The sequence below is a fragment of the Episyrphus balteatus genome, chromosome 1, assembly GCF_945859705.1.
Source record: "Episyrphus balteatus chromosome 1, idEpiBalt1.1, whole genome shotgun sequence".
In the NCBI taxonomy this organism is placed as follows: domain Eukaryota; kingdom Metazoa; phylum Arthropoda; class Insecta; order Diptera; family Syrphidae; genus Episyrphus; species Episyrphus balteatus.
In genome coordinates, this window is record NC_079134.1 from 37,671,657 (window position 1) to 37,815,835 (window position 144,179).

At 30.4% G+C, this 144,179-nt stretch overlaps 8 protein-coding genes across 8 annotated transcripts; 5 read left to right on the top strand and 3 right to left on the bottom strand.

Moving 5' to 3' along the window:
- The first annotated feature begins 34,080 nt into the window (after positions 1–34,080).
- On the top strand, positions 34,081–55,450 carry LOC129907804 (A-kinase anchor protein 200). The gene is made up of 5 exons (XM_055984190.1): positions 34,081–34,370; positions 40,568–41,011; positions 47,857–49,812; positions 53,004–53,093; positions 54,806–55,450. Exons 1-5 carry the CDS (start codon positions 34,209–34,211, stop codon positions 54,881–54,883), a joined length of 2,730 nt encoding a protein of 909 aa, XP_055840165.1. The 5' UTR covers positions 34,081–34,208; the 3' UTR covers positions 54,884–55,450.
- A 2,577-nt stretch (positions 55,451–58,027) lies between these two features.
- On the top strand, positions 58,028–73,513 carry LOC129915430 (uncharacterized). The gene is made up of 4 exons (XM_055995008.1): positions 58,028–58,110; positions 72,725–72,985; positions 73,060–73,170; positions 73,232–73,513. Exons 1-4 carry the CDS (start codon positions 58,028–58,030, stop codon positions 73,422–73,424), a joined length of 648 nt encoding a protein of 215 aa, XP_055850983.1. The 3' UTR covers positions 73,425–73,513.
- A 4,528-nt stretch (positions 73,514–78,041) lies between these two features.
- LOC129905359 (uncharacterized) lies at positions 78,042–78,914 on the top strand. The gene is made up of 2 exons (XM_055980829.1): positions 78,042–78,195; positions 78,251–78,914. Exons 1-2 carry the CDS (start codon positions 78,148–78,150, stop codon positions 78,791–78,793), a joined length of 591 nt encoding a protein of 196 aa, XP_055836804.1. The 5' UTR covers positions 78,042–78,147; the 3' UTR covers positions 78,794–78,914.
- Positions 78,915–79,628: 714 nt separating this feature from the next.
- Positions 79,629–81,005, bottom strand: LOC129915516 (kelch-like protein 5). The gene has a single exon (XM_055995126.1). The coding sequence runs from the start codon at positions 81,003–81,005 to the stop codon at positions 79,629–79,631; it is 1,377 nt and encodes a 458-aa protein (XP_055851101.1).
- A 4,023-nt stretch (positions 81,006–85,028) lies between these two features.
- LOC129915590 (kelch-like protein 5) lies at positions 85,029–86,921 on the top strand. Its single transcript, XM_055995240.1, has 2 exons — positions 85,029–85,102; positions 85,162–86,921. Exon 2 carries the CDS (start codon positions 85,173–85,175, stop codon positions 86,919–86,921), a length of 1,749 nt encoding a protein of 582 aa, XP_055851215.1. The 5' UTR covers positions 85,029–85,102; positions 85,162–85,172.
- A 2,774-nt stretch (positions 86,922–89,695) lies between these two features.
- On the bottom strand, positions 89,696–91,539 carry LOC129907378 (kelch-like protein 5). The gene is made up of 2 exons (XM_055983539.1): positions 91,522–91,539; positions 89,696–91,457 (listed from the first exon to the last, which is right to left on the bottom strand). The coding sequence occupies exon 2, from the start codon at positions 91,444–91,446 to the stop codon at positions 89,704–89,706; it is 1,743 nt and encodes a 580-aa protein (XP_055839514.1). The 5' UTR covers positions 91,447–91,457; positions 91,522–91,539; the 3' UTR covers positions 89,696–89,703.
- Positions 91,540–96,918: 5,379 nt separating this feature from the next.
- Positions 96,919–97,635, top strand: LOC129915668 (kelch-like protein 28). Its single transcript, XM_055995355.1, has one exon. The coding sequence runs from the start codon at positions 96,919–96,921 to the stop codon at positions 97,633–97,635; it is 717 nt and encodes a 238-aa protein (XP_055851330.1).
- A 6,319-nt stretch (positions 97,636–103,954) lies between these two features.
- On the bottom strand, positions 103,955–106,104 carry LOC129907376 (serine protease inhibitor 28Dc-like). Its single transcript, XM_055983537.1, has 4 exons — positions 106,026–106,104; positions 105,246–105,959; positions 105,079–105,176; positions 103,955–105,017 (listed from the first exon to the last, which is right to left on the bottom strand). The coding sequence occupies exons 1-4, from the start codon at positions 106,094–106,096 to the stop codon at positions 103,975–103,977; spliced, it is 1,926 nt and encodes a 641-aa protein (XP_055839512.1). The 5' UTR covers positions 106,097–106,104; the 3' UTR covers positions 103,955–103,974.
- Positions 106,105–144,179: the final 38,075 nt, after the last annotated feature.

Sequence of the window (144,179 nt, forward strand, 5' to 3'; positions counted from 1 at the left end):
TTTTCTTAAAAATAAAATCATGAAATATTGCCGAAAATTTCAATCCCAAGCTCAAGGTTAATATGGCAAAGAATTATTGGGATAAATTGCCAAACGTCAGTCAAGAGTTCATCAACCATCAGCATCATCATCATCATCATCACCAATCACTTATGAGAGACTTTGTGCGATAACATTTTTCAAAATTACACCATTTCATAAAATTTTAATAATAAATTCCAAGTGCCTTGAACTTTATTTCGACTGTCGAATATAAACAAAAAAAAAAAAAACAATTTAATTTAATCAACAATTACTTTTTCTATTTTTATTTTAATTTTGATAGCTGGCTTTTAATTATTTTTTATTATTATTTGCCATTGTCATCGTTTGGCAATTTATAATTCAATTGTTTGGCGCATAAAAATTTGACAAAAATAGTTTAATTACCATCTATTGTCACCCAAAAAAAAGAACAACATTTAAATTTATGACAAATTAGACAATCATTAGTAGCAATTGTATTGTGAATTTAAAAATGGATATAATAAAGCAATATAAATTGGAGCATCCAGTTAATGACTCAAAGTTATACCGGCTGTTAAAACCTAAGGATAAATTTAATGTTTGTGTTTATACAATTTTTTATCATTAAATAATTTTTATGGAATTTTATTGAAATTACTCACATTACAAAGAACAAAAATAAAATAACAGAAATTCTTTTTATTTTGGTCATTGTTGTTTTTTGTTCCCTACTGTACCTATCAACTCATTTCCAATATAAAAATTACGAATAGCTTTTTTTGAATTTTTGTTTATTTATTTTTTGATTCATTTCCATTGCTTGCGTCTGCTTCTTTAAATTCGATTGTTTACACTTGAAATGTATTTTTTTTTTCATTCATTCATTCATCAATGGAATTTTTGTGTTTCGTTTTATTTATCCAAAAAATATTACAATCTTTTATGAGAACTTAAGAAATTTTATATACATACAAAAAATATATAATTTCCCATCACACCCTAATTTTTTTGTCGGTACATAATTTTATGTAAGAGGTTTTTTTTCTATCTGAAATGTCAACCACCATTAAGTAAAAAAATCATCGAAATGTCTGGACACATTTTGAACTCAACTCATCTTAATTACTGATTCTGTGTGCTCTCGCTCTGCGCTGCTACTGCTACTGTTATAATGCTGCTCCCTTTGAAAAAAAACATCAACTCTCGATTAATTTACGCGCGGCGCCCATTACCAATTCCCCATTTAATTTTAAAACGGATGACTGACACTGTTTTTAGGGTAGGGCTATCCAGAAATCGCGTTCAAAAAAAAAAAAAAACTTTTTAGTCAAATAAGATTGACAGTTAAAATAAACAGTGGGGCAAATTGGCCTAGAAAATTAGCATACAAATTAAATGGACGAAATGGAATTACTATCCTTGATTGGAAGGCGATGTGGTTTAGTTTCAAAAAATTATGTAAACCAGGCATAAAAAGATTCTTACTCCTAAGAAAAAGATATTAGGTTTTCTAGAAGAAGGGCTTTTGACATTTTTATTTTGAGAGACGGACATAATCATGAAATTTTTAACCCAGAATCCAGAAAAATTAACGCCAGTTTTTATATCGGGATATCGATTTTGGAATTTTGTGTTTTCGGGATTAAAAGTTTTCGGGATTAAGCATTTTCGGGATTTTAGGATTTCTGACTCAAGTGTGCCAGTGCTTTAATTTTACTATCGCCTTGGAATATGTACCAAAATTTATCCGTTTTTGGCATCCGATAACACGATTTAATCCCATCTCTATGAGGGGTGTTAAAATATTGAACATGATAATTTTGCGTTCATCAAAAAAAGTGATGCCTGACCAAATTTTCAGCAAGCGTTAGACCTTTCGGTCCAAGGTTAAAATGTTTGATCGAATTCTCTGTTAAATTGAGCGGCCAACATAAAAATTGTTTTTATTATGTTTTTGGAATGAAGGCGCATAATTGGCTTTGTGAATAGTCGACAAGTTATTTATAAAAACATTGAGTTCACTATTTGCCAACCAAGCTTTGAATTAATAACGAAGTCAACAATTTCATAAATCACTTTTACTAGTCTCAACATCAATACAAAAAAGATTTCAGCGGTTTGATCTAAGATCCTGGAAATTGCCTTATGAATAAGAATGAAATTTTGCAATCTATGTTTCGCAACAACCTCAGTGTTTTGCTATTTCATTTCAGAAAATTAAAAAGCAATTAAATCTATTTCTAGGACTTAACTTTGGTAGAGCTTGGATTGAGCATTTAATCGCAAGCTATTTCGCAAACACTTACTTCGCCGTAATCATTTAGTTACTGATTTAGACTGCAAAGTTATCACTTCGCAAATTTGTTTCGCACTTTTTCAATTTGCTTTTTTTTAAAATGAGAATTTGTTGCTTTTCTTAAATGTTTTTAACTAGTCGATAACTGGTAAAAAAATATTTTGCAAAGTGACACTTCGCAATGTTTAAGTACTATTTTTACAATTCACATGCGAATATGATGCGAAAAGATGTTCATGCATATATTTTGTTGCGAAACGTGTCGACATGTAGTAGATAGCAATGCAAAACAATTTCAAAAACAAATAAATAACAATAATGATATTTTGTGAATAAGTCGCAATGCAAAAAAAAGGCAAAATGAAAGATGCGAAACAATAATTTGACTAAGGGCCAATTTTTCAATAGTCAGTTAAACAGTCAGTTAGTACTAATTCCAAAGGATAGAAAAAGAATCAATTTTTCTACAGGCAGATATAGCTTATTCCTAAGAATAAAACTATCTGCTTCTTTCAGAGACGAATAAAAATTATTCTAAGGAATAATCTCAAAAAAAATATTGTGTCAGTTGTCAAAGCTGTTTTGAAAGAATTTTGAAAAAAATACAGTGGAACACAAGAAAACAAAAACAATCATGAACAACAATGACGTTTAATTTTAAATATTTTTGAATTTGACAATTTATTTTTGTTATTCTGTAGAATAAATTATTCTTGATTGAAAAATTCAATGGTTTTATTTGATTGTTTATGAGCTTAATAACTTTATTCGTCGAACAGTTAACTGACTGTTTATTAGAAGATTGAAAAATTGGCTCTAAGTATAAATAAAAACTTGCCAAGGTGAAAATTGAGAAGCAAATGTATGCAAAATGCTCAACTTGCTTAGCAAAATAATTACAAATCATTTGTCGAAAGACAAAAAAATTTCGCCAAATATCCCGTCGGTACACGACCAACTTCAAAATAGTAGGGGTCTGGGTTCGTATCCCAGCCCACACAACTTTTCAGGGGTATTGCTTTTTGCGAGTATGTCGGTGGTAAATTGTAGGTCACTTTCATTCTTGCAAATTAATTAGACGCAAACAAGAATTCTTAAGAGTTGTTAGTCACTTTCTTTCTCCTTCATGGAGTGAGAAGATTTTTTAAATTTTTAACTAACTACTCCAAATTTAAGTCATATTTCTCCAAATCGGTACAAAAATTTTCTTTGATTCCATTACTCATTCCTTGAGGTATCAGGAATTGTTTAATACTACACGTTCCCACAATTTATTTTTCCCAATTTGCTTCGCTCTCCTGTTTTCAAACACACATTTTTCACCACGATTTTCCCTGACACAAACTGAAATCCATAAATTTTATCAAAACATTAAAATGAAATAGATTAAACTTAATTAAACACTTAGTCAACACTTCATTCATCAAAAATACAACACCACAAACACCTGTGTTTTTGAAAAGAACAAGCCACCTGTGTCAATAACATTCAACACAAAAAACACAAGTCAGGAAAACCAGGAATCTAAAAATAAAAAGAAAACACAAAAAAAAAAAAAAAATTCAAAATATATTTGAAAATCCAAAACAGACGACAGAGCAAATACCGCCCACGCCCATAATAACTTAATCCAAATCGAAAACAGACACTTTTCATCTACAGAAGCGCCCCCAACTTACGTATATTTTATATCTATCTCTTATAACTTTTGTGTTGTAATCTCATTGTCTGAGAATTTTATCAAAAAAAAAATATATCTACATAAATCTACATACATTCAATTTTCTTGACTCTATTTGGAGAATATTTCTCTCCAAAATGGGACATGGGATTGCAATGAAATAAAATGACTCAATTCTTGACATTTTCTTTTTTTTTTTTTTTTGAAAATACTATGTGAGAATTTAAATAAGCAAAGACAGACACACCACACATTGTTGTCTCCATAAAGTTTGATGGCTTTATAAAATTGTCAACTCTTGACACCCATGGAATAATTTTATGTCAAACAAAAAATAAATGGTTATAATCATAGACCGCACGATATATCAATTCAAGCAATTTATTTTTTGAACAGTTGCTAGAAAAAAATTAAACTTCTGAACCAATTATTTTGTTTCGCTTTTTTTCGAAACTTTTTTTTTTTTATCAACCCTCGTTCTTCTTTTATGTTTTATGGGTAAGCTTTTTGATTCCGACGATAAAAATCATTTAAAAAAAATCAATTAAGAAAGCAAAAAGAATGAAAAATGTGTTCAACAAAATTATATTGTGTTGGTTGTTGGGGTGTTGTGATGATAGATGGACACATTTAAACGCGCCAAAAACATGCATAAATGACGACAAAATAACATCATGCCGATAGGCAATAACCGATTACGACCGACGGACAAGGCATTTGTGATTCCCATTACTTCCACACCAAATAACAGCCCTCATCATTTTGGACTAACGTAGGCACAGTGGTACAGATGATTGAAGTATTTGGCGAGAAATACATTTTTTTTTTAACTTATCAATTACAGTTAGAGGAAGAACAATGTTTTTTTTTTAAGCATTTTGAGGGGTGGTTATGACTTACCTTAAAATTTTAGTGCAAACTGCAAGTAAAGAGCTTAGGAAAATTGAAGAAGATCAAGCATGTCATATCGATGAATATCCCAATAAGAGGGAAAAATTGAACCCGTCGGCATTCTCTGTACCTATAACAGCTGAGTTGAACTTTAAGGGTGGAATTCATTCAGTGGATGAATGTAATTTAGTATTCCTTTGAAATGTTGTTAGTTAAAATAACGATTACTGATACACAAAAAGTATAGGGCCTAAATGGCTGCCTTGTGGTGTTCTATCTCCACGTTGACCATCGAGGGTGGATAAAAAAACTCGTGGCATGGTGCGTTGGTTCGTTCGCGTTCCTCATGTCCCAGCCAGGCTTCATATTTGGCTCTATACGGTCGCCTACATTCTTCGTCGAATGAGGGGCTTCGGTTTGGTTTCTTAGGTAAATTCAGCACATCAGTCGCGGCATTTCTTACATTTTGACTTGGTGGTTGATCCTCTGAGAGATTAAGACAGACGCGCTCAGCAAAATTTCTGGCTGTATCCTGCGCTTGAAGTTTTTTTTCGTCAAACTTTGCTACTACACCTTGTCTTTATTGTGATGCCATGGATATCCGTATGAGAAGTTTAGCATCAACAAATTAGTGATCCGAGTCAATATTGGCTCCTCAGTAATTTTGGACATCCAGGATATTGGCGCAATGCTTTCCGACCGAACTAAAGATACATGCTTTTCTGATCTTTGCGTTAAAATCACCAAGAATGACCTTGGAGTCGTACTTGTGACATTATACGTCTCCTTTAGAAGACCGTAGAATGCTTACTTAGTTGAATAGTCACGATAAGCCCCTCCCCCCATGGAGAAGATCTAACTCTGAAAGTGTTACTTTTATAACAAAAAAATGATTTATGGGAGAAAGAAAGACAATTTAATTTCCCAAAAGAAACATCCTAGCATATTTTCTGTACAAGTCGTTCTTAGATGCCAATAAAAATCAAACATTACTCCAAATGATATTTATACTCAGAATAAACCTATCCTCAACACTACTTAAAATTTTGCAGACGTCACAACTTTTTTCAGACTCTTTTTATATGATTCCTCAGTTATTGAACTAATAAAAAATTTGCTTTAAAATTAACAATGAATCGCAATTTTACGAACTAAATTTAATCGTTTTCACTCGTCATATTTTTTAAAAGAGAATATCATACTTTATTGTTTAAAAAATAAAACAAGTTACAAAAATCCGTTTAATTTTTATTTGTGCACCATTAAACTCCTTGAGAACGGAATTTTCAAAAAAAAAAAAAAAACAGAAAAAAAACCTCTTCAGGAATGTAAATCATTTCTAAAAATAGCATCCTCTGACATTTTCTCTCTCTCTCTCTATAAAGTGGCCATGTTTTAAGTTGCTCCTATGTTTATGGCCTTATAGTTCACGCTTGCTATCCTTTTTAAGTCATTTGCCTTTTTTATGTCGTCTTTGCGTATGGCTACACTAAACCAACACACATGTCCATCCCATAACAACACTATATAGTTCCTTTTGTGTCTTCTTCAGTTTTGTTCTTTGTGTTTTTTATTTTTTCTTCATTTTTCATTTTCTCTTGGTTTTTCTTTTTGTTCTTTTTAAACTGGATGGATGCTAACTTTGATTAATAAAGAGTAGGTACGTACGTATTAGGCGTTTCGCATTTCGCATATTTGTGTCAGTAATGTGCACTCAACCAAGTTCTAAAAAACACACAAACAAAACAACGAAACGCCACCTTTTGTTGACAATCAACAAATAATTATTGTTCACAATACATACGCACATTTGCATCACAACAAACAAACAAAAACATAAAACAAAAAACAAAAAAAAAAAAAAAATAGTAAAAAATGTTGCTTTATTTTTTGTATTCTAAACAAAAGAAGTTCATTACGCACCTTAACCTGACAGGCATTTCCGTAACTTGCAACAAAATAATAAAACAACAACAACAACTGTCAAAACAGGTCTAGCGTGTGACATAAATAGCAACAACAACAAGACAAAAAAAAAATGGCTGTTATTAGATAGTTGAATTTGTGTTTTCTTTGTTTTTTGTTTTGTTGCTTTATTTTTTAAGTCCAAGCGAGTAAACAAGTTGCAAGAGTTAGCTACCTCTTCTAGTTTGTCGTATGAGTGACTTGTCTGATAGCCAGTTGAACTGACATCTACACTAGACTGGGCCAAAAAAATCAAATATTTTTTTTTTGAAAGTTACTTCGAAAATCTTGTTCAGGATGATGAAAAAAAAATTTGGTGAAAATTTGAGCCGATAAAAAAAATTTTAAGAGGTCTATCATCGGTGTTTTTTATTTTTATACATGATATGATGTTTTACAACAGAACTGCTAGACGATCAAAGTAAAAAAAATTTCTGTTCATTTTTTCTTATATAAAATTAAATTTCCTACAAAAAAGATCTAATTGAAAATTTTCGTCAGACGAGCCGTATTCGAGTAATTAAGCTTTTTAAATCGAAGTGTTTTTTCAATTTGACTGTTTCACTTTGGAATTTTGTGATGAGCAAATAAGTGAATAGAAAAATAAAACCACGACAGATTCTTATAGGAAATTTAATTTTCTACAAAAAAGGTCTTGTAGTAATTTTCCCTAAATTGAGTTCTGAAGAAGTTATTCACGATTTAAATCTAGAAAAAAATTAAAAAATCAATTTTCAATTTCAAAATTTTCTAATTCACTGAAAATTCAATATTTTCAAATTAGCAAGATGTTTTCTTGTAGGGACTTAAACGTTCTATAAAAAGTTCCTTGGCAACAAATTAATTGCTTTAACCGTTTAGAAGATAATCGTATTCAAATCGCAATGCATACTTGTTATAAGAAAACTATTGAAATCAGTGGGCATTGGTTTTGATACGAATATCTTCTTAACGGTTAAAGCAATTAATTTGCTGCCAAGGAACTTTTTATAGAACGTTTAAGTCCCTACAAGAAAACATCTTGCTAATTTGAAAATATTGAATTTTCAGTGAATTAGAAAATTTTGAAATTGAAAATTGATTTTTTAATTTTTTTCTCGATTTAAATCGTGAATAACTTCTTCAGAACTCAATTTAGGGAAAATTACTACAAGACCTTTTTTGTAGAAAATTAAATTTCCTATAAGAATCTGTCGTGGTTTTATTTTTCTATTCACTTATTTGCTCATCACAAAATTCCAAAGTGAAACAGTCAAATTGAAAAAACACTTCGATTTAAAAAGCTTAATTACTCGAATACGGCTCGTCTGACGAAAATTTTCAGTTAGATCTTTTTTGTAGGAAATTTAATTTTACATAAGAAAAAATGAACAGAAATTTTTTTTACTTTGATCGTCTAGCAGTTCTGTTGTAAAACATCATATCATGTATAAAAATAAAAAACACCGATGATAGACCTCTAAAAATTTTTTTTAACGGCTCAAATTTTCACCAAACTTTTTTTTCATCATCCTGAACAAGATTTTCGAAGTAACTTTCAAAAAAAAAATATTTTATTTTTTTGGCCCAGTCTAATCTACACACTCTCAAACTAGAGATGATGATTCAGTGATGGGTGTTATTGGCATTGTTCACTTTCTTGACACACAATCTGTCAATAAGAGCGCAATAGTTTTTTTTTTTTTTGCCTTTTGATAACAAAATCAAGTGTTGCGTGTTATTATTTCTACCGGCTGACAATGAATCACTTAAATAAACAAACATTCTCGTCATATCACTTTCCATGAAACTAAACGGATTTAATTAAAAATAATAAATTTGCCAGAAAAATGAGCTGCTGATTCATGCGATGAATTTTATTTAGAAACTTTTGCATTCAAAGTAGTTGATTATTTTTTTTTTTTTAATTTGATTTTCTCAGAAATATAATTTATTTAAGATAAAAAAAAAATAAATTGTCAAGTCTAGACGAGTCACATATAGAAAAAAAAAAACTTTGAAATTTCCTGCAGCATTGGGATTCAATATGTCGCGAAATGAGGTTGAATAATCTATGAGGGACGAGTTCTAGGTTAAATGAAAACACTATGTTAAGATAAGAAATCATGTTTTACATAAATAAACTTACACATATTTTTAACATGAGAGAGTCAAAGATTTTTTTCTACGCAATTTGAGAAGCTACTAAGGAGATTATGTGTCACTTTTTTTACTGTTGCTAATTTTATGAAATAATTGAATTTTAACCTGAGTCATAGATTCTTCTATGAAAAGATAATTGAGATGACTCAGTTACTCATTGTAAAAAAAAAAAAATAAGAAAACAAAATGTACGACAAAAGTCGATAAAGTATTAATATTCCTCATTGGTCTGGAGCATAACTCAATTATTCGATAATGGACTTATGCCGTCCCATCCCTTAGTTGGATATAAATCCAAAATAAATGTGTGGAGTTATGTCCCACTTCAAAAATTTTCTTTTAAAAGAATGGAATTTCCAAGGGAGAACTGTGGCTTTGGGGGCTGAACTTAGACTCAAAAATTAACCTTTAAAGTATTTGAAAACTCAAATTTTTTACAATGGAGCTAAAATTGTGGACTTGTGTCCTGCCTTAAAAAAAAATAAATTATTGACTTTTGTCCCTCACACTAGTTCCTATTCGAATTATGGAGTTACATGTTAGAGCATTGTATTCCCATATCATTGTTGATTTTGGAAGAGTCCATTATGGACTTATGTCCTATGAACATTATGTAACTGCTATTTAGAAGTTTTGATAATGAAGCATTAAACTAAATCTTAATTTTTTCATATAAAAATATGAAACAATAATAACGTGGAAGGATTAATATCTACAAGTTCTCCTATGTTCGAGTTAAGTTTCGCATAAAAATCACCGAGACATAAAAGAGTTCCATGTTCTAAGGTATTGTTTTTATGTTCATATATCTATGACTTCACATTTTTGATATATTAAACTTCAATATGAGGTTTTATCCTCAAAACTTGAAATCATAGATTTGTTTTAGGGGAAGGTGGCCTAAAATGGCCCCCCTAAGGAAAATGTCCCATATCTCGAAAAAAAGTAACATTCAAACTTAAATGCTATATACTTTTCAAATTAAAGTATATTACTCTCACGATATTTCCTTTGCGAGTCAAAGGGCTCCTTTTCCATTTTCTTGGAAAAAGTGTTGCCTAATCCACCCAGATCTTCCTACTAGTCATTCAAAACCCCGTTCATTATGGTTGCTCGTCTCCTTACTGTAATTTTTTGCAACTTCGAATGTTTTGGCTGGTTTTTTCCAGATTTTGGACGGAATGAAGGACTTTCCTCAGTCCACGATTTCCTCTCTGTAGATCGTTTATATTTAGCAACCATTTTCATTATAAAAAAATGAAAATGTGAAAGTCAGTATAAAATGCCATGTGAAAGTAAGTATGCCATTTTACCCGAGTACTAAGTAGGACATTTTGCCCATTTTGGTTTTTTTTTATACCGAAAAGTCTAAAATTGTTCTTAGCCAACTTATTTCATTAAATTAAAACACTTCATGCATGCATACCTACATTAACTTCATTATCCTTTTTTTTTTGGGAACAAAATTTCACAAAATTTTAACGAGTGTACTTTTTGAGGTGGTTAGAGACAGTTTGACCTGTCAAATTTCAAATAATGTCTTGAACTTGCTAAAATTTCGTATATGTTGGTTTTGCCAGATAAACTAAAGAATCGCGTTCATAAAACTCTCTAACTATGTTCAATTCTACGATTTCTAGCAAGGGGGCCATTTTACCTTGGGGTGCCTTTTTAGGCCACTTTCTCCTAATTTTTTGACTTGTTAGGACTCGAATTAAGAACATTAAATTAAAACTCTTGAGAAAAGTAGACTCACCAAATGTACCAAATTTCATTAAATTTCGTTGATAAAAATAGACCCAAAACTAAATTTTTGAAAAAAAAAAATAATCTTGAAGAATTAATTTTTGGTGCATAAAGTAACAAATCGTCATTTTCTGAAGTTAAAATTGCACCACGTGGTTTGTTTTAAACAGCGGAGACCTCCAGATTATTATTTTCTACGTTTTTTTCTTATACATTATTTAGCAACATGTTTAGCAAATTTACGCTGAGTTAAAACAATGTTTAGCTTCAAGCAAATGAAGAATGCTTTTCGTTCTGACAATTCTCTGCTAAAATGCTTTTAAAACTACCTTTCGGAGCGCTCACATCAAGCTTGAATTGGACGGACTTTAATCTGACACCAACGAAATCGATGGTATCCATCCAAGAATCCATTTTATCACCCACCTTTTTTTTTACTTATTTTCATTGAGGACCTGTTAGAAATAACCTCCCTATGGCTGCAATTTACGAATCTCATTGCGAATTTTCAGAACCAAATTACTATAAATTCGATTTATTCCACTTCTGAACCTAATCAAACCAAGTTCGACTCAAGTATCTGCGGAAGACAAGGTTCCTTCAAATTCAAGGAAGGTATCTTTATGTTGAATGTCTTACGCTTGAATTTATCAGGCCTGAATTGAAGACAAGAAATGTTTTTGAAGGACTTTCTTGAAGTTCATGAATATATTCTTCTTTTAGGTAAAACGCCATTTCTTCAATTAACTTTGACAACAAATTTTACTGCCACCAACAGAATATTAAAAAATCCATCTTACTCATCTCTTAAGCCTTTTTTTTAAAGCTTTGCATATTCCAGAAATGTTTCCTCCTGTTAAACTCTCAACTAGTAGGTACACACTAATGAAATATGTTAAGTGTCGAAATCCGCATTGGTTGTGATTGTGACCTAAAAAAAAAAAATACAAAAAACCTTTCGAAGTTCGTTCCTATACAGTATACCCTGGCACACCTTTACACAAGCCAACTCGTAACGTCATTGATTAAAACCAATCCAGGTATAACAGGAAGGAGATTGCATATTAAATTTGCCTTTCATCCCAATGATATCCATCCGGTCGGGATTTATGTCGGCAGCAGCCTCGTTCTTTTCTCTTGGTTACCCCTTAGATAGTGATGGCATGGCGCTTCATCGTCAGCCGCATCGAGGAGGAAGTGAGAAACTTTCCAACTGCTACTTCTACTTTTGCTGCTGCTGCTGCTCTTGCTGCTGCTGCTTGTGATGGTTGTGATTTGCCACTTTTTAATTTACCATTTTCTAAAGCCAACGCGGATAATCCCCAACTGAACGGGAACGATGAATGTTGAATGCTGCTGCTGCATCTGGTAGATATCGTGTTATGGATTGCATAGCCTTTAGGTATAGAACAGGCATCAGGCTGTGCTCTTCAATAGCATTTTGTTCAGTGCGCACACAAAAAAAGTAGAAAAAAGATTAAAACTTCTGTCTCTCTAAAAAAAAATAAACTCTAGCGGAATAGAAAGCGATGCGCGAAGCACTGGGCCGCAACCAAACGTGTTTCTCTGTTTCCAGCTTTTCATGATTAGCTTCCTTTTTTATTTATTTATTTATATATTCTTTTACTAAATCTATGTGTGTACCTCTCTACCTTAGCTATCCTAGACTAGAAAGATAGGTAACTTTTCTCTCATTCCTCCTTGTTGCTTTGCATCACACAAACCAGTCCTTCTGGTGGTGATGCTGCTGCATTTGTTGTTGCATGCCAATGCCACAACTGTTGTGCTACCTCCTGAATCTGACCTAATGGACAAACTATCATCGTCGTAATACAAAGAGGATAAAATTGCAAATTCTGAGTTAGCGCGCGATGTGTTTTTGTGTTGCTACTGCCAGGGAAGATTTTTTTAAAGAGACGAAGCAAGTTCAGTGTAAAGGCGCTGGGTGTACCCCATTTTGGTGTAACACTTTTTTGTTAGTGATAACAATTTTAGATTGCTGACAACATTTTTAGGTTGCTGACAACCTTTTTAGGTTGTTGATAATCTTTTCAGGTTGCTGATAACCTTTTTAAGGTTGCTGACTACATTTTTAGGTTTCTGAGAATTTTTTTAGGCTTCGGAAAACGTTTTTAGATTGCCGCCAAGGTAATTAGGTTTCTGGCTTCTTTTTAAGGAATGTTGCTGACAGCATTTTTTGGTTGACAACATTTTTAGGTTGCCGACAATACTTTTAGGTTGCCGACAACATTTTTAGGTTTGCGACAAAATTTTTAAGGTTACTGAGAAATTTAGTAGATTCCTGTCATAACTTTCAGCTTGCTGTGGCAACTTTTTAGGTAAGTGACAACATTTTCAGATTATTACCAACATTTTTAAGAAGGTTGCTGACAGTATTTTCATCTTGCTGACAACTTACATATTTTACTTGCTGACATTAGCCGTGTTTTATTGGTAGTCAGTGTTTTTCTGAGTACAAGTTTTATGCTGTAAACAACAACAATTGATTACTTTTATTTATTTATTTATAATCCTTATTGTTTAAGGATCAAAGATTTAGAAACAAATTTTCTCTGTAAACCAACAAATAAAAAACTTTTGTTTAATAAAACACGGCTATTATTTCTTGTTTGCTTACAAAAATTTCAGATTGGTGACATTTTTTAAGGTTGTTTTTAACTCTATTAGATATGTTGCTGACAACTTTTTTAGGTTGCTGACAAAATTTTTAGATTGCCAAAAACATTTTTAAGTTGCTGACAACATTTTTAAGTTTCTGAAGACATTCTTAAGTTGCTGGCAATAATTTAAAAATATTAGCAACATTTTTAAGGTGGTTGCATACCGCAATTTTAGGTTTCTGACAAGATATTTAAGGTGCTGACATCATTTCTAAGTTATTGGCAATATTTTAAGTTTTTTGTTAAGATTGCTGCAAAGTTTTTATAACAGTTCCCTCCAAGTAACTATGTACATTTTTAAATTGTTGACAACTCGTTTATAATTCTGGCATCTTCATAAAATTCTTGGCAACATCTGAAGATAACTGGCAACATATTGAGGTCATTCGCACATTTTTTTTTGCATGCTTCTGGCGACTTTTTTTATGTAACTTTTTATTCCATTGTACTTATTTTTTTTTTTTTTTGCCATTTTTTTATGTTGCCAGAAGCTTATTTATGTTTCCAGCAGTTTTGTTTTATGTTGCCAGCAGCTTGGTTATGCCGCCAGCAGATTTAATTATCTATGTTGCCAGCAGCTTATTTATGTTGCCAAGAGCTTATTTATGTTGCTAACAGATAGTAACTTGTTTATGTTTTAACTTACCGGAAGCATTTATATTTTAAATAGATCTTAAGCAAAGAATCTGCCAAGTGGATACTGAAAAAGTATTGCCAGATTTGTTGCAAATAAACCAAACTGACACGGATTATCAAAATCCAACCCTGATTATTGCGAATGATGTTGCTGCTCCTGCTGTTGGCGAAACCAAAGAAATAAAATACAAGAAAGATATAAATAGCTGCAGGAGAGTCGATGATTAAAAGTTCAAGAGTAGGCGGCCGGTTGGTCGTTTTTATACGTTTGTTCGTTCGTTTGGTCGGTCGGTCGTTTGTTTTATTTGACGGTGATGGCTGCCTCCTCGTTGGTTTTTGATACTGCATGTGGAAAACCAGCCAGCTGCCCCTTTTATTCCACTGCACCTCACTTTGTCTTTGATTTTTGTTGTTTTTTTTCTTTTAATTTCTATTTGCCGGGCATTGCAACAAAAAGACCTCGCACACTAAATCCAAATGGATCATGCTGATGATGGTGAGGTGAGGTTTTCATTTTGGGGAGCTCTAACAGCAATTCGACCGACAACAACGACGAGGAGTTTGCTGTCGAATTCAACAATTTAAAATCGATTGAATTTTTTTTTTTTTTTTTTTGTATTTTAGGACAAAACGAGAAAATTTGAAAGTTGAAAGACCCGCATGTTACAATAATAACAAAATAGCTTTACCTTTTAGATAAGATAAGTCTTAGGGCATTTTGTAGTGAAAATAGACATTAAGGTAGAGTGAATGTTTATAGGTATATGAAGTTTTTGTTTGTTTCTTTTTTTTTTTATAAATAAAATTGGGCAACGATGGAGAAAAAGTAATTAAAACTTGTAATTGTTAAGTTTTCACTTCAATTTATTTTTTTTTGTACTCTCTCCCGAAAAGTAAAAGGTTTTCAATTTCTAACAAAAATGTGTATTAGATGAAAAGTTTACCTGTTGGGATTGAAATATAAGATAACCAAAAGGAAGTTTGATGGTTTAGAAAGGTTTTTCATTATTGTAAAGTTGTCGATAAAAAAGATATGAAAATTAATAAAGTTTTTAGTATTTTTACAAAAACAAAAAAGTTGGTTGAGGTTTAAATGACACCATTTTGCGAAATGTGCATTAAATACTGTTGCGGCTTTTTGTGTATGTGTAATTGAATATGAGCATTATGTTATCAATTTACTCTCTGATGTTATTGCATAACATAATGGTTAATCGCATCCAATTTTATACTGTATCTGATTTAGTTTAACGTAACGTGAAGATAAATCCAATGTCATGTAATATATTTTTTTGTTCAATATTTGCGTTTGTGGGTTTCTGGGTAATATGTTTGCTTGAACTGTTGTTATTGTGTAGAATTATTGCAACATAATATTAAACTTTAGTGAAAAGCTCGCTATTCCATGCCAAACAGCGTTTATAACCTCAAAAATTACGACTTTTCACATTAAAGACTTCGAAATTCAAGCGTAGCGGTATAGAGATTTTTTTCGAAGTTGTTCGCCATGTGTGTTTTCCACTGATTGCCGAAATTTGTACCCTTATTTCCCTAATTACTTTGTTATTTGATCAAGTCCGTCTTTAATTTACCGGATTTGATATTAATTGTCAGTATTTGTGTTTTCGATGAATTCTTCGATTAATTTGCTGAATTGTTCTGTGATTTGCTGAGTTCGTTTGTTTTGACGAATTCGTGCCAGATTTTTTGAATATGTTGTTTGGTTGAACTGATTTGCAAGTAAGTCCTGATTTTTCCCATTGGCTTGCTGAATTTTATTCCATGTTTCACTGATTAGTCGATAGTTTGGCGAAATCGTCCGTTTACCTAATAAATTAGTCAGTGATGTACTAGATACGTCTAATTATGTGCTGAATTCTTAATTTATGTAATTGTTGATTTTTAATTTATCATCCGTGGTTTTCCGAATTCTTCGGTTGTTTTGCCGGATTCTTGTTTTTTTGGAATTCTTAGGGGCGATTTTTTCTGCTAATTTGTTTTTTCTATTAAATAATTCGAGGTTAAGATCAATGATAACAGAACAAGACATTTTCTTGAAATCTCCATTCGCTTGCAGATTCTCAGAAAGGCTCTTAAGGATTCCCTACTATATTTCCGAGAGAGTTTTGTCGGACAATCGATCAAGCGGTATTTCAACTCCACTAATTGATAAAGATTCAAAAATTTTAGACTAAAGACCTCTATGTTCCAAGGGGCTATAATTTATTTGTTGTGAATTTCAAAGAAACTAACAATTATACTTCACTAAGTAACCCTGCCTATCCTTGCCTGGGTGTTTTTTTTTTTTTTTTTTATGTTTATACACAAGTACCTACAATTTAATATTTGAAAAATGTTGACGTACATAATATTTATAATAAATAAAAATGCACTACATTGCACCACATGTGTATTGTGCAATTAATTTTCATACGATATTACACGAAGCCTCTTATAGTTCGCATTCACTTGTACCAACAATATTTCAATTCAATTTGGCTCTACTGCATCACCAATAATAAAAGTTCATTGATTTGAATTTTTGGATGTAACCAAAATTTTTTATAGTGGAACAGTCACTCTTAGCGATCAAATTATTAACCCTCTGTCGGCACACGGGTGCGAACTTGGCAGGACAAAAATAAAAGGTGATCACAAAAAAGTGTCTTTATAAGGGTGAAAATACATTTTTTTGGAAAATTCTACATCAATTTCATACATGATTCTCTATAAAATATTGAGTCCGAAAAAAGTTCTAGGGAAATGAAAAAGTATAAACCAAATTCGCAAAAAAGAGGTGTAAGTTTTTCATGACTTTCATCAGGAAAATGGGGCGTTTCAAGTAAATTTTCAGTTTTCAGAATTGTTTCAAATCCAACAACATACGATTTTTGGAGTAGCCCGTAATTTTCCTGTAATCCGTAATCCAATTGAACATTTTTGAAGAATTATTTTGAAATCAGTTTATGTATGTGCATTTTCATTCATTTCATTTATTTCAATTTTACCTCAAGGCTCAAAATTTGTGTTCAAGAAAAGTTTGTTTTCAAAAATTTCTTCAATTTTATTTAGGCCTTTTATCAACTATTTTAGAAAATGTTATTCTCCTTCCTTGCCAAGTCTGACTCTTTAACTTACGAATAACTGCCAAATCAATACACAAGTTCTGAATTCTTTTTTCGAACTTTGTTCATTTTTTATTTCTTAAAATTTAATCATCCAATTCAATATTTAAAATAGAAAATTGCAATTAAATTTTGCAACGATGCAAACGCCTGCCAGATTCCTTAATAGCATCTATTTTCTAAGCAACATAGAGATATGATAAGGGCATTAAAATAAAGCTTAAGATGTAAGCTTTCCAACAATATACCATTTATTATAGGTTGTCATATAAAAAAATGGAAAAAAATATATCTGAAATGAAAACTTTTTTGTTGTTCGGCAGCTCATCGATATATGATAGAGATATGATTGGGGCATCAAATTAAAGCTTGAGATGTAAGCTTTCCAACGATATTCCATTTTTCTATAGGTTGTCATATAAAAAAATGGAAACGAAAATATCTGAAATGAAAACTATTTTTTTTTGTTCTGCAGCTCATCGATGAAAATTTATCTGTCTAGTTTTTAATTTAGCCGTTAAATTTGTATTTTCGAGGCTCTGTGCGGAAAAGCTTATGATTAAGTATTTCTAAAATATTAATTTTAAACACTTTCCCCCATAATTTGCAAACGCTTACCCGCCCGCATTTTTCTGCCAGACGCCAATAACCATGGAAATGACAACAAAGCAGAAATTGCTTTTATTCCGTTTCTACTAAAAGCCTTCAATTCAAACGTTAAATATTAAAACTTAATACAAAATTCCCTAAACCTCCTATTCATGTCATTTCGTCGAATATACTCGGTCAATTGCACAACGAACCCCTTTCTTTTCCATCATTCTAGTTTTTGTGTGTATTAATTTTTCGTCATAATTTCCCGCACTTTCTCGCTCTTTTCAGTTCTAAATGTCAGAGTGTGTTTCATTCTATATGATGTCTGTCAATTTTCTTTGAAATTGTTTTCTTTTTTTTTTCTTTCAAAAATGCCATCTGGTTGGGCTTCATTAGAGAACTATATTGACCATTAAAACCCCAGGAAGAAATGACTCGACTTGAACATTAGACAGACACACACAAAAAAAAAAATAATGATCAACTTGAGAGCCGCTAGTAAAAGGGCAATTTTGTGTGGTGGCAGAAGGAACATCTTATTTTTTTAATTGTCCTCCATTAGTTGTTGTGTTACTGTTATTGTTATTGCGCTATTACTGCTGCGCTGCTGCTGTTGCTTGCATCACTTATTGTGGTAAAAGATTCATCCATTCATTCATTCAACACGCGATATCTTTAAATCCATCTGACAGTGTGCCATTTGGTGACTGTCAGTTGAAAACAGTTTTTTTTTTTTTTTTTTTGAAGAGACAGAGTCAGCTTTTGTAATAGCTTTCTTGAGTTTTTGTGTTATTTTCAACATTATTCCCCCCTCCCCCTTTTTTCTTCATCCAAAGCATGGCTATTAAATCCATCGTTACTCAAAAATGTGTGTTTTTTTTATCATTTCTTTGAAAGAAGTAAAAAAATCAAGCATTTTCTTCTGTTTTTTTTTTGTACCTAAACTTTCGTATCTACTTTTTTGTCTATTGTTTCGTTTAATGGCTACAATTTTTTGTACATTTTTGTTAGAGATTGATTCGTTTACAGTGTAACTTGATTAATGAGGAAATAAAGAGAAAATCAGATATTTTAACGGTACATCAGAGATAGAAAACAAAAAAATAAAAAATTACAGACCAACCTCCTAACCAGCTTAAGGTGGGATTACATTATTTTCTTTTTTGATTAGATTTAGGTTTTTTGTTGAGAAAACAAAAAAAGAAAAGATTCAAAAACATGTGGAGAATCTAAAGAGAAAAGATTAGTTCAAAATAGGGTCAGGAAGGAGGTGCCTGTGTTTTCTAAATTTTCTCAAAGCTTCATATGATTGAGATATGTACAAACAAAGTGGTTTCATTTAATCAAAAAAAAAAGTGAAAACATGATTCACGAATTAACAGTTAAGAATTATGTTTAAAGATTACACTGTGCAAGTCGAAATTCTTGACAGGCGCGCGAATAACCGTTTCGCCATATTTCGGACCCGAGAAATCCATTGGCATCATTAGTTTTTCGATTTATCGGTACGACTTCGAACAAAATTTTTTTTGAAAGTTTTTTCAATTATTTTGAGATTTTTCCACTGTTTTTAGTCATTTTTCAATCAAAAACATTGTTTATATTGCTAATAATTCTGCTCAAAAAACTTGCACAGTGTTATTGATCAATACAATATTATGATGATGATATACGTATAAATCTAAAGGCTTTTAAATTAAACAATTTTGTGGTCAAACAGTTCACTTGACACGTGTAAAATCCTTTTAAAAATGTATGTAAGTTAATTTTTTATTTAAGCATTTTTCACTAAAAAAAAATAAAAAAAAAATAATAAAAAAAAATTAAAAAAAATAATACAAAAAAATAATAAAAAAAAATTTAAAAAAATAATACAAAAAAATAATACAAAAAAATAATACAAAAAAATAATACAAAAAAATAATAAAAAAAAAATTATAAAAAAAATAATTAAAAGAAATAAAAAAGTTTGAATTTTATTTTGATTAAACACATTGCCATTATTTTCTTCACACCCAATTATAAAACTATTTAATTGTATTGTATAAAATGTGATTTTTTTAAATTTCAAATTGAGAAATAGAATTTTGAACTTAACTAACAAAACCAGAATTTTTGTTGTTTTACATATTCTTCATATTTTTTTTTTTACAAAAAAACTAATAATGTATTTTCTTTTTTTTTCAGGTACGTCTCTAAATTATTTGGCATTTATAAAAGTGGATACCGTGAGTAGAAAGTTTAATTATTCTCAATAACATTAGAATTAAACTTTTCAACTTCAATTTAATACAATTTTCAATTCAATTTTTATTATAAATTAATTAAATTAAAACTTAAATACATATCATTAAAAAAGATGTATTGACACTTTTCCTCCGAATATGATTTAAACTTTAGAAGATATTGTTATTTTAAAAAAGGGAAATTCTCGAAAAAATCAGTTTTTTTGATATTTTGATACAACATTTTAACGTACAAAAAATAATTTTTTCAAAGATATTAACCTTATAAATTTCAAAAAGATAAAACTTTAAAAAAAACGAATCCAAAAAATATAAAGATAATAAAAATCAGTTGAGTCGTATTTGTGTTAAATCAATAAAAATTGATTTTTATAAAGATGATTTTTGAAACTTAGAAAATTGAGTTTAATAGAATAAGAAACATCTGAGACCTTATTGTAAAATTTTCTAGTCCATTTTAATTTTGTGACAAGACATTTTGATGACATTCCACAGAATTAATGAATGAAATCGTTCATACAAAAAACATTGCATTTAAAACAATTCGATGATCTTCATATTTCCAAGAATTCCAATAACTTCCTTTATATTCAATTACCATAGCCAGCAAAAAAAATAGAAACATAATTCTTTTCAAATAGTAAAAAAAAAATGTTCATTAAAAAAAAGAGAGTTGATAAAACTTAAATGATTGTCATCGCATTATTTGATAAATACTCAGCAATAAAAATGTACAATCACTTTAAAGACAGCCATCAAATTCCATTCACAGTTGGTGGTCTAACTACTCCTTTGAGTCTACATTAATACTCGTTTATGAAGAAATATATCGCTAAGCGTTGGTGGTGGCCAACCAACCTCAAGTCAAGTCCGGTGGTCTTTGACTTCAAGTCGACTCCAATCGTCTTCCTTTTCTCGTAATTGTTGTTGTTTTGTCTTCAATAATAAAATTGAGTAATAAAAACTTATTGCAATTTCAATTGATTTGCATTTTATTGCTTGTAAATTGTAACTAAAAACTATCAACAAAGTCAATGATGGACCGATGATGAGTGGGACAGCTAAAAACGATTGCTAAAGGCTGTAGTTTGTCGGCACCCATCCTTAGCCAGTGGCGTTGGTGGACGATAAATAGGAAAGAGCTTTTATGGTTTGTTTAGATTGGAAAAGAAGAAGTTGGTATGACGATACAAAACGATAGATAACAGTGGGTTAAATACAAAGTCGAAACCGGAAAAAAGTTTATCGTTAGAAGTATTTATTTTTTTTAGTCGGACATTTCTGGCTTAATGATGCAAAGTGGTTCCTTTAATGTTTTTTGGCGTCAAAAATCTATTGCATAGCCATTTCCTGAACAAAAGTGATGCCAAAAATCATAAAAAGTCCCACTGCGCGGTAGGAAAAGTCTTGTGACTGACAACTCTTAACCATTAATATGGGCTTATTAACATTTTGCAAGAATGAAAGGGGCCAGCCAAGTCCGAACGGGACTTTTTAATGATTTTGTGATCTTGTAAGCTCTTCAAAAGAGACAGTTTGCAAATAGGCTTAACCTGAGAAATTCTGTGAACATTTTAAGGCGTGTTCACACCTCTTGCATCCAGAAAATTGCAGCTACCAAAGAAAATTCCAGCTACCAATTGTTTCCGCTTGAAATAACCACAGCTACCACGTTACTCCCAGAAAGGGGTCCTCCCACTAAGATAGCCCAAAGCAGAGCAGCTAGCAAATCGGATTCCTAAGTGAAAAAAACTACATATTTCTAAATAATAAAAAAAAATTCCCTAATTTTTTCAAATTTTTATTTTAACCCTAGATGGCGCTCCAAAATGGTTAAATTATAAAAATGGCATACATTAACTTATGAGGCATAATTTTTTTTAGATATAGCTTCAAAGAAAACAAATATGAGATTCTTGTCTGCATTAAATATCGTTTTCAAAATGGTATAAACCATCTCTTTAGGAGCAGGACATGCATATTTCTTTTGGGTTCTATTAAAAAAAAATCAGAAAATTGATTTATACCATTTTGAAGACGCTATAAGAACCTTGTCAAACTTTTTCCCTTTTGAGCTTTATTTAAAAAATGACCTCCTGAGCCAACATATACCAATTTCAAAATTTAATAATCTTGGGGTGCCATCTAGCGTCAAAATAAAAATCTGAAAAAATTAGGTAATTTTTGTATTCTATAATTTAAAAATAGTTTTTCCACTTAGGATCCTAACTTAAGTAACGAAAGATCAAGTGCCCATAGTTATTAGCTGTTTCTGCACATTTCTTTTTGTCGAATGCTGAAAGCAAATGTCGTTTTCCAAAATTCAAGAAGTGTCACTCCTAGCTATATAATCACTCCCAAAAGGAGTGATTTCAAATTCCAAAATTGAAAAAGGAGTGAATTTTTGGAGTGAATTCTTCACTACCAAAATTTTGAAATAGTGACTTAGTGATTACCAATACTTTTACCATTTTTCTTCATGGACTACTTGTCAAATTCTTGGGTGGTTGTTTTAATTTATTTTTGTGAAGAAAATTATATTTATTTATAAAAAAATCAATAAAGTATTGAATAAAAAAAATCAATAAAAGTGAATTTAAAAGATTTTATTATTATTTTATTTATTATTTAGTATTACAAACACATGCAAATCAAACGTCAAATCACTCCACTTGTCAAATTCGTTGTAAACAATATCCAAAATTGCACAAAAAAGGAGTGATTCACTTTCATAATTTTGGAAAACGACAAAAGAAAGCAATCTGAATGCGTTCAATTGGGCAAAACTGATAGTTCTGATTCTGAAAAAAAAAGTGAAATTCGCTTCTGGTTTTAAAAACAGAATCAGAAGCAGAATCACTCACACATTCATAAATTTAAATGTCAGATGTCACACTTGACCATGAATGAAATGCACATAAATGTGACACATGTCAAACTCAACCAATACATTCACACCAAACTTCAGATTCTTCGGAATAAAAAAAAAAAAACTGTTCAATTGGGATTCCAAATCGAAGAACAGTTCCGGATTGCCAATTAAAAACGCCATTGTTATTATTGCCTATGAGGGACGATTTTCTCTCTCAATTTTTAAATGCCGTCCCACTGTAACACGTTCCCATTCCAAATATGGTTTGCTGCTGCATAAATTCCATTGCACAATGTAAACTCACGTCAAATAGCAATCTTTGTGTCTTTTAATTAAATTGCAATTTAACATTCTCCATTTTGCTCCCACGTCCCACATAGAACAATCACTTAGAATCTGACAGAAATAACCAATTATAAAATTTCGAAGTTTAATTTCGAAAATATAAATCGAAATACGCATTGAATGCGAAAGAATCTGTCAAATCTGTTCAAAATGTCATTACACAAAATACAAAAGCCAACATACACACAACTTCAAAATTTGAATAAAACACAATCTCCCTTGTAGTCTATGTGTGCCGCTTATATGGGATAAAGCAAAAGGAAGAAAAGGGTAAAAATTAATATTCCGGATATACGACTTTAGTTAAATCCTAAATGGGTGATTTATTCAAAGGAGCCTCTCTTCTTCTCTTTTTTGTTGCTCCATGTGTTTTTGTGTTTTGTGTCATTGACGCATGACTTAACGACCATATTCGAAAAAGCTACTGTCATTTACACACACAAACTGTTTTTGTTGTTGCAAGCAACAACACAAAACAGAAAACACACAAGAACATAGAATTTATGGAATTGTGATTCATAATCAATTTACATTTAAAGTATCTACTCGTTGTAGGTATCTTCTCCTCTTTGGTTCTCTTGTCAAAGTGGTCAATATAATTGAAACGGAATTACAATACGTAACGATGTGACATCCAATAACCAAATTGGACATACACACACATGGTTTCCACAACTGGCTATAGGCTACTATATTGACTATAGAAGATCTAACAAATAATTTTATAATCTATGGGTAGAGATAGGATAGGTGAAGTGTAAAGGTAGAAAGGGTTACCTATATCGTTTGAATGCGTTTATAGAAAATTAAATGATTTGTCTTTGAACACATCCGCTGGATAAACCGTTTGATGGACGGCGCGCAGTTCCACTACAATTTTATGTGTTACGAACCGGTGCGCTAGCTAGCTGGTTCTGGTAGATACTCTGTATGTGAAGAAGTATCAATGACAGCTGTTGCTGTTGGGTTTTTAGCTGTTTGATAACGGACATAACCTGCTGTTCACACTTCCGGAGTTGAATGATTTAAATTTTATTTTTATTTTCATTTTATTTTACTTTATCATGTCTAATTAGAAAAAAATAAAGTACCTAAAATGTATGCATGGGTCAATGACATTTGTGGTACTCGTGTATCCGTTTAATATGTTAGGCGAAAATGACATAGCGATACCGGCGAATTTTATTCAACCTACCATGACCACGCAAAACACAAGTTACAACTTTAGTCTAAAAGATATTTATACGAGTACCATGGACTAATGATTACCGGTTCTGGTTCTTTGATCTACTTGATTGGTAAAATAAACTCTTTTTTTTTCTTTTTTATTTTATTTTGATTACAGTCGGCGGTTGGTAGAGGTAATAATTATTCATTTTATGTCAATTAAAAATCTAGGAACTGGTAGGTTTATATTTATTTTTTGTATACAAAATGAAATAAAAACAACTTTTATAGGTTGTTGTTAATTGACAAATGATGATAAATAAATTATAGCTTAGCTTAACGATTTATTTTTGATTTTTTTTTTTTACCGAAAATCGTTTCAAGTTGATGTGAATGATGTGAAAACAAAAAAATATAGATATAAATCTTTTTTAAATTTGAATTGGATCAGTGGATATTGATGTTATTGCTTTGTTTTTATTCATGTTTTTTTTTCTAGGGGAGCATTCTCATAGAAATTTTGATGGATGGGAAATTAAATCGAAATTAAAAAAAAAAAAACTGGGTATAGATGAAAGAGATAAATTTCGATAAAATTTTAACTTCGGCTAAAAACTTTGATATGTTGATGGATGGAAGTTTTGAATAAATATGTTTTTTTTTTGTTGTTATAAGATAAAACACGGAGTTAAGATATAAACTTTAGTTTATTGTTAATTTCCTTAGCATCAACTTTTACTTGGTTTTCAACTACCAACTGTCAATTTGTTGCTTGAAGCTTTGTTAAATTTTGACAATTTTTAGGCGATTTTTAAGAAAAAAAAAATCGGGAGTGGGTCAAAATTCTGACTTGGTTTTCAATATTTAGTTTTTTTTTCTTTTTCAAAATTTTTTCTGTCTTTGAAGATTCTGCTTTTGAAAATTCTGCTTTTCTAAATTCTGCCAGCATATCGTTGCCCTGGTATTGGAGTGCCGTATACGCCAAATTGCATTTTTTGAACTAGGTATGCAGTCTTATGTTTTCGAAGTGGCTCTTTTCAAATCTGCTATCCGTTTTTTTCTATCTTTTTTTCGTTGCCGAGATATTCACTATTGTTTTTACAAAAACAAGAAATTTTGGCATTTACGTCAAATTTTTCATGCAATGTAAGAAAATTTTGATAATAATTTTTTGACGTACGTTATGTTTTTTTTTACGTATGTACGTGTATATGAATAAAAGAAACTTCTGATTTTCATGGCATATACGGCAAACTCATTTTGAACAAAAATTTAAACATTTTGAAAACTAAACGAATTGCAGATGTCCAATAACATGTATATAAAAGACACATTTTAATTATATATCATACTAAAATATCAAAAAATACCAGCGGTTAGTTCTTTCGCAATTATCTTCCGAACATTTAAATGCGATTTCCCAAAAACGTAAAAATGGCGTATACGGCACCTCAATACTAGGGCGACGATATATGTATTTGAACAAAAAGAAATTCTGCCAAAGCGCCCACTTTCTAAACCCTTTTATAATTTTTTGCAGAATTTTGTAAAACCGAATTATGAAAAGCCGAATTTTGAAAAGCAGAAATTTGAAAAACAGTATTTTGAAAGCAGACTTTTGTGAAGCTGAATTTTGTAAAGTAGAATTTTGAAAGCAGAATTTTGACAACAAAATTTTGATCCCGATAGAATTTTGACCCTAACCCAAAAAAAAAATGATCTTGTAGAAATTTTTTTTTCTCAAAAATAGTTATAAAATTATATTTTTTTTATTTTGAATTTTCCCATGAATTACTTAACCTATTTCAATGAAATTTTGTATATAGTAACATTTGCATTGCCTTGAAAAAGTTCAGAAAAAAATCTTAAAAAATATTTCTATTTTTTCTTTTGAAAAATAAATTTTCCAATATGTTTATTAATTAATTTAATTTACTTCAAAATTTTTACACCAAGTATTTTTGAATTTATTTTAATTTAAATCTTTTTTTCATACAAACAATTTTTTTTTCTAAACGCGATTCATTTTTAAATCATACGCAGAAAGCGAAAAAAGGTTAAGTATATAGTTCGATTCTTTGGATATTGATTGAATATCATTCACGAAGACAAAAAAAAAAACAATGGTCCTAAATGCTTCCCTTGAGGAACACTTCATTAATTTTACAAAAAAAAAACAAATTTCCTTGAGCATTTCACTATAAGCTAAGATAGAACACACAAAACAAAAATTATCCAGCAAACGCTATTTCGTTCTTTGTATAAATTCGAATTATTGTCAACAAAATTGAGGCTGTTTATGTTTTTTTTTGTAAGCCAGTTAGTCTAAAAACAAAAACAGGAAATACAGACAAAATACCTTAAAGTTATTTTGGAAAGAATGTTCAAAACAAAAACAATAGGCCATTAGTTAAAAAATTTACTGTCAAAACATCTGGAATCTGTCGAAGGAATGTTAAATCTACAAAAAAAAAAAAAAAAAAAACGCCCCATCGGGCTCCATCACAACAGTCTTTCAATGTCATCACGCAGCTACCGTGATCAAAATTCTAAAAACAAAAACATTTGTAAAACGAATTTGTCTATTTGTTATGTTGTGTCGATCGAATTACAATTGATCTAGCTACTCTCTTACATCTCTTCGTCCGTCGAATCAATAAACACATCCAAGTTATGTCTTGAATTTCATCACGAATACATTCCGATAAGAATTGCAAATTACAAAACATCATCATACTGTCTACATTATAAATTGGTTTTGTATAGGGGTGTTGAGGAAGATAATTCCAGACGACTTAAAGGGGTGCAGTGGCAGCATTTAGCTATTGCCGCCGCCGCCGCCGCCACACCATCCATTTTGCTGCTGGCGCTCATCAATGTTCAAGTCGCCAGCGCCACCACCACAACAACCACCTCCAACGTCCGTCGGCCGTAAAAGCGCGGACCGTCAATTATTGTTTTATTTTTAGCAGAAAAAAATAAAATGATAATCAATCTTCCTAGTCGATGAAGTGTGTAGTTCTATCACGTATCAATTTGTTGATTAAACAATTTTTTTTTCTCTCTTATTTTTTTTTAAACAAAAGTAATTTATATTTAAATTTTCTTATTGCGTACCTAGTTTTTTTTACTTTTTATTTTTTTGTCTTTGTTGTAATGACATTTCCGCATCAAAGGTCATTTTTAAAACAACGCATTTACGCCTGAAATAATTTGGCATCTTATTTTTAAAAGAGTCTGACATAGATTCTTAATTGTTAACTAAATTTTATTGAATACATAGTTCGAAAGATAAAAATTTATCGATTTTAACTCAAACAGTACTAATCGAACTGTCAAGTTATCAAAAAAACTAAACTATCAAATCATATCAGCTGCATTGTTAAATGAAAGCTCAAAAATTTAAAAACAAGCAATACCATAAAACAAAAAAATTAAACAGCGAACTCTTTAATTAATCAAGGAAAAATATAAAATTGAACAGTGAAACTGTCAAAACCAATCAAGAAATGTAATCAACTGCCAAAAGAAATGTAAAGCTACAATTACACTGTTAAAGCATTGATTTTCTAGTGTCAACAAATCATATATCTTTACTCTGTCAAAGTACCGTTAACATTTCTAGTGTAAAAATGTGTTTCTGTCAACGTCAGTGTCATCGCGGCTGTCAAATCATTGACAATTTTTTTTTGACGCCATTTTTATGCCAGCGACGTGACGTTTGAGGGTTCACTGTTTTCGAAATTCAAAAAGTGCGATGGAGAGAAATCTTCAGCTACCCCTTGTAGCTCATTGAATTTCGAAAAGAGCTAGTACTTAAGCGTATAGACGCCTAACTTTCGAACGAAACAACAAATTCTGTCAGTAAAATGTCAAAAGAAGTTCAGAAATAAAAGCAGCAGAAATCTTTTAAATGAAGCATTCATGCGTCTAAAGAATTTCGAAATGTTGGCTTCTTCTAACTAAAGCTGAGGGCTAAAAAAAACCCTGTAAAATTAAACGAAATTCTTCAGAAAATTTCTTAAGTGCTACTGACATTTGACATTTCCAATTCTCGATCAATCTCATTCTTCATTGAATGTCAAAAAATAAGGGAAAGTATTTATTTTTGATACAGTGGAAACAGAGCTTTAAAGCTCTTTTAAAAATTTGACAGCTCATCTCACATCATTTGACGTAACTTCTCTTATTTTGTTAAATTAAGGTCCGTTTTGACAGCTGTCAACCAAAATAACATGAAATATTTTTACAAACTAATCAATTTAAATGTAAGATAGATGCAATTTTATCACACTAAAATATTACCATATAACCAGTAAAATCTTGGTAAATTGTGTAAAATAGCTTTTCTACATTCAATATATAATCTTTTATTTAAAAGGTAACATTACTTCTCCGACTATTTCATAGCCAAAAGCTATTTAAACACTTCAAATTAAATAAGCCACCATGTTTCTGTTTAAATCAACACTAAACGTGAAAACGAAAACTACAAAAAAAAAAAGAAATTAAACTTAACAAAAGACACACAATCCTTTTACTCAAACTGACAGTAAAAATAAAATGAAAAAAATAAATGAAACTTTTACTTTCATTGAGATTGTGCCCTATGGTTTGTGTAAGTTGTGTGTGTTGTGTCTGTCATTTACCCCTAGTCCGCTTGCATTCTTCTCTCTGCCCGCTGCCCATGTCCGAAGTGGTCGTACTCGTTGTTCGAATGCATCTTTTTTGTATTATTTGTTGTTTTATTTGATGAAACGACAAGCCAAAGCTATTAGATGGGACGATGACGACGACGACGAGTACGACGACGACGGGTTAATGCACTTTAATTGCTTGAATGTCAATAAATTGAACAATTATTGGCTTACAGCAAGTTTTATGAACAAACATTATATTATTATGGGGGTGATTGTGAAATATGACATTATGTTTGGTGAAAGTGGTGGGACAGAAGTGGAGATAGATGGGGGTAGGTTAAGCATAAGCGCACTCATGTGTGTGCACATTTAACTTAACACAATTGAAAGATACGAGATAATTGGTTTCGATTTACGATTATTTTATCGACGACGGATAGACAAATGAATGGACAAACAACCCTTTAATGTGATGTATAGAGTGTATAATGCTCCCAAAGATCATACGGCGAGTGTATTATCGATGCCAAATGACTTGTCATCTTGGAAAGGTCAACGACGCATTATGCTTCTAATTATTTTAACCAGTATATCTAATAGCTGTATTTTGAACTACTTCTTAAAAATTAGAACAAAAAAGCTATGGATATTTCGCATAGTTTAAGTTGTCGACACTTTTATCGGATGAAAAAATAAATAAAATGCACGACTGGGTTGCACGTACCTACTTACTCTTATGTTAAAAGTAGCTCTTATCTTAAAGCTTTTTATGAAAAAAAAAAAATTAGGGAAAATTATAATTCGATTTTTTAAAGAATATTTGGTAATGTAAAAAATACATTTTATAATTAAAGAAACACCGTTTTTAATGATCATAAATGTATAAAAAGCAATTTAAAAAAAAAAAATTTGGAAATCGTTAGATAGTAGAGTAACTAAAGCAAATTATTAGGGAACCCGGCCGAACAGCTCTGATTTTGAACATTTTTTTTTCAAACGTAGGTAATTAAAAATACTTTAAAGTCTATAGATTAAAAATAGCCGGTGTTGCCGTATTGTTTTTTAAAATTAAATTGATTTTAGCAAAACCATTTTTTTTTTGCTTAAATTTCATAAAACAAATTATAGCAAAAGATTCTCTAGGTAATTTAAGGAAAATATATAAAAGGCTGTAAGGGACAATCTTCCATCGTTTAAGCGATAAATGCAATTTTCTAACATTCTGACCTCAAACACATAAAAAATATTTTGAAAACAACGGCAACACCTACAATATTTTAAAATACATTTTTAAAAAGCCAGAAGCTCATTCTTATCTCTTAAATTTAAATCCACTAAATTTAATCAAGAATTTTTTGAAAAAATGGTTCTCAAACTCAGAATTAAAAAAAAAATGTTATTAGAAAAATTTAAAATGACTTTTTTTCAAACTTTTTCTAATAAAATATGAATTTATTTACAAAAAAATTTTTGGCCATAAATATTATCAGTTGAATTTCGAAGCAAAAAAGGTAAAATATATCACACTTTTGAAAAAAAAAATGAAAAATTACTTTAATTTCAATGTTTTTTTTTATTAAAACTGAATTTTTGCATTGAAATAATTAATTTTCTCAAAGACTGTGGTAAATAGGAACTTTAAATTTTTGCTATTTAACTTTCAACAGTAAGGGTTATTAAATGAATAAAAAATAATTTTATGTTTAGATGTTGAACTTTAAAAAAAAAATAAGTTACATTTTTTTTCAAAACTTTTATTAAAAAAAGTTCTTCGAAAATGAAATACTTTTTAATTTTTTTCATAAACCGTAATACATTTTGACAATTCCTTTTATAATTTGAAATCATAATAAATGCGGCCAAAAAAATTTGAAAATAAATGCATTTTATATACGACCAAGTTTAAAAAACGACATGTTAAAATTTTGTCAATAATTTTTTTTTTCAAAAATCTGAGTTCAATTACCATTCTTTCAAAAGCCGTTCATTCAATTAACTTAATTTTAATTTTACATATATGACTAAGCTTCTAGCTTTTAAAAAATGTATATTTGAATATTGTAGGTGTTGCCGTTGTGTTCAAATATTTTTTTTTGTGTTTGAAGTCAATTAATACGAAAATTGCATCTATCGCTTGAACTATGGAAGATTGTCCGTCACTCCCATATATTTTTTTTCCTTGAATTTCCTAGACAATCTTTTGGCATCAATTAATTTATGAAATTTAAGAAAAATTTTTTAAAAAAATTTGTTTTTGTTCATAAAAATCTTCAAATAAATTTAAAAAATCAAAACGGCAGCACCGGCAATTTTTAATCTATAGACTTTAAAGTATTTTTAATTACCGACGTTTGAAAAAAAAAGATCATCAAAATCTAAGCTGTTCGGCCGGGTTCCCTAATATTGCCAATTTTTGAGCTTTAGTTACTCCACCAAGAGTCGTTTAAAAAAAATCATTATTTTTGTATATTAAAATTTTCTAAAATTTGAAAAAAAAGTTAGTATGCTATTTTGAAGAAAAAAATTAAATAACACCTAAAAATAATTTTGAAATACTTTTTGAAAATTCAAAAATGAGTTTTTTGAATTTTGAACCGCTTTTGCATTAAAATGTTCGTTGAAATCAGGTTTGTCATTAGTGAGATATGCAGAAACCAAAAACACAGCTCTATGGCAGGTATATTTTTTTTATTTCAAAATTATGCCTTTATAAATTAAAGCCTGGTACGTTGTTCGCGCTAAATTTTAGCCGAGATAAAATTCCCAGACAAGTCATCGATAATTATAATTTGTATGGGATATATGTATTTTAGCTCGGTTCAAATTTTTCGATAATTTGGGAGCTAAAATTTAGCGCGAGCTGCGTGCCAGGCTTTACACACACAAAAATTTTAATCAAAATCCTTAGAGCCGTTTTTGAAAAAAATTTACTTTTCTATTTCCGTTCAGGTGCCGTTAGTTTTGGTCCTAAACAAAATTTCAATTGCTCATCTAGGGAATAACCCAAAACTGCTAACTTCCAAGTTTAAAGAAAATTGCTTTATATGTTTTTAAACCGGGCTTTAGATCAATGAAAACAAATATATTTTTGTCACGACGTTTCGTTCATGTCTATGAACATCATCAGGTGATGGCAAAGGAATCTTTATTAATCTTTATTTGGTTACAAATTTGTAATTTTTGATTTTGTTTTGTTTTTACTAAGTGCAATATAAATTTAACAAGTGTAAGTTTATTATTGTTTTTTGATGTTTGTAACAAATTTGTAACCAATTTATCAATGTTTAATAAAGATTCCTTTGCCATCACCTGATAATGTTCATAGACATGAACGAAACGTCGTGACAAAAATATATTTGTTTTCATTGACCTAAAACCCGGTTTAAAAACATATAATTATCAACAAAAGGTCATCACCATCAACATGTTATGAAAATTGCTTTACTAATTTCGGCTGTAGCTCCACGTACATATATGTATACAGACCAGACAAATGAATTGCCGGACCCACTTTTTTTTGGCATTCTCCATAATCGTTCACGAACCCTAAACATGCCCTATAGTAACGGTGACCATATTTCTGAAAGCGAAACCCGGGACAGATAAAAAATTCGTTGGATCGTTTTGAAAATATTGATTTTTCAAAAAAAAAAAATTAAATTTTTTTTAAATGAGTTTTCATAATTTTTCGTTATTTTGATATCAAGATTTCCTAAACGATTTTTTGGAGCTTTTTTTTTATTTTAAATGATTTTGAAATTGTATGATCCTTAACACAACTTTTAACATTTCCTTAAAAGTTTTGAAACTTACATATCTGGGTTCTTTACTCTTCCATAATGTTGTTCTTTATTCGAAAACATTTAACCTGGTGTAGCACCCTGACAAACAGAAACTGGAACTAAATATAATTGACGAACATTTAAAAAAAACTAAAGCCTAGTCTAGAGGCGAAACGAAAATTTTCATACAAAACCAGCACAATGAAATCGCAAACGAAAATTTAGCTTTAGCACAATACGCTTCTTAGGTAACGAAATTCTTACCTGTGCTAGAATATATGGAGATTTTTCAATCGTTTGTCACTTCCATCAATTTTTCCAGGCAATTTTTCTTGCAGCAAAAGTTTTTTGATATTAAAGACTTAGAAAAATTTTTGTATTGCTTCAGCAGCGTACTAGGCTCAATGCTTTATCCGAAAAATTAGAAGAATTTTAATTTCCAGCCACTGTTTTCTTGTTTTCCGTACAATGTATTTAAAATAGTGAATACAAAAATCTGAGAATGTCCAAATACGGGACAGTCACGGGACTGTCAGGACACTTATACGTCCCGGGTTTCTTAAATAAAAACACGGGATAAGCTTTAGAAAAACGAGACAGTCCCGGGTAAACCGGGACTTATGGTCACCGTACCTATAGTACCTAAATCGCAAGTAAAAAAAATCAAAAATAAAACTAAACCCCTTACCCATTCTCAACTTTTCAATTATTTTTTTTTTTTCTCAAAACAATGGACTTTTCCAAATATTTTCCTCTGACCCTTGCAGTCTTTAATATTTTTTCATCTACAGAAGTTAATTACTCAATTTTATGCTTCCATCCCAATTAAAATCAAAAATTCATCTTCAAGTTGAACAAAACAATTATCGAAGCGTTGAAAATTTTCAATCAGGCTGCCTTTTTAAATGATTAATTAAACCATCGCTCGAACGTTAACACCACCATCATCCTCCTCCCTTTTGCAATCGAATTACCTACTATACCCAGAACTATATCCTTATCAGCGCATAAGTCGCTATGTCGAAATATCTAAAAATACCTTCATTAAATCGTCTATGCCATTTTCATCTTCTTTCTTTGGTCCTTAATTTTAATTATACCCTATTCAGAAAATTCAATTCAAACATGCTAATTTTGTGTGCCTTTTTTGGGGGTGGTGATGGTGCCTTTTCAATATTCATACTGAAAGGGATTTTTTTGTTTCATTTCCATTTACAAATCAATCATTATCAATTTTTTAACATCTTCTTTTTTTCTACTTTCAGATAAAAAATAAAAACTTGTAAAAATAAAGCCAAACAAAATAAAAAAAAAAACACTAAAAGACTAATTTTTTCTGCTCAAGAGCTTAAAGTATACAACACAAAAAAAATAAAATAAACGAAGAATAAAAATGGGTAAAACACAAAGTAAACGATCTGTCGATATAACCACAGAACCCAAAAAGGATGGCATTGCCGAAGAAGGCACCGGCAAGCTGGAAAAAATCGAAGATGCCGACCAATTGAAGCCACAAGTGAATGGAGACACAAATCATTCGGAGAATGAGGCAACTGTAAGTAGTTATTTAATTTTTTTTTCTCTACCATCATCAAGTAAAAGAGTAGTCTCGTTTCTTTCCTGTAATGGTACTTGTTATAGTTTTTTTTTTTTTTTTTAATTTTTAATCAGTCTTAATTAAAAGGAAGCACTGTTAAGAAAATATCTTTATTAATTAGTTCAATGTTGTGGATGAGTGAATTGAACTGTTTGGAGAACATAAAATTGTACGAGTGTACATTGCAGCATCACTCCCTTTTCCTGTTTACAATTTAATTTCTTGTTGAAGAGTAAATTTTACTTCTTTTTTTGTATTTAAAGAAATTGGTATGTAATTAAGTAATGAATTGACAATGACAACAGTGTCATTAAATTCAATTCGACACAATGTTTTCTCTTCGAAATGGCAAATTAATAAATTGAACAAATGTATAGTAGTTTTCTTTCACTTTTTTGTTATTTTTTGTGTGCTGATTGTATGATTACAAGTAGGGCCGGACGTACATTGGAAAGCATATGCGACTTGTTACAACAATTAAGAAGTATAAATCCCAAATAAACAATTCCCTTGATACCAATAAGCGAAAAATAACAGCCAACAATATTTCAAAAATTCTTGAAATTCCCAAAACTAGTTTTTCACTCAAATCATTAATCAAACATTTTAAATCTTAAATTTAGATCAACAATCTTTATTGGTTAAAAAGCAAAAAACAGTAAAATTCTGTTCAAAAAATTACTAAGGGATCTTATCGAAATTCCAATAGGCGAATTTTGAGAAACTCAAACTTAAAATACTTAAAATTCCTCGAACGTTAGAGTCAAACAAACAACATTTTTAACTTTTATCAATACGAGTAATATGTCCAATTCCAATAACATTGGTCAGCAACGAAAATAGAGCTTGAACCACTTGTGTGCTGATTCCGAATCCGAAGTCCAAATTTCACTGACACGTCACGTTTTCGAAATATTTTAATATTAACAGGTCAAAAACACGTTTTTTTGTACTCTCGGCGTACATTTTTTTTTTTGCAAAACTACTTATGCAATCTCCTAAAGCCATATTTTAACGTGTTAATATTTTTTTTAAATAATTTTTTTCTAAAAGATATTTGATATAGAAATGTATGATATCTGAAAATCTTGGTGATTAAGGTAACTTAATTGTTTTGTGAAGCAGACTTGAAGTTAATTCAAGTTTTCGACCTCTAATTTGGATGAACAAAAAATAAAATATTACCTTAAAATATATGTTTTAGTTTGAACGTCAAAAAATATTTCATTCAAAATTAGTTTCTGGGACTTTATAGCGAAAATAGTGATGAGCAGAATATCAAAAATGATAAAATCCTTAAAGTCATTAATTTTATCATGAATATACAAATTCAAATGAATATCCCGAATCACAGAATTCTATTCAAAAAACTCTTTCAAACGGTAACGGCGAAACCCTTAACAATTTGTTTCTCTCAAAATTATTTTCCACACAAAAACTTTCCACTAATCAAAAATTTCTAATACCTCAATATCAATCAATCATAAAATCCCACAAAAATATCTACAAAATATCGGAAAATCGCAAATTACAATAAAATTCTCCTCAACATTACTCAGCATCTCAAAAACGAATTTCTGAAAAACCAATTATCTAAGGGCCAGTTGTACAAATATTTAATCCGTGGATCAGCTACTTTTATCTTCTGAAATCGAAATCATAGCTGAGTTTAAGCACGGGTTCAAGGTCCATATATGTACAAATAGCCACATTCATGCTTGAACCGAAGTTGATCCGCAGCTAATTCCTGAACCAAGGCTGACCCACGTTTGTACAACTGGCATTAAGTGTCAAAAATACGAAATTTCTGTGTAATTCTTGAATTGAGCTATTGCAAATTTTTCGCCAATTTTACTGTCCAGCAGGACAAATAATTTGTTCTTATTTGGTCCAAATTTCATACTTAGGTCATGCTTTAAAATCTTCTTCCAAATACCGCGCTATGGTTGATAAATTTACTTATCGAATACAGAAAAGAATACTTTAAGTTTGTCAAAGAGCCCGACAAACATTTTACTTAAATTATTTTATGTAGATATATTTTAACCCTGAGTACTGCTAATAAATGTACTTTCAAGTGAAATCACTGTGGATGACATTTTAAAGAACTTAAAGTACATGTACATTTTTTTCTTTTTTTTTTCCTCTTTAAACTAATTTTGCAAAGTTTTGTCGTTCTCTTTGATGATTTTCAAACAAACTTTGTTGTTGTAATCAAAAGATTTATATTTCAAGTGGAAATGGAAACAAAATTAATTGGAGTATGAGAGAAAACTTTGAAATTAATAAATCATTGCAGTGCTTTGCCTTTGAAGCACTTCAAACATTTGTTAAGTGCATTTGCTTAATCTCGAAGAAGTTTGGATGAAATTGTTATTTCATTAGAGAAATTAGGATATCCAAGAAGGTAATTAGAAGTTGCTTCCGGACTGGATGTTTATCAGTTTAACATTTGGACGTATTCAGTTTTATTTTTTTAAACAAAAACGATATTGAAATTTTTTTTTGTTAAAAAATACCTATATTATTTGGTTGGTAGTATATTTATTGAACTTTTTTGACTCTTGTTCTTTTACCCTTGAAAAATTGACATTTTGTTATTTTCGTTCGACTTACTCGAATTCTTACAATTAATTTGGACAAAATTAACCATTTGACAATTTAAATTGATACATTTGCAAATTAAATTCATTATTTCAAAAATTGAATTTATTAATTTACAAATCAAATTAACCTCTTTGCAACTCAAATTCACCACCATTTGTTTTCTATATAAACCTTTGGAGTAGTCTTCAAACCATGTTTTTTGAAACGTCTCTTTTGAAATAACTTCATACAATCGATAATATGTACATTGTATAAAGTTATGACCTAAAAGATTGCAATTCCTAGTTCTTTTACATTTTCCCCCAATATTTGAACTTAAAATTACATCGTTAAACTTTTAGTCTTTTTATGGCAAACATTTCCCGTTCCTTTAGTAAACTTTACCACAAGAACCATTGTTAAAGCCAAAATGATTCTTCCCACACGATATGGATGCTTTATGAATTTTTAAACATTTTCCATTTGAAAAGACATCAAAAATTTTAGAATCCATAAAAAAACAAAAAATCCTAAAAATATTAAAGCGACTCATCTCATCTGCTATACCCTCAAACTCTATCCCCCAATAGTCCCTCCTCTTCAATTTAAACAACCATTTCATTCAATCTAATCATATTTTTTGGCTTTAATAACAGCAAGTAGTAAAAAAATAACAAACTGCGGCACTTAAATGTGTGCGCTACCATCTCTACCATCGTATTATTATTATACCCATTCGTACTTTGAGTCTTGTTTAGCTACATATAGCCTGCTCTCTTGTCGACAACGACTTCGACTTCGATAGCCTCTGACTCCGCCATACAATTCGTTCGTTCATTCCTTGGTTCCATTTCATATCATGTGCAGAATTATTTATAGAACATCACCGACCGACAAAACGGGTGGAATAAACTTTAAACAATGCCCCGGTGGCAGTTCAGATTTCTCTCCTCTTGGAAATGATGGGGTGTATATAGTATACACAGAGGGTATATGCAGAGGGTGGTTAAACAAAAACAAGGGAAAGATTAAAACAAAAGCCAGAGGACGTTCCCTTTTCGTTTTTACTGTCTTTTTCATGATTATTTTTTCATTAAACGACCAAGAAGCAGCTAAAATAGGGTTGCGAGTTCAAAGCTTGATTAATTAGTCATCCTGATATCCAATTATGCGATTTAGGTCTGTAAGTCTCGGATATTCTTATAAAAGAAGGATGTGGTGTGAAATATAAATTACATTCGCATGGCTATTATATCGATTGAAATCAAAAATTGAAAACAGACAAAAAAAAAAAAAAATGTTTTAACTTTAAATCAAATTGATTTCGTAAAACGAACAAGAAGTATTTCGTTTAATCACAATAAATGCGCGTATTGTTGTCCTCGATTAAAATAAATCAAGCGTATGGGATTGAGGGAGGGGGAGTAGGGTGAAGTTGGGAGGGAAAAAATGTGGTCTGAGGCTTTTTGCGTCTCACTTCAAGTAACACACAAAACGAATAAAGAAGAAGAATTCATTTAATAGGATCCCCATATATCCCGCTTGTCCGTTTTTTTTTTGTTAAGAACAAGACGGAAGGGGCCAGGGAAGAATACAAACAAAATAAACAAAACAGACCCGACGGACGACGAAGACGACGACTCCGACGACAGCGACAACGACACAACATGTCATTGAGATGGATGAATGCATTCTTCAAATTGATCAAGAGCCACTCACGTTTTGCGTGTTGTTGCTGTTGGTCTTGTTGTTGATATTATTGTTGCTGTTGTAGGTTCGGATTCGGAACCGCCGCCGCCCCTGTCGATGTTTTGTGGTGCGTCATTATTATAGCCATTAACTTTTGTGCTTATAATCGACTGATTAAATTAATTTCTTAGTTCTTTCATTTCAGTTCGTTATGTGTGTTGTATATATTTTAGTCCATTAAATTGACTTACAATGAAGAATTCTCAAGAATTTCATTTCAATTTTCAGTCTCAAGGGTGTGATGATGAGGATGACATTGTGTATACCTACTTTAGTAATTGTCCCTGAGAGAGCTTTTTTGTATTATTCGTCTTCGTCTTTTTTTTTTGTGGGCCAAATATACTTAACAATCTGTATTGAATTATGTAGTACCAGTATTTGGAGAGAGAAATATCTTGAATTGCATTTTAAATTTGTATATAAAAAAAAAACGGAAATTCTTTTATTAGAATTTTAATGGATCTTATTATCTCTTATTTTTTCTTGTTGTAGTGGTTGAAATCTCAACCTCAACTGTTTTCAAAAATTGACTTTTGAAAAATAAATTGTTAATTAATTGGAAAATCAAATTAAACATTATTTTCAATTATTATTATTAATTAACCTAATAATTCGTTGGTTGGTTAATGAAAAAAATTCTGTTGCAAACAGCATTGATTCACGAAAGTTTTGTATTGACTAGACTAGTGTGAGGATCTACTTATTTTTAATTTTAAGACAGCTGTTGGACCTTCTTTTGAGACTGGAAGATTGATTGTATCTAATGCATTTTTAGTTTTTACAGGTAAAAGTTTAATGGATATCCTTTTAAGATAGATAAAATATATTTCAACCACCTAATTTTTTCACTGGATCCCTTTCTCTCCCATGCCACTGACAAAAGATGTATTGGATATAAGTTGAACTTGATGAAAATGAAAAAGGCATGTTCCCAAAAGCTCTCTTTTATCCTCTCACAAATCATAATCTATTAATTTGTATCTCAATGTGAAGTTAATCAAGTATAAAAATCTTTCTCATGCTTCCACAATATTTGAATGCCTTCCACTTTAAGTCTTCTAAAATATAGAACACATCCTTTCAGCAGTTGATGATAATATCTAAGCTGATTTTATGATGCCATTGATAAAATATCTTATAGTGCCATTTTCTATAAACTTTGCGCTTAACTTTGAAGCTATCTTTTAGAAATGGATATCTTTTTGCCTAGAAAAACTGTAGTTACAGTGTGTATTTCAGAGATGGGGTTTCCAATCTCTTTTTCTTTACCTCCAGGGTTCCTCAAGGAACCTCAAGGAAGGCATTTAGGTTCCTACGTTTTCATAACAACCATTTAGTTTTATTTTTTAACTATAAAGTCGGTAAAAAATTACAACATTATTGAATTAGACCTTGGGAGGTGATCGATTACATTACTATAGCCAGCTTTTTTTCAAATCCAGTCTTTTTTTTGCAAAGTTGGCCCAATGAGAAAGGAATTTCATATTCCTATTCTTGATCTCAGAATAATTTAGCCCTTAGCTATTTCAATATCAAATTTAATGACTTAAAAAAAGGAGGTTTACATATTCATGATCCGCAAATATTAAAAAATAAAGCTGACAAAACTAATTCTGGAACCATATTGCACAGCTCAGGACATGGAAAATGCTTCGAATTAGCCAATAGTTAAATTATTAAGAATTCGATCTTAAATGCTTATAACAAGAAAAAATTTACAAGATTTGCCTCTATGAATGTCATATTATTTCTTATTACAAGCCTTCCTATCAACTTCTATTAATTTTTGTTTTACGTTTTTTTTTTTTTTTTTTTTGCAGGAAAAAACCACAGCTGACACTGAAAACGAAAAAGACCTATCGACTGAAAAAGAACAAAATGCTGCTGCCGCTGCTGCTGCCTCTTCTTCAACTCCTGAATCACCAACCACAGATGCTGGAGCAAGCGGTGATGCTACTGCTGCTGCAGTAGCAACAACTCCAGAAGGTGCTGCTGCTGCTGCTGGCGATGCAAATGAAAGCAAATCTGATGCTGCTGCAACTGACGCCGCAGCTACTGCTGATACAACAATTGAAAATGGTGAAAGCAGTAAAAAATCAAAGAAAGAGAAAGTCAAAAAGAAATGGTCATTCCGAAACATTTCATTCGGCAAGAAGGACAAACAAAAGCCATCCAAGAAAGAAGAGGGAACTGCCGCTAGTGGAGCAGCAGCAGCAACTGCAACAACTGCCACCAATGGTGAATGTGAAAAAGTTCCTGAAGAGGTAAATATATGTACATACAAACTCATTTTTTTGAAAGTAACATTAGTAACAACTGTACTTTGTGGAAAGATAAGCTATTATGTTTGCCAAAATAAAAAAGAGACACAAAGGACCCAAGAAGGTGCAGGTCGGTCCCCTCCCATCAAATTGAAGCCATAAAAGTGTGGTCACAATGAATTTTTTGTGGTTCCTCGGAAGTACAGTTGCTGTTGTGTGTCTTTTTTGGCTTTGTCTTTTGTTATTGTTGTTGGGTTGTGTGAGAGCGAAAATCTCAAGTTACCCGAAATCAATATCATTATGGTTGTATGTAGTCCATCGTCCACATAATTCTTGTTGAAGTTAAGCAAGTTCACATGGGTGACAAGGTGAAGACCAAAAATATACCCAATATATTGGCCTTTCCGTTGGCATTTTACATCAGCAAAAATCTTGTCGCGCCAATAATGACGTGACGCCTTTCCAAATTAATTTTCCCTACTCAATACAGATATATTTTCTATGACACGTATTCTCGTACTCGTACTCTATCCAATTGCAAGTTGTTGCTCTTCAGATGGGCGATTTTGCAAATCACCTTTTTAATGAAGTGTTCATGCATGAAATTTCCATTTGCACCCAACGTACGAACCACACCAAACCGAACCAACTAGAAAACGGGCATGATCCACAAAGTTGCAAAAGACTTTTATAGCTTGCTTGCCTATGTGCTTGCCTGCTGTACTACATCCATCATAGAAACGCTCATGATCTTGATCTTGAGTTAACTTAATGGTGAACATATTTCAAATGAGGAAGAGGCTTTATTTTTTTTTTTCCTTGGTGAATGTTGAAAATGTTGAATGGTGTGATGGTTGTGTTGCTGCATTTATTTGGCTCACATCCAAGAGTAATAATATTTAAAATGCCATACGTAGTATAAGTTTCAGTATCTATCTTTCTCACTGTCGCTTCAGCCAGCAGTGCTAGCTGGGACCTGCCTGCCATGGCAGTGTCTGACATGTGTGGTGCCAACAAACATTAATTTGCCAGCTAGCAAAGATGATGGGCTAGTTAGCAGATGTTGTGTTGTGATATATGTAAACGATGATGATAATGATATTTGCTGAATGATTGGTTGATAGCATTGGGCAAGGTTGTTTTTTGTTTTTTTTTTTCTTCTAGCAGTTTAAGGTAGATATATTTTGCAATTAAAATGCGTTTGGGTTTGTTTAGTTTTTGTGATCGCAAGAAGCTTATACTTAGAGTGTGTGTGGGAAAATATACGGTATTGCTATAAAGTCTTTAACGATGCGATCAAAATATTTGCTTAGAAAATGTGGTTTCTTTTGTTATATTATTCTTCTTTGGTCATAGTTTTTCAGTTTAGGAATTTGTTTTTGATATCTGGGGATTTTGTTTTTCTTAATTCTAGTGTCCACTGATGGGGAATAAAATTGATCAAAAAAACAAAAAAAAAATAGGTCTGCACGAAGCAATAATTTATGTCCACAAAAATGAATACATTTGTAGATTCTGTGTAAACAGCTGAAAAAAGATTTACCACCACATTTTGAATTACATATTTTTCAATCTTGCTGTCTATTCCAAAGTATAAATCAAATGAATCGACAGAATTTCTTTAATTAACTTCAGTTTAGTTCCGGTATCGAACTGCTTAATTTTAGGCTTTGTCGATTCATTCATTCAAAAGAAAGAATGTAACTCTTAAAAATCCATCACATTCCATTGATTTGGGAAAAGGAAACACAACTTTGCCTTACCCAAGACTTAGTCTAAATTGTTGGTGCTTCACTGCTGCTAGATAGATTGCATCTTAAAGGCCAAGTCATATGAATTCAAGTCCAACTTAATACAGCCATATGTGTGTAGATTCGGCAGGTTTGGGGCCTATTTATCGTCAAGCTACATCAACAACATCAATGATTTTAAACTTCAGTATGTCCGTCCCATCGAATCTCATGGGTACATACATTTTGGTATTTCTATTCCAGCCACAAACAATATTTCCCAAGATTCAATGGAGCTTTACTATTGGCTTTGTATGGTCTACAATTTAGTAAAATTAGTTGCTTGACGAGAAATAGGCTCCAGATTGTCAAAGAACGGATCGATTTATTTTTTTCACCAGAGGTTCAACAACACAAGGCTATCCAATATTTTTTTCTCTGATATACACTTTAATTTGTATGCTTGGTATACACTTTTCGAATATTGAAAAACTGATGGACTTGATAAATTTTGAGTTTGGATCTCAATTCAGTACATCCGGAATGCATGGGAAAAGTCTTGCCTCTGAAACAATAAATTACAAATATTAGACTTGAATTTCAAATTAAAAGCCGAAAGTCTTTCAGAAAAGTAAATCGAACAAAATATAACTTTTGACAAATAAATAGAATTCTTATTCGACTCTTCAAGGGTTTCCAAAAGCAACTTATTTTGTTGTTTTTTTTTTTTCAAATTATATTTCCATTAATGGCTCCCTCGGATTAACGCTCTTTAATAAAGTTTTGTTCCTCTTGTTGTCATACGAATCATCGTCATCTCAACTGCAGTTAACTTACTGTTATATTTCTGTATACTGAGAGCTTGAAAACAAGAATCATCATTTTGTCTGGCTAAAGCCAAACAGTTTTTCCATTTTGGAAGTACATATTAAACTGTCTTACTAATTTTTTCGACTGTGACTTTGGTTAAGTAAGGTGAAGCTATTAGAAAGCAAAGCCTGGGAAATTGTTTATTTAAAGGTCCGTAACAATAATGTTGCCATCTGCGAAGAATTTCGCCATCTTCCACAAGAAGTCGGCCTTGAGCATTGTCAATGTACTTTTGCGAACGAATCTCCTGAGCAAATTTTTGAAAGTAATTGGCGCCCTTCTAAGCGTTTTGTTGTTGCTCTTGATAAGCACCAGCATTTGATGTAGACATTTGGTCCCGCTCCCGATACTGGCCCTTATTACTCTTTGCTTGAAATTGGGCACACTTTTTCTTCGCGTCTTTCTTGGAGTTTCTATGTTGTGATTTACTTTCTTGGTTTTGGTAGCTACCTATTTTAAATTTGTGAAACCTAATGGCTTTTGACCAATTTACTGTACACGAAAATACAGCAGATTTAAAATTTTCTTAGTCTTTTTCGCCATGAAAATCCAATAAAATTTAATTCTTCTTAAAAACGCGTATCTAGCAAAAAAAATCTGATAGCTTATTTAGACACAATTTCCGTATCTAAATATTCAATCTCATAACTGTGCACTTTTATTGAAAGCAGAATGAAATTAAATTTTCAAATATATGTACATGCTTTCCCAAAATAAAACTATAAAATATGTAGGTTTTTTTTTTCTATTTTGCGTCATGCCCGCCTTCATACTATATTTTCAAATTTGCAAATTGATTTAATTCGATGTGTTGTTTGGTGTCTTTGTCGTTTATTACATGTATTTATTATAAAAATATTTACAAAGAGACGGCATTTGAGTTCTAAAAATTCCTTAAAATGTGCGGATGCAATTTTTTAATTGAATTCTAATTGAATCAAAACACTCAAAAACATAAGCGTGTGTATTGAGACATCCTACAATTTTTGAAAACAAAATTTATATTTCAAAAACCACAACAACAACCGTTGTCAAAACGACGACACTACGCCTTTGTCGGAAGATTGATGAGCCCCCACACATTTTTGGCATAAAATATCAAAGCGTAATACACTTTTAATAATATTTTATTGATAAAATGCGTCGAACTTCTTCTTAATATATAAAAAATCTGAGACAGCAAAAAAATTAGAACAACCAATTTGTACGGATGTCATATCTTTTAAATAAACATCGCTCTCTATCGATGTATACTACTACCTTCCATGTCCAAGGGGCGTTTAAACAATTTGTCATTCGGGATTAAATGATTTTCAATTTGTCTTGACCTTGCCTTCAGCTACATAGCTTCTTTGCAAGAGTGGCAATAATAAGCATTGCAACAAAAAAAAAATAAAATCATATTTTTATTTATTATTTAATTTATTTCTCTAAGGCATTGGTTTAAATTAATCAAAATGGATTTACTCGAACTATTATTATATTTGGGTGTGTAGTGTGTTTTTATATCTTTTTGTCCACTTGACATTTTTTCTTCTCTCTAAGCTATAGAAATTTTTGTTTGGGGGGGGGCAAAAACTGCTATTTATCGATGATGGTTCTGACGTTGTAGCCGAGGGGCAGCAACTGGTCATTTTTCATTAGATCGTAAATTTAGTTTTATATAGTATATATTTTTTTTTTGCCTTTCTTTCTTAATAATAATAATTTGGTTTTTCGTCTTTTTTTGCATTGTGAAAAATACTATTTGAATGAATATTAGTGTCATGCTCATTACGTTCTATAAAATTCGTATTCGAAGAAGGATAACGCTTCAGTCTGATTTCGGAGGTTCAGTTGTTGCAACTAAAAATCTTGCAAGAAGACTATTTTCGTGAAGTTTAATAGAATTTTATTTTAAAACTGTCATTAATAATAAAAATATTTAATTAACTATTAAACTATTAAAAGAACAAAAAAATTGTAGTGCTGTAATGGAAAAGAAGGTGATGATACTGTTTATTAGTAAATTTTGTTGTGTGTTTAATAAAATTGTGCACTTCCGATTATTCCAATCTGTATTTCAAACCGCCGCAATCTTAAAACTGTTTTGTTTTTGTGATCCTGTGGTTCTATTTGAAATCGAATCGAATGACTTCTCGAAAAGGTACTGGTGGTACCACCGACGCAATAGTTAGTGCAATGGACTGTCCCGCCAGAGTTCCGGGTTCAAATCCAGCCTCTGCCACCTATACATTTTTCTCTTGTAAGGAATGAAAATGACTTACAATATAACGCCGACTCCGAACGTCTTACTTTTTCAAGACATTGATACTTTTGGAAGCTTTGTCAATTCCAAGCAAGAGGCATTGCACCTGTAAAAAAGGTTTTTACGTGGTGAATGCTGGGATACGAACCAAGACCTTTGGCGTCATAGTTCATAACACTTTTTGCCCATTAACTATTGGGACTCAAGAGAAAACTGTAGATCCCTTCCATTCTTGCAAATTAATAACACGCTCGCAGGAATAGTTGAGAGTTGAAGTTTACTAAGACTTGCCCTTTCATGGAGTCATCGTCATGATGTTAAAAATTAAGAAAACAAATATTTTATTTAGTGAAAGGTTAACTTATGAAACCAGACCTTCCTTCCTTTGAAAACATCTTGTATCTACGTTAGGATGCTGAACTCCACTTTTAATTCTTTGTTTCAAATTTGCAGCTTTTCATCTCGACTCTGCAACTATGAACTTTAGGGAACTTTCTTTTAATTTTCTCAAGATTGTTGTATCTTTAATTTTACAGCATAGAAATATACTTCATCTTGTAGGTTACAATTAAATTAAAACTTGACAGAGAAAAAAATTCGAAGCAGCGCTAACATGGGTGCGCTAGTTTTCTATTTATAAAAAAAATAAAAATATATTACTGTCGAGTCTGGCCGAAACAAATTATTTGGACTAAAGGTTATCTCCTTATACAACAAATATAGATTCCGAAAAACGATGCAAGCCCAATAACATGCGCTCACATGGTCTCTATATGAACGGTGTTACCATCAATGGCATGACCCAAACATTTTGCCTACTTACTTATTTTCTTATGGCAATACACGCTGTGTGCGTCTAGGTAGAATTTAATAGTTTATTTTCCAGCCTTCTCGATCTCCAACTAGCTGTCCCGAATTTTGGACTTCAAGTTGTTAGAAACCTGGTTGCTCCATCGCAGATAGATCTAACTGTGTTTCGTCTATCCTCTGGATTGGTTTTGAAAATTTTACGGGCTGGAGCGTTTTACACTTGCATTATTTATCCCAACCATTCTAACGTTTAATGGGTAGATCTTTGAGCTGTGATACATCACTCAACAGTTCGTACAGTTTGTCGTTGTGAAAGGTAGGATCTTCCTGCCAAGAGATTTTCATCTGCCTGCATGCAAAAAGGCTTTATAAAAATAATTAAATAGCAATTTGAAAGAGTTTTCCTCATTTGATTTCCGGGCTAATATAATTCGCTGAGTTTACATCTGTTCCCTGGATGTCTTTGATCACCTCAAAGTTATACCTGTCGAGAGTTACGTTTGGGTCAAATCTATGCTGAGACAGTATTCTCCTCATTAAAGACCAAACCCAATTTAATCGCTTCCGAAGCGAACATTTGTCGACTTTAAAATCATGACTTAAAAAATAAAACTTTGACTTAGCTTTACCACCAAGAATCATCATCAAACCCGCCTAGGACATAGAACTCCGACTGTTATTTATCCTTCACCATGCGCAGCAACATATATAAGAAGGATTCAAGAATTTCAATTTTCAAATTCGAGAAATTTCAGTTTTTCATACATCAATGCGAAGACACCAGCATTGAACTTCGCTAAGCTCAGACTGTCACAGCAGAGATTGCGGGTTCTAATTCGGCTCTAACAGCTAGACATTTTTTCTCCATTTTTGCAAATTAATTGCACGCACATTAGAATTGATCACAGTGGTAAGGTGCTTTCTGCCTTAGTGGAGTCATCGTGCAATAAATGTATTTAAAATGTATTACTTTTTACTTTCTCACATCGTACAAGGCTTAACTTCGGAAGATTTTACTACCCAAAATTATTCTCTTAGCTTTGAAGGCCTGCAATTTAAGCTCCCTTTCTTCAAATTGGGGATTTTGAACTTTGCTGAAGTTTCCAATCTAAATTTGTATCTTCAAACATTTTTATAACCTTTCAAGTGAAACTTATTAAATAAATTTTTATTTTCTTAATATTTCACAGGCAGCTGAAGAATCTGCTGCAGCCGTGGCTGCCCCTGCCGATGCCGCTGAAAAACCAACTGAGACAAAAGCTGAAGATACAGCTGCTGTTGCCGCCACAACACCAACAACAACGCCAGCCACAGAAGAACAAAAGCCTGCTGCTGAAGTAGCTGCTGTCGCCGAAGAAGAAAAACCATCAACTCCCGCTGCTGCTACTGAATCAGCGCCATCAACGACAAATGGAGATGCAGCACCAGCTGAAAAAGCTGCTGCCATTGAATCAGCCCCAGAACCAGCTGCAGCACCAGCAGCTGTTGCTGCTGCCGCCGCCCCATCTATCGTTGCTGAAGAAGTTAAAATCCCAGAACCAGTTGCTGCTGAAGTAGTAGCACCAGCAGTACCAACAACCAATGGTACAGCTGAAAAGGTCGATATTAACGAATCGGTGGAGGAAGATGCTAAAGCGTTAAATGGCACAGCCGCTGAATCGCCAAAAATCGAGGTAAAAACTGAAAACGATGAAAAATCTAGTAATACGACCACCACCACCGTCAGCGAATTAGTTGTGGTTCCTTCCACCACAGAGGAACCATTAACTACACACGCTGCTGGTGGTGTCGATCAAGTTGAATCCGAACAAGAAAAAGAACAAGTTATAACTTGCATTGAAACAACTCCGAAAGAACTAACTAGCGGTGGTGAATCTATTGAATCTGTTGCACAAAATAGCCCCCCACCTCCTCTCCCTTGTTCCCCTCCCCCTTCACAGGTGATGGTGTTTGCATTAAGTGATGAGGAATCTCAAGTTGCTAACTCTACAGAAACAGAAACTGAAACCCAAGAGGTAGTAGTAGCCGAAGCAGAAGTACCAGCAGCAGTCGAAGCACCAGCTGCTGCACCAGAAATTGAAGCTTCTTCTGCTTTAATTGAAAAATCCCTCATTGAATCAGTTCTCTCTCAAGAGAAACCAAAACCAATTGAGGAAGAAAAAATTCCTGAAATTGTAGCTCCATCGACCCCAGAACCACCAACCGAAGAAATTCCAGAAATCATAGCCGCACCAGCCACACCCGAACAAGCAAAACCAGAAGAATTTATCGATACTCCAGCTACACCTGAGCATTTGACAACAACTGAAGTAAATATTATTCCAGCCACACCCGAGCCAACTGAAGTTAAAGTAACACCAGCAACTCCAGAGGTAACTGAGGTAAATATCATACCAGCAACTCCAGAAGTTCCAGAATCACCTGAAATAATCCAAGAAGAAGAAAAAGTTGTACCACAAAAAGAAGAGATTATTGAAGAAGAAACTAATATTAAACAGCAAGAGACTGAAAAGGTGATCTCCCCCCCAGTGGAAGACGATGATGAAGTCCTACCACCTCCACCATCAGAAGAAACTGAAATTAAACAATGCGAAGATGAAGTGATACCATCTAGTGTTGCAGAAATTGAAAATAGCATTGAACAAGATGAAATCACGGCTCAGACTATTGCACTTATCGATGAGGTAACCCAACAGGCAGCTTTATTAATTGAAAAGAATCAACAAGAATCAGCAGAAGAGCAACAGGAATCCCCCCTAAATCAGTCTGGCACTGAAGAGGAGGAAACTAAATGCAATTCACCACCAACTGCTGAAGAGGATATTCCATTACCACCATTATCATCATCACTACCAGCACCCGAACAATTACAATTACAATCCGAAACAATTCCTGAACCATCATCACCCGCTTCCTCTGATAATCACATCGAACTAACAACATCATCACAGGATTCAAAATTAGAATCCGAAACTAACCGAATAGAAGAAATCGAAGAACAAACTGAAACATCACAAGAAACTCCAGCTCCAGCAACTCCTGAACCATCATCACTAAATAATGGAAATGATACTACTCCAACAACTCCAACTGGTACAACGAATGGTGATGAAGTGGAATCGCATACAATCTCTTCAGCAACAAAGGTGAATAGCGATTCGGAAAACAATACTGACAAAAAAAAAATAAAATCATAAAACTTAGGAATGAAAGCATTTGTTTAGAAAAAAAAAGAGTTTTTAAATAATTAATAATAATAATAAATTGCAACAAAGAACAGAGAGCGAGTTTCTAGAGCAGCACTCTATCCTCTTCCTAAAACAATGGGGAGTCGCGCATTTGAATAAATAAATACAGACACGAGTGATGCAATTTTTGTAGAGACGCAAGAGAGCAAGAGATACCAACTTTAGAGATTTAACTAATTTTGTTGTTGTTGGTGGAGATTTTGCTTTCTTTTCTTTGTGGTTTGTTTGTTGTTGTGTTGGAATCATTATTTTTTTTTTATTAATCCTTTCATAGAAAAAACTTTGTTTTTTTTTATAATTTGTTGTTGTTTTTTTTTCTAACCAACATCATCATTTTTGTGTTAATTTATGACATTTGATATTAAACTATTTTAATTTTTATGTTTGTTATAAATAATTTTAACTGTTTCTAATAATTCCCTCTTGTATGCTAGTTGTTGGTGTAGCGTTTAACTACTTAGCCTCATTATTATGCCATTTTGGTATAGCGAAAGTTGCTTTTTTTAAAGCAGGACAAAACCCAAGGAAATATTTTATAAGAAAAAAATCAATTTGCGAAAGGAATAATGGACTTAAAAAATTTTGTTGAATTTTTATAAATTTTCAAAATACACAATAATTCTAAATTTTTATTTTAAAGTTTTTAGATTATGGGTTTCGACAGTTGGCGTTTTTGGTCGTACTGATTCTTATCAAATTGTTGATCCCTGGAATACCTTAATAAGAAGTCACTCTGGGCTTAGTTTAAGTAAATGGATTAAAAGAAGTTCATGATTATTGTACAATGGGTTTAGGTTTTATGACTACATCCTTACTTACTTAGTTGCTTAGTATGACAAACGCCTTAAAATGGCGGTATAATCCATTCTGTTTATAGTTTCTCAGGCCAAGTCGCATTGTTGTTCATGCACTCATGCCATTTCAGTTGCTCGACCTTTTATAGGCTAAGTATATGTCCTTGTACAACAACGTACAGATCGTTGTCACCATCAATGCATACGGTTTAAGTTTACACTTACTTAAGTTTTCCTTTTACTTAAGTTTTCCTTTTTGGCTTAAAGTGATTTTAAGCCAAAAGAAACAAATATTAGCGAGCGTTATGTAACGATTGATTTCTGTGGTCACGTCATTTACATGTAAGCTGTGTCCATCTAGACAAATTCACTGACCACTTCAAAGTTACATATAGCTGTCGAAAGTCACCTCCTGGCCAAGTGTTAGATGGGAATCGACTCTAGTTGATGACAACACGTACTTCGCCTTCTCATTATTTATGTCATGACATTTTATCCTCTTCTGATTGAAAAGGAACTACTAACAGCCCGATTGTTCTGGCAATGCGTTCATATTATCACCAAATTCTAGTTGTGTGGATTTTTGAATTGAAGAAAGGAGAAGGTTCTGTGTTGTCACAAGCAGCTTTGAAATCTATAAAAAGGTGGTGGGTATCAATGTTGAATTAGCGGTAAGTCCGATTTTCGTCTTGAGCAGCACTTTTTAAGTCGAATTAAATCACCAATCACGATATACATAAGACGTTCTGCATTCCTAAGTCCTGATGTTAGTACTATTAAAATGGATGCGATCATTTACCTAAGGGCGTTCGCTATCTGCAACAAAATTTAAAAAAAAACTCAGGGTTATTATGCATCTAAGGCCAGTTCGTTCACAGTCGAACAAACCGGCCCTAAATTAGATTCATACTTCGTATATTTTTTTTTTTTCATTCTATCTTTTAAAGTTCCACCTTCAGATAGAGTTGTTGAGTGTTCATAATTGTTTATATTTTGTCTATTATCATGAACCTAACGATTCTGTTAAACAATTAACTTCCAGGAAAATTTAGACTCAATTTTGGAATCCTTCCTCCATTGTAGCATTATGTGTCCCGATCTAGTTTCTTTCAAATGCATTCTGATATCTGTATACAACAATTTAAAGCAAATGTGCGATATGTCAATTCAACAGAGACATGCAAGAATTAGATTATTCGTCATTTAAAATTCCTTGAAGCGAAAGGAAGGAAACAAATTAATATCTCAATTATAATTATGACAAATATTAAGTATCTTTAATTTGGGCTTTTTAGATATTTCTCTAATATACCAATAACTAGCAAAACAAATGGATTTCATCGTTTAAAACAAAAAACTTATTTTATTTTTCAATGCTTTCATTAATTTAGATTAAAAAAATTGTAACTAATAATTTGTGTTTTATTTTTTTAGCAAACTTTTATTTCCCATTTATTAGTAAGTCAGTCGAAAAAAAAATAATTACTCAAACCAAAACTACTGGCTCGTAATAATTATCCTACTATATTAACTACTACAACTACTTCTGCTATATAAATTATATATATTAAGTCATCTCTACCTCTACCATATAATATTATTGTGCATTAAATTTCATTAGTTGGAGTTACCGGATGAACAAATATAAAAAAAAATAAAATACCATCAACCTCAGCTCACTAATAAATAAATTAAAAAAAAAAACACCATAAATTCCCGCTCAAAATAAATTTAATACAAATTAATTGTTTAAATTTATTTATCCAAATCCTCTTGTTCCCAAATGAATATTGCACACCTTCCATCTGTGACTAATTTTTGGTCTTAATTTTTTTTTGTGTTGACTAATACCAAGGGCTCTTAATTTTTTTTTTTATGTTGTTGTTAATGTTTGTGTTTTTTTTTTTATTATTTTCCTTAATAGACCATTTTAAACATTTCATTTTTTTGTTGTTATGAGTTTTTTCAATGTCTTGTTATATTTTTTTTTATTTTATGCACGAAATGAGAAATGTTTTTTGTTTATTTTTTTTAAAGATTTGTAATGAATTTGATTTTTAATTTAATTTGTAAAAGAAAATAAATTTAATTTCTCATTTTGTGTGGCATCTGTAAAAAAAAAAAAAACAAAATCAAAATTAATATTTCTTTACCCATAAATTGTTGTGTGTTTTGGACTTTGTGTTTCGTGCAATGAAATGAAATGTTTTCTTTTTAATATATAGTTGAATCTTTGAAAAATTAAAAGTCAATTGAATTTTATTTGCTAATTTAATTAATTTATTTTTTCCATAGGAGAATGGAATTGGCGAGAACCATGAACAACCAGCTGAAACATCTGCGACAGAGAGCCTGAATGGTGGAGTTGAACACAAGACTATTGAGGTAAATAACCTAACTTAATTTAATCCTAAAAAAAATTGATTGGAGTTTTTTTTTTATATTAATATTTAAAATAAGAAACTGAAGGATTATGGCACAACTTATATCGTCGCTGTAAATCGAATACCTCGTTACCCCAAACATCGGTTTTTGTGGGTTATGAGTTATCCGATGTACTATAGCTTTATTTCAATTCATTAACCTTATATATCAGACACACGGGCGAATTTGATAAGTTTTGGACCGATCCACCATTTTAGAATGAAAAATTGAAAATGAAACTACCAGTCTAACCTGTACCAGTTCATTTAAAAAATAAGTACAAAAAGAACTTTAAGAATATACTATGGGCAACTGTAGATTACTAGTTTTCATTTTAAATCGATTTCAATTCCATTTCTAGTGAAATTAAAATCTAGCCTTATAACTGAAATCTTTATTTATTCCTCTTAATTTTCTTTTGATGTACCAATAAGATCAGTATGTTCTTTGATCTATGATTTCCGAGCACCAGTTTTTATATTTGATTGACGTGTTTTTCATCAGTTGATGTGATAGTCTTCCTTCAATTTCTGTGTCTTAAAATTTTTCATCTTTAAAAATTGTATTCCTACTAATACAAACTCTTGTTTTCGTCTGTTTGTCGAAACTTTTTGAAACAGTTTCCGCAATCAAAATTTTGCGCGACTTTTTTTCAATTTCACGGTTTTGGCTATGCGTTTGCCATCAGAACCCAATTATTTTTTTTTTTTTTTAAATTATGACCCCAAAAATTTTAATTTGATCCAGTGTCTAGGAGGAATGTGACTGGGTAAATGAATTTCGGTTTTTAAGTTGCTTTAAAGTTGCACAAAGGGCTTTTTTTTTTTTAATTTAATCATAAATCATTATCGGATTCAAATTCAGCAGATTGAACTCTACAAACCGATCACAAATCACAATAGCCGATTTCACCCCAGGTGTTGTTTAAAATGATCATTCTGGGTTCGATTATTTACTTATAAGTGTTTATGTAACTAATAGGGTTTGAAAGCAACAATCGCTTCTTATTTCTCAGGTGTGCAGGTTTTGTTTGGCTTTTCAAAGATTTTGGCTCTTTTACCTTTTTTAATCTAATCGACGTAAACTAAAAAAGAATGGTAAACTTTTTTGGTTTTAAATACATAATTCCAAATGGATTTTGACTAGATTTTGTTATTGAAGGCTTTTTGAAGTTATAAGTCATTCCAACTCCATCTCTTGAAAATAGCGAAATGAAAACAAAATAAATTATAACATATTTACAATAAATACAATAAATTATTACAAATGTTTGGCTTAAGTTATGCTTTTTTAACTCTTCAACAACAAACGATTAGGGTAAAAGCCCTATTTCTGACTTAAAAAAAAAAAAAACATTAAAATAAAATGCCAATCATTGGAAGGCTCGATGTCGATGCCAATTATTGGCCAGTCACTGAAAAAACAGTGCAACTGAAGTTTTTATTTATTTATTGAAATTTACCTAGAATCTCGAAAAATCAATTACAAATTTCGTTCGTAATGAAAAATAGCATAGAAGTTGTCATTACGAACGGATTTATATTAACTAAAACTTTTATACTGTTAACTCAAATAAATTTTGTATTTATTTTAAATTTATTAATATTAATTTATTTATTTTAAATTTATTAATATTAATTTAACTAACATATTTATTTATTTCTTTTTTATAGGAAATGAAGGCTGATCATCAAATTGAAAAAGTATCGAACGACGTGGTAACGCAGGAAGTAGCCATTGTGGGCGAATAATTTTATTGATATTATATATTTTATAAATATTATTAGTTTCTCTTTTTAACAAACAACACATACACAAAACACACAACCACACAATAACGAAAATTAATTAAAAAAATAAAAACTTCACTGATCCCTATATACACTATAAAAAAAAATAAAATACAAAAATTAAACACATTATACGAACACAAAAACAGATTTAAAAAACAAAATCATATACAACAAAATTATATAAATAAATATACATATTAACTTGCTAAACAAAAACAAAAAAATATACATATATAAACTCAAAAAATCTTACTCAATAAATCAAACAGCAACAATTCGAAGCGAATCAAATGAGAATTTATTTAAAATTATATTTAAAGAAAAAAAAATAAATAAATTTAAATATGAATATAATGTATGTATTGAATATTGAAGTAAGGGATATTCACATCTAAATGCTAAGTAAAACTCTGTAGGGAAATAATAATAAACATAAACATAATAATATTAATAAAAAGTCTGCAAAAAAAATAAAGAAGACTTCCAAAATTGTACACATACACATATTACACACAATCCCCCCCATTATCCAAACAAAAGCAGAAAAATAATTCTATAAATTTAGAAGTTTATATAAAAAAAAATCAACATTTATTTTGTTTTATACATACACGTACACGTTTTTTTCTTTTATAGATATTATATAATGCATATAAAAAAAATAAAATTAAAAAGAACAAAATTTAATTTAAAGATTTATTTTATTTTCTTTTTAAAAAATAATTAGAGTTGTATACAAAAAAATAAAAAAATAATATTAAAAAAAACTCTAAATTGTAAAATATCCAGCGCAAAGAAAATAAAAAAAACATTATTACAAAAAAAAAATATTTGCATAAATTCATTCATTTTATTTTATATTTCGGTTACTTTATTCATAATATTCATATAATATTTGTTTAAAAATAAAATATAAATCAATAAAAAAAAATTTAATAGTTTGTGTACATTGTTATAGCTTGCAACACAAAAAAAAAATGCAAACACTTTTGATACGATTTAAAAATAAGTTTGTTTTTTTTTTCATTAATTTGTTCTTAATTTAAAAAAAAAAGAAAACAATATAAAAAACTACAATCAACACACATTAAAAAAAAAATACTTCGAGATGTAAAACAACACACAAAAAAAAAACAACAAAACAAAAAAAAAATATTACACGATTCTTTTATTTTATTATTTAAGTATGATTAAATATATTATATTACTATATATAATGATAATTAATAAAATAAACATTTTTTTTTGTAATTTGAGTTTGTTTTCGTTCATACATATATTTGATTTTGGTTCGGATTTAAGTTTTGTTGATTTGGCTCATTTCATGCTCATTCATACTATTCATGTTCGTCGCTGTGGTTGTCAAACAAATAGCATGATCATGTATCCTCCCTCATTATTAGTCAGCCTTTGCATGACAGTGGGTCCCCGGCTTAAACACTTTTTTTTACATTAATGGTATCGGTGAGGTATTTGCCAAAGCAGCGTGCATTCTCCAACGTCATTCTTTACAGGCGGAAGAGTTTGCCCAAACTAGACATGGCTCTTATGCTCGTCTTTTTAGCCCTTTCGGTACCAGCGTTACTCTCATGTAACATATGTATATTTAAAAATCCGTAAAAAATATTTCATTAAATATTTTTTTAGGTTTTGATATCTTAATTGAAAGATAATAATGTCAGTTACTGGATTAGCACAAAAAGTTATTCAAAAAGTCATGGATGTAATATGTAATTCATCATCGCTATAATGGAGGTTTCAGAAGTGATTTCTCCAATTTGTCAGCATTTCTTGCGACTCTAATACGATGTTTCCTTATTCGTATTTGCAGGCATCAGTTCTAGATTTATTAAGATGTTCTCTGGGTCATCTCTTTAGCGGTTCGTTGTATGCTTTTCAATAAGCTGCATGTAATTGTCAGTTTACATCTTCAAACCAGAGGTTTCGTTGAGGTGTCCTAATGAAATGCACATCGGAGGTGTCATCTCGGTTCTCTATATTTGCACAGTATTTCCTTGTGATAGCGATGATCCGGATATCCGCATTGGCTACAATAAGATCATGATCAGAGTCAATGTTTTTCTTCTCGAAATGTTCGGACATCCATAATACTGGAGGAATGTCTAGCCTCGATTGTAAATTTCCAATCTGGTTGACGATTAATTGATCTGCAGTTTTTTATCTCCTTTTGTGAATGTTGAGGTGCGTGAATCACGTTCTAGCTATAATTGAATCTGTTATCGGAGGTGGTATAGTGAAGACTATGGCCTTTATTTTTCTATCGATGGACGATTTTTTTCGAAAATCGATCATAGAAAATTAATTTTGGTGTTGTGAGATTCTACTGTGAACGAATTTTTTTATTTTATCGTTCGATCTTTTTTGTTTACAATTTTGCTATCGACTCAGATCGAGTTCATAGTTAATAATAGCAAATATCTTTTTCGAAAGATATACACAATACCAAAACAGATATTTATCGATTCGATCGACTTTTGGTTCATCGAAAGTTGAACGACACTCGCAATAAGGGCCTATGCTTTTCGACTGTGCTTCCATAGATGACTTTGTACAACTTGGCACTAAAAACACCCGGCATTTTAATATCGGAAGTAATGATTTGCTCATACAGTTTTTCGAGGAGCGCGTAGAAACTGTCTTTATTGGCATTGTCTTTCTCCTCCGAATATGTCGAAGTAGCTCATATAAGGTGTTTACTATGTAGTTTATCCTTACTAGAACTGTAGACGCCACCCCTAATTCTATCTTTTCAATGAGAAGTAAATTGTTTTCGAAGTGTGGTTCTGGCCAAGAGAGATAAAAACTGTGGTCACTGATCGTTTTGGAAAGACTGATGGTCTAAACCTGAGTGAGATTGGTTATAAAATCATGAGTTATGTAAATGGCAGCAAAGGATGCTAAATATTTTAACAAAGTACTGGCCTGAAGCTAATCTTTTGCACACGCGAAAACGTTTGTTCGCTTATGCGATACAGAATGTCACCCCTGCTTTAGGGTGAATTCCCCTAACAGAAGACCTGGCGAGCAAGTCCTTGGCTCGAACTTGAATGACGCTCTTGCTTGGAAGCATTGACTTGTACAATGGAAGCTGAATTTCATTCATCGCCCAAGATAGCAGCCGCCTGTATGGCAGGCTATTGTCTTAGGAGGAATTTCGATCGAAAGTATAATTCATTTAGTATATGAGAAATTTGCTTCGACGCGTCGTCGCACCGAAAGAAAAAAACATTGGGACCTATCCCGAATCTCTAGGGGAACTTTTTGTGCTATCGTGAATCTCCCTCGGAATATATTTCAAGGGAAAAAAAATCGGATGAAATGACGTCTAAATTCCCGTGAAAAAATTGATTGCCGATACCGATAAATTCCTAGGGGAACTTTTTATGATCGTTTTCGTTCCCATGTTTAAAACATGGGAAAAATTCCCAGAGAAATTTTTATTCACAACTTCCCCCATTATCACTAATTCTATTCTTTTTGGAAATTTCTACGTAGATTCCGAGTGTATTGAAAATTATTATTACTATATATTCGATTTCATACGAAATATGCCTTGAGGTGAGTTTCCGACAAGTAAAAACTATCCGATTCGGATGAAATCGAACAAAAACCGCTCACGAATTCAATTCGTATCGAAGATTTTCTAGGATTCCCGAAAAAACAATCGGATCGTAGTGGCAATTTGTATTAAATTTTACATTACGAACGGATTCCGTGATTTTTTTTTTCTGAAATCGTAGCAAATTTCATATACGAATGAAACTCGTGATAAGGCCGATTATAAATCTTTTCATTACGAATGGATTCTATGATTGTTTTTTCCGAGATTCAGAACCAATTTCCGATACGAATGTTATTCATGATAATGCCTCACTTTGAAACTTAGAATCTTATAACCTTATAGAGTTACTTATTGAATAGGTACTATAAATTCGTTGTGTCCAAGTCGTTTTCAAAATGAAAAGTCCTTTGGATTTGAAAAATTGGACAAATGCAAGGAACCAAATTGAGAGTAATTCACATCTCAGAACAAAAAATGAGAAAATTATTTAACAGGGCGGTAATAAAAAAGTGAACAATACTACAATTTGAATAAAAACGTAATCATCATCATAATGTTTGAATTTTATTTACTTGTGTATATTAGAATATTTATTATGCAGTTTTGGGTGGACATATTTAAAAATCCATTATTCCTAGAATATAAATTTTCAATTAGTACTAATTCATCGCCCAATAGTACGATCATCTTATTTTATATTATACCAATGTTTCATTTATTATTATTATTCGTCTTTTTAATTTATGTTGTCAAGTCACATACGAAACTTATTCAGGGTAAATCACAGTTTGCACAAAACATAAAACGATTAGGTAGGAATTAGTTAGCCTACCAACAATTCTAGTTATACAATACAATTTTCAATCCATTCAAATTCCACCAGATATTTAATATTAAAAAAAAATAATAATAAAAACAAAAATGATATACAAATAAATAGAAACAAAAAAATTAAAATTTAACGAAACATAAACTGCCGACGACTTAAAAAAAAATAATACATAAAACATACAAATTGAGACTTTTTTTACAAGACCAACAACAAACTGAAAAAAAAAAGACATGAATGAACAAAAGTGTGATGTTTTTTTATGTAAGAATATACACTTAAAACATATTACAACAAAAAAGAAAAAAAAATATATATGTAACTAAAAACATAGATTACCTTTTGGAAATGTTTTTTCTTTTTTTATTTAACTTAATATATAATCCAAGTTTTTTAAATTTATTTTTAATTTTAATATACAGCCTAGAATTTAGATTTTTATACAAAAAAAAAAAACAAAACAAAATGAATTACATGAAACAGAAAAAAAAACACATTTTTTTATGAAAGTATGAAAAAACAAAACAAAATTTAAATTATCTTTAAAATCAAACTATATAGCAACAAAATACTTAAATTAAAAACAGACAAAAAATTATATATATATATTTAAATAAATAAGTAAAATAAAATTGTAGTAACTAACATTTGTATTCGCTTGAATTAAAACAAAAAAATATCCATAAGTGTTAGATCGTAAATTTAAATAAATTATATTGAAAGAAAAATTTTAAAAATAAACATTTTTGTTACAAAAATTTAAAAAAGAGTAACGATAGTGATTGATCTGATCTGGTTAATTTATCATTAAGAAAAAATAAAATCTCAAGACGAGTTAAGAAAAAAAGCAAACAAAAAAAAACATTTAATTGTATTAAAATAAGAAAATAGATGGAATTTATTAGAAAAAAAGAAAGTAATAATTTTAACATTTTTTTCAAGAATTAAAAATACTTGGGGCATAAAAGTGGTTTGAATGGAGTTCAAAATATCAAAGTTAAAGTTAATATGTAGCTGAATTTTTGAAACAATTAAAGTGATTCTGAAACAGACGATTAACATTTACAAAAATTAAAAAGTTTGCTGACTAGGTTAGCCTCGGGGTGTCCCCTCCCGATTGTCGCACTAACTTTCGGGCTATTAGTTTAACGTCAGAATGCTATAGAAAAAGATCCTTGAGCAACACCAGCTTTATATTAGAGCTCTAATGGATTTCATTGTTGATTTATAATCCTCATCTTGTATCTGGAAGAAGGAAAAAAATTAATAATTATAATTAGTTCTAAATGAAGTTTATGGATTTTAGCTCTAGGCTGTTAAATGTTTTCGTGACATCCAGAAAGCATGCGACGCACAGTGGGACGAATGTATGGAAAAATCGGCATTTCTAATATCTTGTGTTTTAGTGACTGAAACTACGCAAAGTTGCAGTAAGACGTCTATTTACACCTAAATCTATGAATTAAACATGAAAACCAGATAAATGGAAACGTTTTAGCCAGGAAATTCATTTTTATTTAATTAAAAGAGTTGAGCAGCGAACTTTTTTTTAGGATTTTCTTTTTATTATTATTTTTTCTTTTCTTTTAAATAATTTTAATTTATGTAAAATAGAACTAATAATAGTATAGATAATAAAACACTATAATTTGAATATTCAAACAAATAAGAAAATAACAAAATGAAGAAACAAAACATTTTATTCATTGTCGATTTCGGAGGTATGACTTAAGTCGTCCGGGTTAAATTCTAGGGGAAAACTAAGATCTCTATAATTTTTTGATGAATATTGGTATATATCTCGATCATAATTTGATATATGTGAACTTTTTGACCGGAAATTTGACAACTGCTAAGAATTTTTGCATTTTTATAGAATTTGATCCCATCATTTTTGATTAAAATGGTAAAATGTTATAAATAATATTGGTTTAAACAGCATTTTTTTGTTTTAAATTGATGTTATATTCAGACTAGAATTCAGCCATTATTCGTTAGCGCTTATGAACCGATTCAGTCTTCTAGAAGACTGCTCCATCTTCTACTTTACTTTGAGGCAATAAAATTTAGTTACTTCCTGTATTTGAGCTTCTACATCTCCTGTTGACTCCTCTAAGCCAAGAAGTTGTTGAATTTTCAAACAGAACCCATCAAATCGTCTGTTTTCGCACTATCCAGTCAAGTTTTTAAATTTTGGCCATTTTTGATATAGGGGGTCGAACCTAAAAAACGCGATTATAAGTACTTGGGGCAAATTGGGGCAAGTTTTTTTTCTTGATTCCTTTAGAGGACACTTTCCTGAGTATAAAACCATAAAAACCCCAGAGAGCCTTTTAGGTGTAAAAAAGAAAATCTTACTCAAAGTCAAAAAAATTTTTTTTTCTACCAACACTTGGAAAATCACTAATAAAAACAAAACTCAACAAAACAAAACATTTTTTATAGTAAAATATTAATTAATATACCTTGATAAGTGTTATTATCCATAATTGAATTAATTTTTTACCGCACAAAAAATTTTGGGAGTAAGACAAATTACAACCTGATTTTTCACCACCAAAAAAAAATTAAACTAGACAATGTTTAGCACTCTATAACTTTTGCACTAATTGGACAACGCAAATAATTTTGATGCAGTTAGAACCTAAATATATTTGGGATGACATACCAATCACTCAAAAGTACCGCAATAATATTCGATTTTTTTATTTATTGCTATGGGTCGTCCCACTGTGCGACGGCAACTTGATGGATGTTTAAAGCTAAGAGGTGATGTCTTTATGAAACTTCAAGAAGGGATGTAGTGTGAAGTGCTTCTCCCGAAAGCCGAACCGAATGTCTGGGATGATGTTGGACTGATAGAAAGATCATTACTGTACCCGGTATTCTCTTTATAATGAAGTTGGAAATGCCTTGTAGTCCAGCTGATTTCTTTGGCAATCTCTCCTGAGTAGCTCAGAATCGATATATCAACTGGACCGTTTGCAGGGTTGGTGACGATGAAGGTCACCCTATCTTCATTTAAGAGAACTAGAAACCCCGAAGGTGTGTTCTCTTATAAGTTTAAAGCAGTCATTCTTCTTCTTCCTTTCGATGCTGTTATGATCTCGATTTCCAGGGGATCATGGGGGCTATCATGAATAAATATTTCCCTCGTTTCAAATATGGGAACGAAAATGATCATAAACATTTTCCCTCGTTTCAAATATGGGAACGAAAATGATCATAAACATTTTCCCTTGGAATTTAATGGTGTTGGCAATCAATTTTCCAGGGAAATACATACGATTTTTTGTTTCCTAAAAATAAATTTCGAGGGAGATTTACAATCGCAAAATATATTCGGGAGGACAAAAATATTCCGAGGGAAAAAAAATTCCCCGGGAGTGATGCAAAGACAATGTAGGTATAAGAGGTCTCAGTTTATGTCGATTGTTATGTTGTGCAAGTGCTCAATCAGTTTGGAGCATAGAATCATAATTTTGGAATCAAACTTCTTAAATTGTATCAAGTATCGGATTACAGATTTTTTTTTTTCATAAAATGTATGCTGTCAGCTTCAAAAGCTGTCTCAGTGCTGCCAAAAATTTGAATTTAGTTATTTTGATCGTCTTTCAAAAAGCATTCCGGTACATATTTTATTTATTGATATTATTTTCCTTTGAATAAAAATTAAAAATAAAGGTACATGTAAGGCTTCCGTAATTGATTATATAAAAGTTTTAAATCATACATAATGTAATGTAGTGTAGGTACATAATAAAATACAAACGAGAATTTTTTTAAATCTAAGTGTTTTTTTTTCTTCTCCTCCCATATAGTAAAAACAAATACATTTTTTCAATACATCCAGTTTCACAATAAAAAATTGTTGCTTTTATTGTAAAATTGAAAAAATATTAAACAGTTTATTGTCAACTTGAATGAAATTTGTATACGGTAAACATAAATTTTAAAGAAACAAAAAGTAATTTTCAAAATCAACAGCAACGAAAAATAAACAATTTATGTGTGTAGAGAAGTACCTAGATAGATGTTTCTTTTTTCAATAAAAAATAATTAAAAAAAAAAAATAATTTTCTTCAAGAAACTTTAATTTTAGTGAAAAAAGGAGATTTATTTGTTGGGTAGTGGATTTTTGTAATTTTTTAAAAGTTTTAAATGTAAAAAAAAGTTTATCTATAGAGTTTAAAACTTTAAAAAAATAAATGAAATAAGTAGATCTACTGTAACTGCTAATTAGATGTGAATTAAAAATATTTAATAAAATAAAATATAATGTAATTGATTATTATTTTTCATCAATTTCATTCATATTTTTTCTTATTTTATTACAAACATATAAATATAAATAGCTCATCTAATTTCAACTCAATGTATTGTTAATTGAACTAATCGAAAAGAAAACAGATAAAATAAACAGAGAGCTTGACAAACTAATGGAGGCTTTATTTAACTAAAGTTCTCTTTTGAATTGAATACCGTCAAAGCATTAAATTATATACATAAACATAAAAATAAAAAAATATATATAAATATAATTTTAAATTAAAATAAACAGAAATATTTATTCATTGTAATAGATGAAATGGATGGTATAACAATTAACAAAAAAAAAAAAAAAAACTATAAGTTATATGAACATAGGTATACATACAAGAACTAATTCCATTAATGAAACAAAATATAAAATAAAAAAAAACATTATTATTAAATAAAAACATAATTATTAATTGTAAACATTATTAAAACATTGTTTTTACATCACTAAAACTTCATCAATTATTATTATTATTATTATATTAATAAATTACTTTATTATTATTATTAAATGAAGACAAAAAATTAAAAAATATATATAAATATATGTATATTAAAAATATATATAAATTAAAAATTACAATTATAATGAATATTTTTTAAAAAGTGAATTTGAAAAACCAAATAAAGAATAAATTCATCTAATGATGAAAGAAGAAAGTTCTTTTATTTAAATATGATAAACAGCTTTATGCTCTCTTAAATAGAGATTTTTCACTGAGATGATTTACATCCATGTTTTTCGAAAATCTTAAAAAAATAAATTTGTAATTTTTTTCTACCGGAATACATAGGCCTCCGAATGAAGGAAGAAAAAAAAATATTTCGATTGCAAATAATTCAGCAACCCAAAATCATAGAATCTTTTGGTTTTCAGTTATAAATAGAGCCTAAAGAGACCTTTCTTTTGATAACTCACTCGATGGATTTGGAGAAAATTTTTGAAAATCCCTGTTTTTTAGACAAGGATAGGATATTTTTCGAAAATCTTAAAAAAATAAATTTGTATTTTTTTAGCTGAATGCATAGGCCTGTTCATTATGAACTCATATCTGTTAATCAAAACTTGTTTCGGGACTTTTTTCCGAAAATATCTGCTTCTGATTGATGGGAAAAAAACCGAAATCCTTGAAACTTTGGTGTTCAGTTATGAATAGAGTCTAAAGAGGACTTTCTTTTGATGTCTTACTCGGTGCACTCGGAGGAAATTTTTGAAAATTCTTATTTTATACAATTAGTGGTTGTGACAACTGCATTTTTTATGTTTTTTTTTTGTCAAAGGAGAATGCCCAAAACAAAATTTTCATTGTTATCTACTATTTTTTTTGGGTATGCTGCTTTTTTTTAAATAAACCAATTTTTGTAGTGTTGTATTATGCAAACAAAAAAAAAAAAGATTTGCACTGACAATCACCATATATGTAAATTTTTGCGTTACTGAGCAAACAAATATACATGAAAATACTGGGGTGGAATCGTGTAAGCTGACTTTTGATAGTTGACTGTCAAATTCAATAAAAATCGTCTGTGTAAAATGATCAGTCAAAAGTGACTATCATATTTTTTTGACTTTTTCAGCTGACACCTATTTAGGTGTCAATTTGATACAATTTAACATTTGTAGCATATTTTTTTCTTGGTTTTCGTGGTGCTTTTACTTTGTTTGGGAAAAATGAATATTTTTGTTCCTGTGCAATTATTTTAATCCTGCAAAATTAAAATAAAGTAAATGAATATGAAATAGAAAATAGAAGAGTCAGACTTGAAGAACAAATTAAATTATATTTTTCCTCCCCGACTCAAAGTAATGTGCAATCATACCTTTTTACACAAAAAAAAATAATTTAAAAATAATATTTCGTGTTTTTAATAGACTAGTACAAAATTTTCGAATAACATAAGATACTTTTTTGAGTATATTACACATTTTGGATCTGCCATCTGATTTGAAAGTTTATACAATATTTTGTGATCAAAACGATCACCTTACACAGATGGAAAATAGTTGACTATCAAATTTGATAGTAAAAAATATGATAGTCAAATATCATTTTAGTCGATTCCACCCCTGAAACATCTCTTACTCAAAGATTAAGTTCTGATTAAATACAATTACGTACTATATTATGTGTATTTTGCCAAAGAATCATTAACGATTTAATTCGTTTACTTAATTCTATTATTGTATACGAAGTGAAGTAGGTAACAAACGAAACAAAAGAGCTGAGGTCCAAACTTTTTTTTTAATTATAAAATAAAGTTTATGATGACACATTTTTCTACGTGGATTTAACGTGAAGAATTCGCAACAAATGGATCAAAAGTACCTACACTATTACCTCGTAAAAAATTTAACTTGAGCAATAGATGTTACTCTTGCTACCGAAACTAAGTTTATCACGAATACAATTTAATGAGATTAAATATGTACTTTGTTTACTATGCTGACACGCGAGAGTCCGCTTGAGTTGATTTCTAAATAATTCTTCAATGGATTGATGTATAGACATGCAATTAGAATAGTACTGTTAAGCCCTTCGACAAATATAAGTATATGCACTTTCTTTCTATAAATGAAGATAACTTCTTTAAAAAAGTAGCTTAGAAAAAAAATTTAATACGATAAAAACATAAATACATACATAAATAAATTTTCAATATTTTTATGAAACGAATGTAAAGCATTTGTTTATCTTAAATAACCATTTATCAATTGTCCCAATTTTTATTTGAATTACAAGATAAAAATACATTTTTAAGGGAAAAGTGAGATAGTTGAACCATTTTCATGGATTTATATATAAAGAAGATAGTAAATAAAATTTGTATGTACACTCCTATGAAAACAATGAATAAATTATGAAAATATCAGTGTGCGATCGATCAATTAAAAAAAAAATATAAAGCTTTAGCACTAAGATCTTCCTTCCAGACTACAATTGTTGGAATTAGTATTTTAACAAAAGGAACATTTCTCGATCTGATGAGAATAATCTGTACCTAACGGTTAAAGATAAAAGATCCAAGTAAAGGTCTCTCGACATCTCCCTATACTTTTTATGCTTTAATTTAAATATTCAGTTCTAATTAATTTATTTATCACTTGTCAGTTGATATTAGATCTACATTCGGTCCATTGCCATGGTTCTAATTATAAATATCAATATGTTGAACAAAATAGGAATTTAGAACCTTATGAACCACCAGATTTAAGATAGATATTTAGCTCATTGAGTTTGGAGGCCTAACAAAAAATACGTTGATTCACAGGAAACTTGTGTCATGTGAGTAAAGTTGCAAATCCAAAGAACGTGAAACCGTTTTAGAACACAAAATTGTTAAACCAAATAAAAAGCAAAATATAAAATATAATTTCCAAAATATTTGAATAGATAATGATAACATTGTCGTCATGCGGTATAATTGAAGTTTTTTTGGCCATTGTAATAGTTGAAGTCTTTCGTGTCGGTATAGCAAGGTGACGAATCTTTAAATACAATGCAGGTTCTTATGATTCTTTTCTTGAGTGTAGTCCAAGTGACTATAACGGTTTATGGGTTTCGTGATTATCCTGCAAATTATTCAAATACGATTAAATTCAATAATAGCAATAAATCGACAAGCACATTTTATGAAAAATCTTTAAATAATATTCTGGCTCGCAAGAAAAGAGGTTTTGTATTTTTCAAAGGTGCCGTTGTAGTTTTGACGCAAGTTCTATCGAAACACATTATTGCTACAGCACCGCGGGGTGTTATTCATTCAAGTGAAGTGGATATTTTTTATGATTTGCCAATTTTAATTGATGGCTGGAAAAAGCCTTTAGATGCTTTTGTAAATCGAACAAAAGGAATTAAGAAAAGTGATAATCAAATTGATGGTTTCATTGAAGGTGACAGGATTACAAATGTTGGTGTAATTAATGCGAGTGCAATACCTTGGGATAAATATTATAAGAATTCGTATGGATCAAATTGGAATCGATTTGCTTTTAAGAACCAACATAGTTGGAATGGTGCGGGGAACTAAGTCCACGGGAACTAAGTCCACTGAGGTAGTTAGTTCCCACTCAGTGGGAACGAAACCCACTTTAGTAAAGTGGAGTAAGTTCCCATGCTAGGTGGGAATCTAATTCCGGAAAAAACGTGTGGTTTTCGTTCCCTCTGAATGTTAACTTAATTCCCATTTCACCAATAAGAAGTTAAATAAGAAGAAAAAAGAGTCGCGAGTCAAGAAACTGAAAAAAGTGTAACACCCATGGAACTAACCCCCGTGGATGTAAGTTCCATTTAATTTGGAATTAACATCCATGGGACAAGGCAAAGTTTAGTTAAAAAAGTGTTGTTATTGGCGCCTTCCTGGCGACTTTACATACCCTAAGCGGAGCAACGAAGTTACGTGAGCGGTACATAGGACCCTAAAAGGGATTTAAAATACTGAGAACCCGTGAAGCGAGCCAGGCAAGGTTTCAGTTAGTTAAAAAGACGACGACATTGGCGACTTTAAATATCCTAAGTGGACCGCTCACGCAAGTTCGTTCCTCTGCTTAGGTAATGTTAGATCGCCAGGCAGACGCAAATGTTTGTATGTTAGTGAAGTGTTATAGTTTGGCAAACGCGAAGCGGAAAAACTTTTGCTCACATGAGAATCAATTTAATTTGTACAACCCAAACGCGAAGCGGAAAAAAATTTTGCCCAGGGGAGAATCAATTTTGAGGTGTGAAAATAAAAATTCGCGCGAATTTTTATTTTCACACCTCAAAATTGATTCTCCCCTGGGCAAAATTTTTTTCCGCTTCGCGTTTGGGTTGTACAAATTAAATTGATTCTCATGTGAGCAAAAGTTTTTCCGCTTCACCCTGTGATCAACTTAAAAAGAATACATATCAAAAATATTTTCGAAAAGACTATGATCTTATTTTGTCGCGATGCAATTGCGAATAACCATTAAGTTAGCAAACTTCTTTTTTGTTTTTCAACATCTTGTAATTGTACTTTGCATTGGACTAGGTACTACCAAAAAAAAAATCAAGACCGGTTCTACTAATTCGGTTCTACTATTTCATCAGCAGTGATCATATTAACTTGTCTCTTTAGGTACTTATACGCAAAAATTAAATAAAATAATGTGGGAAATTAGTCCCGAAATTGTTTTTTGGGGACTTATGTCTCAGTAGTGAGGGACATACCTTAGTCCCGAATTGGATTCTAGTCTTAGAGGATATAATATATGGAGTGCTTGTTCCTATACCTAATACATTGTAACGCCATATGCATGGATAGGGGTCACTGCCTTCGTTTTTCAGTGCGAATCCGGTTCCGCAGCTGTAAATAAACACGCTTGTTGATGACAGCCATCAAATGAAAATAAAATGGAGGCATGCACTCATCGAAAAACTTAAAGAAACTAGAGCCCTCTATAAAAGCTTCACGGAACTAACAGCACAAGCACTCCATATATTATATCCTCTAAGATTCTAGTAAAGTAGGACATAAATTCCGAAAAAAAAATCGGGACTTACGCCCCTGCGCGTTTTTTTTTTTACTAAAAAGTACTTTTACGAAAAATCACGCTTATTTGATCACTTTCGGTATTCGTTATTAAATCGTTGTTGAAAATAAATTCCCTTTTAATTTTTTTGAGTGTGTACTAGGTTCCCATTTGAGAGAGGAATTCAATCCCACCTTGAATGGGAAAGAAAACCACTTTACTAAAGTGGATCTCGTTCCCACTGAATGAGAACGAAGTCCCTCAGTGGACTTAGTTCCCGTGGACTTAGTTCCCTGCACCAGTTGGAATAGATTTGGTTATCCTAATCGAAAATATTTTTACAGGTGAGAACATAATTTTTGTAATTGTAAAATAATGCTTTTTCGAAATTGAAAATAAAAAAAAATAAATAAATTGACAGTTTGGCAGAGGTATATAAAAAAACACCTACCAAATCCTAGTACCATTAAATAAGTATATGTAGGTACGAGTATAGAAGTGATACCGGGAAAACAATCCGCTTTACAGGATTGTGTGATTCAGTGCAAGTGTGTATTTAATTTCTATTAGAGTTTGTTAGCATTAAGGTCAAAGTTGTAATTAATATTGTTTAGACGTTGTCCACATGCTACACTGTGGCGTATACGTGCTATTTTTTTTGTTTTTTTGCCGCATATGCAAAAGTAGGGGAGGAGAAGACGGTTGATAAAGCTAGAACATTTAAGTCATGTAATCAAGCCAAATGAAACATTGTTTTAAAGTATTTTGTTATCTGAATCGAAACGACCACTCTAAAAAGAAGTTTATAATCTTTTTTATGAAAAGATGAATATTATTTTTTGCTGTCATCGCAGATTTTGATAAATCAAGTGACTTATAGACGAAATGCTATTGGCTATAAGAAAAAATACGGTCGATCAAAAATTTTTTGCCGGAAAGGTGGCACCGATCTATTTTTTTTTGCGTGATGAGAGTACATTTTTGTCAACATCGCGGATTTTGTTGTTGTATTCGTTTTAATGATTAATTAATAAACATTTTGGTCGGCGTACTCATAATAAGCCGAAAGTATGGCGTCGATCAGATTTTATAAATACCTATAGTTGAAGATTACTCTATCATGGATTTTACTTCGTTTTAGACATTTCTCAAAAATTTACGGTAGACTTACACTTACGTGTTTCTTAAAACCTACTTTTTCTTTTATTTTGTTTTCAAAAAAAAAAAACTCATTTATAGCCTATTAGGCCAGTTCAAATTTAAAATTTAATTTTTTTTCTACACGATTTTACATTCGAAATGAGATAATTTGCTAAATTATCTCATTTGGGTTGTAGTGAAAACAGGCTATTAAGGAATAATTTTTGAAAAAAAGTCAAAATTTTGAAAAAAAAAATAAAAAAAAAATTTCAAACTAATTTTTTTCAAAATTGTATGTTATTAATTTATGAAACTATAGCCTTTTATCTATTATTTTTTCAATATTCAGAGTTGTATAAGGAAACAATAAAGTGAATCAGTACTGGATTAACCCCGATTTTATCTTCTTTATCTGAAAACTGACCAGTGAACTTTTTTGAAAAAAAAAAAATTCAAAGAAATACAGGTTGGTAGGTATTGAAGTGGCTTAGAATCTGTGAAAAGCCCTGAAAGTTCCTCCGTCCGATAAATGCATTATAATGGGTCCAGGGTCATCATCTACCTTTTTATTCCATCACTTTTAAATCCATATTTTTTATATAACAACCTATAACAAATTTTATATCATCAGAAAGCTTATTGTTTCAGCTCAAAATATTTACATCGACCATGTCTATACAACAGGTACAAAAAAAGCTAGAATTGTTTGAACCTAATCACTTTTCACCGAAACAGCAAAAAAATCAATCTTTTCTTTCTTCTAACTCCATTAAATATATTTTTTTTAAATATAATAAATTTTATAGCATCTGAAAGCGTCACCTTTTATGTGACGATTCAATCATATTTTTACCATGCATACAAAAAAAGTAAGAATTTTTTAAAGCCAACCATGTCGAAATTTAAAACTGAGATTACGGTACTTCCTACACTGGTGGCTAGTCTCGGCAACAGATCCCCACAGGTGCTTTGAGGTATTTTTCAAGTTTTTCAATTTAATATTGTGTAACTTGTAGAGCACGTACCGTTATGTGTGATATATGTATTAAATAAAAGGTAATATTATCAGCATGCGTATTAAATCAAAAGATATAACGTGTTTAGAAAAAGAACATCTTTTTACCGTTATCTCAGGATTTTGAATATGAAATTAATTAAAATTTTGGACAATTTTATAGTTTATTTAATTACCCATCTACCGTATAAAATTATCTATCTGTTAAAACAAAAAAGTTATAATCAATTGATTTTTCTTGTCGCTTTTTCGTGTCATCTTGTTTCAAATTACTACGATACTAAAGAAGATTTCACTTCAAAAATCTAGCAGTTGAATTAAAAAAATCTGTATATGTGAGTTAAAGGCATGAGTTAAAGGCATTCGAACAAAAATCGAAAAAATGGTCACCCTGTGACGATATTTCATTGTGCCGTTACTAAAATATTAATTTTTTTTTTCTTTTGATACGAGTATGAAGCTTATTTGCCCAACTTAGTAATTTTACATATCCCTAATTCAATGAACTATAGGGTAAAAAAATGCACTACGAAATTTTAGCAAGTTACCTTAAAAAGCTAGAGTCCATGGGCGGCCATTCCAGACATGGTAAAAAAACATCACAGGTTAGACGTTATCAATTAAATTTTTTTTGCATCCCCTCACAAACAACCATATTTTATTTGCATCACAAGGATAAATGCAGGCTTTTAAATAATTATAAATAATTTTTATCAAAACCGGTCCCTATGATTTTGATAAAAACATTCAACTGCTGTTTTGCATAAGGTTTATCTTTTCATAGAAAAAGGTTTTTTTTCGAAAATCATTAATAGACACTTTCCATACACTGAAGGAAAAAATGAAATGTTAAAACATTTATGGTTAATGTTATTCAATATTGAAAACCAGATAAAACAAAGTAGCTTTCGTTGATTTTAACTTGTTTATTCCCTCAGTGTAAACCGGCTATTTTAACTTCTGACTTTGCCCACAAATGACAAGCTTTTAATGAAAAATTAATAAAATTTTTTGGGTTAAAAAAATAAATATTTTGGGCAGTTAGTTTTGTTAATCTTGTGACCCCCTCCAAACCGAATTTCTAAAAAGTAGGTACCGTTGGATAGCCGCTATTCGGTTGGAAATGTTGAGAAACAGTTTCCCTAGTTTTTTTAGATTTTTATTTGACTTTATTCCTCTCCCGGATTTAACGTGAAATTTTCATTTCAATTTAATTTTTACAAGTAATTTTATATGAAGTATTTCATCAGACTCGCGGATTGTACCTACCGGGAGACTAAGCAGTAGTTGAAGTAAAAATCCGCAAAAGTTAGAGAATGTTGTTCCTCTACATACAATATAAGAACTACCTTAACATAGATACATACATATAAATAAATAATATTAACTATATTTCCATTTTGTTTTTTTTTTTTTTTCAGAAAACCTTACATCAAAGGTTCTTCAAACCAATATTACTTACCCAACTATCAAAGAAGAAATTATAATAAAGTTCAAAACCAGAATATAAATAAAGAACAAAAACCATTGAATCGATATGCCGTGAATAAATCTAACCAATATTCCAAACCTCAAGGATCAAAATCTCAAAATATAAAAAAAGTAAATCCTTTATGGCATGAACATCGAGAGTATCGAGAACGCAGAGGAATATTTGAACATGTTGAAGGGTTTGGAAAAAAGTAAATATTCTTAAAGAAATATGTTGCTGATCTATAATAATACATTATTATGAAATTTTTTTTTTTAATTTTAGATTAGGAATAAGTTTAAGAAGTTGCATTCTGCGTGCAATATGCGAGATTAAAACACAGCTTTTGCCAGAAGGTGAATCATTTATAAATGATGTTGCAAGGATATTTTTTACGTAAGAATTTTTAAACAAAAGTTTAAATAAAAATTAAATAATTAATATATTTTTTTTATAGTATTCCAACAAATCATGAAAACAAAGATGATGATTTCGTTCAAATGGCACTTGAAGATAATGTTGACTGTGTAAGACGATTTATGGTTTCTTGTCCACATAGTCCGTTGCGATACTTTTTCGATAATTTTAGAGCAACAAATATGCCACCGATGAGTGAACAAGATATGATGAGGAATTTAATGTATGCTTAGTAAAGAAACTTTAGACTGAATAAACATATTCATATTGTGACGATTTTTTAAAACATTTTTTTTAACATAACATAAGGTAACATAACATAAGAGGCAGGCAAAGCCTTCAAAGTTATTTGCCTCCGAAAATACGAGAAAAAGTATTTGAGTGAAAATAACTCAGCAACCAGACCTCCGAGAAACTTTTGGTTTTCAGTTATGAATAGAGTTTTAAAAGGACCGTTCTTTTGATGCCTCATTCTTTGGGCTTAGACATAAATTTTCAAAATAGATTTTTTTCGGCAAGGGTTACCTCTTCATTTTTTTTGAAAATCTGAAAAAAAATTGTCTTTTTTAACTATGAACTCATATCTATAAAAGAAAACTTGTTTTGAGACATTGGTTGGCAGATTTAAAAATAGCAAACAAAAAAAAACCTGACATATCTCCCAGAAAAAATATTTACATAAATTATCATAAAATGTCCTTCTTTTGCACGAATTTTCTTTAGTCTTAGTTATTCAGTTACCGTTTATATGAACTGAAAAAACAACTTAACGAAAGAGCTGATGTACAAGCTTTTTTCTTCTTGGGTAAGGGCAGTGGCGTATCCAGAAAAAAATTTGGAGGGGGCTAGAAAATTTTTCAAACATTTTTTAGAGGGGTACGAAAAATTTTTCTCTCTAATATATTCACCTTTGATCGAGAGTGAAGCTCTGTGCTGCGGTACTGAAAGTGGTATAGTAGCATTTAACTGCTCTCGAAGTCGACAGCTTCGTACTACTGTCTCCTGTTTTCAAAGTTCTTGTGTGACAAACACCATTTTCGATATAAACGCCCACTTCACTTTTAAATTTCACGTGAAATAAAACATCATATTCTTCATTTGGATCAATTTCAAAAACTTCGAAATTGCTTCGAACTGTCATAGCTGAAGGATCATCCTTTTTTAATTCTGTTTCTGAAGTTAAATTATTACTGCTGGATGCCATTTTATCGGCAATTTTAATGGAAAAAAAGAAGAATTCAAAAGAAAAAATAAGGAGACACAAATAAGTTATGATAATATTTTGTCCAAAAATTATAGATTCATTGAAAAAGGCACCAAATTTACAAACAGAAATAATGTGAATTGAATTCGATCAGAAAATTTAAATGAGTGAAAAATGCAGAAAGTGAAAGTCTAGAAACTAATTTTCCATTAAATTATTTTAGATGTTTAATTCGAAATATATATTTTTTCGTAATATGTTGCTTTTTTAATCCGAATTCGAAGTCCAAACTGGCATTTGCTGAAAGAAACTATTAGTTACATATGATGACCACTAAGATTTTGAGATATCAAATATTTCTATTTCCAATAGCTTTTAGAAGTATATAATTTTTGAAAAAAGTGTTTATTGAGATTGCATAAGAACTTTTGCAAAGCTAAACGCTGATGTTATTCGACGTACGTATTATACTAAAAAGTGATCTGAAGAATTTCGAATTGGACTTAAACCCGAAAAAAAACCACCGAACCCCCAGCTACAGCTAAGGCTCTTACTCAAACAAACACAAATAGCCGTTTCAGAATTTGGAGGGGGCTCGAGCATCTGAGCTGCCTCTAAATCTATAAGATTTACGAACAAGTTTCAGTCAAGCATATATATTACAATGAAATTAGGTAAAAAATAACATGATCTGGAAGGCTTGGGGGGGGCTTGAGCCCCCTGAGCCCCCCCCTCGATACGCCACTGGGTAAGGGATATGTGTTTTGTATATTGATAAATTTCAAAACAAATGCATAAATTCAATTTGAAAAGCATCGTATAAATGAGGCTATGAGAACAATTGTGGTGTAAGCAATAATATTCAGGTTTGAGCTATGAGAGATTTAAGATACAGGGTTTTTTAAAACAACACTTTTTGAGTGCCATCTAGTTTTGAGTGTATTTAATCTATTTTTTGTATTAAAATAGATACCTATATTAAGAGACCCATTTTTGAAAAAAAGTGGGTTACGCAACTATTGTTTTCATACCCTCAAATATAGATTATTGAATTGATTTTACTTTTTTAAACAAGATTGAGTTTCACCATACATGTACAAGAGTACAAAATGCATTAATGTTTGTCTTTCCGACACGCGACAGTCAGCGTGAATTATTCTTTAACCAATAAGTTAGTGAATCTTCATTGATATCCAATTAGAATAGTACTGTTAAGCCATTCGAGAAATTTAAATCTTATTTAAGAAAAACATGCACCAGTACCTACCTACCTACTATCATTGAATAATTACAAATAGAAGTGACACCGCAGATTACTCTTTCAGAAAGGAACTATAAGAGTACCGGAAGATAGATGAACTACATGTTTGCGCCTCAACTATTTTGTATTTTCGAGTTGAGTCTTAACTAATAATTTTTTTAAACCTTCATAAAAAAATTAATAATTTATTATTATACATTTCAAAGAGCTTATATTGATATAAGTTTTCGTATTTTGAAAAGTCTTATTAGTCTAGAGAACAAGGACGATGCCTTTTGCTCCTACTGGCCTAGGTTCGAATACCGGTAAAATTTGAAATTGTTTTTTTTTGTTTTTGCGGAGATTTTTTTTGAGAAATTTAATTAATTTTTATTCTAGTAATGTAAAAACAAAAAAAAAACAATCTCAATTTCCCGTCAGATTCGAACCTAGGCAGGTAAACTTATCAGACATTCACCTTATCCTCTAGGCTATCTCCACTTTTTGTAATGGGAAAACTTTTATCTATATGTATAAGCTGTTTAGGATTTGATTTTGGGTTGCTGGATTTGCTTTTGGATTGTTGGCTTTGCTTTTGGATTGTTGGATTTGCTTTTTTAATTCAATACACGATACAAGCGACAATTACTTTACAGCGGAAGTTTCCCTGGGTGTCCACTTCTATTTGTAATTATTCAATGCTACTATCTCTTCCACGTATTCTGTAAATAACGCCGCATTCGTAGAATACCTTAATTTTGTATGTTATATGTTATTATAATGTTATAATGTTTGTTTATCTAAAGTCAAAATGAGATAAACCATATCTTTACACAATTATCCTTGTGGACAGGGACGGTTTTTGATCTAATTTTGTACAGATGATCTTTATGAACAAATTTCGTGTGTTAGTTTAAAAAAAAGGTCTTCCTTTTTTCAAACATTCTTACCAACGATACCTTATTTAGAATCGTTTTTTACCAATCGTTTTTATAAATTGAAGAACAAATTACACGGTGTTACAAAAATGAAGTTTTAAAATATACGCGGTCGGAGACCTATCACGTTTTGTAGAGCTAGTCGCACTGATTACGAAACGGTATTCAAAAAGTCCCTAACACCCCAAAATCTAGAGTTAGGGACAAAAAACGGTTTTTTGGACCTTCACCCATTGAAAAAATTCTAGCTTCGTCAAATTTTTACCCATTTTTGATTTTTACAGTTTCTGATAGGAGATAAACATACCTTTTCAACAATGTATAAAACATGTAACTCGGTTAAACCACCTAGTATTTATAAGCTGTCAAAGTTCAAAAATTCCATTTTTTTTTTCGTCATTTACCCAACTTCGACATCAAATTAAAGTATATATTTTCACAACATACTGTTTTAAAAATGTATTCTAAAATAATATTTATTTCTAAATCAAACGAGGTATTTTTTATGAAAATGTGTTTAAAATCGGTTTAGAAAAAAAAATTTACGATTTCAACCCAGATACAGAAATTCGAACTTTCAGGTATATGGAACAAAAATATTGTTTTGGCACGTAGTAGGATAAGTTGGGCGCCAGGATTTGATAACGGGTTTTTGTAGAGGAGTTCAGTACAATTTTTTTTTCCTTTGGGAGAGGGGTCTTCGTTTGACCCTCTATCGTGGATATTATTTAATTTTATAAGAAATGTAAAATATTCTGATAGAAAATTGGATAAGACATTGATTATGTCTTTCAGAAAGGAACTAAGACGTTCACGGGTTTTAATTGCAGGAATCGTTCAATGGGTTATAAAAGAAGATAAAACCGCGGAGTGCTATTAAATGAGAGGATGGAAATTTAAAATAGAGGTGCAAAAGCCCCATTTTTGTTTTTTTCAATATAATTAGGTATCTCGTAAAAAAAGCAAAATTTTGATGTATTGCATCTAAAACTTTTTGTAGAGAATTAAATTTCCTATCAGAATAATATTCTTTGAATATTGATAAAAAAAATTTCCATACCAAAACAGTAAAAAAAAAAAAACAAAAAAAATCAAAAAATTCGATTTTTTGAGTATTTTTACTTTTTTGGTTGTGTCTTTTATTTGGGCCGAGATTTGCATTAACATTGCTGTAATAAAAGAAAGAAGATTAAATTTCCTTCAAAATGCTGGGCTTAGTAATATTTTTCATTCAAAATTAACCACCAAACATTCGTATCTCCTGATACCGTTAACCTTCTTCGATACCAACCGCCAACCTAAAAAACGTTCGAAATTGAAATTCAAATTAAACCGCTAAAACATAACAACTAGTTTTATTTCGAGTTCCTAGATGTCGCCCAAACGTCAAAAAATTTACAATCCACATCACCACTTCACCTTCCACACATGTCATCCACACATCATATGATTTTGCAGCTGTCAAATATTTTTTTTGTTGATAACTTTGAGCTGTCAAGCAGAAAATTGCATTTCGCTATATTATAATTTTGTTTACCCACATTTCCATTTAGAACAAAAAAGAAACAAAAATTATGCACGAATTTTTACTAAACATTGATAACAAGGAAATCCTTATTGAAGTAAGTTTAAAATCTACTAATATCCAACACACACACATAAAACAAATTTTAACAGATTCTTCATCTATCCATCGATTATCTCATCGGAAACTGCGATGACATATCCACCATAAACAAATCCTCCCACAAGTATGGTTTCTCCGATCCTGATGACTTCCATTCGGCCTTACAGACAATCGCTTACGCCTACAAATGCTACTGCCTCAAAGCAATTACCGAGACTGAATTGCTATCCAATTTCGCTCACATGAATCCCGATTTGCAGCAGTCAATTGTTGAAGTCTTCAAAACCCGTCAACCGGAAATTGTTGAATTCCTTTTGCGACAACACAATTCTAGACAAGACAAGCTGGTTGAATCATTCGATTGGGATGTAAGATTTGTTATGGGTGATAGTAGTTTGCTAACAAGACGTCGTCAATTGACGACAGTCACATTGAATTGTTTGGAACCTGGCGGGGATAAAAGTTTGGTACATTTTCAAATGAATACTAATAAATTGGATGAGTTGATAAAGGTTTTAGAGAAATGTGAAGCTTCCATGGGGGCGTCGGTTTTAGTAGGTGCGCCAGACCATCAAAGTAGAAAAGTAGAGTAGTAAAGTAATATACTATATTTTTAGGAAAAAGAATATTATAAAAATGACGCGCCATATAAAATTGTAGGAATTATAATAATTATTTAGAAAAGAGTGATGTTCTTTCTTTTTGGTCGGAGAAGAAGAGAAAACGAAGAACATGGGACAATTATATATAGAAAAACCTCAGATTGAACTGTTAACAATGTTAAATTTTAAATAAAATTAAAATGCGCTTGGAATAGAAATGAAAATGTTGTTTTTTTTTGTATGTGACGATTAGGGTGGTCCTTATTGCGTGACACACCTTAAATTGGTTCCAAATCAGGAAAAAAATACCCTACTTTGTTCATATTTTTATCTCTAACCCTTCCTGCCCCTATTTTGATAAGAATTTACTAGAGCAGGAGCGATGTTCTGTGTCCAGTGTTGGGTAAATGGCAGTTGTTTGGATCATTCATACGTATAAACTTCTTAATGAAATAGGGTCAGCAAGAGATAGGAATACAAATTTGTAAAAAATTAGGGCATTTTTTTTCCAGATTTGGAACCAATCTAGGGGGCGTCCTTAATTTGTTTTTCCTAAGGACCCACCCTAGTGACGATACTTGAGCAGGCAACAACCACTTGAAAAAGCTTTTCAGTGTGCTTTTTTTTCTTAATTGTATTAGAGACTTTTTTTCTCTACTCTGGTGCACTTTCAACGTTCTTGTTGAGACTCCTGTGTGTTTTTTTGGTAAAGTGGATGGATGCTGCCACTATAAAGTCCATCATCTTTATAAAAACTTGAAAAACATGTAGCTGAAATTATAAATGAAAATAAAGAGTGGCACTTTAAACTTCATAATCTTTTACTTTATTCTGATTGAAAAATATGGGCATTGCAGTAATATTCTACAGATGTCTCTATGTCAATGATTTTCTTAGTTTCAAGACTAAACAGGGATATATAATTATTTCCGCTTACAAATAAAATATTACTTCCAACAATTGTGACTGTTCCCCCAAAACCACCATCTTTTACTCTTAAACTGCACACCTCAGTCCAAGTACCGTTGGATAAATCAAAGCGTTTGGCAGTGAGATTTTGAAATGAGACCCATTGAGCTCCTTTTTTAAATTCTCCACCAATAATTGCATACAAAAAATTATCCACTGCTGCAATACGGAATTCTCCTACACTTTCATCGATTGGAAGGTTCTTCAAAGTCCATTGATTGGCAGATACATCATAACATTGCAAACAGCCGTAATGAAAATCGAAAATGTACAATATCCCATTATGACCAACGATCTTATTTTTTTGGTTTGGTTTGATTGGAGGATGCAAATCTGTCCATTTCATTGTTGAGAAGTTAAAAATTTCCACTGAATTAATAAAAGTTTCTTCGTCAGATTTCTCATAACCACCAAAGACACATAAATGTCCTTTTAAATTGGCCAATTGACTTTCACATCGGGCAACACGCATGTGGGGAAGACTACTCCACTTGAATGTTTTGAAATCTAAGCACTCAACGCTTTTTTGTGTACCAAATGACTCCCCGCCAACAACGTATAACTTTTCATCAATCGTAATCAAGGAATAGTTGAATTTTGCCGTTGATAAAGGAGAAGTAAACCGCTTGTCCAACGACCAAGTTTTTAATATTTGATTGTAAGTTCGTATTTCTGCTTCATATTCTTCATTTAAATGAACGACTGAAAAGTTAGGAACACTTTTCCGCAAATTAACTTCCATTTTTGGATGGGAAGCCAAGGTGGATATTTGGTCATCATTTGTGCGAGACTCCGGACACAAGTGATACTCAAGCCATGTGCAAATTAATTCCAAGATTTTATATTCAGCAGATTTACAGACCAACTTTCTATTTTTGATGATAAACTTGGCAGTAAGCAATTGATAGCGAACCATTGAGAGTAAGTCAAACAAAAGATGTCTCCGATCAACTTTCTCATATTCGATCCAATCAACCAAACTAAGGAACACTTGTTCCTCCAAGTCTCGATATGAGTTATTATAAAATAATAAATCTTTGAGTTCAATTTCATTCAAAACTAAGAACTCAGGTCCCTTTGTTACTTCCTCAAAGTTTGCATAGATAAATTTCAAGGTTTTTTCTTGAAGATCGGATAAACTGAGCTCTTTGGCGAAGTTCGACCAACGCAAACAGTTGTCAATGTTGAGATTGTTTTCAAGAAACTCGCAACAACCTTTGACCAGGTTTGTCATTTTTTAGCAAAACAACACTTAGCAGAAGTGACTCAATGTTTTCAAGCTTCAGATCAATCGATCCGGAATACATGTAATCAATTATCAATTTAAGAGTCGAACCTTCGACTTCTTTTATTTCTAATTCATTGATCTTCGAAGTTTTTGGAAGACCACGAAATATTTCCAAAAAATACTCACTCAAAGCTGTGAGCACAATTTTGTGGACTTGGATCTTGATGCGATCTTCTCCGGCTATCAGAAGAAAGTCAAATAATTCTTCTTTTTCATATAATTTTAACAATTTTCTTAACAAATTGGAGGCATGTTGATCATCTGTGAAAGTTGTTTTTTCGTTTTGCGATGCAGACGGGGAAGCTTCCAATGTTGACATGGCAATGGTAAGTAGAACTAAAGAACTTAATAAAAAGAAAAAATTTTAGTTTTGTGATATAAAACTAAATATTTTGTTCTCAATTTAGAAAAAGAAAAGCCTGCAAAAGTGCATAGATCGCCAATTTACAAAAATCAAATTGTTGTTTACATAAACAAAGGAAATTTTCTTTCTAATGATACAGCGCCCATAATTCCACTAATTGCCAAATATCGAAACCTTAGACTAAACAGGGTGTCCCACAGTCAGTGCTCTATGGTATAACTACAACGGTCACTTATGGCAAAAACATGGTATCGAAAAATTTTAGCCGAGCTAAAATGGATCTCATACAAATTATCGATAACTTGTATGGGAATTTTATCTCGGCTAAAATTTGGATCGAACAGCGTACCAGGCTAAAGTCAAAAAGTGAAAACTTTCAAACTCATTTTGTGACAGTTTTTCCGACGACAAAATTAAAAATAATGATGCAGAAAACTTAAGCTTGCTTAAAGCCTTAACAACATTGGCTCAAAAAGTGAAAAAGTACAAGTTTTTCGGGTTAGAAAATTAAAATAAATGATGCAGAATGTTTATTTTTCCGTCCAAAAATTAATTTGTTAACTCTTTTTTACAAAAAAAATCCCGCTAGCGAGAAAAAAAAATATTTTCACTTTTGTACTTTTTCAAAAAGTGGTGAATGCAGTTAAGCCTTAAGTCTTATTGCTCCAAATAAAATTAAAAAATTAAATAATCTATTAATTGTTCAATTTTATTAAATTTTCCAGTGAAGCCTGGTACGCAGTTCGAGATAAATTTTAGCTCCCATACAAATTATCGATAACTTGTATGGGAATTTTATCTCGGTTAAAATTTAGCTCGATCTTCGTGCCAGGGTTCGAATTCCCATCTAAAGCCTTCCCTACTAACAATTTTGCTTCTATAATGCTTTACAGAAGCAACAATTGCATCTGTAAAGCTTTAAGCCTGGTACGCTGCTTGCGCTAAATTTTAGCTCCCATACAAATTATCGAAAATTTTTAGCCGAGATAAAATGGATCCCATACAAGTTATCGATAACTTGTATGGGAATTTTCTCTCAGCTAAAATTTAGCGCGAGCAGCGTACCAGGCTTTATAGAACCAAAATTGTTTATCGGGTTAACTACATTGGCTAAAAAAGTGAAAAAGTACAAAAGTGAAAATTTTCAAACGCATTTTAGTATAGTTTTTCGGGCTGGAAAATTAAAACAAATGATGCAGAAAGCTTATTTTTTGGTCTAAAAAACAATTTGTATACTCTTTTTCACAAAACAATTGCGCTAGCCAGAAAAAAATATTTTCACTTTTGTACTTTTCCAAAAAGTAGTGTATGTAGTTAAGCCTTAACACAAACAGCTTCTATAAATTGAAGTCTCACAGGTACTACTTTTTATACAACTTGTATTGAGCTCCCAACTAACATTTCAGCTTCGGTTAAGATATACAAAACTACATCTCACCTTCTTTAAAACTTTAGTAAGGTTGTTGGGCATGGAAAAAGGAGAACGTTATACAAGTTTGACCCTCTATAAGGATCTTAAACGAAGCTTTACCGAAGCCCTACAGAAGCTTTGCGATTTGACAGATAGCTTCGGAAGAGCTTGTATAGCTCTTTAATACATGTCTTATCGAAATTAAAAAAAAAAAAACAACTACAAAAACAAAAAAGAATTTATTTTTAACTGGTTTTAAGTCATGAATTTTATCTTTTGATCTGATATTATATATAACATTCTATTGTTTTTATTATATCTATGATTAATAATTTTAAAAGTATATAATTTTTTTACCACACCCAGGAATCGAACTTCGTACCTGCTTGGTGGTATAGTCCACCACTCCACCCTCTCGGCCATCCTAGTATATTCATTAATGAAATCAAAAACTTTATCAGTTCAAATAGCAAAAAAATGTCCGAGCTAAATTATTCAATGTCAAAACCAAAAAGGGTCTGAGCTAGATTATTTAATATCAAAACCAAAAATCAAATACAAAACTTGGTAATTTCTGTAAAGCTTCTATAAATTCATTAAACAGGCTTATAAGAAACACAAGCTTTCTTCGTTTAAGTTTCTTTAAGAGTATTTAAACAACTTATTAAAAGTTGTTAAACAAGTCCGAACTTCTAAAAGCAGTCAAATTCGGAAGCAAGCTCAATACAAGCTGTATAAAAGTAGATCCTGTGAAATTTCAATTTACAGAAGCTGTTGTGCTAGTTGGGCTTGCTTCAGAATTTAATTGCTTATAGAAGTTCGAACTTGTTTAACAACTTCTAATAAGTTGTTTAAATACTGTTTAAGAAACTTAACCGAAGAAAGCTTGTTTTTTGGATTAGTTTGGTTAATGATTTTATAGAAGCTTAACAAAAATTACCAAGTTTTGTATTTGATTTTTGGTTTCGACATTGAATAATTAAGCTCGGACATTTTTTTGTTTTGACTTTTGTCATTTCTGCTTTTGGAACTGGTTAAGTTTTTGATTTCATTAATGAATATACTATAGGATGGCCGATTGGGTAGAGTGCTGGACTACCACCAAGCAGATACGAACCCTACTAGCAATTTTACTTCTATAATGCTTTACAGAAGCAACTTTTGCATCTGTAAAGCTTTATAGAACCAAAATTGTTTGTCGGGAAGTTCGATTCCTGGGTGTGGCATAAAAATTATATACTTTTAAAATTATTATTAATTGATATACCAAAAACTAATGGAGTGGTGTATATAATTTCAGATTAAAAGACAAAATTCATGATTTTTAAAATCAAATCAAAACCAATTAAAAAAGAAAATTCTTTTTTGTTTTTTTAATTTCGATAAAACATGTATAAAAGAACTATACAAGCTCTTCCGAAGCTATAATTATGTCAAATCTCAAAGCTGCGGTAAAGCTTCGTTTAATCTTCTTATAGACCTTATAAGTACATTCTTATAAAGGGTCAATCTGTATAACGTTCTCCTTTTTGCATACCCAACAACCTTACTAAAGCTAAAAAGAAGCTGAAATATAGCTTCTGTAATACCTTTACAAAAGCTGAAATGTTATTTGGGTTACGGTATACGTTCGTTAACGTATGGTCTCTATGTGTCCCTATCCTTTTCTACTAATTAAACACCCATACAAGTTATCGATAATTTGTATGGAACATGTTCGTCTTCGCCATAATCTTCCTATAATCTGCATTTGTGAAGATGTCTGCATTTTCATCTACTGTCTCTATCCAACATCTGTGGTTTTTAAATACTGTGTCTCTTTTCAATGCAGATCTGGAAATGCGGACGTATGTAAATCCAGTATAAATCTTGACACAGAACAAGCAGAGACGAGAAAATTACCTCTTACATTTTTCAAATTTTTTGTATTGTGTAAAAGAAATGTCGCTTTTCCATGTCCTCGTGTTTAATGGAAAAAAGAATGATTCTAAATCAATTCTGAAAATGAAAGAATCGATCTTCCAAAGATCTTCGAGGAATTACCTCAACAACCAATGGTTGTCATCTAGTGACTGGTGCACCCTGTATACAGAAAGAAAGGTTTCGATATTTCACCGTAAATGCAATTATAGGCGCTGTATCGTATATCTCTAGCAAGAAATTTTTCTTTGTTTTGCAAAAACGTAAACAAAACAAATTTGTGATTTGGCGATCGATGTACTTCTGCGGGCTTTTCTTTTTCTAAATTGAGCAATAGTTAAATAATAAGTATATTTTTCAAAGCGTTTAGCTTTATATCAATAAACTAAACATTTTTCATTTTTAAGTTCTACTTACCATGTCAACTTTGGATACTTCCCCATCTGCATCACAAAACGAAAAAACAACTTTCACAGACGATCAACATGCCTCCAATTTATTAAGAAAATTGCTAAAATTATATGAAAAAGAAGAATTATTCGATATTCTCCTCATAGCCGGAGAGGATCGCACCAAGATCCAAGTCCACAAAATTGTCCTCACAGCTTTGAGTGAGTATTTTTTGGAAATATTTCGTGGTCTTCCTAAAACTTCGAATATCAATGAATTAGAAATTAAGGAAGTCGAAAGTTCGACTCTTAAATTGATAGTTGATTACATGTATTCCGGATCGATTGATCTGAAGCTTGAAAGCATTGAGACACTTCTGCGAAGTGCTGTTTTGCTAAAAATGACAAACCTTGTCAAAGGTTGTTGCGAGTTTCTTGAAAACAATCTCAACATTGACAACTGTTTGTGTTGGTCACACTTGGCCAAGGAGCTCGGTTTATCCGATCTTCAAGAAAAAACTTTGAACTTTATTTATGCAAACTTTGAGAAAGTAACAAAGGGAAATGAGTTCTTAGTTTTGAATGAAATTGAACTCAAGGATTTATTATTTAATAATAACTCATATCGAGACTTTGAGGAACAAGTGTTCCTTAGTTTGGTTGATTGGATAGAATATGAGAAAGTTGATCGACGACATCTTTTGTTTGACTTACTCTCAATGGTTCGCTATCAACTACTTTCGGCCAAGTTTATCATCAAAAATAGAAAGATGGTTTGTAAAACTGCGGAATATCAAATCTTGGAATTAATTTGCACCTGGCTTGAGTATCACTTGGTGCCCGAGTCTCGCACAAGTGATGACCAAGTCGCTACTTTAGCCTCCAAACCAAAAATAGAAGATCATTTGGAGAAAGATTTTCTTAAATTTTCAGTTATTCATTTTAACGAAGAATTTGAACCTGAAATAAGAAGTTACAATAAAACTTTAAATACATGGTGTATGGATAAACGGTTTACTCCCATTTCAACACGAAGATTCAAGTATTCTGTAATTGTAATCGATGAGAAGCTTTTTATAGTTGGCGGGCAAAGTAATAATGATACAGAGAAAAGCGTTGAATATTTGGATTTCAAAACATACAAGTGGAGTACTTTGCCCAACATGCGTGTTGCCAGATGTGAAAGTCAATTGGCCAATTTAAGTGGACATTTGTGTGTCTTTGGAGGCTTTGAAAAATCTGATGAGGTAACTTTTATTAATTCAGTGGAGATTTTTAACTTCTCAACAAATAAATGGACTGATTTAAATCCGCCAATCAAACCAAACCGAAAAAATAAAATCGTGGGCCATAATGGCATACTGTACATTTTCGATTTTCATTACGGTTGTTTGCAATGTTATGATGTCTCTGCCAATCAATGGACATTTAAGGACCTGCCAATCGATGAAACTGTAGGAGAATTTCGTACTGCAGCAGTGGATAATTTTTTGTATGCAATTATTGGCGGGGAACTTCAAAAGAATCTTCAATGGACTTCATTTAAAAATCTTACTTTCAAACGCTTTGATTTATCCAACGATACGTGGTCTGAGGTGGGAATTTTAAAAGAAGATAAAATAGTTGGGAAAACATTCACAATTATTGGAAGTAAAATTTTGTTTGTAAATACAATTAATCGTATCGCTGAGTATAATATTGAAACTAAAGAATTCCATTTAATAACTGTACCTCCATCTGTAAAATATTTCTATAATGCTTTTATTTTTCAACGCTAGTAGCACTAACGCTAAATTTTTTATATAAATAAATGACATTATTCTTAAATTTTCAATTTTTTTTTTTTCAATATTGTTATGTTTTTTTCTTTAACAATCAAAACCAAAAGTCTATAGGTATAACTTGTGACACACTGCTGGTATTGGGATTAATGGTATTGCAATAATATCCCTTGAAAAATCTTAGACACCAAATTAAAAGGTGCTCTGGGGATGTTTCATGTTTAAAAATCCCCAAATTTTTAATATAAAATTCTAAAAGTCTCGCATACACTGAAGCCAAATTATCCACCGTTTTCGAGTTGGAGATATTCGGAGAAAGGTATAGACGTTTATTTATTAAATTTCTAGTATATGTATTAGACTGTATTTTTTTTTCAAAGCATTACCGAAAATATTGTTTGAAATGACGAAAAAAAAAATACTGTAAAAGTTTCAGCCCTTAATGTTAACATTAAGTACCGCCGCATAGCAAATTTCTATTTTCCATATGATTTACATGGGAAAGATTGTGTTTTTGAGTTTGAAATTTTATAACTTTTCAATGATTCATCAAAATGGCTAGTTTTAATCATTTTCGTGTATAAAAATGAACGCTCTACAAAATTGCATTTATAAAATTAAAAAAAAAAAAAACGGAGCAAAAAATTAATTAAAATAATTAAATAATTTAATTTAATTTAATTTAATTTAGTTGAAAAAAAGAATAATTCGAATTTATTGAAGAAATCTAATATGATAGTATTATGGGTTTGAGAGTTATATAAAAGGATATGTGAAACCAAAACAATAACAAAGAATACAAATATTCGAAAAGTTTGCCAAATTTTTGGAAAAATCTAATAGTTTGGTCAAAAAAATGAACAAAAATGAAGAAAAAATCACATTTTATATTCTAAAGTTGAATAACTTCGAAACGGGGCAGTTTATCAAAAAAATTATTAAGAGCTTTTTTGTAGAGCGTTTAATTTTATACAAGAAAATGATTAAATCTAACCTTTTTGATGAGCCATTAAAAAGATAGAATCAAAAACACAATCTTTTCCATGTAAATCATTTATGGAAAATAGAAATTTGCGAAAATATTTTTCAGTGTAACTTTTTAATGCATTATAAGTTATAAAATAATTTTTTTGGTCAATTCTAATAAGAAAAACATTAAAAATATTTTTGACCGGATTTTGAGGGCGAATACTCTTCTGTGCGGCGGTACTTTGAACAAAAAAAATTTTGAATCAGTCTAATATGTATTTTATGCATCTGTTTATTGGAAGAAGCAACAGGTAAAGAGACGAGGAATTTCAGAGAATTTTTGACTATTCTGCCCATAATCTCGTAAAGGCCCTAAGAGACATAAAGCGTCAATACGTTAACGTACGTATGCCGTAGTTCGACCCCAGATTTGGTGTATATATTTTTTACATTAAAGCCTGGTACGCTGCTCGCGCTAAATTTTAGCTGAGATAAAATTCCCATACAAGTTATCGATAACTTGTATGGGAATTTAATCTCAGCTAAAATTTAGCGCGAGCAGCGTACCAGGCTTTAGGCGTTTTTTTTTTCATCATGATCCAGATCAGATCATTTGTATTTATTTGCTTTACAACAAAAGTAGATTACAGAAATATGCTAAAATAAAATCAAATCATGTATAATGATTCCTAAGTTCTGTTCATAAAAAACGTTAAAATTAGAGCTACTTTTATCATAAGAGCACGAGCGACCATAGTCGTGCATTTTATTTGTATTAGAGAGACTTTTTTTTTTTTCTTTGATGCACTTTCAACGTTTTTGTTGTGTTCTTGTGGTAAAGTGGATACCTACATGCTTCCACTATACAGTCTATCATCTTTAAACTTAAAATAATACGTAGCTGAAATCATAAATAAAAAGCAAAAGAGTTGCATTTTCAACTTCTTAATCAGCCCTATCGGCAATCTCACGTGAGAAATTTCCCTGGGAGTAGGTTTTGTCTCCCGGGAATTTTTCTCCTTATCGGCAATCTCCATCGGAATTTCGTTTTCGGGAAAGAAGTACAGCCAACTTAACAAAACAAAAAAAACCTTCGAACACATATCTTCGAAAATTTTGACAACTCTAATTTGATTGTATTTAGTGCACAAAAACAATTAAAAAGTTTAATAGTCAATATTTATATAATTTTTTTCTTTGGTGTTGATGTGTGGATTTTTATTCAATATTTTTTTTTATTTTTTGCCCAACTTATTACTTTGTTTGTTTCTTCAGATGGACATGTAATTAGTTTTGTGTTTGTAATTTTAATTAAAGAATCAATCAATAAAGTTTCTTAAGCTTTGTTTTTTTTTGACATGATAAACAAATAACTGTAATACATTGAGGTATTCCACATAATTTGATCATTTCTTCGATCAAAGCAGCAAACTAATGCTCTCGGAATGGTCTCCTTTAGTTCCATGCTTTTTTTTTAAGGTTTTCTTATATTTTATTTTTGTCTACTATTGCGTTATCCAGTTGCAATATCATTTGCTTTTTGTTGGATTAAGGAAGTAAATAATTTAATATTTTTAACAGAATATTTTGAAAGAAAAACACGTACATTTTGGCTTCAAAAAATCTGTTCCCCATAAAAAATATGATAGAAATACTTCGGGGGAGAAACTTCATTCCCGATAGGTATTTTTGTGTGGGAATTTTTTCCTAGGAAATTTTTCCATTCAAAAAGTATTGCCGATACCGATTTTTCGGAATAGAGAAATTTTTCCAGGGAAATTGTATTGCCGATAGGGCTGAATGTTTTATTTTATTTTGATTGAAAAATTAAAGCATTGCAGTAATATTTTACAGATGAATTTATGTCAGTTATTCTCTTAGTTTCAGGATTATACTCAGAGATATGATTATTTCCGTTTACAAACAAAATATTACTTCCAACAACTGTGAGTGCTTTCGGAAGAAATCCTTTATCATTTATAATCCCCATCTCAGTCCAAGTATCTTGGGATAAATCAAAACGTTTGATGGTAAGTTTCTCAAAAACAATCCATTCGTTTAATTTTTTGAATTCTCCACCGATTAATGCATACAAATAATTGTCCACTGCTGCAATACGGAATCCTCCTATATTATTATCGATCGGTAGTTTTTTCAATGTCCATTGATTAGCGGACACATCATAACATTGCAAACGACCGTAATGAAAATCGAATATGTACAATATGCCATTGTGACCAACGATCTTATTTTTTTGGTTTGGTTTTATTGGCGGATGCAAATCTGTCCATTTCTTTGTTGAGAAGTTAAAAATTTCCACCGAATCAATAAAACTTTCTTCGTCAGATTTCTCATAACCACCAAAGACACATAAATGTCCGTTTAAATTGGCTAATTGACTATTACATCTGGCAAAACGCATGGGAGGCAAATTAGTCCACTTAAATGTTTTAAAATCCAAGCACTCAACGCTTTTTTTCGTATCACCTATTTGCCCGCCAACAACGTATAGTTTTTCATCAATTGTAATCAAAGAATACTTGAATTTCTTTGTTGAAAGTGGAGTAAACCGCTTCTCCAAAGAACAGGTTTTTAATGTTTTATTGTAGCTTCTTATTTCAGGTTCAAACTCATCGTTTAAATGTACAACTAAAAAATTAGAAACATCTTTTTTAGCAAGAGCTTTAATTTTTGGTCTGGAAGCCAAAGTAGCGATTTGGTCATCACTTGTTCGAGATTCCGGACACAAGTGATACTCAAGCCAAGTGCAAATTAATTCCAAGATTTTATATTCAGCAGTTTTACAAACTAACTTTCTATTTTTGATGATAAACTTGGCCGAAAGTAGTTGATAGCGAACCATTGAGAGCAATTCAAACAAAAGATGTCTCCGATCAACTTTCTCATATTCGATCCAATCCACCAAACTAAGAAAAACTTGTTCCTCCAAGTCTCGATATGAGTTATTCTTAAATAGCAAGTCTTTAAGTTCAATTTCATTCAATACTAAGAACTCATTTCCCTTTGTTACTTTATCAAAGTTTGCATAAATAAAGTTCAAAGTCTTTTCCTGAAGTTCGGACAAACCAAGTTCCTTGGCCAAGTGTGACCAACGCAAACAGTTGTCAATGTTGAGATTGTTTTCAAGAAACTCGCAACAACCTTTGACCAGGTTTGCCATTTTTAGCAACACAGCACTTCGCAGAAGTGACTCAATGTTTTCAAGCTTCAGGTCAATCGACCCGGAATACATGTAATCAATTATCAATTTAAGAGTCGAACCTTCGACTTCTTTTATTTCTAATTCATTGATCTTCGAAGTTTTAGGAAGACCACGAAATATTTCCAAAAAATACTCACTCAAAGCTGTGAGCACAATTTTGTGGACTTGGATCTTGATGCGATCTTCTCCGGCTATCAGAAGAAAGTCAAATAATTCTTCTTTTTCATATAATTTTAGTAGTTTTCTTAACAAATTGGAGGCATGTTGATCGTCTGTGAAAGTTGTTTTTTCGTTTTGCGATGCAGACGGGGAAGTATCCAAAGTTGACATGGTAAGTGGAACTTAAAAAGGTAAAATGTTAATTTATTAATATTAAACTAAATGTTTTGGGAAAAAAACTCGTACTTATTTTAATTTATCTGAATAGAATAAGAAAAGATAATCAGCCAGCAAAAGTGCATAGATCGGCATACCACAAAATATAAATTCTGTTTACATTTGTGCAAAACCTGCAAAACATAAACAAAGAAAATATTCTTTCTAACGATACAGCGCCTTTAATTGCATTGACTGCCATTGACCTACTATATATGGACTGCTAGTCGTTTGACTTTTCCATACAAAAATCGAAAAAAAAATGATTCCACATCTTTCTAGCTCTACTAGCGGTATAACCTTAGACGGCGAAAAGAGGAAACTTTTAGTGAATGACATCTGTCGTTAAAAGGTAGTGCTTTCTCTGTTTTTCTATATTTGTTCCTTTCGCACTTCGTCAAAAATGTTGCACTTATTCTCCGCTTTTTTTTAGGGCGCTAGTATCGCGAAGAAACAAGTGGAACCAACCTGAATATGCTTCTAGCAGTCCATATATATTAAGTCAATGTTGACTGCCAAATATCGAAACCATTGACCTACTATATATGGACTGCTAGTCGTTTGACTTTTCCATAAAAAAATTGAAAAAAATGATTCCACATCTTTCTAGCTCTACTAGCGGTATAACCTTAGACTGCGAAAAGAGGAAACTTTTATTGAATGACATCTGTCGTTAAAAGGTAGTGCTTTCTCTGTTTTTCTATATTTGTTCCTTTCGCACTTCGTCAAAAATGTTGCACTTATTCTCCGCTTTTTTTTAGGGCGCTAGTATCGCGAAGAAACAAGTGGAACCAACCTGAATATGCTTCTAGCAGTCCATATATATTAAGTCAATGATCGAAACCATTGACTTAACATATATGGACTGCTAGAAGCATATTCAGGTTGGTTCCACTTGTTTCTTCGCGATACTAGCGCCCTAAAAAAAAGCGGAGAATAAGTGCAACATTTTTGACGAAGTGCGAAAGGAACAAATATAGAAAAACAGAGAAAGCACTACCTTTTAACGACAGATGTCATTCACTAAAAGTTTCCTCTTTTCGCCGACTAAGGTTATACCGCTAGTAGAGCTAGAAAGATGTGGAATCATTTTTTTTCAATTTTTGTATGGAAAAGTCAAACGACTAGCAGTCCATATATAGTAGGTCAATGATCGAAACCATTAGATAAAACAGGGTGTCTCACAGTCAGAGCTTTAAGTTATGCCTTTAAGCCTGGTACGCTGCTCGCGCTAAATTTTAGCTCCCATACAAATTATCGAAAAAATTTAGCGCGAACAGCGTACCAGGCTCTAAGGTATAACTACAACCATTGACCTACTACATATGGACTGCTAGTCGTTTGACTTTTCCATAGAGATAAAAGTGCGCTGTTGACTATTTTCCCCCCTATTTCGGACCTGAGAAATCGATTGGCATAGTTAGTTTTTCAATTTATCGGTACGACTTCGAACAAAATTTTTTTCGGAAGTTTTTTTTATATCAAAACCAAAAATCAAATACAACTTCGTAAGTTCTGTAAAACTTCTATAAATTTATTAAACAAGCTTATCCGGAAAACATGTTCTTTTCGGTAAGTTTCTTTAACAGTATTTAACAACTTATTAGAAGTTTGTTATTCACTAGCTTAAAACATACATCTGGATGTAAAATTGTCAAATGTCAAAAATATATCAAATTTTTTTCTCCCTTTGATAGTAAATATTATGGATTTGGATTTATTTTTGATCATTATTAAATTCAATTAAATTCTGAGGCAAGCTCAATTTACAGTAAAATGAGCATTTGGAAAAGCTGGTTCCCTTTTCTGTAACTTTATGACTGGCGTTTATCGCGTCTCTAAAATATATTTTCATCCATAAATAAAGCAAAATTTCTTTCAAATTCAAAATTTATGAATTAAGAAATTATGATCTGGAACAATCTGGAACAAAATTTCTTTTATTTTGATGAGGTTTAATGGGTTTTAAAAGTTAAAGCCTGGTACGCTGCTCGCGCTAAATTTTAGCTGAGATAAAATTCCCATACAAGTTATCGATAACTTGTATGGGATCCATTTTATCTCGGCTAAAAATTTTCGATAATTTGTATGGGAGCTAAAATTTAGCGCGAGCAGCGTACCAGGCTTAAGGCTTAACTACATTCACCACTTTTTGAAAAAGTACAAAAGTGAAAATATTTTTTTTCTGGCTATCGCAATTGTTTTGGGATAAAGAGTATGCAAATTGTTTTTTAGACCAAAAAATAAGCTTTTGTGCATTATTTGTTTTAATTTTTCATCCCGAAAAACTATACAAAAATGCGTTTGAAAATTTTCACTTTTGTACTTTTTCACTCTTTGAGCCAATGTAGTTAAAGCCTGGTACGCTGCTCGCGCTAAATTTTAGCTCCCATACAAATTATCGAAAATTTTTAGCCGAGATAAAATGGATCCCATACAAATTATCGATAACTTGTATGGGAATTTTATCTCGGCTAAAATTTAGCGCGAGCAGCGTACCAGGCTTAAGGCTTTATTCAAAAATTTTATATTTTTTTATAAAAGTTACAGAACATGGGCACTGGCCGTTGTAGTTATACCTTAGAGCCTGGTACGCTGCTCGCGCTAAATTTTTTCGATAATTTGTATGGGAGCTAAAATTTAGCGCGAGCAGCGCACAATGGGCCCAAAGGACCATTTGCGTCTCAAAAATGGTTTTTATGAAATTTTAATTTTTATTAATTTCTTTACGGAAATGAATCAAGGGAAAGTCAATCTATATGTTTTCATTGAAAATTGATTTTTAAAATGAGTTTCTCTATTACAAAATTGTATCTGAAGTCTCCACTTGAAAATACTTTGTTTGAGTAACAAAGTAAAGCAAATTTTCACGATACGTTTTAAAAACTATATTTGAATAAATTATATAAGTGTTGTATGTCGTTGGAAAGCTTATTTTAACTGCTATTTATATTGCTGATAATAAAAATTTTTAAAAATATATTTTTAATTAATATTATTTTTTTCACACAATAAGCTTTTATTTGCAGTTTTTTATTTTCGAATTGAGTTTTAAATGTTTCCGCTGTCTTCCGCTGTCTACTTTTTTTCACAATTTTGTTCTTTGGTTTATTTACTAAAAGATACAAAAAGAATTGGCTGCTTTTATCTGCTTTTGTTTGATAGAGAACGATATATGTATCTGTCGAAAGACATAGTACAAAAAAACGTATTTTGGTGCATCCTGACCTGTTTCAATACATATTTTGAGTTCTATTGATCGCACTATCAAGATTGATGTCTTCAGGCTTTGGGGAAATGACACAGCATCAGTCCTTATATTCAGAATGTGATTTTGTGTTAATTTAGCCTACTCACATTAATTGGAAAACTCGCGATATTAAACCCCTCGGAAACCATATAAAGCCGCGATTTAAAGCTGCCAGACTTTTGAATTCGTTTAAAAACGCATAAGGCTATAAAACTGCATACTCACATTTTGGTTATACCTCCACTCCCAAAATTTCCTGTGGGCTCTTAAACTTAGTATATGCACCCGAAATTGAAGATATTTGTACTATTAGAAAAAGTCTAAGGTAGCAGAAAAATGTTAGAATTTGATATTGTAATTGTTGAAAAAAATTTCATCTTTGCAAAAAGTTACATAGAGATTTTATTTACTGATTTTGATTTTACTCGAAGATTTTCAAAAGAGCCGTTTAAAGTATTTTACTAAGAAGGATTTTCGAAAAATTGACAACCAGTTTTTTTTTGTGATTTTTTTCTCTTTTCCCAAAAACGGAGTTTTTCGACTATTTCACTTTGCCTTAAAAACGACTTTGTTTAAAATGTGTATAATCAATATTTTTCTTATAATTTTCAAAAAAAAATAGCTTAAATTTCAAATAACGTAACACAAACAAACTACATTGAAATTTATTTTTTCTATAGGTACTCATAAAAATAGTTAAGTAATTTTAAGACACGAAAGGAAGGAAACCAGTTTTAAGATACAGATTTTTGAGACGTTCTAGACAAGTCAAAAGGTATAACTACATTGGCTCAAAAAGTGAAAAAGTACAAAAGTGAAAATTTTCAAATGCATTTTTGTGTAGTTTTTCGGGCTGGAAAATTAAAACTAATGATGCAGAAAGCTTATTTTTTGGTCTAAAAAACAATTTGTATACTCTTTTTCACAAAACAATTGCGCTAGCCAGAAAAAAAATATTTTCACTTTTGTACTTTTTCAAAAAGTGGTGTATGTAGTTAAGCCTAAAATCGTATTTTTTAGCTTTAAATAAACTTTTTATTATTAAAAAAAAATATTACCTAAAAAACGGTGTGTCAAATTATTTATTAAACATTTCAGGTAATATTATTCCTAATTTGAGTTAATTATTTCCAGACTCGAAAAAGTTAGAGATTTTTCAAACGCCATAGTCGAGCCAAAATTGTACTTTTTGAACTTTGCCTAGCTTTTTAAAGCTCAAAAATAATTTGCATTTAAAAAAACTATGCTTTATGATTTCTGATATATTAGAGATTATGTGTTCCAAATTTGGGTTAATTATTTCAGGAGACAAAAAAGTTACAGATATTTTTAAACACCTAAATCAAGCGAAAATCGCACTTTTTCAACTTTGACTAATTTTTAAAAAAAGTAAATTGAATGATTCGTTATATAACAAAGGTAATATATTCCAAATTTGACGCAATTATCATAAAAGACAACAAAGTTACAGATTTTTGAGACGCCTAAGGCCATATGGGCCCACTGTGCAGCGTACCAGGCTTAAAGGCATAACTTGAAGCTCTGACTGTGAGACAACCTGTTTTATCTAATGGTTTCGATATTTGGCAGTCAATGCAATTAAAGGCGCTGTATCGTTAGAAAGAAAATTTCCTTTGTTTTGATTAGCAAAAATGTAAACAGAACAATTTGGTTTTTGTAAATTGGCGATCTATGCACTTTTGCTAGTTGATTATTTATCTTTTCTTTTTTCTAAATTAACTTATAAATTAATAATAAGTATATTTTCCAAAACGTTTAGTTTTATATCAATAAACCAACATTTTTCTTACCATGTCAACATTGGATCCCTCCCCGTCTGCATCACAGATTGAAAAAACAACTTTCACAGACGATCAACATGCCTCAAATTTATTAAGAAAATTGCTTAAATTATATGAAAAAGAAGAATTATTCGATGTTCTCCTCATAGCCGGAAAAGATCGCATCAAGATCCAAGTCCACAAAATTGTGCTCACAGCTTTGAGTGAGTATTTTTTGGAAATATTTCGTGGTCTTCCTAAAACTTCGAAGATCAATGAATTAGAAATAAAGGAAGTCGAAGGTTTGACTCTTAAATTGATTACATGTATTCCGGATCGATTGATCTGAAGCTTGAAAACATTGAGTCACTTTTGCGAAGTGCTGTTTTGCTAAAAATGACAAACCTTGTCAAGGGTTGTTGCGAGTTTCTTGAAAACAATCTCAACATTGACAACTGTTTGCGTTGGTCACACTTGGCCAAAGAGCTTAGTTTGTCCGATCTTCAAGAAAAGACTTTGAACTTTGTTTATGCAAACTTTGAGGAAGTAACAAAGGGACCTGAGTTCTTAGTTTTGAATGAATTTGAACTCAAGGATTTACTTTTTAACAACAATTCATATCGAGACTTGGAGGAACAAGTTTTTCTTAGTTTGGTGGAGTGGATCGAATATGAGAAAGTTGATCGACGACATCTTTTGTTTGACTTACTCTCAATGGTTCGCTATCAATTGCTTACGGCCAAGTTCATAATCCACAAGAGAAAGTTAGTTTGTAAAATTGGAGATTATCAAATCTTGGAATTAATTTGCACTTGGCTTGAGTATCACTTGGTGCCGGAGTCTCGCACAAGTGATGACCAAATCGCCATTTTGGCTTCCAAACCAAAAATAGAAGTTAATGTAGAGAAAGATGTTGGTAACTTTTCAGTCGTTCATTTAAATAAAGAATATGAGCCAGAAATAAGAAGTTACAATCAAATATCAAAAACTTGGTCGTTGGACAAGAGGTTTACTCCTCATTCAGCAACAAAATACAAGAATTCTCTAATTTTAATTGATGAAAAACTATACGTTGTTGGTGGAAAATTAATTGATACGAAAAAAAACCGTTGAGTTTTTAGATTTCAAAACACTGAAGTGGAGTTCTTTGCCCAACATGCGTTTTGCCAGATGTAACAGTCAATTAGCCAATTTAAATGGATATTTGTGTGTCTTCGGAGGCTTTGAAACACCTGACGAAGAAACTTTTATTAATTCGGTGGAGATTTTTAACTTCTCAACAACTAAATGGACAGATTTACATCCGCCAATCAAACCAAACCAAAAAAATAAGATCGTAGGCCATAATGGCATATTGTACATATTCGATTTTCATTATGGTTGTTTGCAATGTTATGATGTCTCCGCCAATCAATGGACTTTGAAAAAACTACCGATCGATGATAAAATAGATGAATTCCGTATAGCTGCAGTAGACAATCTGTTGTATGCTGTCATTGGAGGGAAATTCGAAGAAGGGAACGAATGGGTTGGCTTTCAGAACCTTGTCTTTAAATGCTTTGATTTATCTAATGATTCTTGGACTGAAGTGGGGAGTTTAAAAGAACAAAATGAATATTACGGCAAAATAGTCACAATTGTTGGAAATAAAATTTTGTTTGTAAACGGAAATAACTTTATTGCTGAGTATAATCTTGAAACTAAAAAATTTGATAAAATACGTGTACCTGAATCTGTAAATTATTTCTATCATGCTTTTGTTTTTAAACATTAAGGCCCATTTGCTGAAACGGAACTTAAATCTTTATGTGAAACATAAACCCTAAAGTTCTACATAATCGTTTGCACGAACTTTAACTCGTGTCATAAATTCTTCTAAGTATAACATAACTTAGGGGCAAGAAATAGTAGAACATAAGGGTTTTATGATCTACATAAGAAATTTTTATTGAGCAAAAAGCCATAACATCCCTTAAAAATGATGTTGTCTATAAAATTTACATCAGTAATTAATTAAAGAATGGTCAACTCACTTTTATACGTTAACCATGATACAATTGGTCGCATAAATGTTTACAGAAGTATTTGTCATTTTTTTTTGTATATATTTGTCAATTTTCTGTCACTTAATTGTGACACACAAACACATTTGTAAAAAATTTCCATCACATGAATAATTAATTTATCAAATCAAACACACATTTTTTATCAGTTTCACTATATTTAATTAATTTTTGCAATAAAAAACCACAAAATAACAAAATTATTAAAAAATTTCAGCTTAATTACTCAAAAAAAATAAAATTAACTGACGTTTGTATCGATTTGACATTCGAATTTGAAGTTCTCAGCGATTTCTCGCATGAAAGTAAAACATTGCTAGGTTAAACATAAATTTTTTTTAACAACTTAGAATAAACTAAGTAAAAAACAAGGACTATGTTCGACCTAGCTATGAATCAAATTTATGATCCGTATGAGCAAATGGGCCTAAGTAATGCTTAGGTCCTTGCCAAACCCGTCTAAACCAACATGGAAACCATCAAATGGGGTAGGAACATCGCACAATAAACCTGCATTTTCATATAAAAAAAGGAGAACTCAGTTGCGAACCTAATATCCTTTAACATCTTCTTAATCTAAACACTTCAATTCAATCGATGTAAAACTTATCTTCTTTACTGTTAAGTTTGCGTAAATAAATAAATATAAAACTTTTGAGTTTAAAAAAGTTTCTCTTTTGAGTTTCATTTCGAAGTTTCCATTCAAAAATTGAAAACACCTAATTTAGAGATCTGTTCCTCAAGATTTTTTTCTTAAGCTGAAAATTAATCAACGTTTCCATGACCTTGGTAAAAAGGGACGGAAGCGCAATCGGTCAGTAGCAATGCCTACCGTAAATATTTGTATGGATCCGCCCCTGTATATTTTGAAACTATACTACAACAATCTATCTGGATTCAAACTAATACAATTGAGAGCTGACAGGAGATTTTTGATTGAAATAAAATTGAAATTGAATTGCGGAAACCGATTTTTATTAATATTGAAGTTAGTGCCAGATATTGGAATGACAAAAAAGATCGTCTGCTAACATGTATCGGCGTTTTACAGAGAAAAAGTGCATCTAAAGTAACTTTTTTCTGAAAATTGATTAATTGAGGGTGACCATTGATAAAAAAAAATATGTACTATCATTGAATAATTATATATAGAAGTGACACCGGAAAAAACGTCCGCTTTGTTTGAGGGGTGGAGCCACAATCGTTTGAGGAGTGGCGCCACAATCGTTTTAGGATTGTGTATTCGATGGCCGAAAAATCCCCGAAAAGGACTTTTGGTTACTAAGTAACCACATGTAAAATATTATTTATATTTGGTGTATTTGTATTAGTTTTGTTTTGTGCTAGTAGTGTATTTGTTTATTTTTGTTTCTGAAATATTGAAATTGAATTTATTTTAAATTTTTGTAATATTTTGAATTGAATATTTATTTTTGAATGTTTGATTCTTATTTATATTTGAAAGGATTTTGTTTTTTGTTTTTATTAACGACAAGAAGATTTTCTTCAGTTATAGAAGTGTTTATTTAATTTTTATTAGGGTGCTTTTTGTAATCACATCTAGGCCAAAGTTGTAGTTCACATTATTTGAATGTTTTCCACATGCACTGTGGCATATATTTACTATTTTCTTGAACCGCATAATGCAAGAGTAGGTTAGGATCAAGTTCATACAATATGGCCATATTTCACATTATTTTAAAGTATTTTAATACATATTTCAAAGTATTTTAATACAATACGAAACAACCTCGTTTATTTGCTTAAACTGATTTATGTTTGCGAACAAGAACTTTGGATATACGGCTTTGTTCAAATTTGCAACTTTAAATGAAAATTTAAAGTTTTTATGAAATGTTAAATTTTGAAAGAAAATAGTCTTTCCGTACCATTTTTGGATACTTTTCTTTATTTTTAATTAAAACATTTTTTTTATCTAAAATTTAAACGATATTTATTAATAAAATGTTCAAATAAACTCAAAAGGTAAAAAGGCCCATTTTGATCGCAATTGAAAGAAAATGTGGATTTTGGATAGTTCCAATGATTTTTCTATTTCACCATTTGAAATAAAATATTTGGGTCTAAGATCCTAAAACTAGAAGAATGTAGTTTTTACATGCTTTTTATTTTGTCATGATACTATATTGTCAAGCTATGCATTCATACAAAAAAAAAGTTACATTTTTCCACTAGAGGTGGTAGTCTGCTAATAGTAGATTTTTTGTTTAATCTAGTTCTATCATCTACCTACTCATGCTCTTCTTCCCGAGTGGATACATTTTGTATTGAATTCGTTGAAAGTGCGTTCCATTGAAAATCGCTAGTAAACTACTAGTAGTACTTTGCCACCTCCCAAAGGAACAGGGCTTATAATAGAGAATGCAAAAAAGTGGGTCACGGAATTTCCGTTTGTCTGTCTGTCTACAGCTAAACGGATCTACATATTAACATCAAACTTGGTATGAAGCATTTTTTGGAGAATTTTCAGAGGGGTTTTTAGAACTAATTTTTTTAACCAAAAATAACGATACCTGTCATAAATCAATTTCGGAAATGTTTTTTCTAAAAATCTATCTTAGTATAAGAAATCAAATCGAATAGGTACTTGTTTTGGAGCTAACACGAATTTTGCTTTGTTCCTTTAACTTTTTGGGCTAGTGTATAAAAACAACTCAGGTTAAAAACTAACGCTCAGTTAAATTTTATGGTTATGAAACTCAACTATTAAATTTAGCCAAGCGTTAGTCTTTAACCTGAATATTAAATTGTTTATTGGTTGAGTGAAATATGTATAATTCAGTTAAATATTTAAGTGAGCCTTTAATTTGATTATTGGTAAGGCTAGTAGAAAATAAGATTTACTAATGATAAGTTTTAGTGAATAATAGTAATAATAGCCTAATATTAAGTGAATGTATAAGCGTGGTCGAATGTTCGGTATTCGACCGAATCATTATTCGCAGCGGGCCCTACCAAAAATCAAATTTAAAGCTACTTTAATATTTACCGGAATTCTACATTGAGTTTCCCAACTATAAACTTTAACCAAGCGTTAGCCTTTAACCTGACTATTAAGGCCGTGTGTGAATTGCGTTAAATAATTAAATTCGTGTTAAATTTTTGACACTATTAAGGTGAACAAAAAAATTTCCAAAAAAAAAATTTATTGTTTAAAATTTTTTTTGCCTTTTTTCTGCCAATAAAAAAAAAAAAAAACAAAACCATCTGCAAAAAAAATTTAACTCAAATTTAACCAGGTCCCAGAGCCCAATAAATTTTTAACAGCTGAAAATTTTTTTATTCACCTCAATAGTGTCAAAAATTCAACACGAATTTAACTATTTAACGCAATTCACACACGGCCTAAATTGTTTTTTGGTGTGGTGAAATATGTAGAATTCCGGTAAATATTAAAGTCAGCTTTAAATTTGATTATTGGTAGGGCCCAGCATCTCTAGTTTGAACCGTTTAAAAAATTTCAATTTCCCCTCCTTTGAATCAAAAATAAAAAAAAGTTTGAGCCAAATCGACTTATTGGTTTGAGCTCTTACCTGATGTACAATATTACGTTGAGTGTTTTTAACGCTTTTCTATTTTTCTTTAAGGGCTATTAGCTGAAACGAACCTTAAATAATTTATGTTGAACATAAACGTTTAGGCTCTACTTTTACTTCGGCGTAAACTGACACATAAGGATTTATGTTGTAATTAAATGCTTAAGTTTCGATTCAGCAAAAATAGGCTCTAATTGTTACGCATTTCATAATATTGCAAAACAAAATATAATATAAAAAAAATAGCAATCTCTGTGGGGATACGAACTCAGAAATCAAAATTAAAGAGCAATCACCTTGTCACCTACGCTAATAGGACTATTGAAATGAGGGTAACTTTCATGCCCTATAAGCTATAACGTGCCTAGGATATAAAACAATAATATTTAATTTTGTTCAAATTCTCGTCGTTAATAAAAAATTTCTTGTTTTTAGTTTCGAGTTACTATGGATACATTTATAATGTCAACTAACTTTTCTATATTTTTGTTTGATATTTGTGTAATTTTGAATGTATGAGTAAAATTTCCTTATTTTCTTTTTTCATTTATAGGATGTCGATGTTTCGATACGATTTATTTTTGTTTGATATTTGTTTTATGTTTTATGTGTGAGTAAAATTTCCTTATTTTTTTTTTCTATTATAGGATGACGACGTGTCGATACAATTTATTTTTATTTGATATTTGTTTCCTTATGTTTGTGTTAGAGAAATTTCCTTTTTTAAAAACAAATTTTTGGAAACATAATTTTCTAGGACAAGCTCCATTCTCTCTGGGGATTTTTTAGTACATCTGATTGCCGAAAAAAATAAAATTGTGTGGCGCTAGAAACTATCAGTGTCACTTCTATATATAATTATTCAATGGTACTATCGCATATAAAGATCCTAATTTGCAAATTAAAAAAAATTGTTTTTAAAACGGTTAAACGGTATTTTTTCAAACGTTTATTAAAATGTTTCAAAAAGCTTTTGAAATTATTGCATAAATGTTGAAAATTGAAGTAAAACCAATTTTTGGAAGTTGGTCTTATTTCACTTGGACTAATTTCATGGCACCCATTGAACATTTAATGGAGAAACTTTCGAAAATTAACGAGTGTTCCAGTTTTGAATACTTGTTAAAGTAATTTTCTAAGATTTACTCGAAATTAAAAGATATTTGCTTACTTTTATTTATTTGGAGAGATTGCGAAGAAATTTAGGAGATGAGAGTTCAGCCGCATTATGAATTTTGGCTTTCCTAATTGGTAACAAATTTTTAATCAATGGGCCAAAAGTCCACAGGAGTTTTGTGTGAACTTTTGACCCACATGGGTGGGTTGTTAGTCTATAATTGATTAGTGGAGCTATATCCCACACCAGTGAGCCAATATTCCATTATGGACTTTTGGCCTGTGGACTTTTAACCCTGTGCCTGTAAATGAACGTTTGTTAATTTTTTGTACTGTGTGAAGACTTATTGTTTGATGAAAAACAAATAAATTTTAAGATAAATTTATTCTTTTCTTCGTTTTTTTTCGACTTGTTTCTTAGCGGTCTATAATTGATAAGGTCTTAAAATATAATTTTCTTAGGAGCATTCATGTTCCTATGTCTACCCATTGCAGAAAAAATGCCGACAATCAACGAAATGACATGAATACCCCTATTTACATTTAAAATTTTTATAGAGCATTGTTTGCAGCATTTTTTTTTTCTTCTAGGGTCCAAAGTAAAAGTCATCAATAAAATTTTGTTCAATATATCATTTGTCTAAAACAAATTTTTCTTAACATGAATCAGGTTACAATTTATTATAAGCAGCTAAATATAAATGAATTGTGTTTCTTTATTGAGCCGGTATATTAACAACACCATAAAACAATGGTAATTTTGTTGGATCATGTCGCATAAGTATAAGAAAAGGTGAATCACATCGAAAAGCTACATCTGTCCCAGATCTCCTCAGATAAACCAAAGTAGCTGCTGCGGCTTCTGTTCCCTGTTCGTTAACATTAAAATCGACTTTATGAAGAATTTCATCAACAAACAGTTGTGGTTTCTTTAAATCTGCTGTCGAACGCATTTGATCTAATCTCTGTAAACTCTGAGCTGAAGCTGGAATAGTTTCACGACGATTTCGCATAAGTTTCTTACCAGGATTTGTCTTGGTAATGCGTTTATTGAGTATCAAATGTTTCAGACGCAATGGAGTATTGCCTCGTGTAAATTCACTTTCAACTTTATAAGTTACAGCACGTTTACCACGTTTACAACGATGAATTGGATCCATCGGTGTTCCAACCATTAAATCACCCTGTTGAGTCCATTGCATTCTATCCACTTGTGCTAGTCGATCTGTTCGATTGTCCATTTTACCACCAAAACGTGTAAATATTAAAGGAGGCTCATTGTATCGATCCATAGGTCCATTTGAGTTGCCAATTATAGGTGAATTTCTTTGACGATTTGGTGTAACAGATGGCGCTGCCATAGCTTCGGCAACATTCAATAACATCTCTTGCTGTTGCAGCACTGGTACTGGAAATCTTGCCAAGGATGAAGAAGATGATGATGAAGCTGCTGCAATTTTATCTTTGGTGTTTTCTTCAGGATCAGCAATCAAAGAGAAATCTGCTATGCCATTTTTGAAGATGTCCTCAATGCCCATTCGGGATAGGGGAGACTTCAAATGCATTGTATTGGCAACATGAAATTTGGGAAAAGCTAAAACTGCAGTTTTGTGTTCCATTTTCGAGATCATCTCGTTGATTCTTTCTCCAGTGAGTGTCTTTTGTAATTGCTGGAGATTTAATCGTGTTGAGTCATTTGGTTGGATGATGTAAAGTGTTGATTGGTTTCCTTTGTATGGCAAACCAATGATTCGACAATCTAAAAGAACAAAAGAACTTATCAATTTCAAAGGAATTAACTAGGAATTAATGCAATTTACTGTATTCTTCAGAGTTGTAGAAGGGTAGTACACCACCAAGACTCATCATCAATATCTTCACAGGTTCACTCTCTGGTCCATCGGGAAAGAAATTGGTCCTAGAAAGGTTTAAGAGAAAAACAATTAGACCATATTCTGAGACCCTGTTAGGAAATAATCCTACTTACTTTGAAGTTCCTGATCCTAAAAATGGTTGCTCCCAGAAACCCTTGAAGTAAAGTGTACTTGCCAATATCATATTCGTATCTCTGCTCAATACATTATCAATAATGGCTGGAATTTTGCCCATTGTATTCTGACTGACCCAACTATTGATGTAGTCTTTGGAATCTTGTTGATTGGTTCTGAAATCCAATGGAGTAACTTCACTCCTGTAAACAGATTGTGCAGCATAGACATAATCTGGTTTCAGACTATAACCATTCTGAAGAAATAATCCATTGGATACACGAACTGTATGTTCATTTGGTGTTTTAGCTCCACCTTTTCCATAATTATTAGGATTATATGGTGTCGATCGCCATTCGGATTCCATGCGTGGTCGTTTGGTTTTGAATGTATTTGACATAACATCTTCCAGCAACCAACCGAATTCTTCGTGAATCTTCGCTGAAGTTGGACGATTTTGTCCATTTAACGAAGTAAATAGTTTGTTTAGTTGATTGTAGGTATTGGCATAGGAACCCATTTGGAGAATGGATAACGATGACATAATACTTAATGGTGAAAATATTTGAGTATTTGGATATTCATTTATATCAAGTGCAACGCCAAGATTATGAGCGAAATTCATAACACTTTGAGCAACGCGCTCGGATATTATTGGATCGTAACGGATGTCACGTGGTATTTCGGGGATTTTTATTTCTTCGGGAATAACTCTAAAAAAGAAGAAATTAAAATCAGTTTTTTGGAATTTGTTTTGTTTTGTATTAAAATAGACTTACTCATCTGCTGCCGAGATGGAAAGAACTATGACTCCGAGAAGACATCCAATAAATAGTTGTTTTATCCACATTGTAGGTAATAAACTGAAAGAAGTAAAAATTTTAAGAAATTATCAATATTTTCATTAAAAAAAATCAGAAATTTTAAGTCAAATTTAGTCCAGTTAACGGAGATGGTAACCCTATGGGTTATTGTTTTAAGTGAAAGTTGGTAGCAACGTTCTTAAGGCATTGGAGGGAGAGAGAGAGGAGGAAAGGTTCAAATTTTTGGTATTTTGTTAATAGTTTTCTAAATATTTACGAAATACTAAAAATGTGAACCTTTAAGGCCCAATTTATTGACTCTCCATTAAACTTAAATTTTAAAATTAAAAGCCAATTTCGTTTAATTCAGACTCTTTTAAGGATGTTTTTGAAGTTTGGCATCATTAACTAATTGAGCATTAAATTTAAAAGCCGTTTTAGTTAAAACACCAAATTCGACCTTTTAAGAGGGATTTTTAGAGTAAATGGAGGTTTTAAAAAGAATTTCTTTTTATTCACTCTCCATTAGTGTCAAATGTCATTTCATTTATTGTTTAATTATTATTTTATTTGAAAAATGTCAAATGAGCTAAAGAAATAAAAAAAAAACATCACAATTATGAATAAAAGTCCAGACTAGAATTTTTTTTGAAGGTATACAATACACATATGCATTTGTACCATAAATAAGTAATACATTATATAAAATGACTGCGGCTCGCCAGAAATTCTATCATTGTTATCTATGGGTAGAGACAACACTTCATTTAAGATTTTTAATAGACACAAAAGTCAAAGAAATTAATGCATTTCTTGTCTACTTCGCACAGATAGTACTAGATCTACTAGATTATATTCTCCACTTCAAAACTAATCAGGTGCTGCATAATATAAGCATCTCAAAACATTGCAATTGACGCCATGAGAAGAAGAGATCTAAAGCTTACTTCTAAACTAATGACGCTCGATGAATGCCGATAACACCTAAATTTAAGTTGTTATTTGACACCGCTGGAAAAAATTAAAAATTTCACTTAACTCCTTCTTCTTCTCATAGCTTCAATTGTAGGTTCTCAAGCATTTTCGCCTGGCGTTTTCAGCTGCAAAATACTTACTGGCCATAGTTTTTATGGTTTTTCTTCAAATTCAAATCTATTTGATTTGACAAAATTGTAGCTTATGACAGATTATTTTTCAAAAAAAATAAAAAATCCCTAGGATATTTTTAACAGAGTTTTAAATTTAAAGTTTCCATTAAAAGTAAGGACTTTAACTAAAGAAGAGTGAATTAAATGAATTTTTAATGATGTATACTTAAAGGCGTCAATAATTTAACAAGGCCGTTAACTAAAGCGATAAATATCAAAATTTAATGGAGGCTCAATAAATTGGCCCTAAGTGGGTTACGAAAAAATTCCTTTGCTGTTTTTACTTGTGATATACATTTACATAGGTAGGTACTATTGGGAAAGTTTAGAATTCGTAAAAAAAAAATCGAACTCGAGATAACAAATTGTTAGACATGACATTACGATGATAGGGAATGCCAAAAAAGTGGTAGTTAACAGTTTTGGGATGATTCGCTAGAGGAGAAATCGAATTTTTCATTTTTTTTAGGACCGAAACTAACGGTAGGTACCTATCATATAACGGAATTATAAAGTTACTTTTTTTTTTCAAAAATAGATCTAACGATTGTAGTATAGTCTAGTATTACACATTAGTAAGCAAATTTTGAAATAAATGTTGTATCGTAAAAATATTTGTACCGTAAAAATATTTGTTGTACTGTTATTAAGGGTAACTGTCATAGAACACTGTTATTGATTTAAGAATTTCTCGTAAACGACATAGTCGATTAGAAACAATTTTTTTGTAAAGAAAAGGTAAAGTAATTGTTTACAAAACTTTCAAAAATAAATTTTTGGATTTTTAAAAAAATATTTCAATTTTTTTTTTTTCAAAAGTCAATTTTTAGAAAATGGGTTGGTGAAGTGAATGGAAATAGCGTTTTATGTGTTAAATAATATTTTCTTATTTTTTTTTTCAATCTCTCCATTTCCGAAGCCAATACAAAAAACTAATTAAATTTTTTGATTCGTTTTCACTGTTGGTTTATTTAATTTTAAGCAAGTAATTAGAAAATTTAAAGAATATCCGTAGATATAAATGTCAATTTGAATAAAAAAATAGGATTTTTGAAGAAGTAAACTAAAGCCTGTTTGGAAAAGAAACTATTATCTTTTTTTTCGAAAATCATTTCTTATTTTATTCAAAGTAAGTTAAAATTCGAAACTTTTTCAAAATCTTACCTGACCTTATGTTCATCGAACAGGATGGATTTTTTAAAGAAAGGAATGCCCTTAAGTCTGCAAACAAAAATGGTTGCGATGAATCTTTACAAGGAAATATTGAAAAATGAAAACCTTTGTGAAGATTTGACACCTATAATAATAGTATACGCAAGAATACGAACTGTTTAGCTGACTGGATTGTCAGAAGAAACCATTTATAGATATAACGGGAACGGTGCGGTCTCCTAAGAAAAAAAGTCATCATCGTCGCTGGGTGACCGACACAGAAAATTTTGATTTTGAGGCAATTAAAAGGATAATTTACACGTTTCACATTTTTGATAAGCAAGTTGTGACATTAGCAAGTTTAAGAAGCAAAATTTATAATGAACCGGGACTCACAATTAGCAAAACATCTCTTTGGAGAGTATATTAAAAAATAAAGGATTTAGGTTTTTAAAGACAAAAAATAACAGGAGCATCCTTTGTGAAAGAGAGGATATCAAAATTTAAAGAATGAACTACATTCGGAAAATAAGAGAGTTGAGGGAAGAAGGATATGGAGTTATCTATATTGACGAAACATACGTTCACAGTTCGCACTCAAGACCAAGTTCGTGGACTAATGAAAGTGGACAAGGACTAAAAAACCCAATTGAAAAAGGACCTCGTTTAATAATCGCTCATGCTGGTGGAGAAAAAGGGTTTGCTTAAGATGCTTTACTTATCTTTAAAACTGGGTCTATTTCAGGTGATAAGGCCATTAGCAGTGAAAATAATTATTTACCGTTTAAAAGTACTTGGGATAACTTTACCCAAGGTATTGTCATTAGACCGGTTGACGATTCATCAGAAATATAAATTGATGACAGCAATTTAAGTTCCGATGATCATTAAAAATTTAAAACCATTGTCACATCTTTTTATTTGTATAACCGAGCAGTAAATATCTCATTATTATTTTTCTATTATTTTGGAGCCATCACCATAGAAATCATTAATTAACAGAATCAGAATTTTCGTTTGTTTATTGTTTTCTCTAGCATTGCATTACTTCAAACAAGTATGATTTGTTGTTATTTTTGAGTTGATTTGTCCTAATAAGCCAATAAAATCGAGTTTCTTGTTTTTTTTTTTGTTCTCAATTTTATTGGAAGGGAGAAAATAAACTCAGAGTCAGGACTTTTGATTTGAAACGAGCTATATAATAATTTTCAAATTCTTTTTCATAAGTACCTACAAGAAATCAATTTTAATTAAAATAAAATATATTTAATTTTTGATTGGTCAGTAAAATATACATATGTAGGTATTTAACAGTTTTGAGATCAACTCGGCGATACCCTCGACATCTAAACATTTATTAAAAGCAAAGGAAAAAGAAGAAGAACAAAAATTTGACTTAGTGCCTTATGATAACAGTTTTTTAACTCTTCTACTCAGGAATTTTGAGTCATTTTTTGTACCAATTTCGACTGGCCACAGAAGTTTTTGGAACAAATAACTGAGAATGCAAATGCATGCAATTTTTTAACATTCAACCTTGAGTGTTTAATTTTCAAAAAAAATGTAAACAAAATAAAAACCTTTAATTTATATTTAATTTGTCTACAACAAAAAAAAATCGACCAGTTTGTCATTATCATAACCTTGAAAATTAATACAAAAAAAAAACTTACTTTTATCGATTTTCATATAAAAAAATATGAAAATACGTTCAGAATGTTGCATAAAAATAAAACAAATCACTGAACTGAGTTTTTTTTTTTTTTGCATATTTGATGATGAATCTAGGAAGTATTTCACCCGTGCGTCGTCGTCGTCGGCCACCCAACGCTAGTGTTGTCCATTGTTCATATAATAAAGTTATCGGATATTATCTGACCAAGGTTTTCAATTGTTCCCGGGTTGAATTTCCTATGATGTGTTGGATATTCAAACAACAGCCAGTGCATAAGGAATGTTTAAACACGCACACTTGTAAGCTTTTTACAGTCATTGTCACAATTATTCGGATTGTTCATTGGAAATCAAATATTATAAATTTCTGTTAATTTTACTTACCAAAGAAAGCTGAAACTAAACCGGTCACTGTGGTGTATACGTAACTTTTTTTTTTTTTTGTTGACAAAGCTTCTTCTCTTGCTGATCAAATAACAAAACTAGCCGATTACTTCATATTTTCTGAAGCTTATGAAAATAAATAAATTGTCATTTTTGAAAAATTATTCTGGGTAGCTAAAATCTTCTACAAAACGACTTCGATTTGACAGTGAAATATAGTAAAGAGTACCTATATTTTAAAAAATCCGCCAAAATTTTCCAAAACATTCCGAATACTTACAACTAGACTGTACCTACCTTATTCTAAATGAATTCAACACGCATAACAAATGTCAAGGAAATTATGATTCAACCCAAGTGAATGAATATATACTAACGTATGTGAGGTGTAGACAAATATTTATTTAACGGACCTGACAGGATAACTATATACCTTATATAGGATACAAAATATTTATAATGATTATATAGTAGCGGCATGCAGTCGGTTGTGGGAAGTTGAAATGTTCAAGTGATATTTACATTACATTGTGTTGAAATAGACAATAGTTAGTACCAACCTATTGGGTTTTGTGAAAGTGTGTAAATGAAGCATTATTTGTTGTATATTTAACTTTAGGATTGCGGGTTTAGTGAATAGATATGTGGAATATCAATACAATTCTTGGGTTTTAGATATACAAGTTGATATAAATATGTTATTAGGTATGATTGTGACTTTACAATTAACACGAAGTTATAATCTAGATCTCGATATTATTTTATGTTCACCGATTTATCTAAATCTAGAAAAAAAAAAAATTAATTAAATCATTCGAACTAAAGTTGGAACAATTTTTGTTGCATTGTATTTTGTTGGTTTGGAGTAGGTACACAATACATGTATTTGATCTAGATAACTTTATATAAAGTTTGGTTTAAAAATTTATGCCAATTTTTTTTTTTTTTTCAAAAGTTTTGATAGCAGGCATAAACCTGAAAATATGCTTTTTGAATTATTAAACATTAAAATTTGTACGTCTTGCATTTCGAATCGAAAAGTTCCGAATGTAGTTCTAAAAATAACCAAACAAAAACGGTATGAGATTCGTTTAAGTTTAGCGTTAAGCCTTAAAGCCTAGAACGCTGCTGATGTGAAACGAAATTTTTCGTCGGTCTCCATGAGGACAACGAAATGCTTGCGAAATCTGGACCGAAAAATACTCAAAAATTGCAAAACATAAATGAAAAAAAAGCAAACACGCATCGCAGAAAGACATGCAATTACAAAATGAACAACAAAAACAAACAAAAAAACTCAAAATGTCATTTTTCCACACACAATGAATGTCCCCGGCAATTGTTTGTGTGCGAAAAAGAAGTTTAGACTTTCAATTTCGTTGTGCCGAACAGCGTACTACAGAACGAAAAGTTGAACGAAATTTTTGGTTTACCATTTTGTTGTTTCATTTTTGTATGGGATTTTTCGTTTCTTATCAGCAGCGTACCAGCGTTACCACTTGCAGAAAAAAATCGAAGTAGATTTGAAGAAAAAATGGAAGTAGATTGAAAAAAATCGAAGTAGATTGCAAAATATCCTTTTCTTCATCAAAAATCTATATTAAAACAAAAAAATTCTGTAATTAAATTAGTAAAAACAACTAAAACCAAAAGATTGTATTCCTTCAAACTACATAATTTCGTCATAAATGTATTTTTATACATTTTTTATAACAATTTTTAGTCAAATATTTGGTTTTCTGAAAAAAAGAAGTAGATTTGGCTTATATTTTTATAACTTGAAGTAGATTGAAACAGAGATTTTTAAATGAAGTAGATTTCGATATTTTTGTGATGGTGCGAAGTAGGAAGTAGATTTTAATTTTTTTTTGAAAAAAAGAAGTAGATCTACTTCAATTGAAGTAAAGTGGTACCACTGCAGCGTACTAGGCTTTAATTTTAAACCAATTGAGGCTATCCTCTCCTAAAAATAAAATGTACTGTACGAGTACTTCGATTGAATAATTTGCCTTAAAACAACTGTTCATTGTTTTCGCTAGCCCAGAAAGTTAAAATAAAAATCGTTTTTACTTAATAACAGTTTTAACTTTTGAATTAAAAGTCTTCCTAACCTCAGGCAAACGAATCGCAAAGTTTTGTAAAAAAAAAATTGAATTAAAAATATAATTTTTTTTAAATTTTGTTTTAAAATTGTATGGGAATTTAAAATACCTCTATTAAAATAGTAAAGACAAAAAAAAATAATTTTGGCGGTATTTTGGAATTCGTCCGTTTTCAGGTATTAATCAGCGGTTTACAATATAAAAACATTCAGTTGTATTTATTAGATTAAGCCCTGCTTTTTCAATCGTCAGATAGACTATCAGAAGAATAAATGTCACTATAAAAAAAAACTTTTATTCCTACGAATAAGCTCTAACTTAGGTTTATCTAACTATTCAAAAAATTAGCCCTAAGTGATATTTAATAATAATATTAAAATTGCCTTAGATAAGGTTGCTTACATTGCTTCTATAATTGGCTGGCCATTGATGATTAACAAATCGATAGTTGTTTCAAAAAATGCAACAGAACTAGCAAATTTCGTATGTACAAAATACTGTTATATTCTGTAAGCAAACAAAATTCACCAAATTTTATCAGACGAATGTATTGAACTGGAACATTGCAAAAAACTTAAAAGATTTGAGAAATGATATCCTTCTTTGACATTTTGCCGATGACGAATTTTATCAACAGAATTGACCTCCACACAGCAAGGCCACAGAAAGCTTCCCTATTTAAAACATATTTTATTCACTTCATCATATAAAAAAATAGAAGATATGGCTGCTTCTTTTATTTGCTGATGGTAAGCAGTGTCTTGCCCTTAAGATATTATTTTTGTGTACCTACTAGATTCAATTTCTTTTAAAAAGCTTTGAATATAATACTTATACGGATTTTGTTTCCAAACAAAACACTACAGCTCAACTAATATTATCGAACGAATCAAAATAATCCTAATCCAGCATAGCGTTCGCTAAAATATGACCACATCCCCAAAATATGGTAAAATAGTTTGTTTGAATACCAAAAATTTTGTTTACTTTTAATTTTCGTTCATGTTCTAAAACTTCAACATTTTGAAAATAATCTTACTCAAGAGATTTCAGTATCACATAACAAATTCTTTTTTAAGTTCTGAGTTCTTGGGGGGGGTCATGACCCCGTGACCCCCCCCTTGTATACGCCGTTGGTTCAGAGACACTTTTCATAGTAAATTATTAAATTTTTTCAAGTTAAGGTGGTTAAAAAATAAGATTGAGGATTTTATTTTATTTTACTAATCACGGTGCATTTGGTGTATGAACCAAGTTAGTCCAAGCTTTGTGCTTATAAAATAAAGTAGAGGTAAAGTCTTTCGAAAATATGCATCTTGTGTGATTTTTTTTTTTCAAAATCGTATGTGCCCAGGGTCGATAATTTGTGAAACCAAAAAATAATCATAGTAGAATGAAACCCATTGGAAAAGGAGGTGAATATGATAAAAATGAAAAGAAAAATAAATTACGGGCGAGCCGAGTCCGGGAAGTGGGTGGGTTCAGTTTTTAATGGAAAAAAATGGTAGGTATATCTCGAACTCCGGCAAAACTTCAAGTCCTATGGAAAAAAGTTGTACGGCAAAGTTGTAGGTAATAAAAAGATCTACAACTTTTGTTTAGACAATTTTTTCACATAACCTCAAAATTTAGGTGAAAAATTAAAAAAAGAGTTTTTGGTTTTTTATTTTTATCTTTTTCAAAAAAAAAGTTTTTTTCTACGAGATTTGATTTAAAATATTTATTTTTTCACTTATTCTAACTAAGTATCAAAAAAACACCCTAATTTTCAATCGAAAATTCACGTGTCAAAATTTATTGCAGGTTGTTTTTTTAGAAAACTGCCCCTCCCGCCTAAACGGGGAGAGATAGACCCCCCCCCCCCTTCAAATTGTAAAAAAATACTTGTATTGAACCTCTCTACAAAATACCGTTATCAAATCTCGGCGCCACAGCTATCGTACTCTCCCCTCACCCTGTTTTTGCCTATTTTTTTTTTTTTGATTTTTCGTTTTAGTGAAGGAACGGTAACTTGGAAAAAACCTTATATGAGACAAACATAGATTATTAATAGTTCTTCAAATTTTACAACAACAATTTTTTTAAAAAAGTTTTTTAAGTCCTGTATATCAGAAACTATTTTCCATGTAAAGTGTGTTTTCGTGTGTTTTCTAAGTAAATTAAACTTTACTATAAAAATCAAGTAATTCTAACTGATTAAAAATATTGAATCACATTTTTTCAATTCTATTCAATTGAATCATTTGAAATTTTATAATTGCATTGACTCTGACATAAAATTGCTTTTATTGTTTTTTCTTTCTACTGTGTGTTTTTCCTTGTATCAAGTTTTAAATATCCATAAATAAAATGCGACTTTATGACCTATTTTGTACATGAATTGGTACAAAAAATAACATCTGAATTTTGTGTTCGTTGCATCTCACTGCCACTCAATCATTCAAATATTTTCAATTACTTAAAAACGATAAAACTTTCATTCAGGTGTCAATTAATTATTTATATTCATTATATTCTTTTTGTATAAATGATGTTGTGTCGCGTCGGCCAATCAAGCATAGAGACAGAACAGAGACAGATAAAAAAAAAACACGTTTTTCAGGTCATATCGGTGTTTTGTTCTACAAGTTATTGTTCACATTTCAATATAATAACACTTCTACCCACACTTTATAGAATACTTTATTTATTAATCTTTTTCAGAGTAGAATATACAAAATAATTTTTATTAAAATGTGTCTGAATTAATTTATGTCTTAAATAATTTAATTTATTTTAAAATTATCTTGTTGATAAGGTTTTTACCACAAGAACAAAAATATAATTTTCTATAAGTTTTTGATGTGCTGAACTCGAAGCTGAAGCCAGAAAATTTGTATTGGCCTCCGTTTTTGAAATATTACCGTTATAAAATGCAAAAAAAAGGTTTTTTTTTTTATAGCGGTTATATTTCAAGAGGCTAATAAAATTTTTCTGTTTGCGGATTCGAGTTCAGCAACCCAAAAACCGCTGGAAAAGTATATTTTGGTTCTTGTGGCAAAAATTTTATAACCAGTGACTTAAACTTTAGATTGAATTTAGTTTCTTTTTGGCTTACACTGGATTACAGCCAAAATGGACACTCAATCCCACTATTTTTTTCTTACGTACTTTGACCTCAGGAACTCGGAAATCACTTTAAAAAAAAAACGATGGATACGTTTTCGAGATATGATTTTTCAAAGTTTTTTGTCGTTTTTTTTTCCAGCATACTTAGTATTCGAGCTATATTTTGACATTTTGAGTAATAAAAACAACTAATCTGAACAGAAAAACCGATTCCTGAAACTGATCATATAAGCAACAAACACTGGAATAACTTTTTTAGGTCACTCCAAAAGTTTAAGTTCATTGTACAGAAAACACGAATTTTTAAAGGAAATTTTTGCAAAAAAAAAAAAAAAATTTCTTACTGACACATTCTGGCAAAGATAACAAGATAATTTTTTTCAAAATCTATGAATAAGTTATAAAGATATATGATAATTTTTGTAACGATCAATATTTTCGACTTTTTTTTGTTATTTTTTGTGCTTTCGTCTATAACTTGAAAAGGAAGCCGAATATGAAAATTTTTATTAAGTAATTTTTTGTAGATAATTAAATTTCCTATCGATATGTATGTAAATTAAAATTAAAATATTGTAAAAAACTAATGAAAAACTATTCGAAAAAGAGAAAAACATGACATTTTTGGTGTTTTTACTAAATAGTCTATTTTTATCCTTTAAGCATTTATAGATATTGAACGAAAAAAAGAAAATATTTTATCTTTCAACATAATGGTCACAAAAATTGAATACGGCTAAAATTGAATAAAATATGGACTTCCAAAATCTACTATTTTTGGTCTCTTTGAGCCGTTTTTCTCGGAAGCTCGGAAACAGCCAAAATTACGGTTTTAAGGATTTTATAAAGGTAATATCTCAAAAACGGAGGCCAATCAAATGTTTTTCTGACTTCAGATTCGAGTTCAGCACATGAAAAACCTTTAAAAAAGTTCAATTTTGTTGACCAGTGTTATTTAAGTGGATTTTTAAAATCGATTTTAAACTAATAGACAATCGATCAGATTTCAATTCAATTCAATTGAATGATTAACAGGAGCAAGAAAAACAGCTCCACATGGACTTATGACCCACTTAAATGGGAAAATTTCCCTATAACGTAATGTGTGAGTTTTTTTTTAAAGTTTCTAAGATTGTGGGCTTATGTCCCACCTATTTAAACAACAATACGGACTTTTGTTTCACTTGATTGGAAACAAGTTTGTAATGAAATTGTGGAGTAATGTTCCTTCTAAAATAAACTTTTCACGTATGCAACTGCGTTACCGACCCAAATCCAATAGTAAGCCTATAAACTGGTGATTGCATGTGAGCAGTTTGTTGCGATAGCTTCTAAGATTGTGGACTTATGTCTCATCTGCTTAAAAAAATATGGACTTCTGTCCCACTTGGATGGGAAAGGGTTCGTTATGAAATTGTGGAGTTATGCATACCACTGAAGTCGGTCATGAGCTAATTGTGGACTTATGTCCCATGGCCTGGTTTACAAACTAACCTTACAACTTATTTTAAATACTTTAAACACAATGTTTGCATACATTTTTAAAGGCCTGTTAAAATAAAACTATTGACAAAAAAAAAGGGTTCTTCAGATTATGATTAAAAAACACAATTTATTATCTTTTGTTTTAAAGAAAAGTTACAATATCCTTTTACTCAACATTTATATTTAAATTTTAACTTTAAAGGATGCCAGTTATATTGTCGTCTAGCCACTCGCAACTCAAGCATCCGTGCTTATGAATTTTTTTTGTTTAAATAAAAGACAGGAAGTTACTTTACCTACTCTGTTTTTCTTTTTTTTTAAGTAAAATTTTTTGTTTGTATTTTTATTTTTTGTACTTGTTGTGTCTGTCCCAAGCCATTCAGAGATTTAACCCTTGATAACCCAAGTGAGAGTAAACAATAAAACAATTGTATATTGTTCCATAGTTTGACTTAATGCCATTGTCTGGCACAACTTACCACACTTCAACCATTATATAGCTACAGAGTGCGCTATCGTCATGCAATATACTGCAGCAGACTATAGATGATAGTACCTTTACCTACCGCCTCACCTGCCTGATGGTGCTGGTATAAGTGGTTAAAGTGCAAATGAGGTCTCTGATTCTGATCGATGTTGCATTAGCTTCGCCAGACGTGTCATTGGCGCTGTTAACAAGTCTAGTCACGGCCTCAAGTGAACAAAAGGTGTATACCGGGAGGCAGCTTTCTGAATAATTACTCTATACCAATCGACCTGAACCATTGACATCTGAATCGGCTTCGGCAGCAATCGTATGTAGTAGTCATCATCGTCGTCGGTCGGTATAGGCAGTCAACAGTCAATAAGTCAAGTTGATTCGTGAGTGCAGCCATTAAATCAGACTGCTGCGAGTTTGTGGGTGATGCATCGTAGCGCAGAGGTTTTTCCCCCTCCCCCCCCCCTTTAAATTGGTAATGAATTGCAATAGACAAGCTGGCAGGATATCTACTCTTTCCTTATACTCTCTCCGATTACCTCCACAGTCGAGCCCCTCTTTGAACAAATGATGGCTGGCACGTTAGCTTTAGAATCGTTCTTTCGGAACAATAAGTCCTGGTGCTTTGGTTAAAATAGAGATAAGGTATATCTACAGAGAGAGAGGTAAAAGCGATGTAATTGCTGATTCAGATGAAATGGAAACATCAATTTGCTCATTTTCCGTTTCTGGTGTTGGCCTAGCAGAGGTTCTCATTATATTGTTAGGATTGGTCAATATATAGAGGAAGGTGTTGTTACTACGATTGGCTCGTGACTGGAATGCATTTTGTCACACACACACACACTTTGACACCTTCATGGATGATGAGTAAATTATACAATTATAGAAACTATCTCGTCACAAAAGCAATTATTTTATCGCTTTTCAGTTGAATGAATTTATTGATTGTATAAACCAGTTTCTAATTTGTTTGATGGTAGTTGGGCTATTTATAAATGGTTTAAACTATGGCTTAGAATTGTTTTCATATTATTTGTGTGTCTCTTTTAATGTATTTGAATTAAAAAAGAGACTTGAAGTTATTTACGAAATTTATTGCTGAGGTTTTATTTTATTGCAATGATGTTTTGAACATGAAAGTTTTTGTTTTTATTAGAATAGTACGCATACGCCACAGTGACCAAATCATTTAAAATATCACATACTGACCTAGAAAAAACGGACAGAATTCCAAAATCCAGAAAGCCCAAAATCCAAAAAACCCTAAATTTTTGGGATTTTCGGGATTTTTTGTTTTCGGGATTTTGGATTTTCGGGATTTTGGGTTTTCGGGATTTTGACCCCAATCCAAAATTTCTTCATATCCTCCAAAGAAAAAAACAAGTATGTAAGTGAAAGAACGCTTAGACGGAAGGCTGAGAAATCAGAATACTGAATCGTTTTCTTTTAGAATTTTATTTCAAAAATACATAAATAAAATGCACGACTTGTTAATGGTAAATGTAGATATCATCTTAATGCTTTCTATGAACAAAAATTAAGGAAAATTACAAAAAAAAAATTCACCAGTAATATGTATATAAGAAATATTATAAAATATGTTTTTTAAATTAAGGAAAACCGTTTTAAATGATTTTGATCACAAAATAAATTATGTCATCTGATTTTTGTATGAAAAGGAATTTTTAGAAAAATATTATGAAAATCGGTAAGGCCGTTAAAAAAAAGAGGTTGTCTGTAAAGCCGGTTTACGGACGATGATTTTACGTGATAACGTGCGTCGTCAGAAAACAGGTTGTGTGCTTACAAAAAAAATTATGCAATTTCAAAGCCAAGTATTTCTTCTTAACACCATTTTTAAATTTTTACAATGCGCAAAAAACATAAAAATAATTTATTAAAAACAATCATTTTCATCAAAAAAAGCAAAAAAAAACATGAATTTTTATCTTCTCACGTCATTTATTCCATTTTTTTCCCTAACAACCTATACAAAATTTTAAACCATCTGAAAGCTTATTGTCTTAAAATATATATATCAAAATATATATATCGATCAGGTCTATGAGACATCTAAAAAAAAGCTAGAATTTTTTGAACTCGATCAAATTTCATTAAAAAAAGCAAAAAAAACATTTATTTTTATGTTCCCACGCTATGGAATCAATTTTTTTGTTTGACAACCTATACAAAATTTTATACAATGTGAAAGCTTATTATTTCACCTTTCATATGACGTATCAATCTCATTTCAAAGATGCCTACAAGATAAGTTAGAATTTTTTAAAGTCAACCATGTCGAATTTCCAGACTGAGATTCTGGTACTTCCCACACTGGTGGCTGTTCGGGGGGCAACAGATCTGGTGTTTTGAGGTTTTTCGCAAGTTTTTTGATTTAACATTGTGTAGCTTGTAGTTAGTTTAACGTTATGTGTGATACACCAAATGAAATTTAATTGTATCAGGATGCTCATAAAGGTTTAATAAAATTTCTATCTGCTCTTGGTCAAAAGTTATAACCTGTTGAATTCTAAAATTTTATTTTATTGTTATCTCAAAATTGTGTTTACGAAAATGATTGAAACTTCTCACACATTTAGTCGTGGTCATGGTCTATCATTACTCCATATACTTTATTCCTGTATCTATCAAAGAAAAAAAGATAAAAATAAAAACTATGAAAATCGGTTAAAAACGGTCAAAAAACGTGTTTTTTTAAAACTTGTTTCTTCCGTTATTCAGTTAAAAACATACATGAACCGATTACTACATACTGAACCGAAATACATTATACATTCGAAACAAATTTTTCCAACAAAACTCAAAAAACACTTGTAATAATAAAATCTAAAAAAAAAAATAATATGAAATTACCCCAAAAATGTGAAAAATTCAAATATCTAAAAAAAAATAGAGCTTCTAGAAAAGAACCAGTGTTGTTACTTAGTGAACCTAAATGCATTAGGTCTGATAAAAAACTTTCTGGAAAATGTTAACAAACAGTTAAAATAAGCATAACTTTAAAATTAGTACGAAATTACCCCCAAAATGTGGAAAACTAAAATATCTAAAAAAAAAAATAGAGCTCCTAGAAAAAAATGAATGTGATTTTTAGGTTTACTGACTCCAAATACATGGAGTTTAATATAAATTTTTCTGGAAAATTTTAATAAACGCTCAAAATTTTCTGACTTCCGAAATGGCAAGATCAATTTTAAGGAATTTTTATACAAAGGCTTTTGTACTTTCAAAGAAAAAAATACTTTCTTGAATTTAACTGTTTGATTTTTCGTTGTTGTTAAATAATTACCTTATTATTTTATTATTTGCAAAAAACAAAATATTAATTATATTTTCAAAATGCATGTCAATAAAGTTAATTTGGAACTAAAATAAAAATTATAATTTAGGTATCTAACTATTTTTGCAATTTGAATCCAAAGAGATAGTTCGAGTAACCCAATATTGCTTTTTATTTTTGTCAATATCGTAGTTTGCGTTTTTGAAATAAATTAATCAAGACTTTAAAAGTTTGAACCAGTTATAATTGTGGGCTTACATTCTATTAGCATTGTATTAATGTTTCCCCTTTGTCTCATAAATAAATAAATTTAACCTATGATGAATTGTGGGTTTTCCCCATTAACATCCTCAAAAAAAAAAAAAAAACACACACACAACAATAATTGTGACACAGAAAAGCAATAATTATACACTCCTATAACGTCACTTGTACCTACACCTAATGTAATGTATACCTACTTTCGCACTAAACAAAACACTTTAATTAACATGATCCGCATCTTCTTCATTGTCACCGACTTATCAATGTCAATTCAAAACAATATACCTCTACTTTACTCACCCCTATCTTCACACATTATCAAAATGAGTAATACCGTAAAACCCACAACCCGTATTATTTAAAGAGAAAATATTATTTTTGTTGAAAAAAATGTACACTTCATAGATTTTTTTTATTGTTATCAGTTCATAGAAATTGGTTTTGAAAAAAAAAGAAAATAATAAATATTCAGAGAATTCAAAATGATGACATCTCAAAGGTAAATGGCTATAATATGTGTCAAATATTGGTTATAAAAAATAACGAATGAGGTTAAAGTTATACCAAAAGCTTTGTTATTCTTTATATTTGTAGGTGAACAAACTAACTAATGTCATTGTACAATATATGTGAACTATGACTGATAGGGTTGGTTTGCAGACAATAATTTTTAGAAATAAAAAAATGTTATTATTAAGCTTGTTTACTGAAGCCTATAGCTGTCTTTAATGTCTGAAATGAAATTAACATTTTGCTAATTTATGTTTATTTTGATGCTTGAAGAATTAGGTAGGTTGACTTACTAAAATTGTTCTTGCGGAACATAAACTACATAAAGTTTGTTTTAGTCTGACCTAAAATTAAACAAAAACAAATTTTTTTTTACAGTTAACAGATGTTATCTATTCTCGATTCCGAAAAATAAGCACTACCCAAATTTTGAGTTTTAAATGCTTGATCAGTAGTGCTTTTCATGGGTTTTGTCGTCAATGGTAGGATACATTTAATTTAACTGTGGAGAACACAGCAAAACTACCAACTTTTTTATTCAAAATATGGTGATCAGAAAAAGAAAATCTTCTTTTTAAACTTTTGCCTAACAAATTTGGCTAAGTCTTGGATTTGTGTATAAATAAAAAGTTTCAAATACTTTGAAATAGGGTTGGCACATGGCAAAAAATGTTTCAAAGGATTTTGAACTCTTGTTTGTTACTTCAATTTTTTGTCTAAACCTAACTTTAAAAGCAAGCCGAATTTGAAAATTTTAATTAAGTAATTTTTTGCAGATTATTTAAAGTCCTTTTAAAATTTTTAAAAATTAAAGTATGTATTTCAAAAAAAAAAAACTTTAGAAAAACTATTGAAAAAAGCAGAAAATACGACACTTTTGATGTTCTTATTAAATAATTTAGAAGTAAACTATTTAATATTAAATAGTTTAGAAGTAAACTATTTAATAAGGACATCAAAAGTGTCGTATTTTCTGCTTTTTTCAATAGTTTTTCTTAGGTTTTGAGTATTTATAGATATTGAACATATGAAGAAGAAAAGATGATACTTTATCTTTTACCAGGATATTCCAAAAGTTGAATATCGCTAAAAATGGTGAAAATATGGACTTTCAAAATCTACTGTATTTTTCGTCTTTTTAAACTATTTTTCTTTAAATTTGTTTTTGACGTGATAACGTCTTATAAATCGATGAACCATTGCAGCCACCACAAAAAAGTGACGCCATTTTCTAACGTTACACTCTCGCACTTTCGCAGTTCGGCAAAAAATTTAAATTAAAAATTAAAAATATTAGAGATACAAAAATATTCTATAGCTTATTTGAAAGACAATAACCTAAAGCTTAATCCAAATGAAAGATTTTTAAAAATTCCATCATTTAATAGGGTAAACAGGGGTAAAACGGAAATATGAAATTTGGGCTAAAATCAAACGCGAAGTCGTAGAGAATTTATTTTTTTGCTATAGATAGATGAGATTAATTTAACAATAACTGCATCTAAGTTAAAAAATTCTAAAAATTTTGAAACTAAGCTATAACGTTTTGTTTGAACGTTGTTGGGGCTATGACAAGATGATGATTTTGGGTAAAGGAAATTTTTTTTTTGACAATTCTAAAGATGCCAGGTGAAAGATGAGAGAAAAAATATTAGGCGTCTGATACGGATTTTTTTCCAACATTCTGCGTTTCGAAATATGAATTTTTGAAAAACACCTTGTTTTTTAGGGGTATTTTTGGGTAATTTTTGAGCGTTCAAAAAATCTCAAACTTATAGGACATGTAGGTTTTGGCCTTATGCATACATGTGCAAAAACTTAGTGAGCTTTGACTGAATAACGGAAGAAACAAGTTTTTAAAAAACACGTTTTTTGACCGTTTTTAACCAATTTGTATCGTTTGTTATTTTTTTCTTTTTTTCTTTAATAGATACAGGAATAAAGTATATGAAGTAATGATAGACCATGACCACGACTAAATGTGTGCGAAGATTCAATCATTTTCGTAAACACAATTTTGAGATAACGGTAAAATAAAATTTTAGAATTCAACAGGTTATAACTTTTGACCAAGAGCAGATAGAAATTTTATTAAACTTTTATGAGCATTCTGATATAATTACCTTTCATTTGGTGTATCACTTATAACGCTAGACTAACTACAAGCTTCACAATGTTAAATCAAGAAACTTGCGAAAAACCTCAAAACACCAGTGGAGATCTGTTGCCCCTCGAATAGCCCCCAGTGTGGGAAGTACCGTAATCTCAGTCTGGAAACTCGACATGGTTGACTTTAAACAATTCTAACTTCTCTTGGAGGCATCTTTGAAATGAGATTGATACGTCATATGAGAGGTGAAATAATAAGCTTTCACATGGTATAAAAAATTGATTCCATAGCGTGAGAACATAAAAATAAATGTTTTTTTTTTGCTTTTTTTTAATGAAATTTGATCGAGTTCAAAAAATTCTAGCTCTTTTTATATATTGAGCTTAGACAATAAGCTTTCAGATGGTATAAAATTAATGACGTGAGAAGATAAAAATTCATGTTTTTTTTTTGCTTTTTTGATGAAAATGATTGTTTTTAATAGGTAAATTATTTTTATACCTTTTGCGCATTGTAAAAATTCAAAAATGGTGTTATTCTTTAGAAGAAATACTTATGCTTCAAATGGCATAATTTTTTTTTGTAAGTTTTTAAAATAAGAAAAATAATATACCTAATGAAAAAATAAAAAAGGTATTTTTTTAGCTTTTTCTTGTAAAGTATGATTGCTTCAATTGACTCATTTTAAACAAAAGCACACAACCTGTTTTCTGACGACGTTATCAAGTAAAATCATCGTCCGTAAACCGGCTTTACAGACAACCTCTTTTTATTCAAAATATGGTGATCAGAAAAAGAAAAAGATATTCTTTTTTAAACTTTTGCCTAACAAATTTGGCTAAGTCTTGGATTTGTGTATAAATAAAAAAGCTTAAAATACTTTGAAATAGGTTTGGCACATGGCAAGAAATGCTTCGAAGGATTTTGAACTCTTTTGTTACTTTTCGATTTTTGTCTATAACTTGAAAGCAAGCCGAATTTAAAAATTTTAACCAATACATTTTTTGCAGATTACTCAAAATTCTTTTAAAATTTTTAAAAATTAAAATATTTCAAAAAAAAACTTAAGAAAACTATTGAAAAAAGCAGAAAATACGACACATTTGATGTTCTTATTAAATAGTTTACTTCTACGCTTTGAGTATTTATAGATATTGAACATATGAAGAAGAAAAGATGATACATTATCAAATTTTACTTGATTGACGATTCTGAATTTTGCCCTTAATCCGAAGTGACACAGAAAAATTATTTAAGTGCTTCTTGCTTATTTATTCAGCTTTAAGGCGCAGACTCTTTGGTTCAGATTGTTCATTTATTACTGAAGATAAGGCACGAATACTAAGTATGCTTGGAAAAACTTTAAAAAATCAAATATCGAAATCGTATCTAGTGTAACTTCTTTTATTGTAATTTCCGAGGTCCCTGTCCCTGAGTCCCTGGGGTCAAAGTACTTTAGAAAAAAAAAAAATAGTGGTATTGAGTGTATCAAAAATACAATGTCAGAAACACAATCCCATACATTGTTTAAAACTTTCATATCATTCGCTTAAGTTAATGACATTGAAAACACGTATTTTTTAAATCAAAATCTTTAGAACTGTTTTCGAGAAACATAGAATTTTTCATTTTAGTCGTATGGCAAGTAGGTAATGTTTATTTTAATCCTAGAAAACAATCACCAAAAACTCTTCATTTCGAAGCTTGAAGAAATCACTTCAGTGGCTTTAGAGTGCAGTTCAAGATATGGACAGACAGACAAACATACACACTAGGGTGTCCGTTATTTCCCAAAGTGATGTTTTCGGGGATGACACCCCCTAGATCGAAAGCTTAGGACTTAAATAAGGGAAATTTAGCAAAAAAAAATTTTTTGGAGGTCATTAACCCGTGCCTCTAGGGTCATACTTTCCCCATACAAATTTGTATGGGAAATTTTTAACTCATACAGAAAATTTTTTTTCTCTCGAGTTAAATCATATTTTTTTTTAATGTTTGATAATTCTGGTTGGAAAACAGTTACTTTAAAAGATCACATTCAAAATTTCCCGTTAAAAATTTTGTTTATATTTTATTTCGGTTTTTGAGATTATTAGCTGTTTTCGTGGTTTTTGCTTTCACCTATCACACAATTTTAAATGCAGTTTTATTGGTTTTTAATTCTTTTCAAATATTGCATTCAAAAATTTGTGAATAAATCAAAGATTTCAATTTTTTGAAATTTTTTTTTGAAAATTTTGCCGTTTTTATACGTTTAAATTTATTTTTCTCGAACTACAAAAGATATGTTTACAATATTTTTATTGAATTTTGTTAAAAAATTATTCACCTAAAAACTTACACCAAAAAAGTTGCAAACAAGAAAGGGTTAAGTATTTAATAATAATTATTTATTATAAAAACGGCAAAAATTAAAAAAAAAATTTTTTTAAATTGAAATTTTTGATTTATTCACAAATTTTTGAATGCAATATTTGAAAAGAATTAAAAACCAATAAAACTGCATTTAAAATTGTGTGATAGGTGAAAGCAAAAACCACGAAAACAGCTAATAATCTCAAAAACCGAAATAAAATATAAACAAAATTTTTAACGGGAAATTTTGAATGTGATCTTTTAAAGTAACTGTTTTCCAACCAGAATTATCAAACATTAAAAAAAATATGATTTAACTCGAGAGAAAAAAAATTTTATGTATGAGTTAAAAATTTCCCATACAAATTTGTATGGGGAAAGTATGACCCTAGAGGCACGAGTTAATGACCTCCAAAAAATTTTTTTTTGCTAAATTTCCCTTATTTAAGTCCTAAGCTTTCGATCTAGGGGGTGTCATCCCCGAAAACATCACTTTGGGAAATAACGGACACCCTAATACACACCCACTTTTTTGCATTCTCTATCATCCTAATGTTATGTCTGAAGGTTATCTTAATTTTTGATATTTTAATGAATCTATAACTTGCCCAGTATTTACATAAACATCGCAAGTAAAAATGTTCATCAGCCCACTGTTAAACAAGATGTCAGGGTAAACAAATCTAGTAAAAACTCGTGAAGAACTATTAAAAATTAACATAGTTTCCCTCCGCCAATTTTTTGCGTTGGTATATTTTTCGCATTTGTTTTAATATTTGTTGCATAAATAATTTTATGTAATTTGGTTAAAAATATTTCAAAAGTTTAATGAACCTATTAATTCGACTTAAGTTTGCGAATTTTATGAACAAATTAAAGTGACTAGTGTGACCATTTTCTGAAACATGCAAACGATAATAATCAAAATAATTATTGCTTTCTTAGCTTTCTTTCCCGGTATATTAACATTATGTCATAAAAGTTAATTTAAAAACATATAATTAATTAATAGTTCTTTCAAAAATATTATTCAAAAGTCCTTTTCACTCCACCTGCACCACCTACTTATATTTAATTCATTATCATCACAAAAAGAATTAAAATGAAATTTAACTTTGAATAATTCATACGATATACAAAAAAAAAAACTTAATTTTCATTTACAAACAATGTTAATTTATTAACAATTAAAAACATAAACATACATAACTTTTCGATTATTATTCAATAAAAATGTCAATGAAATAATTATTAAAAAATCACAAATAACACAAAATAATACAAAAAAAAAAAAAAAATGTATATCTATAAATATTTCTGCGTAATTTTTCACTCTAACACGTCAACCGCAACTAATTACACAGACGTTCAATATTATTATTATTATTATTATTTTTTTTTTGTTACGAATTCCAAATCAATGTAAGTGTCAAAAAGTTGATATTTCTTTATTAATAAATTTGTTTGTTCAATAAAAAAAAAAAAAATAAAAAATAACTGTACGGTTAACAACGTAATCGCATAATTAATTCAATACAAATCGATTAAAACTGTCACAGGTTATTATTAATTACGTTTTCTCACTTCTCTATATACGGACTTGTAATTTTGTATATATGAAGAGAAGATACTATAAATTATAGATTAAAATCATCCCCAATTTATCCCCCAAAGGATCGAAGTGAATTGAAAAAAAAAAAAAAAAAAAAAAACAACAACAACTGAAAGGTATTTGTATAGACAAAGCCGGCAAAGCAAAACCGGCCAGGATGAGCCGTTCCATCATCACGAGTGAGTGTGTGTAAGTTTTTTTTAAGTCGGTAAATGGTAATTGATTAAAGTTTTTTTTTGTGTTCATCGCTCTACTTTTAATTTACTAATTAAATCTGTCAATGTTTAATTATCATAATATAGAGGACATTGTAATCTGTGTTTGTGTTTTAATTCATAATTCAATTGTTGTTTTCTCTCTCTCTCTCTCACTCTGAAATTTGTGTCTTAATTATGAGTGGCAAAGAAGTAGCAATGAAGGCATTCGCGTGTATGCAATATTATTTGAATAAATAAAAACAACACTTCGTGATTTAATCAATTAATTTATTCACGAAATTAAATGTATGTAGATATTTAAAGTCAAACAGATTGGCATGTAAAATTATTTTTTTTTAAATATAACAAATTCATACAAAAAAGTAGAAAAAAAATTGAAAAAAAAGAAAGAACACGGGGCGTATGAGTAATATTTTTTTTTTTGTGTATGTGTTCTTTTCTATTTTATGTATTTATTACTGCCTGAGGGGAATTCATTTTTTGTGTATTAAAATCAGAATCTTTTGTATGGACGAGTTTTTTTTTTTATTCTGTGGTTTTATGAGATTTTTTTTTTTAATTTATAATTTGTGTTATTATTTCTTAATTGAGTTTTTTTTTCAGCTTGCTGTTGTCTATAGGGAAACCAGCTGGATAGTAGTTATTGAAACGTACAAAATTGCCATAACTAACGTTTAATTAAATGTATGATAATGATGGTTTAATAACTACTGCTTTCACACGTTTTTATGCACATCATGTACCACAGTGAAGAGTTATTATCGATATTGGTATGGATGGTGGTCAGAATGCTTTTTATTTAAACAATAAAAACAAAAAAAATTAAATAATGTAGAGTGGGTGTATGGTGAATCAATGTTGCCACAATGTAACAAGTGTAACAAAAGTGTTACATTTTCGAAATATTTAATAATTTTGTTACCATGTTACTTTTTATTCCGTTTTGTTACACTTTTTTTCCAATAAAATTTTGTTTGTTTGTCGTTGAAATAGATTGAAAATTTCCACCGCAAGCACTTTTTTTATAACTTTGTCTATTTAGCAGGTAACAATGATCTGCTTATGGTAAAAAAGTTTTGAATCTATTTTTGTATGTCTATTTGTATTTGCTTAAAATGAGTGGATCATTAATGAAGGGAAAATTTAATGTGTTAAAGTTAAGTTAGACGCTCTAGCCAAGAAATTCTTCTCAAAAATAGTTCTACCTTTTCGTTTTTAAATTATTTTCCAATAAATATAATAAAATATGCCCTTAATTTCGAAAGTAACAGTTATCAATCATAAAATGTATCCTTAATCTGAAAAGCTTTTGTGGTTTTATAATATCTTTGAAAAATACCTAATCACCCGAGGACAAAACTGTTTTAAAATGCAGGGCTATTTTTCAGTAAGATATAGAACCTCTCCAGTAGCACGTTTTTTATTTTTAACTTCATTAATTAAAACCTATGATTATGATGAGAAACGAAAAATCCTATTCGAAAATGGCACAAATAAAAAAATAATAAATTAAAAAATCTCCAAAGTCGGCAGCAAAAATGATAACGAAAAAATATCATCGAGAATTCTGTCAAAGTCAAAAAAAATTAAATTTAATTAAAATCAGCAAAAAATATTGGAAAATACGCTGCAGCAGCCTGCTAGACTTCGCAATAATAAGATATCAAAAGAGATAAGATTCGATTTATGACTTTTTTTTTAGTTTGTTACAGTTTTTTCCCATTTGTTACGCTTTTTGAAAAATTTTGTTACACTTTTAAAGAAGCCTGCGCCAACACTGATGGTTATTCTTTTTATTTGGATTAATTTTTTTTTCCAAAGGTTACTGGTTTTTATGTTAAATGTTCTTATTCATCAGTTTCAATAAAATAATGCAAATTTAAAAAAAAATCTGTGACGCAAATATTTGTGGTTAAATTCTAAGAATATTTAAACGTTTAATAAATTTAGATAATTGGTTTTAATTTTAAAATTAAAATTAACTTGAAATATTATATTTAAATTGGATGACATTCCTTCAAAAAGTTTCTTAATTCTGGAAGTTGATTTTTTTGTTTGGTTTTTTTTACTTGCGATATACATAGGTACTATAATAACAAGTTATATGCATTCGTACAAAAAAAAGTCTGTCTGTATAAGGAGCTACATCCTAAATGTGTGGACCGATTATCATCAAACTTGGTATTTAGCATTGTTTGAAGACTCTCCAGAGGGGTTTTTCGAATTAACTTTTTTGGACAAAAAAATAAACATATAAACATTTTAGAAAAGTTTAATTTCTCAAAAACGGTTAAAAAATTCAAATAGTTTTTAGGCAAAATCTATCTTTTCGTGACAATTTTTTTTTTTCAAAAATCATTGTTAACTGTAGGTACCATGGGCGTAGCTAGAGATTTTATCTAGGGTGCGCCAGATGTTATCATCGACCTGAAGCCATAACCATGAGTGTGCAATTTTTTTTACTAGGTCTATATAAGGCAAGTATTGGTTTCGTGTCGAAAAAAAAATTTGAGGTGTTAATCAAAAGCAACATTACGATGGTGGAGATTTAAGAAAAAGTGGATCTAGGAATTCTGTCCGTGCGTCTGTACTTTCATCTGTACACATTTCCACAGCCATAAACCAATGGACTGATTTTTTTCAAATTTGATACGGATGATTTTTATAGAATTTTGAAAGTTGTTTTTACCTTAATTAGAAAGTTTACCCCCATACAAATTCTTTAAGTTATACCAAATAACTGGAAAACGGCTCTAACGATTTTGATTAAACTTTGCAGGCGTAAAACTGCATTTTTAGTTTTTCTCAAAAAAGTCTAATAACAAAAAAATTATTTAACAAAACTTTGCCCTGAATGTCGGCTCTTCCCCAACATCGACAAAATTTCTTTGAAATTTATATAAAGGAAGCCCTTAAAATCTGTAAACTAACATAAGTGTTAGTTTACAGCAACTACGTGACACAGTCGTGCATTTTATTTACTTTGCTCCTTTAATTGGCAAATAATTCGCCACGCTCTGTTGTTTTTAATAACTTAAAATTAGCAAAAAGTTTATTTTTAATAATATATTCGATCAGTATTTTTAATAATATATTCGATCGGTAATGTAATCGGTAACTCATTTTTTGTTTTTTTTTTTAAATGTGTGTTTTTTGTTCAATGGTATCGTATTTTGTTAATATCTTTCAATATAAAAAGGAATCAACTCCAAATACGCAATATACTTTTGATAGTTACTGGTTTTTCTTTTTATATTGTTTAGTGTAATATGGTATTCCGTTTTTTTAAAGTTTGTTATATCGAAATGCAATTGGATGGAGTTACATCACTCTTATTTTGAGCGACATAAAAGTTGAATTCAGTCGCAATTTATGACAGCGATTGGCTTTAAAAACTGACCTTTCCAAGTTTTCAATTTTATTTGCTTTATTGTTTTGTTTATTTTTTTGTGCTCTTGAAACTTAAGCCAGAAGTGTAGGAACATATAAAAATAAAAATTTGTAATTAAAAGTTGTTGTATGCGGGTGACTAAATGACTCTAAAGCCATATCTTAAATATTAAGCAGAGGATACATTTTTGACATTTGAATGTCTGGTGAATAAAACATTATCTTTAGCTCAATTAAGCTGTGTGAATTTGGATACATTTTTAACGTAGATAAATATTTTTTTTCTGCAAATCGAAAGAAATAATGATTTAAAAAAAAAAGTATAAATATTAACAATTTACAAACTTCCAACACGCGTTGTCATGTGAATTTTATTTCTGCGTTGCCATTAATGGGTAACTAACAATTTTTTTCATCATCAATAAAATGAAATATATTGCAAAATATAAATTTTTAATAATATACACTCATAATTTTGTACTACTTTTTCAATTTTCTTTCTTTATTTTCAGTTTTTGATTAGTTATTGAAAAAAAATACTCAAAAAATTTTGCAAAAAATGTATTCTCTGAAAATAAAAATTAAACCGGCTCTTAGAGCAGGATAAATTTTTGACAACTGAAATTATCCTTTCACCTCAAAAGTGTCAAAAATATATTCTCGGCTTAGTATTTAACCCGATTCACACACGGTCTAAGGCCCAATAAATTTTTAACAGCTGAAAATTTTTTATTAACCTCAATAGTGTCAAAAATTTTACATGCTGTTAACTATTTAACACAATTCACACATTGAAAAAGCTAATTATTGAATCCGACCTTTTAGACTGCTCATATAAACGGGGTATTTATACATATCGCTGACTAAGAAAAATATACATAAACACAAGGCTGGTTCAAAAAAATCGAATTTTTTTTTAATTTTATACTCCGATAGATTGCCAGACATCTCTAGAATATACTCACCAAATATGAAATCTTTGTATTAACGGAAAGGTCCTTCGCTTCGCAATTCTCCATTTTTTATATTATCCTCCTACTAAAAAAAATCATGTTTTTATAAATCGGCTTTTTAGCAGGTTTCTTTACATATTCTTGTAGGAAATTGAACGCTCTACAAAAAAGGCCTCTGACACCATTTTCGTTTATCTAACCGTTTAAAAGATATTTGACGTCCAAAAATCATAATTTTGTAAAAAATTAAATTAAATTAAAAAATTAATTTTAATTAAAAAATTAATTAAATTATTAAACTACATACAGCCCTATAATTCTCAGCAAGCGATATTAAAAAAAAAAATGTTAGTGGGAGCTAAAACCAGGCTAAAAGTTCCGTAGAACTGTCGGTTTTTCTAGGGTGGGCCATTGATTTTCTAGGGTGGGCCTGGCCCACCCAGGACCCCCCCTTCCTACGCGCATGGTAGGTACCTGCCACAGAACCGTTTTTTTCAAATCTGATTTTCTACTAAAACACTAATTTAATTTCAACAAATTTGAAAAAAAAAACATTTATATATTTTATACATTTTTTTATATATAAATCAGAAATAAAATTTTGAAAAATATAATTTTTGGGTTGTAAAAATAAATTTGAAAATTTTCGAAAACGGGACATTGATTTTTTTTTTTTTTTAAATTTTAGATTAAGAATTTGATTAGTAATTTCTACAAAATGGCATACCAATTTTATTATTTTTGATTTTTTATTTCAAAAAATCATTTAGGTAAAAAAAAAATATTTAAAAAAAAAAACGACTCTAACGATTTTGAAAGTTTTTTTTTTCTAAAAATGCATCTTTATAAAAGTAACCAAATTGCATACTTGTTTTGGAGGGCAATTTGATTTAAGATGTTTTTTTTTTTTTATTCTCATATAAATTTTTTAATCTATTTAAAAACTAAATATTTTAACAACTTTTACCCTAAGAGCAAGTTCGTGCGACCCAGTCGTGCATTTTATTCATATCTAACAACGTGTGTCTCCCGTAAAAAAATTTTCAATATATAAATTATTAGAAAACGATTGATTAAACCTTTAAACGTTATATTTATTTTTATAAAATAGTAAAAGCAATGAGCGAGAAAATCTCCAAGATTCTTATTTCATTTACTTAAATGGACTTAAAATAATTAAAAGGGAAAAAATGATTTAAAAATCTTAAAATTATAAAATAAAAAACAAAAATTATTATGCGTTCTTGAGGTCCGAGAACTGTTTTTGCATTTATTTCGATAAAAATCAATAAAGATAACGCAACATAATTGAGAGCAATATTGGCAAAATTGATTGAGTGAATATGAAAACTCAGGAACGATAGTAGGTATCGTTTTAAAGGTTTTTATCTTTTAATTACTTGTAAGTTTTATCTTTTAGTTACATGTATGTAGTTGCATACCGACTATACAGGTTGATTCAGGGTATGCCAACAAGCTAGAGCGTGAAGGTTGGATCGAGACAAGAAAAAAATCGTATGGAAGGGGGTCTATTCCCCCTCGGGAGGGGCAATTAAAAAAAAATTGACTTCATTTGGAAAAAAAAGGTTACACCTAGAGTAACGTGCAATAAGTTTTTGTTAATCCAAAAGCCTTGTCGTTTATTAAAATTATAAATAAAGCCATTTTATAAAACAGTTTTTGAAAAATTAATTCTCAAAATCAAAATTTTGAAAAAAAAAAATTGAAAAAAATTTCGAATTAATTTTTTCAAAATTTTATGTACTTAAGTACGAATTTTGTTTGTAAAATGCGATGCACTTATTTGTTTTTAAGCACAAATAGCAAACTGCATGCAAAAATATCTTGTCGTTTTCGAGAAATGAACAAAAAAAACCAAAACCTTTTTCTAAAAAATTTTTGAAACATTAAACTTTCGTCTATTATTTTTAAATATTCGGACTTGAATGGGGATACAACAAAGTAACACATTATTGGATTAACCCTGAATTGATCAACTTTTTTCATTAATAACACCTAAAAACTGACCTGAAATTTCAGCTACATAGCTTCTCTTAAATCTTTTCCTTTAAAAACTTTACTTTCCTAGAGATAGTTAAGTTCAATGACAAGCCCATTAATCCCTTAATAAAATAGTCAATAGTTCCACTTATTAAAAAACTGCAAATATTATCTACATATGTAGTTATTTGTATTTACTAACAATTAACACCTAAACCAGCACTTGAACTCTCATGAATGTAGCTTACTTATCTACAAAACCTTGATCATCAGAGATCAATTTTATATTATGAAATTATGTTGTTTAAATTTAAAATCTATCATTTCTAATAAAAATAATTTAATACAAATCATTGAGTAATCTTTCTCTAAGAATAGACTATCTAATTAAATAAAGAAAATATTGTTCTTACTTAATGATTAGATTGTTTTATAAACTTGACAGTAATTATACCACATTCTTCTGATTATTATTAAGCTTAATAAATTCTGTATAATATAGGGTATGTAGTACAATAGTTTGATTGTTTAGTAGATTTCATTTAAATTTTAGAAGAATTTTTTAAAAATGATCTACATATAATAAAAATGAAGGAAAAGTGCTGATAGTTTTCGTCGACCATCTTTGTATAGCTTTGGGAACAGGATAAATGGGTTTTAGCCTCAAAAGTCAGAAAATTGTTTTCCAATTTTTAAATCTTTAAAGTCTGAACTAACCTTATCATAAAAAAATAAAACTTTGTCTGTCAAAACTATGCGTATGGACACGTCCAGGAAATATTTTGGAAAAGATTTTTTAGTCAACGTCACTCAGTCACTTTCAGGATATACTAAACATTAAGTCAACGCCATTATCTGAGCAGAAATTAAGGTAGCCAAGTTAATCGATTTAGGTAGAGTTTTCTTAATTTACTTTCCAGTCAACTTTCCAATAAAATTGCCTAAATTCGAAAAATGTTTTTGACAGCTAACTTATCAGAGACGCGTATTTACACTTATTTAGTCCCTTAGTTTTCTGAACCTGTTCAATTTGAGAATTGAAATTTGACTAATTTTTTTTTAACCTACTCAATTTTTGTGAACGTTTTCCGGTTTGTTCATAGTTTTGACTTGATAACGTCTTATAAATCGATTAACCATGGCAGCATCCACGAAAAAATGACGCCATTTTATCCCGTTCCGTCTGAAACTTTTAGCAGTGTGGCATAAATTTCAATAAAAAATTAAACTATTAGAGACGGAAAAATCTTCTAGGTCTAGCTTATTTGAAAAGTAATAACCCAAAGGTAAATACTAATAAAGGATTTTTTTAAATTCAATCATTAAATAGGGTAAATGGGGGTTAAATAAAATTGAAAAAGTGGCTTTGTAGAAAGTTGAGTTTTTTTTTAATCGATAGATAAATTTATTGTTAGGCTGACATTGTATTGAAAAAATTCCAAAAAAATTTGAAACTAAGTTAAGAACGGGTTTTTTAAAACTAAAACATGTGGTACACCTTTGGCAAAGTGGTGATTATAGGTAGAGGAAATTTTTTTTTTGTTAATTTGAAAAATGCCCTTCGAAAGATAATAAAAAAAAATTGTGAGTCTTATACGAATTTTTTTCTAAGTCTCTGCGTTTTGAAATTGTTTTTTTTTTAAACACTTTTTTAGGGGTATTTTTAGGTGTTTTTTTATTTTTAACAATTTTTTGAGCCTTCAAAAAATCTCAAACTTATAGTACATAAAGTTATTAGCCCTGCGCATACATGTGTGACTGAATAACAGGAAAAACAAGTTTTTTCCCCAAGTTTCTTGGATATGTTCTTAACTGATAATATTAGATTTCACTTCATCAAACATAACGGTACATTCACCACAAGCTTCACAATATTAAATTGAAAAACTTCAAAAATACTTCAGCCACCAGTGTAGGAAGTACCGTAACGTAATCTCAGTTTGAAATTTCGACATGGTTGGCTTTAAAAAATCCTTCCTTTTTTGTAAGCATAGCGATCATACAGATATGATTGAAGCATGATATTAAAGCTAAGATAATAAGCTTTTAGATGATATAAAATTTTAGGTAGTGGAAGAAAAAAAATTAGATTTTCTTGTTTTTTTTGATGAAAATTGATTGAGTTCAAAAAAAATTCTGGCTCTTTTTGAAGATGTCGTACAAACATGGTTGATGTGAATATTTTAAGCTGAAACATTAGGCTTTCAGATGGTATAAAATTTATTATAGGTTGTCATATCGTCGGCTTAGAGTGTAAACCTGCTAACTCCATTAAAGTAAATTTTACAGGAACAAGAAAAAAACTTCTCAAAATGGAAAAATCCAAAATACCATTTTTTGTGTTGAGTAGTACTCTTCATTTCTATACGAAAGCAGATTCAAAAAACTCGATGTTTCGTATCTTTTTAGCATTTTTGTGAGATAGCAGGTTTTCTTCTGTTAGTTATGCAAGAAAAATTGGGTTTAGCAGGTTTTTCTAAAAAAATAAAAAAACTATGTTTTGAATTGTTTACCAATAGATTTATTGATTTTCTTTTTAATACAGTGTGATTCAGGAAGAATGTGCCAAGAAAATATTCGTATGGGAGAGGGGGAGAGGGGTGGTTATTTTTCCGCCCTATAGACAGGACGGGCAAGTTTCTAAAAAAATTGACTTAATTTGGATTAAAAAATATACCGTGGTGTACCTTTTTATAAACGCAAAAACCCCGACTCTTTTCTTTTTTCAAAGCTGTTTTAGAAATATTTTTTGGAAAATTAATATTCAAAATTAAAATTTTGATAAAAAATTAGTGGAAAATGTTAATTCCCTACAAAAAATTATTCCGTTTTTCTACAAAACATACAGATATAAATATGGAAAGTCTTAACCTTTAGCTTAAGTACTATACTATGATGTGGTATTATTATCTTAAAGTTTTTAACAAGGAAGCTGACGAAAAATAATTTAATTTTTTTGAAGTGAAAACTTCTTTAGTATCGTAGTGATTTAAAACGAAGATGAAACGAAAAAGCGACACGAAAAATCAATTGATCATAACTTTTTTATTTTTACTAGATAGATGATTTAAACAGTAGATAGTTAAGAAATAAGTATAATAAATAATAATTGTGCAAAATTTCAATTAATTTCATATTCAAAATTCTGAGATAAAATTGAAAAGATTTTCTTTTTCTATACACGTTATATCTTTTGATCTAGAGCACATAACAAATTTATTTAACTTTAATACGCATGCTGATAATATTACCTTTCATTTGATATATCACACATAATGGTACGTGCTGTAAAAGTTATATAATCTTTAATTGAAAAACTTGAAAAATATGTCAAAACACCTGTGAAGATCTTTTGCCGATGACCAGCCACCATTGTAGGAAGTATAGTAATCTGAGTTTGGAATTTCGACATGGTTGGCTTTAAAAAATTCTAGCTTTTCTTGTATTCATCACAGAAATAAGATTGAAACGTCATGTGAAAGTTGAAATAATAAGCTTTCACATGATATACAATTTAATATAGGTTGTCATTGAAAAAAATTGATTCCATAGCCTGAGAACATAAAAATACTTTTTTTTTTTTGCTTTTTTTTGATGAAAATAGATTGAGTTCAAAAAATTCTAGCTCTTTTTGTAGATGTCTCAAAGACCTGATCGATATATATATTTTGAGCTAAGACAATAAGCTTTCAGATGGTATAAAACTTATTGTAGGTTGTCATTGAAAAAAATTGATTCAATAGCGTGGGAAAATAAAATTATAGGTAATTTTTGCTCTTGTTTACCCTATACTTGCACTGCATGCGCGGTGCATAGTTGTTTTTTTTTTTTCTCAAAAAAATTTAAATATTTAAATCAAAACAGCACCAGAGCTTAACACAAAATTCAACCAAAACTTTAATTTCAATTCGAATTTATTCATCTCATTGTTTACAGTTGATTTAAAGTTTAAACTATTAGAACGTTCTCTATCATCTTCATCAAAGTAGTACGTCAAAGCTTTTTTTTTTTTGTATTTCGATTAGAACACTTGACTCTATCAAGGTTTATAGTAAATGCAATGCAAAATAATGCTAACTGTGATTAATGAATCTCAATGATTTTAAGCGAGCTTTATACAAACAAACTAATAAAAAAACAGGTTTAACAAAAAAATCATCAATAATAACAACAACAAAAATAGAGTCGGAATGACATTAGAGAGTTGTAATTTGTAAAAACTTTATTACTGAGAAAAAAAAACAAACAAACCCAACTTACTTTGTTATTATTCAGCGCAAATTCAGCAAAATACGATGACAGATATGTCAAATGTCAAAATGAGCTTATAAAAGTAATTAAAAACACACGAAAGTGCTTTATATTTTTTGTATTTACGCGCCTAAGGTCACTTTAAGCTTGATTATGTATCACAATCACAATAATATAATAATTGACACGCTATCGCGGTTTTTTAATCGACAATGTCGTCGGCGGCGGGGATGGGTAATTCCAAGCTTACCTATAATTATTATCAGCAACTTATGTATATGTACTCAAATAACGGTTTTTTGTATTTAAATTTATTTAACTGTGTTGTAGGTAGATAGACAATTTATGTCAAACAAAGGTGTCAAAGTAATTACGAACCAAATTAATGACTAAACTGACAGGTTTTCTCTAAAAATGCTCTGATTTTTATTTTGTTAAAAAAACTAGAAATTCGTCAAACCGGCGAATGTGTTCCAAAACATTCGTTTTGTTGATTTTTAACTCGCAAAAATAGTACTCCTATATAGAAAAATAACAGCGCTACCGTTTTGACACCGAATGAGGTTCAAGTCAGACTGAAGTGTGGAAATTTGCGTTGAACACAATTAACTTGTTGTGGTTATTTCTAAAAGTTGAAGCGGTTTTTTTATTTTTGTTTTTTTTTCTTTTTTTAGCTGAGATTTTTTAGTTCGGCTTAATGGGAAGCCCCCGTCTCTTGGGCTTGTTTTTATCTACCTACAAATGTTGATCGTCTGAAAAAAGTGACGGTGTCGTCATTAGTCATAGCATAGTTGCAGTATTATCAGATTTTTTTTGTTTTCTTTTGGGCGGGGAGATTCATGAGATTTTTTTGTATTAAGACTGTGGGAGCAATCAGGGGAAGGAACTTATTTCAAAAAGGTGTTTAGGGAATTGTTTTGTAGGCCATGGAACTAAGTATTGACTGATATGTACTACTATTTCATTCGGTTGATAAATGGTTTTATTTTTTAATTATTGAGAGCTATTACTTTGTCCGATGTGAATATACATTTCTACGTAATGTTTGTGGGTATGTACGTATTGTTAGAAAAGGCGTTAAATTTAAAAGTCATAAGAGTCCATTTCAGAATTCCCAAAAAGGATTGAAATATTTTATTGCGAAATTATTAATAAGTTAATCTTGATTCATCCAATCGATAATAATTTCCTGATTTTATTTGTTCTGAATAAGTGTTTTTATGTAGAACCGATTGTGGTTTTATTCTTATTATTCGTCTTAATTTAAATGAGTGTATCTAACAGTATGTATGTGCACTTTTAACTTCTAAACTACTTATCATAGTTTGACAAATAGGATATCGTTGGAATCTTCTTCGTGACTAAGCAGTCACTGGTTAAAGGCTCTGCGACTTAAAATTAAAATGAATATGCTACCTTCGAGAGGCAAAAGTCGTTTACATTTTTCGAAGTTAACATATTTTGCGTCGTTGTGGTATGAAAATTTACTTTTTGAAAAGAAATGTCAGGGATTTTTAAGAAGCACCATTTAGTGCTCATAATTGTAATTCAGTTTTTTTTAAGGTATGAACCTACTAAGTGAATTTCTGTGAGTGAGAAGTATTTAACTTGAATCGTGTGTGCATGTGTACAGTGTACACAAATACTTTTTTTATGTGTACACTCAGAGAAAAAATAGTCAAAATAGGGATAACTATTTTAAATAGTCGTTTATTGTCTGTTTAAATATTCAAAACTAATTACTTTAGTTTTATTAAAAGAATTTTATTATTATTAAGAATTTCATATCGATTATGGATTTCTTCAGAACAGCGCACATAGGGGTATTTGATCCAAAAAGGTGATCAAAGTTATTTGTTGATGTTTTTAAATGTAAAAAAAAAGAGGTTGTCTGTAAAGCCGGTTTACGGACGATGATTTTACGTGATAACGTAGTCAGAAAACAGGTTGTGTGCTTTTGTTTAAAATGAGTCAATTGAAGAGTTTACTTATTTCAAACAATCATAATTTACAAGAAAAAGCTAAAAAAAATACCTTTTTTATTTTCTCATTATATTAATTTTTTTTATGTTAAAAGCTTACAAAAAAAAATTATGCAATTTAAAAGCCAAGTATTTCTTCTTAAGAATAAAACTATTTTTAAATTTTTACAATGCGCAAAAAGTATAAAAATAATTTATTGAAAACAATCATTTTCATAAAAAAAAAAGCAAAAAAAAAACATGAATTTTTATCTTCTCAAGTCATTAATTCTATTTTTTTCCCTAACAACCTATACAAAATTTTATACCATCTAAAAGCTTATTGTCTTAGCTCAAAATATATATATATCGATCAGGTCTATGAGACATCTACAAAAAAAGTTAGAATTTTTTGAACTCGATCAAATTTCAATAAAAAAAATTTTTATCATTTTTTTTTTTGACAACCTTAAAAAATTTTATACCATGTGAAGTGAAAGCTTATTATTTCAACTTTCATATGACGTATCAATCTCATTTCAAAAATGCCGACAAGAGAAGTTAGAATTTTTTAAAGGCAACCATGTCCAGACTGAGATTACGGTACTTCCCACACTGGTGGCTGTTCGGGGGGCAACAGAATTCCACTGGTGTTTTGAGGTTTTTCGCAAGTTTCTTGATCTAACATTGTGTAGCTTGTAGTTAGTCTACCGTTATGTGTGATACACCAAATGAAAGGTAATTGTATCAGGATGCTCATAAAAGTTAAATAAAATTTCTATCTGCTCTTGGTCAAAAGTTATAACCTGTTGAATTCTAAAATTTTATTTTACCGTTATCTCAAAATTGTGCCTACGAAAATGATTGAAACTTCGCACACATTTAGTCGTGATCATGGTCTATCATTACTTTATGTACTTTATTCCTGTATCTATTAATGAAAAAAAGATAAAAATAAAAAACGATGAAAATCGGTTAAAAACGGTCAAAAAACGTGTTTTTTTTTAAACTTGTTTCTTCCGTTATTCTGTTAAAACTCACTAAACGATTCCAATTTTCACATGTATGAATAAGGCCAAAACCTACATGTACTATGAGTTTGAAATTTTTTGAACGCTCAAAAAAAAAAAATCTAAAAATCAAAAACTACCCAAAAATACCCCCAAAAAACAAGGTGTTTTTCAAAAATTTATATTTCGAAATGCAGAGTGTTAAAAAAAAATCCGTATAAGACGCCTAATTTTTTTTAATGTGGCAGACCTGCGAAAACTGGTTATTATAGTGAAAAGAATTTTTTTCATTATAATTTGAGTTATTTCAATGGAAAACAAGTATTTTTTTTTAGTTATTTATTAGTGTTTTTTAAATTTAAAACATTTTTGAAAACTTGCAAAATATCTCAAACTTACTAGACAATGAAGTGAGATTGATTTACGTACCTGTGGCAAAAAATGGATTTCTTAAACGATTTTTAACCGAATAACAGGAAAACTATTTTATCTGCCGTAAATGTTTTGACCGTTTTCAACGAATTTTATTTATTTTATATCTTATTATTTTAATAGAGAGGTGAGTGAAATATAAAAGGAAGTAAGACTACATACATTTTTGCACAAATTCACTTATTTGAATAGTAAAATTTTTGAAATAACGGTAAAAGGATGATCTTTTTTTACATGTAATATCTTTTTACATACTAGAGCACTTACAAATTTGATTTAATTTTATTTCGTAAGCCCTTATTTTTCGATCGTCAGTTATAGTCGGAGAGGCGACCGTCGAGTTACTTAGCTCATAAGGTTAGAGGTTAAAATTAGTGTCAAATGAAAGATAAGTTGATACTGAAAATAAAAAAACAGGGTTGCCACTTCTAAAATGGGAACTCCCATGTGGCAACCCTATTTTAAAGGAAAAATTGTCTAATAACTAATAAATGCATACCTTTGTTGTTTGGCCGGATAAAAAAATTTTTGAAATGCCAAATAAAAGTCAAAATAGTAAAAAAAAGAATAAAATAATATAGGTAAAGAACGTAACCTTTCAAATGTGGCAACCCCATTTAAATGAAAACAACACTGACAAAAATCTTCTTTGAACAAAACAGTATAACTTTTTATGCACTAGAAAGCTGAGCTATTACACCATGTTTTAGATAATACTCTCTTCTATCTAAAAAAATGTCGGGTGCCACCTCGCAAATGCAGACAAGTACTCGGCAACCCTACTCAAAAGCTAAAAAACACTAAAATCACTTGTTTTTTTAGCATTTGGATAGGGTTGCCGAGTACTTGTCTGAATTTGCGAGGTGGCACCCGAAATTTTTTAGATAGAAAAGAGTATTATCTAAAACATGGTGTATAGCTCAGCTTTCTAGTGCATAAAAAGTTATACTGTTTTGTTAAAAGAAGATTTTTGTCAGTGTTGTTTTCATTTAAATGGGGTTTGTAAGGTTACGTTCTTTATATTATTTTATTATTTTTTTTTTATTATTTTACTTTCGTTTGGCATTTCAAAAATTTGTTTATCCGGCCAAACAACAAAGATATGAATGCATTAGTTATGTGACAATTTTTCCTTTAAAATAGGGTTGCCACATGGAAGTTCCCATTTTAGAAGTGGCAACCCTGTTTTTTTATTTTCAGTATCAACTTATATTTCATTTTACACCAGCCTCTCCAATAGCCTCTCCGACTATTATGAAATAATAAGCTTTCAGATGACATAAAATTCTTAGTAGCAGTGCGAAAAAAGGTTAATTTTTCCTGCTTTTTCATGAAAAATGAGTGGTTTTAAAAAATCATTAGGTATTATACATACATACTACATGTATACTAAAATATAGTTTTATTCTTTGGAAAAATAGGCTTTTCAATTGTACAAAAGAAAAAATTGATAAAATTATAAAAACAAAAAATATTTTTCGCTTTTTTGTAAAATATGATTGCCTTAAAAAAAATTAATCCTTTTTTTTTCTACAAAAGAAAGTTTCAATTAACTCCATTGTATTACAAAAAATAAATATAATTCAGTGCTTAATCGATGCAATTTTTAAAAGTATGCGATTTTTCAAAAATATCTTCTTATGACGTTATAACGTAAAATTATCACCCGTAAACCGATTTTAAACAAAATTTTTTTTTTTTTAATGGCTAAAAAAGTATACAAATTGACACAAGTTGAATAACATAAGTGAAGTACATAGTGTTTCTTACTTTATAGGGTGGGCGACGGAAAACTTAGGGAAGTTTAGTCTCCAAAATAGGAAAGAAAGACAAGATTTCAATTTTCTAAAAGGAATTAAATATTGTCTTTTTATTTGAAAATGATGAAATGTTGTCTTGAAAACCCAAGATATTTTTAACTATAAGTAAATAAAAAAAAGCAATATATATGTAAACTTGATTCATTTTCTACTCCTCATGTTTTCAGAAACAGGACGAAGCAGTTAATTCGATTTTCACAAAAGCCAATGCGCGCATATGCCTATTATGATTGGGCCTTTATCTCTTCAACTATTTTGAATGCCCAAAAAGAGAGAAGGTTGGTAAAAAGTTAAAGGTGATAAGAATGGGTAGTTGCTAAGCCTGCATTGCAATCCAAACAATGCAGTGGAATTCGCTCTCTCAAGATGACAAAAAAGTTGGAAATTCGAAAAGCTCATTAGCCCCAC

What these genes read in the sequence shown, in the direction of transcription:
- LOC129907804 (XM_055984190.1), top strand. Translation starts at nt 34,209, where the DNA reads ATGGGTAAAACACAAAGTAAACGATCTGTCGATATAACCACAGAACCC. An exon ending in CAATCTCTTCAGCAACAAAG is followed by an intron (nt 49,813 to 53,003) that starts GTGAATAGCGAT and finishes TTTTTTCCATAG; the next exon opens with GAGAATGGAATTGGCGAGAA. An exon ending in TTGAACACAAGACTATTGAG is followed by an intron (nt 53,094 to 54,805) that starts GTAAATAACCTA and finishes TCTTTTTTATAG; the next exon opens with GAAATGAAGGCTGATCATCA.
- LOC129915430 (XM_055995008.1), top strand. Translation starts at nt 58,028, where the DNA reads ATGGAAGCTGAATTTCATTCATCGCCCAAGATAGCAGCCGCCTGTATG. An exon ending in AGGAGGAATTTCGATCGAAA is followed by an intron (nt 58,111 to 72,724) that starts GTATAATTCATT and finishes TTTTTTTTTCAG; the next exon opens with AAAACCTTACATCAAAGGTT. An exon ending in GTTGCAAGGATATTTTTTAC is followed by an intron (nt 73,171 to 73,231) that starts GTAAGAATTTTT and finishes TTTTTTTTATAG; the next exon opens with TATTCCAACAAATCATGAAA.
- LOC129905359 (XM_055980829.1), top strand. Translation starts at nt 78,148, where the DNA reads ATGCACGAATTTTTACTAAACATTGATAACAAGGAAATCCTTATTGAA. An exon ending in ACAAGGAAATCCTTATTGAA is followed by an intron (nt 78,196 to 78,250) that starts GTAAGTTTAAAA and finishes AAATTTTAACAG; the next exon opens with ATTCTTCATCTATCCATCGA.
- LOC129915516 (XM_055995126.1), bottom strand. Translation starts at nt 81,005, where the DNA reads ATGACAAACCTGGTCAAAGGTTGTTGCGAGTTTCTTGAAAACAATCTC.
- LOC129915590 (XM_055995240.1), top strand. Translation starts at nt 85,173, where the DNA reads ATGTCAACTTTGGATACTTCCCCATCTGCATCACAAAACGAAAAAACA.
- LOC129907378 (XM_055983539.1), bottom strand. Translation starts at nt 91,446, where the DNA reads ATGTCAACTTTGGATACTTCCCCGTCTGCATCGCAAAACGAAAAAACA.
- LOC129915668 (XM_055995355.1), top strand. Translation starts at nt 96,919, where the DNA reads ATGACAAACCTTGTCAAGGGTTGTTGCGAGTTTCTTGAAAACAATCTC.
- LOC129907376 (XM_055983537.1), bottom strand. Translation starts at nt 106,096, where the DNA reads ATGTGGATAAAACAACTATTTATTGGATGTCTTCTCGGAGTCATAGTT. An exon ending in TTAGGATCAGGAACTTCAAA is followed by an intron (nt 105,177 to 105,245) that starts GTAAGTAGGATT and finishes AAACCTTTCTAG; the next exon opens with GACCAATTTCTTTCCCGATG. An exon ending in CTACAACTCTGAAGAATACA is followed by an intron (nt 105,018 to 105,078) that starts GTAAATTGCATT and finishes TTGTTCTTTTAG; the next exon opens with ATTGTCGAATCATTGGTTTG.